At 33.4% G+C, this 121,896-nt stretch overlaps 3 protein-coding genes across 6 annotated transcripts; 1 reads left to right on the top strand and 2 right to left on the bottom strand.

Annotated features, from left to right (window-relative positions):
• The first annotated feature begins 953 nt into the window (after positions 1–953).
• Positions 954–15,678, top strand: LOC133205905 (uncharacterized). Of its 4 annotated transcripts, XM_061341809.1 has the most exons (9): positions 1,851–1,925; positions 7,841–7,886; positions 8,964–9,025; positions 9,116–9,163; positions 10,008–11,362; positions 11,485–11,610; positions 12,732–12,829; positions 13,161–13,247; positions 14,771–15,678. In XM_061341809.1, exons 1-9 carry the CDS (start codon positions 1,907–1,909, stop codon positions 14,913–14,915), a joined length of 1,986 nt encoding a protein of 661 aa, XP_061197793.1. In that variant the 5' UTR covers positions 1,851–1,906; the 3' UTR covers positions 14,916–15,678. The 4 variants fall into 4 exon arrangements, with proteins under 4 accessions (XP_061197785.1, XP_061197793.1, XP_061197799.1 ...); XM_061341801.1 differs by lacking the exons at positions 1,851–1,925; positions 7,841–7,886 and adding an exon at positions 954–1,739; XM_061341815.1 differs by lacking the exons at positions 13,161–13,247; positions 14,771–15,678 and adding an exon at positions 14,036–14,550.
• Positions 15,679–18,582: 2,904 nt separating this feature from the next.
• On the bottom strand, positions 18,583–35,691 carry LOC133203799 (orexin receptor type 2-like). The gene is made up of 7 exons (XM_061339587.1): positions 35,359–35,691; positions 31,020–31,389; positions 30,562–30,682; positions 28,710–28,828; positions 28,035–28,115; positions 27,833–27,854; positions 18,583–18,706 (listed from the first exon to the last, which is right to left on the bottom strand). Exons 1-7 carry the CDS (start codon positions 35,689–35,691, stop codon positions 18,631–18,633), a joined length of 1,122 nt encoding a protein of 373 aa, XP_061195571.1. The 3' UTR covers positions 18,583–18,630.
• Positions 35,692–52,467: 16,776 nt separating this feature from the next.
• On the bottom strand, positions 52,468–64,587 carry LOC133205895 (multiple epidermal growth factor-like domains protein 6). Its single transcript, XM_061341790.1, has 5 exons — positions 64,299–64,587; positions 57,535–59,407; positions 55,006–57,453; positions 54,305–54,468; positions 52,468–53,713 (listed from the first exon to the last, which is right to left on the bottom strand). Exons 1-5 carry the CDS (start codon positions 64,363–64,365, stop codon positions 53,691–53,693), a joined length of 4,575 nt encoding a protein of 1,524 aa, XP_061197774.1. The 5' UTR covers positions 64,366–64,587; the 3' UTR covers positions 52,468–53,690.
• Between the last annotated feature and the right edge of the window lie 57,309 nt (positions 64,588–121,896).

Raw genomic sequence — 121,896 nt, 5'->3', positions numbered from 1 at the left:
AAACTTGAATCTACACTACCTGAGGATGCTTCCACGTAAGTTTCATATTTTCAAGCACAGTGGTTCTTCAGAAGAAGATTTTTTAATGATGCCATTAATTTTTCACAAATTCTTAATTATCTCCCCTTGGAAGAAGGCGTGACCCTTCATTTGAACAAACTTGAATCCCCTTTACCCAAGGATACTTTGTGGCAAGTTTGGTTGAAATTGGCCCAGTGGTTCTTGAGAAGAAGATGAAAATGTGAAAAGTTTACGACAACAACGACGACAGACAACGGACAAATTTTGATCAGAAAAGCTCACTTGAGCCTTTGGCTCAGATGAGCTAAAAAAAACTTTATTTAATACTGTTTGAATCCTGGAATCCTGTGCTTGACCTTACAATATCAAAAAGTGGGGGGGGGGGGGGGGGTCTTAAGGAAAATTTACTGTAAATATATTTCCTGGTCTGTTCACCCAGTGCATCAAATTTTGGATAATTTTTATAATGTTTATTACCGATAAAAATGGACCACATAACTTGGTTAAAGTAGCCAGAAATCAAACTGGAAAATAATTTAATTTTTTAAATAAAAATAAACCAGAAGAAAACCATAAGGAGTGTGTGGGAATACTTATTATTTTTTAAGTCACATAGAAAAGTTTTTTTGCACAGTTTAAAGTTGATATGCAGGACATCGCCATTTGTGAACCTGACGACTATAAGCCTACCAGTAACCCGACGACGAGGTCAGATCGACCACCTTTATAGATTAACATGAAATATTTTAATCTTTATTATACAATTATATAGAGCACGAGTAATTATATCCGACTTTTTCGAGCGCCGAAGTCTTTATATAGAATAATAAGGGGGGTGTTTTCCAATACACTGTAACAAAAGGTGTGAAAGAAGAATGTCTTGTTCCTGTCGGGGTATTTTTAATTGATTTTCTCTTCTGAATAAATCGGTTTTTCTTTTACAATGGATTGTAATTTTCCCCCGAGAAATTACAAGAGTTAAATGGTTTAGATTTGGGAAATGCCCAATATTCCTTCGAATATATTTAACCTTTGTTTTCTAAGGTGATCAATCCCCGGTTATATTTACGTTAAAATCGCACCGAAATGTACACGAGATTAACGTAACTTTAAACATCCGTGTTTAAGCACACATGTACACGAAATATAAAAACTTGTCACAGGTATGGGTTTAAAAAACGAATGCATATGAATCAGAGATAAAAGAATACGAGTTTAATAAAATAAAGTTCAGAACAATTGAAAAGTTCTACGGTCAAATCAGCGTTCGTTGGTGTATTAAACACTTATTCTTTAAGCAGCGGTCATTATGGTTTAAAGACCGATTGAAATGTTCACGGATTGATTTCAGTAATCTTATTGAAAGACTTCTATACTTGACCCTGCATCTTGTTCTAGAACTTCAACATGCAACCAAAAGGAGAAAGATGGAAAATATAACGAATATTTCCCATGGAAAGATGAAACCGTGTGAATTGACTTTAATTTATATCTGTGGATTTGATTTTTGATGTGTATTGAGTGTGAAACAATAGACAAGGTCCTTCTGACAAAGCGGAATTGTGTTTCTATCACTTCGTAGTTAAATTCCATTGTTAGTCCCTATATGAGAGAAGATTTTATCTGCGATATGAACGAGATGCTCTTTAAATTATGGCCCGACAGTCCTACGACAGACGAGTGTTAGGAAGGAGAGAGAGACCCCTCGCACTTGTTCGGTAAGTGGTATCTTTATCTATGGACGTGAGAAGATAATGATGAATTACGATGTTTGCTCTCAAATATCTTCTGAGACTTTTCATGTCATACCTTTAAATATTTCATTAAATCCTTTCTTATCGGATGTGATTAAATAATATTGTTACTTGGCTTCTTGCTTTCAACAATGAGATGCGAAGAAAAAGGTAGGGGATCATTTTTTACCAGTTAAAAAAAAAATAGATAGCTTCCAATTTATAATTTATGGGAAGTATATCAGAGGAAATATTAATGTGTTCTTTCAAGCGTATCATTAAATGTCTTCTGCTTTACCTATATGTAGAAGTGAAAAAAAGAATACAACCGTATTTAATTAGATATTCTTTAATGGAACCATCTACCTACTGGCCTTTTTATATTCGTATATATTTGAAAATAATTTGTGAACAAGATCCTTTATTTACGAATATTTTAACACAATTAGAGCAATTGTGCTATGGGAATGTGCGAATACGAGGTTGTGTGCATTGAATAACAACGTATATTGTTAGGATTTTGGCACGGTGCTGATCTGGGGTTCAATATCACCGGGGATTTGAGCAATCTTAAAAACAAATAATATATTTTTTTAATGTATCGAGATGACTTATTTAATTTATTTCAAAGACAAACGTTTTCTTATTTTAATATGAAAATATCGTTGTTTTCTGAAATATGGCCCATCGAGAGGTATTGGACTTTTGCCACCTGATGTTTATATTAAATTATATCCAGACGAAGGATAGAGAAAATGTGTACAAAACAGAAGCTAAACATGCCTTATTTGGATTCTATGTAGATCATTTTGGTTTTAGGTTCTGTTGAGAGGTCTTCAGACCCCTCAGTATACACTTCAACAACCGTCTTAAGATGGCTCTTCAAGTTGGCGATGTTTGTTCACTCATTTAGATAAATCTTTGGAATAATAACTCGATAGAGAAGGATTTGACGAAAATGATTAATTGACTTTTATACAGTACGCGTAAAATCGATAACGTTGTTTACTGTTGGACAGACAGATAAATGTAGGTAAGAAACCAATCGTTGTACTTTTCACTTGCTGACCAAATGTGACACGGATTACTTGGGTGACTTTGGGTTTTTGATTCAAATATTAAAAAAAAAAAACAAATAAAAATGACGAGTAAAACCTTGGTATCCGAAATTTATGTTATTCTCAAGGATAAAAACATGCACGTTAAAGACAGAGAGAGAAAGGGGTAGGGAGGTGAGAAAGAGGTGCAATAAGGAACTTCGTAAAGTTGTTTCAGTGTTGCTTTGTGTGTGTGCGTGTGTGTGTGTCAGCAATACATGGTTTCTGTCTTGTAAAATATCAATTACATCTACGATGTATGACATACAATATAAATCAAAGTATTATCAAACCTTCTGTTGGTTTAAGAGTGTTATTTGCCTTCTTTTAAATATAAGTGTCAAATCAATCGCATCAAAACCCCTGTAAGAAGTTTTCGGAACTTAATGTGTGAAGATTAGTGAAAATCCCACAATAACTTTTCAACATACGTGAACTAATGATGTATCTGGGCAACTTGAACACGTTTTCTAACCACGAAGGTTGACCACTCGAAAGCATTATTTGTTCACGAATGATTCATGGAGCCAATTTAATATGTTTTAGTACAAAAAGCTTGTCAAATTTTCAAGTATTGTTAAATACTGTACTTGAAGGCGACAATTCCATGATTGTGGTCAATATTCATTTCAAAACTTCAAGTCGTATCAGTATGCTAAAATATGTCGAAGTATATTTTAGTGATAAATTTTGCAGACTTGTTGCATACAGAATCGAATTTGCTATACATTACACTCTATTATTTGATTGAATAGCTCTCTGATTGGCTGAGATCTAACATGGCATAAAATCATTCTAATTTATGTTCACCTGCTTCCAGGTGAATATAACTTTTTTATAAAACATTGGTCTTAAATAAATGGAGAACTTCTAATTAAATTGATATAATTTAATAAGTTAATTATGAAAAGTTATTTAATCTATACCCGACTTCCAGGTGAAAATATCATTTTTTTTTCTTCATTAGACTAATCTCGGCGGAGATTCGGCTCGGCTAGATCTCGGGACAGTCCTTCACAATTCACGTCTGGAAATTTAGCCCCAACTTTGATCGCTTGTCGCGGTTAAAATCGGGACAAAGCTGTGTTTCGCCCGCTTCAAATATGCAGTTTGAACATCCTATATGTATATGTACATCCATATATTTACATAAAATCTCTTTATCTTATCTTGACGTAGTATTTCTCCCACAACTTTTACAGCTTCATGTAGCGTATCTGTTTTGAACCCGTTGCCATTTTCGCTCATCATCCTCGGGAAGCTTGAAGATGATGCGCAGAAATGTGTGTTGATGCAAAGCCTCCAAATGACTTTATTAGGACTCTTTTATTTAAGAAAAGGTACCAAAAATGGCGGTTTGAATCAAAGCAAACACAGCAGCTAAATAAATTGTTGGAATAACCTTATGTAATGGACAGAAATGCACTTTAAACAGCAGTGATTATTAAAAGGAAGTTTGGGGAGACAAAACGAAGCGGGTGAAACATAGGTATGTCCCGATCTTAACCGCGACAAGCGATCGAAATTGGGGCTGAATTTCCAGACATGAATTGTGGAGGACTGTTCTGAAAATCGGTGAAGGCGTCAGTCCAAATATCTAGCCAAGCCGAATCTCTGCTGAGATTAACATTAAACCAAAAGTAGACTGAGAACTTTTAAATTGACACAGTTGGTGACAAAAAATTTTTTTCAACAATACCCGACTTTCGGATGAACAAATTATTTTTTTTCTACATCACACCAAAATTAGGGCAAGAAATTCCAAATACGTTTATTTTATTCTCGCCTCTTACCGCATTTGGCTAGGACTTCAACAAATGTAACAATCAAGAAGGGTGGCAAGTTTTACTTTTATCTTACCAAGATTGTATCATTTAATCATTGGTTCAAATAATAAAAACAGTTATTACTGTTTTTTATTTATTTATTTATTTATTTATTTTTTTTTTTTTTTTATTTTTTTTTTTTTTTGTTAACTACGATATTTTTTTATTTTTTTTTTTTATTTTATTTTTTTTTTTTTAGTTAATACGATAGTTTAACCACTCTCGAAGTACAATATTCACCTCGCTCTTCGGGCTCGGGGAATATTGTGCTCCTCTTGCGGCTAATCATAAATAGCAATTATTATCAAAAGAGGCTGCAAAGCACGAAAAAGGCGTAAATTGCTCCAACCTAGTTTATGCCGTATACAAAACATTAAAGAAAGGCGATGGTTTTCAATAAAAGGTAAAGAAAATATGCTTAAATTTTTAGCTCACCTGAGCTGAAAGCTGAAGTGAGCTTTTCTGAGCACATTTTCTCTGTAGTCCGTCTGTTTGTTTGTCGTCCGTCTGGCTGTTCGTCTGTACACTTTTCACATTTCCGACTTCTTCTCCAGAACCACTGGACCAGTTTCAACCAACTTGCCACAAAGCTTTTTTTAGGTGAAGGGGATTCAAGTTTGTTCAAATGAAGGGCCACGCCCTCTTTCAAGGGGAGATACTTAAGAAATAGTGAAAATTTGGTGGCATGTATTAAAACTCTTATTCTCAAGAACCACTGGGCTAAAAAAGTTGAAACTTTTAGAAATCCTTATTTATATAGTGTAGCTTCAAATTTGTACAAATGATGATCCCTGGGGGTCGGATGGGATCACAGTGGGGGATCAAAGTTTTACATAGGAATATACAGGAAATGATCTTTAAAAATCTTATCAAGAACAGCAAAGCATTGATTAGTCATATTGATATAGAAGCATCCCCAGGTAGTGTACATTCAAGATTGTTCATATGATGACCCCAGGGGTAAGGTGGGGTCACAATTGGGGATCAAATTTTACAAAGAATATATACTGGAAAAAATCTTTAAAAATCTTCTCAAGAACAGCAAGGTCATATTTAGTCATATTGATAATGGAAGCATAATCAGGTAGTGTAGATCAAAGTTTGTTTAAATGATGACCCCTGGGGGTAGAGCGGTGCCACGATGGGGATCAATTTTTTACAAAGGAATATATAGAAAAAAAATTTCTTCTCAAGAACAGCAAAGTCATTTGTTATATTGATATGAAAGCATCCTCGGGTAGTTTAAAATTCAAGACCCCCCCCCCCCCCGCTCTATGTTAACTTTTCAATACTTAACATATGTGTGCTTTACCTAATCAAAGTGCTCAGGTGAGCGATGTGGTCCATGGGCCTCTTGTTTTGCCTTAATCAAAATTTCTTTTGTAAAATGGGATTCGGGTTTGAGAAGCATGATATGTTACTGAATGTTTCTTGAACACTTATCATAAAGGCATTGTCCGAAATGATGGAAATGCTTTCTAGAAGTACGTTTGAAATATGTAATTCAATGTAAATTGATCGTCTGAACCATCGCTACTTACTAGTATGTTTAATTATTTTTTTCACTGTAAATATTGACTGAAAAATTATTCTGAAGTGTAAAGTTGTGCTCTACAAAATATGTTCAACATGACTGGTCTTTGTGACGTCATGTTTTTCAATGTATTAGGTCATTAATTTGCATGTAATGCCCCATGATCAATTTCATAGAGAAAGGTTAATATATGATAAACTGTATAATCTTTAACTGCATAAATTGCATTAATTTTTTTTTTCAAATGTAAAATTGAATTTAAGAGATAATAAAACCTTCGGATACAGAATTACATAATGAGTTTCTTGAAACGTACATATAGATTTTATTGTGGGGAAAATGTGACACCTATCCAAAAATGTAGTAGTTCCAACTACAATATTTTGTAAAGGGGGCTTTCTTCATTTTCCCCTCTAATGTTAGAAATTGAGGTATAATCGCTCTTTTTTGCAAAGTTTGGCATACATACTCGGGTGCGGCCTTATCGAAATTTGACTTTGAAGAGAAGAAAAACGCCAAACATAGGGCAGGGAACTGGTTTTAAACGTTTTAAAAATAAACAAAAGGGCATGTGAGTTGAGAAAAATTGTTACCCATTTCACACATACGTAAACCGTAAAAATTAATTGATACATTTGATATAACGTAAACATTTGTTTAATTTTTGCCAATTTTACAGGGCCGATTACAGGGGTTAACATACCCAGTTCTTAATCCCTTATAATTTAATTTTGGTTGTAACGCGTCATTTGATTGGTTATGAAAATTATAGTGTATATCGTATAACCTGTGTTGCCGACGTCACAATGAAAGGATCAATATTTAAAATATGACCAAGGAATTGTCTTATTTTCCACACTTAATGATGGAAAATTAAATAATAAGGAATACATTTATACTGATATAACCTGGGTTAGAACAGTTAACTTTTTGAAGTTAGTCTCAAAGGAAAATGATACTCAGGATTTTTATTACAAGGGTTTGAACACCACGAATATCACATTTTTTTAACAGAATAATTTTTGCCGAGAGATTTTTCCTTAGAAAAGTTGTGTTTATCATAATTTCATAAATTTCAATAATGAGAAATTTACTATAATACAAAATTCACAAATAGAATATGATTTTTATATTTTTGAAGCTATAGGCATTCCATATTGTTCTCCAATCTCCTTTAAATGTAACGTCAGGCTTGATTGATAAGTTTTTGACGCAATTAAGTTCTTGTGACGTAGGCAATACAATTTATACGATATCATTTTTTCCTATTCAAATGGAGCGTTCAACCAGAATTAAATTATAAAATAGTATTTGAGGAAGAATCTGTACTTTTTGTGAGAACCAGTAAGCTGGACAAATTCTAAGGCTTAATCTTTATAGATAAGAAGTCAACTCTGTAAATGATTCACTTAATCCAGGTCATTCAGTCGTCAATTTTCCAAGAAGAAAATAATCCATTGAATATTATTACTTCTTCATGTATGTTGTCATGTTGTAAATTTTGAATTTAAAATTAATTTTACCCGATGGCTGTAAATAAAAAAAAAATTGTAAATTCAAAATTTACAATATGACAATACATTTATCGATGCACATTTCTGTTAAATAAAAGTTTCATTGTGTAAATAGCCACACTATTTAGAGGAATGCTCTCAGCTAGGCAAAGGGAACAACCGTGAGTATGTTTCTATGGAGATCACGTGACAAATCTTTACCAGTGTCCTGGAAATTAGTGCTGATTTGTTGACGTGTTTTAATGAAGAAATGCATTAAAGCTTTTTAAAGCTCTCGAAGGTAGTGTTTAATGCTTCTCATCTAGCGCTTCATGAAAATTGGGCATGGAAGAAATTCTTATGAACTACAGAAGATACATATGTATTTACATTCAAACATTTATCTTATTTTATGATGCAGTCTTTCCCAAACTTTCGAATTATTTTCAATTTTATTTAATATGCTGTTATGTCGTATGAGGATTTAGTTTTTATGACGAACAATCGTTTACTACATTCCTAATAAACTCTTGCAATAAGAATAAAATATAATGTGACAAACGGAAAAACGCTCTTACATGCAACATGGAAGTTCGCTCTTTTCTTTTAATCGCCATAGTTAACTTCTAAATGGTCTCCATTTTTGTGCCTTTTAACTTTTTAACAGTGTTTTGTTCGTTTGCTTTGTTTTGTGTCGTTTTTTGAGTTTTCTTTTGTGTGTAGTATGGGTGAGTGTTAGATGTTTTCAGAGGCAGAATATTTGGTTTGGACAGTTCATTACTATTATTTTATTTATTCATTCTTCCTTTTTTTCTCGTTTTGGGTTAGACATGGCATACTTCTTAATGAATAAAAACAGAAACTAATTTTTCCATAAATATGTCAGTTTTTGTGCTTATATGCTAGTTTTATTAATTAACGATTAAAAAGGGGGTCATATTGTGCATTTATGTGATCGACGTTCAAATGTTAATTAAACGGGAGTTTAAGAAAAGGCGGATCAAAAAAAAAAAAAAAATTATTATTATTAAATGGTCACATAATTGGCAATCATTCTCTGGAATTGTTAACTTACCACAAAATGTTATTTTTATGAAAACAAATAGAAGATACGGATATACATGTAATACCAAATACCGGAAAGGCTTCTTTTATATAAGGTTGTAAAATATTATTCTCTGTTCCTTTTTGGGTTTAAATAATTAATTTATGTACTTTAGTAAAAATTAAAAATATAATAGGACTTTTCTTCTTGGCAGGAAAACTCCAAAGTTTCAGCGGCTGAATGGATGGGATCTACCGTATGGAAATGAGTCTCTTGGTAAGCAGCCATACATATCCAAATGTTAACGCACCGAACAAAAAAATTGTTTAAATGGCCTTAATGATGAAATCTTATCTGTTATTTCAGATATTGTGGCTTGGACAAGTTTACAAACTGCACTACACTCAAAGAAAGGTATGCCTTGATTTTCTTTTAGAATTTAAAAGTTTGAAGGTGAAGTTTAAGGAAACTGTTATTATATAACTTAGAACGCGTAATATGTGATTGTGCCAATTACATGTACATACCTTGGTCAGATTATGCAAATACGAAAACTATAAATTTATAGGAATCTCCAGTTATGGGAAGTCGATAATTTAATGTTGAATATTTTATCTATTACAAAATTATTAATATTATTCACATAATACCTGTACATGTAACATGTTCTGGATTTTTAAAATATTATTATCGTAATTTGTAAGCAAATATCAAAAACATATCTCTTTAGGAACCCTTTTATGACCCCACCCTATTGGGAAAGGAATAATTTGATCAAACTTGAATCTTAAGAAAGTAAGGTGCACTTACTGATCTGCGTAATTTATAAATGCTAATATGTAGAAGATTTTTCTCTTATTTCCTAATAATTAGTAGGAATAGAACAACCAATGTGGCTCTATCCGGACTCCAACTATCATAATTAACAATTTTTATATTTTTAATTTACATGTTGTTAATAAAATATTCTTAACCTTTTTAGCGATGTGATTCTGGAGACGAATTATTATTTTCGCTATTCCTTAATTTATATCCGTTGATAGAGACAGGACTCTTTTTCAAGAGATCTGAATTCTCCACACGTTAGGATTTGTGTTAGGTTTAATTTAAACTAATCCCATGTTTCTGAAGAGGAAAATAAGAATGTAAAAATATTACCGATTGGCAACACGGGTAGACAGACAGACGGATGGGCATTTGGCTTCTTTGTGAACTAAAAGGCAAATAAGAAATTATGATTTTAAATTTTTATTTTCAGACCGAAAGAAATCAAAAATATCAACAGAAGACCTAGCTTACAGACATGTTCCAAACTACAGATGTTCAGCTTTGGAAAACTCAACAGAGTTCGAAAGGCATAGTCTTCATGCCAGACTCTTCATAAAAGAGAAGTCTGTGTCGGAGCAGACGACAGTTAAACCCATTAAGCGGTCAAAGACCACACTTACACTTACCAATGTACGCTCAACCCAACCTCTTCAACAGAAGATTGGTGAAGTGCCAGAGGAAAGCTTTCAAGAAACAAAAGCAAAAGACGACATTGATGTTCTAACGCGAATTGTTGAAAAGGAGGTGGGAAGAAAAGATGAAAATATTCTGAAACGGAGCAAAAGTGTTCCTGTGCATTACATGCCAGAACGACCCGAAAATGCACCATCTTTTCGTCGTTTGTTGTATTACGCGCGGAAGTATGGGTCAAACGATGACGGTGTCTTGGATGAAGAGGACGAGGGTTATGGATCGAAAACTCCGAGTGCCGAGGACAAAGATGTGACAAGCTTGTTTGATGGTTTCTCAGGACGACGTTTCTTAGAAAATTCACTGGACAGTAACGGAAATGGAGAGAGAAAGTTTGCAAAATTCTCATATACGCATCAGATACCAAAGGCAACATCTCTGTTTGAAGAGTCAGAGGACGAGAAAACTCGAAAGAATAGTGAACGGGATATTAGGTGTTATAAAACTGGATACATAGAAGAAAGAGATAAATCAACTGTTAGAAAACTGTTAAATAGGTCCCACACAAGTATTGGTCATTATGAGAGTAGCACATTTTGTGCAATTGAGGACTTAAAACCAGCAATTGTTCTCAGAAAAATTACGATCCAAAACGCACAGGAAGATAACGCATCCTCTTGTGAACAACCAAACGTTCAGACTGAAAAGAAAACGTTCTATGAACCCCATAAAACTATAGTGAGACAAAATTCCTTTGCTCAAAGTCAAAGTGATAGAGCACAATACCCGGTGTATTGCACTAGCCCCGAGTTTAAATTTTCACATTTGCCACAGCAAAGACCGTCATCGAAAAAACAGCCAAGAGAAAGGAATCCATCAGCCAATGGCAAGAAAAGCAAGATGGAGTCTGCAAGAAAACCGAGGACGCCTAATTTGGACTTGTATAGGGCTCACACCAGTGTGTGCATGCCGATAGGGGACCTGTTACCGGCTGTTGACAGGAGCCTTCGCAAAGGAAACGCTTCTAAATCTAAACAAAATGCTCAAATTTCGCAATCCATGCCCGACTCACTAGACACAATTTTATCTGTACGCAAATCGTATGATGAAGTACAGCAAGCGGGGCTAGATTATATAATGAACAGGCAAAGCAAGGTATTTCTTGGATTATAAAACTTTGTATAATGTAATGATTATATCAAACAAAATTTCAGAGTTGTGTGCTTCATTTTATAAGAAAATAATCAAGAAATCCTGTGTACTTTTCTATTGCTAAGGGAATGGTAACACCCACTTTCCGAAATTCAAACTCAACGACAAGTTTAGATTCATCGACAACCATCAAATCAACATCGGATAGAAGTGGAAAGGTTCAGTACAACACACCATCCAAAATAAGCCTTGTAAGTCAGCATAAAAAGGGGTTAACTTTGAAACTAAACCTAAGCCAAAGACTCCAGTGAGCAGTTGTGATCCCAGATTGCCCGTTGATGTTAGCTTTTCGCATTTTTGAGCTCTCCTTCAAAACTAACGGGATTTTCAATCAGACATGTTTTTCTTTAAAAAAAAAAAAGGAGGACTACAATTAGTCCTATCTATACGTTTTGGGTCGGGGATAGGAAAGATCCAAAATTTTGCCATAATAGTAAACAGGCGCGGATCCAGGGATTAAGTTAGGGGAGCGCAGAAAGTAGGCAGGGTGTCTGGGGGCCGCCTTGAAGCTCCTAGATTCTAGAGATTTGTAGGGTAAAAATGAGGTCTACCAAGTAGACGTTTTTACATTTTCTTGACGAAACTATGATTTATGCTAACTTTGACAGTTTTAGGGGGGGGGGGTGCCCCCCTCCCCTTGAAATCCGCCACTGGTAAAGTAAAGAGAATATATCTAAAAACCTTCATGTGAAGAAAAGCGATTGGTCATATTAGTTGACAGATATTCCCATTTTGTGAAAATTCTCGTCTGTTCAAATTAATACCCTAGGGTAAGGTGTGCCCACAATCTGGGTTCTAAGTAGACATGGTAGTAAAGAAGGGAAGATCTTTTAAATCATGTGAGAAGCATGCGAGAAACGTGCGGCTTTCTGGCAAGAATAGAAAGGATTAAATCAGTCGTATTAAAATGGAAATCACTCTGTAGTGAAGAAATTATGGCCCCGCTTTAAAAGGTTGAGCAACAATAAAGGGTCAACGTTTTTTTTTTCGCAGGGATGGATATTTCTGCAAGAAAAGGTTACAATTTCTAAGCTTGTCTTCTCAAGATTCAATTTTTGTAATATTCGATATTCATCATAGTAAAAAATGCTGAAATAAAAGAATTCTATGAATTGGTGGCTACTATTTTAGGTTTAATTTATTTACATATCTATTTGTCAGAAAGATAATCCGACTCAGATGGGCAATGTTGCCCTCGAACCGGTTCCCATTAGGGTTGAAAAAAATATGAAAAAATATGCCATTAAGTAAAAACATTCAAGTCGTACCAGAGTTTCCTAACTTGGTAACAATATTTGTAATTTTTCTTTAGGATGACTTTGCGTCAGTTTCTTCACTTTCGACGTCCAGAGAGGAGACCAAGCCAAAACAAAACACGACAGGTGTTACCAACACCAAGACGAGAGAAGGGTAAGTTAGACTGGTTAATTATAAATTCCTCATCAGTATATTTAGTAATGAATTAACTTGATACTTGTTATCTTTAATGATCCCTTCACTTTAAAATTATTGTCACAATAGCAATGATCGGCTGTATATTTCAAAAGGGTGCAAAATTATAATTGAGGGAGGTTACACTAAACCATGAGACATTGAGCTTATTTTAAACAATTATGTGGAAAGTTTGTTTAATTAAAAAAAAAAGCTTGTAGATGATATTAACATTTAACCATAATAAGAGTACATGTACCTCACATTGTGGTTGCACAAACAACTTTTTTCTTATTTTTAACCAACCCAGGGTACCCTCTTTGGCACTTAGCATGTCGGGTATTGATATTGAAATAAAACATGGAATCCTTGATAAAAACGCCAATGCCATTGGGAAGTATGTCACTAGGCTGCTAGTGTTGTCTGCTTTGGTGGTAGTTTTTCTCTGTTTGTGCCGTTCTACAAGTAGTTAGCAGTATTGGACCATTATCTGCTATATGGTAATGGTATCCCAAACCCCCATTTCATCCAAACTGTGTATAAGGTACAAAGTTGGCTCCATATCCTTAAGAAAGATTACATTTAAACAATTTCATCTGTAGATTCATTTAATCAAGAAAAAGCTAAAATGAATATTTTGTCTTATATTTTATTAATTCATCTTAATTTTGACTTTTATTTGGGCTGCAAGGTAGCAGAAATTAAACTGAAAGGATTTCACCGCATAAAAATACAAAACACAATGTATTATTCTATATAATTAATCAAAAGGTAACTTAATCTCTAAGAAAAATATTACGATTATGCGAAGTTTTTAAAATGAAGTTAATCTTTTTTTTCTAGAAAACACAGTTATGATTTTTTTTCAATGTTGGTGACTAGCACAAAAAAAAAATCTTTATAAATTTCCATGAATTTTCCTTCAATGAGCTTTCTTTTCTTGAATCTGAGATAGAGGTTTACAAAGTAGTTTTACGCTTATTGCTTTTGCTTCAGAAGTCAGAGGAATTTCTAAACTCTCTACTGAATTGTTAAATTTTTAATTTTTATTGTACATGTACTTAGATCCACTATCCTTTAGATGTGGTAACGCTTTGCAAGGTTATATCTCGGGCCACTAACGGTGCATTTAGTATTTATGGATATTTAATGGGTATTATGAATAAATAAACATTTCTCTTGCAGTCATATATCTCCAGGTCGCCGTAGAATTGGTATCTGGCATAAAGATTACCGACGCTCATTGGAACACAGAGGCAAATCTTACATCAAATGTTTTTTTTTCTCCAAAACTTTTATTGAAAATCCCGTCTCGACATACGAGTTCAAAGTTAACACCCGTTCACTTACTCGTTTACTAACATTAATGTGCTCGGTTTGATTCTAACATGTCTCCCCTATACTATATGTCCCCGCTGCTTTATTTGAGTGTGATTTGCAACAACGAGAGAAGTGCGTAATAAAATAGTGCAATATTCATTGATTTGATAAATCACTCCTCAGACTTAAGTATTTTCATTACATGTAAGCTAAAGAATCAATTGTCCAAGTTGTAATAGAACATCTGACCTGAATTACATTGGAAACTATATTTGAAATTCATAGGAATAGGAAATATATACTCTGACAAAGTAAGGCTAAGGAGTGACTTAGTTTAAACTTATTACCCATGTAATTTGTTGTCTTTTTTTTTCAATTTTGTGTACAGACTGATAAAAAATTATTATATTTAATTTCTATGGGGAAAATCGTTAACAAGATCGTGATCATATATCTTAGTAAGAGCCACCAAAACTTTTATTTCGTGTGGTTTTCAACATTTTTTATTGCAAGATCTTTTTTCTCATGAAATCGAGAATTACATTCCAGGAAGGAAACTGTGAAAATTCAACTTGATAAACATATTTTATACATTTTCAGGGTTCGCTTTACCGCCCATCCCGACAAAGACACAAAGAAGAAACTTCGTGACGCCTTCTCCCGATTTTACAATAAACAGCCCTACGGGGCCAGTCCTTCAAACAAAAACTGGACGGAGGAATTGAAGTTCATGTGGAATAAATAACTTCATCAATGTAATACATGTAAATGTCTTTCATTTTTGAATCTCATATTTGTATGTATATTTATTATTTATTGTTAGCATATATTGGTCAGAGGTTCAAATTTGCTTTTTCTTTTTTCAAAATTGGTTGTTGCTTCACAACTTATTTACTTTAAAGAACCAACTAATACCAGTTGCAATCAACTTAATTTTTACAAAGCACCCAAGGGTAAAACAAAAATTTAAGGAAGAGTCACATACTCTTTCAGAAAAGATAATTTATGAGAAGGTTAAAATTGAATGATATTATTAAACAATCTTCTGGGAATATAGTTAAAAATGACGAAACTTTTGTATTCGATGTTTTCCTTTTGACGAACAGATTCGGTTTTCCTTTTCTGACTGGCGTCAGTGTTTTCATTAAAACAAAGAAATTAGCAATCATGGTCATATTGTGTTTGGTTGGTTTTTCTTTGCCCTCAAGAACCGGTGTTGAAATGGAAATGTTTAAGTTTTTTTTCTTGGGATCCATGGAAATTCCCGCTTTATTCAAAAAATAGGTCATTTTTAATGCTATGTTCCATTTGCAACTTCCTAAGAATTTTAATTTGTTCAAACCATGGTCCATTTTTGTATGATGACAGTGGTGCTACTATAATGGATCCACATTTCATGTACATCATCTTTTAGAGATACAATTTAGGTGAACACGTAGTACTCTGACCTCTTTTTATTTATTATCAATGTTCTTTAAAATAAATTAATAAATTATTTATTATGATTATATCATCTACTGATTTATATGTCAAGAAATGAACAAATGCAAATATTCATAGTTTTGATATATTTACCAAGTGGTTTTAACCTAACAAATACTAAATATTATAGTAAACTATATTTTGTTATATGAATGAAAAAGATAAAGATAACGAACAGTGATCCATCTAAAAAAAATCAACAAACAATACAATTCTGTGAAGAGGGCATAAAACACAAACCCCTGGAAATTCCAGTGGTGGGATGAGGCTCCGGGGCCATAAAACTTAGACGAGCTCATTTTTGATCTCGGTTTCACTTTTCAACTATAATTCCTGTCGACCGCTATCAAAGCTTTTACTTTAATTAATCCAAGTTTTTTTTACTATAGTAAATCAAACTATTTTTTATGAATATCAAATTGTTATATTCTATTTTCTCCAATTCATATATGCAATTTTCTTGTACTAAATGGAAGTATAACTTGTACATTCACATAATTATTATTTCCAAAATTTACATTTTCTTCATTATGTGATTAGATCGAGATATTTTAGCTCTTTCTCTCAAAAGTTCTGTAGTAAAGTTTCATAGTAAATCAAAGTATTTACTATATTTAACCATGATAATTTTTCTTTAGTGTTTGACTTCTCTTCTATGACATTTGTAATCATATAAGGTTATGAAACTTACATAATTAATTTTTCTTTAAGATATTTTTTATCGTGAAAAACAAGATACACCATGATTGGTCCTCTAATTATCCCCTCGGAATGACGTTTGATTAAACACCTGAGACTATCCCATTTTAAAAACAGCATTGATTTTGAATGTTAGCGTACATGTACATGTATACAAAAGGCACAACTTTTAGCAATTTTATCATTTTCCTTGAATTTTCTTCAGATTCATGTTTATTCAGAATTGTAGTTTTTCTACACAATTTTGTATTTTAATATGCAGTATGTGTGTGTGAATTTTTCAAATAATCCAGCTTTTACATGAATTTTCTGAAGTTATATTGAAAATCAAAATCTGGTAAATATTTTGAAATTCCACAAATTCTTTAGCCTTTTTGTGCTCTTTAAATAAAAATAAATGTACTAGTTTTCATCCAATTACCGGTTACTAAAAACAACTTAAGCGCTTGGGTAGATACTTTTGTCATATTCTAAATTTTAAATCTACGATGGGAGTAAATACAAAATTTAGAAGTTGTCATATTTTAAATTTTGCATTTACTACATGTACCTTCCAGTGAATTCAGCATTTAGAACATTACACACTTTTTATTGAGATTTATCTTGAACGAAAGACCAACTGTTGCCCTTCTTACCTCTTACATGTAGCATTATCGCACATTTTTTGTCCTTCATGAAACTGAACATAGCTTTAATAAAAGTACTCCAAAGTACAGAGAGCCTGGCTCATTTACAGAGTAGTGAACAAAGACCGTTTTACATGAAACATACATGTACATCGTAATAACAGATGAATAACAAGTTCAGACACTGGAAGAATATGTAACACAAAAATATATTTCTATGGCATATTTTTAAAATAAAAAGTGTTTAAAAACTTAAATGAAATGTAGTAAGATAAAAGTGTTGCAACAAGGTCACAGATAAGTCCTCAGCGGGGGGTGTACAAGTCCCAAGATCCCCGCATTAGTGCAAGCTTAACACAACCTTTATTTATAGAATGTGACGCAGACAAGGAGACCTGATGAAAACCTTTCGTACCATTTTTTAACAAATAATAAATCGAAGAAGAGGGGAGAAAGTATATTACCATTAATGTTTTTGTTGTTGTTGTTGTTGTTGTCTAAAGAATGTCTTTAGTTAGTTTACCTAACTTTTTTTTTTAATTTAGTGTTGCCTCAAAGGTGGTTGAGCATGCGGATTATTTTCTTGCTCGTAAAATTGATTTGGCGGTGAGGAAGCAGCATTTCCGGTTGAACACCGTAACATAAGCCGGCTATTGCTCTACGAGCAATGAGCCCGGCTAAAAACTGTTTTCCTTTTTGCAGCACAGAACTTCTTACATTAATCATTTACAGCTGTATACATGCATATACACTAAATATTGCTACTATTACCACAGAGGACCATATATAATTAAAAATGCTATTTAAGTACCTTCCAAGCATTTCATAAATTCAAAGACCCACTCTATTTGGTATTATTAATTATTATTTACTCGTCTCCTCCCCATTAAAGTTTGGATACATATGAATGTTTGAAATAGTTTTTCAGAGAAAAGAATTCACATGACACGATTTTATGCTTTAGAAACAAAATCTTGGTCAATGAATGTTTCGTCTCACTGCAATGGTGTAGATTACATGTACACATAAAGCAACATTTAATCAATCAATAAATAGACCTTGCAATATCTGATAGTAAATTTCTTTTTGAGTTCAATTAGCTGATATATATTAAAATTATAAGGAATTATTAATGCTCTGAGAGAAATTAATCACGAAATATACATTTAGTGATTGCACATAGCATCATATACATGTATCTTTAAATGTACATGTAGGTGATAACATTGATCTGTCTAACTGTCAATTGGTGGACATCAATTCGTTTTACAACATGCTTCAATGTCTTTACAATCATCTGTACAATATATGAGATATATGAGAAATTCTATATTCTGTAAATGTATACTGCAGATCCCTACAATATGTAAATTATGATCGATACTAGAAAATCCATATCTAATGAATGTAATTTAAACAATACAGTTACTGGTTAAGGCACCTTTTCACGTTTTTTTTTTCTATGGGATAAAATTCAGAAAAATAATCGTGAGGAATTCTGAATTAAACTCCTTTAAAGAGCTTGTTATACACAAATCTTATATCTATTATATCAACAAATTAAAAAAGAAATATTATTTTCATATGAATGTTGTACCAGTCGTGTCTTTCAACTCCAAGTTCAGCCATCACGCTCTGATGAGGTTCTCCTTTTCACATGTCTTGCGGAAACTTGATGGTGTCAGTGGTCATCAGACATAGTTCCTCTGGGGGACTCTTCGTGGTGGTACTGTAATTGGATAATGGCAAGTTAGTAATAAATTACATTTTGCTGACTTTTTTAGCCCTCCATATCATTAATTAATGATAAATGCGAATTTTCATGTGAGATGATGCTTTTGATGTGACATTCTTAAGGGTTGTTCATTAAATGGTGACTACCAATGGATCTTTGTCATATACACCGACAATAAATCATCTATTAGGATGAGATATTATAAAAGGATAATTATATTAAGTGATTTTAAAGGTCAATAGTATCTTACTGATTTTATTTATTAGGTCACCCAAGTCACTCAGGTGACCTGTTGCTATCTTTCGTCGATGGTAAACTTTTGAATATTTTCAGTTTTTTCTCTGGAACGACTGGACTAATTCCAACCAATATTTGCATATATAGCATTCATAGGTAAAGGGAAACAAAAATTGTGAATTTCGTGGAAAGTGTATCCGTTCCTATCCCTCCTCCCCGTCCCGGGGCCTGAGGAATGGGACCAAAAACGCAAAATCAATGCAATATTCAGAAAAAAATTCTTGAAATTTGACGTCAAGCAGTCAAGCTGTTAGCATGATTGTAATAAGCATTGAGTCCTCTACGTAAAATCAATGGTCCCAGGGTCAGGGGTTCTGGTGTTAGTGCTGTATTGATTTTATTGTGAAAATGCATTTTATCTTTAAAACATCTTTTCTGTTCCTGGGTATTTAGCAAACATACTAAGTGTATGGTTATAATGACCAAGGGTACCTCTCTTTCAAATTTGGGAATTTCATGGCCCCAGGTCCAGGAATTTGGGTATTAAGGCGACGCTTTATTGATTAAATAGTTAAAATGCATTATATCTTTGAAAATTTTCTTCTCTGCTTCTTGGTATTAAGCATTATTAAGCATTAAGCACGGTAATGATAATCTAGGATGCCTTTTTCAAAATTCTAAAACATTGCGACAGGCACAGGGGCTCTGCTGTAAGGGCGTGGTCTATTGATCATGAAGTAAAAATATATAAATTCTGTAAAATTTTTCTTCTCTCCCCTTGTATATTTAGCAGACAAAGAAAGTGCTTGGTTCTGATAAGCAAGGATGTCCTTTCTAAAATTGTGAAATTCCTGGCCCCAGGAATTCTGGTGTTATAGTGGGGCTGTTGATTATATGGTGAAAATGCATGAATTCTTTGAAAATCCTTCTCCGCTACTGGGCATCTAGGAGGCAAACGGAGTAAAAAAAATGTTATAAGCAAGGATGTTCTTACCAGATTTTTTAAATTGCTCTGGTCAAGTGCTCTGTTGCTAGGTAAGGATAAATTGATCTTATAATGAATTTAAACTCTACTGAGATACGTTATTTCCCTTGCCTTTTTACTTTATAAATCATCATTTCTACAGATGATTATAAAGTGGGGGTTAAAAGCACTGCTTCAATTTGCCAAACTGATTTGTAAACATCTCTATGGAGACTAGAACTATCATTTACTCAGTATATAAAATGTATTTCAGTATAAAAATCAGAGTGAAAGTATTCAATTAAAATCATAAAGGTGCAGAAAAAGATGTTTTGGATATTTCCAGGTTCAATTTGAAATTCCGTCTACCTGATCAATACATAGGACTCACGGCGGATGTGACCGGTCGACAGAATATGCTTACTCCTCCTAGGCACCTGATCCCACCCTTTGAATCTCCAGGATCTAGGAGTCTGTGTTTTTGTCCTGTTCTCAGATTTGTATCGTTTGTATTTTTTTTTTATTGATCACTGCTCGTTATTCACCTTTTTCACTTATTTTGTTGCTAATGGAATTTGGGATTAAACAATTTGTTGTAATCTTTCTCCGGACAGACTGATTTCTCAGTGGACCAACAGAAATTACACTGATATCAGTTCGACTGGGCTGATGGTGATAATTGTTTTGTTCTAAGCCAGACTATAGCATTTATTTCCAAAAACATTTAATGAAAATTACCATAATGACCAGTTCATTTAGAGATTACTCCTTGTAAATGTATTTAAGGAAGATATTTTTTGTTTTCGTTTGTTTTTTAATTTTTGTTTTGTGTTATGAGGATTTTAAACGATGTACTAGGCGGACCAAGTGACAGTTTGCATACAATTCCGCTTTTGCGATAATTATCATTTGCTATCAGGCCAGCTATCATCCTTATAAGTTAAATATTTTCAACTGTCTATAAAAAAAGTAATATTTTAAAACAATTTTAAAAAAAATAAAAATTTAAACTCATTTGTCCTTTTTAAATAAAAAAGTCTTGTGAATATAGATGCAAATTATTAGTAAATAGACTTAACTGAATAAGGATAGGTACATGTACAATTTTCATGAAAGAAGGATATATATAATGAAATGTATGGAGATAACAAACAGTATTCAAGCTCAAAAGAAAGTCCATTTAACAATACAAATTTTGGAGCAGAGCAAACACGGACCTCCAAAACAGGTGGGATCAGGTGCCATGGAGGAGTGAGCATCCCCTGCCGACCGGTCACACCCGCCGTGTGCTCCTTGTCCTGATCGGGTAATAACGGAAAAAATCCGTCGACAATTCAGTGTGTAAATAATGTCCTAACAGTTAGTATGAAAACGTCAGTCAGCATTTGACTTAATGATAATTTGTATTTGCTGACAAGGTCATTGTATCGACCATAGAACTTACGAAATGACGACTGTAAACGAGATTGCTGTTATTAGTTTCATCAACTTGTTTGTCAATAACTTACCTCGTTTAAGAAATTGTTCATACGTAGAGCATGCTCTTGCTGATAACTGATTTGAAAACAGGTATTATTGGTCTGACTAAATTGAACAATCGTTCATTATGCAGTAACTACCAAAAACATTTTCTTTAATTTACCATCAATATTCAAATCACAACGTGCTTTAATTCGAATAAAAAAACCAAATCTCAGAAAAAAACAAAAGGTCCAAGGGCCTTAAGGGTCACCTGAGTATAACACTGCAAATGATCCAAAGAAGTATAAATAAAAATTTAAAAAAATTAAATCGAGAAATATGTTAAAATATGTTACCCGAAAGCAAGAGAAAGAAGATGATCAGGAATCAACAAAGTCGTCTAGTACTCGTCAAATACTTGCCAGTACTAATGCACTCCCATTTATCACTATCATCATGCAGACTATACAAATCAATAATGCTTGAGCTCTTGCAGTAAACCCATCATATTCCCTCACAGAATGACCTCTTTTGGTCTTTGAAGAACATTTAATGTTTAAAAACAAGACAATTTTTCACTTTTATTTATCTATTATTCACAAGTCTACCTGACCATTAAAAAATATGAAAGTATTTGTTATACCATAAAATTTCTTTTGTAATTCTCTTATTTAATTGACCTTTCAATAACATTTTTACAGTGATTTTAAATTATATTATCATAGAAGAATAGCAAAGGGAAATAACTTCTTTCAGTAGATTACAAATTTCCTTACAAGATCAATAGAACTCTGCCAAGCGCCAGAACATTTGACCCAAATTAAGTTTTCAGCCATTTATCAATTGTGAATTATTCAAGTTAAATTCGGCCGATAAATATTGATTCAAAATCAATTAAAACTACTGCCATTTCATTTTTATTCCTATATTGTTATAAAATTGTCTCGTTATACCGAGAAAACTTTCTCGTATAAACGAGATAACTAACTGTTATAACAAACTTTGAGAAGACCGATTTTACGTTTTTGAATTTCACACCAGACAATGAAGATGCTTGATTTCATATTTTACCTTTTGTATTTTATAACTATGAATATACTTGATATTACCTTTTTGGATTTCATACCAGACTATGTGAAGATACTTGACTTTACCTTTAGGATTTCATACCAGACTATGAATATACTTGACTTTACCTATAGCCATTTGCATACTTTTGGATATCATGGCAGACTATATGAATATACTGATTTTATATTTCACCCCTGGTAACGGATAAAAACAATACTGATTTTATATTTCACCCTTGGTAAAGGATAAAAACAATACTGATTTTATATTTCACCTCTGGTAAAGGATAAAAACAATCATAATTCCTTTAGTTCAATTCTGTTTTCAATTAGATTGTCATTGTTCAATATGTTCTTCTCCTCTGAGAGGATATTTATTACTTTCATTATCATGAAACTGAATTGTTCCTAGATTTAATCGATTTAGACAAACGTCAAGCAACACAGCATAGGGGTACATGAAACTATTATTTTAAAATCCGTTTGTTTTTTCAATCATATAGACCTTTCTACAAATAATTGAAATATAAGTACAGTTTAATTTAACTTTCTGTCATAATTTGAAAAAAAGTCATTCAGTTAAAAATAGATAAAATTCATTTGAACTAAGTTCTATCCATTATGTATATAAAAAGACTTATTTATTCAAACCCTTCTTTAATCAATTAACCCATATCTTTAATTGATTTAAAGACGTTCTGATTTATATAAAATATTTATAGAAGGAATGTCTATTTTTGTTGTTAATGAGGTGATAAACAACCTGGAAGAACGTGAGAGTTCGCATAGAGAAGCGGCTAGCTTATACAAGATTCATCACGAATCTCCTATCTGTTTATCATGCTCTTTAACACCAAGCAAGTAACGGTTTATTCTTTATACTAACAGGAACAAAATTATTTTCAAAAAAGATATTTTATCTAATGTTAACCATGCTTATTGCCTTTAAGGGATCTTATGATGAACTACATATCTGAATATATCTTACATGGTTAATTCTAATAATACAAGGGCAGATTTCCTTATCTGAAATTATGTCGATCTGGCTCTCCTTATATAAACACTGAGTTATCTTTTTTAAAACTTTTTATTTTTTAAATGTCTCCCACCCAGTCGTTATATATCTAAATTGAATATTAACGTAAGCCATTGATACCATGTAATCTCATTATAATGTGTATAGCCCTGGATTTTACAGGTATGAAAGCTATTGACAAAACAATGAATTATACAATACAGTTAACTCAATATAAAAAATAATGACTTTTGTCGAGATATCCGAAGTTTGAAGATTGATTAGTCTAACTGATGTAAAAGGTGAAGATAACGAACAGTGATTTATCTGTCCAGTCCAGTTGAGAGTGCCCTAGAAACACAAGAAGTTGGATCAGGTGCTTAGGAGGAGTAAGCATCCCCTGTTGACGGGTCACATCCGCCGTGAGTCCTCTGTACTGATCAGATAAACGAAGTAATTCGTAGTCAAAATACGACCTAACGATACCATGTATTTACAAAGTCAGAAAAGGACAATGTATTTGCTCGATAAGAGGCACATTTTTGTGAAAAGAAGAAAGAATCAGGTTAATCTTGACGAATGACATTCGTTTCTTGATTAAAAAAAACTCTGACTTTGGTTTTGTTTAACATGCCTTCGAGATACTTTTAACCCTAATTAAAAACTATAATTTATTCTAGTTGACTATTATATTAGTTTTTCATAGTATCTATCAACGTTTTACTATAATAGGATATCAACGTTTTTACTAAAGGAAATCAGAGTATTTTTATTATATAATAGATTTCAGATTGTTATATTTTATGTTCTCCAATTCATACTCGTATATGCACAGGTTTGATCTTAAATAGAAATAATACTTGTATATTCACATATTATTTCCAAACTTTACATCACTGGTATTTAATTAAAGAGATTTTAAGCTTTGAAATCTCAAAAAAGTTCAAAAGTAAAGTTTCAAAGTAAATCAAAGTATTTACTATAGTTAACTATAGTAAACTATAATTAAGTATAATATTTTTTTTTTAGGGAATTAGTACAAAATTATAATAATTCTTCTATTTCATTTGAAATGGAAGGTAACATGATTAGGTTTGTCGAATTTTCTAAAGTTTTTAAAATTTTTCACATGGCTTCGAGGGTGACATACCAGAATGTTTGCCCCAAGGTGACAGGAAAGTCCTGGAGTGTTATGTCACCCGATGCCGAAGGCAGAGTGTGTGACATAACACTCCAGGATTTTCCTGTCACCGAGGGGCAAACATTCTGGTATAGTCATCCGAAAGCCATGTTGTATATGTTATATAACATTTTTAAAATTAAAAAAATCGTCTAAAATTGTTTAACTTTAGACAAATAATCCAAAAATGCTTTCATGGCGTTAAGAATTACGCTCTTACGCCTTCGGCATCGTGTGACATAACAGTCCAGAACTTTCCTATCACCTTGGGGCGAATATCTGGTATGTCATCCTCGAAGCCATATGATTTATGTTTAATACTATCTAATTATAACGAGTAAGCTATCTCGATATATAACGAGTTACAAGTACATAATTTTTACCCTCTCAAATATAAACTAATCGGCTTTGGAATCGAAGTACACGTATCTCGATTTGAATCGAAATTAGTAACAATTTTTCTTGAAGTTGAGATTTTTTTTTATTTACTACATCAAAGTAAATCGGCAAAGATCTACGACTTCGGCTTTATTGTTGAATGAATGGTAAATAAACAAATCAAAAAAATAATTGCATAAATAAACATTCAAAAATAAAGTCTCGGGGGCTCGGCTCAATCAGTGTACATACAGATTTTCATGTTTGTACATGTATGTGTAGTATGGTGTTAACGCGCTTTATCAGTTTGTATGTATATGTATTAATATAATAACCATTAATTGCAAATGTAACGTTATTATATAAAGTTTAAATATACTAAACAAACACTAAAATCCTCCTTACATATATATACAGAATATTTCGAACAATGTTTGAGGTCAAATTTTAATCAAATTTATTCTAATTAAGAAAGTACACTAAAAAAACAATTAAAAGCATTTGGACACAGCGAAGACGTACATGTAATTGTTTCAGTTTAGAAAGTTATTTTCTGTTGCGTGAGTTAAATAAGGACCAATGTAATTCATTTAACACTAAGGAAAAAATACTGATAAATATATTAAAAAAAAGATTTAGTTAGTTGCCGATAACAATGATAAAATATTTTTGACATAAAAAGAATTACTGTTCATGTGGTATTGCGTAACGAATGAATTTACTTGATATTTACCTCTTTTATCGATTTTTACTGTCTGTTCGCACAATCGTCGAAATTAATCTTGAAAAAAAGTCACAAACATTTGGAGGATTTAGTGATTGTTTGCAAAATCGTCCTCTTTCACTCAATCAATTCGCCGTTCTGCGAGATTTAGATTTCAAGTGTTACAGTGTTTAATACTTCCTTTAAGGATGACATTTACTCAGGGATTCAAATTACAGAAAGGGAAAGCTATGAAGTACAATATGTTAAATCAAAAAATGTTCTAATGGACAAAATAAACAAGTTATAAATCAATATAAATTTGAAAATTTAATATTTTATTATTTCAAGAAAATATGCAAGAACAAAAGTAAATATACGGTGGTTCAGAGGAAATTCTGACTAAATTCATAATTTTTCATTTTTGTCACAAAACTTTTTTTCTTGCAATATCATTCACAAAGTCTATATTCTTTGTGTTTTTAAACATCATTTTGCAAGTGTTGTGTATTAAAGCTCATGTATTTTTTTTTTCCAAATAGTTGAATGGCATGCAATGAAGAATTTCAAAAATATGAACAAAATAACAATTTGATCATTGACCTCACATAATTTTAATACCAGCAGAATAAAGTAACAAAAGTAAACTAATGTTACTAATAATTTAGAGTTCTTATCATTCAGATATTTTTTGTAATATTAGATTAAAAATTGGTAAAAATAAAAAAAAATGAAAGAGAAATTCGGACTGAAATAGTTAAAAAGTTTATGGCTCACACTCTAATTGTTTATTGAAATGTAGTAAAACTATGCCGTTCCAATTATATTTTGCCATCTAAAGAGTTTTGTTGCTTGTAATATTTTGTGAAATAAAGAAATACTGGTCGTAGTGTGAAAAATTGAGCTTTTTTCCGAGAAATACTAAGGGGCCACTAGCATGAAAAGTAGGTCATTGACCTAGTTATTTGAAAGTCAATAATAACACAAGAATCATAGATGTACAATGAACAATAGGTGGTTTTTCATTCTTATCAGTGTAATTTTTTGTCATCTGAGTAAAAGTCATCCTTAAATCAATTGTTTTACGGTTGACCCACATAAGACTTTGTCATGACAGTAATTAAGCCTTGATCTTTACCAAAATACACACATAAGAAATAACATGCCCTTATCTTTATTCTTGAATACAAAAATATACGGAACTCTTGTAATTTCTTTTTAATTAACCATATCTATCTTCAGATAAAATAATACAGAAGAGCTGCAACTATTGGCATCGTAGAAATTGCTAAAAGGATATAGAAGGCGAGATGACGCAGTTTCTTAACATTTAAATCATCAATTGCTGAGCCTGTTCGATGCTTCATACTTGTATTTTTTACTATTGACGTTCACGGCCAATTAACAACTAAACTATGTGACAAACGGGAGGACATCAGCTTTGCAATCGTCAACTTTTCTTATTAATGTAGTAATATTCCATAATCACCTGTATATTGTGTTTATGTCTCCAAACTGATTTGATACTCAAGAGCATGTTCTGAGTATTTTTTAAACAAAGAAGGGTTATTGAAAAATACATTGATGTTACAGGGTTTTCAACTATATGTACTTGTTTTAAGTCGGCATTGTTTTTGTTATAATGACTTTTTTTTGTAAATACTTATCGTTGGGTCGTATTTTGACTGACACATTTCCCACCAATTGTTAGGCCATGGTTTTTATACAATTTTGACTATGGATAACTCCGTATACCTGATCAATACAGGGGACTCACGACGAATGTGACAGGTTGACAGGGGATGCTTACATCTCTTAAGCACCTGATTCCACCAGCAAAGATCCGTGTTTCTGCCCTGTTCTCGATTCGTATTACTATTTTTATGAAATTGATCTTTGTTACTTTTTTTTCTACACGTAAGTTTATGAACTACATGAAGCTTGCCTCCTTGATGTTCTAAAGTAAAGAAGATTTTCAAATACTTGAATATACTGCTTATGTGATTATGTGTTTGATATTCTTCACAAAATACAGAAGATACATCTACATATAAAAACACCACGCACAAAACCTGAGTAACAATCAGCATTACAGAGAAAAAATAAACTTACCTATCCGTTGTCTGTGAATAGGCTAAAATAACAATACAGAAATTAACAGGAATAATTTAAACAACCCTAACTATACCAACGGCCTTACGGACATATTTTATCATTTTTTTAATTATTAAACACAACATTACACCTGTTTTCCCTGAAGTTTTCTCTGAATGAATTCAGTTAATTTTATTACAGATTTCAATGTAATACTTACATCTAGTATTGTCTTTTTTCAAACATTTGCAAATGGTGACATCTATACATATCATTTTACGGAACGTCGACCTAAATTTTCCTGGAAAAATAATTAAATTGATCGACAATAATTAATACTGCGAACTAAACTGAAAGTAAAATACAGTGTATTATGTTTTTTAAAGCAATATGAGCTGCAGCTTTGAAGTTGGATTTTTTTTTTGTGGCAAAATTGTAATTAACAATTTCAATGACAGAAAAAAGAACATTTATAAACTTCTGTTGTTCATATTTGCGATGGAAGAACTATTTAGAGACTTTGATTGAAGCAAAATTACATTATTGTCATCCTATACAATATTGATTTCTTATACTATACATTCCATTGTACAAAAACCTTTCTTCTGAAAAAATATAATACTTGATTTTAGTCTAATTGATCATAAAGGTTTAAATTACATACATATATATTTATCAAAACAGCACATTTTAACAGCAAAATAAAATACTGCTCATATTGCTTTAAAAATAATTTTTAGAACAAATTCTGATAAAAGACTGCTATCTCAGTTACTGAGTATTTATATATTAATACTTATCAATTTTTAAGCTGAGGCCACCACAAAAAATGACAACAAAATTTTTCAACACAGGATTATAAAGCATCAGAAAAAAAAACATTCAAATGACTAACCGCTCATGATGGTATAAATAACAGGATTGACTGCTGAGCTTAGGTACAAGAGAAGATGGGAGGTCAACGAAAAGGACTTAATTTCTGCATGTTCCATGGAGTTTAGAACCTTAAAATACCTACAAGTAAAGAATAATAAGAATCTTGATGTAATACCATTACAAATTGTTTATGATGAGTCCTTTATTCAGGTTTCGATGTATGTCTCCTAGATGTTATAGTCGATCTTTTAATAATTTTCTACTTCTCCCAAAAGTTCAGAACGCTGCACAAGTGAAATTTTGTGCAATTGGGACTACAGAAATTCAAAGCATGAAACAGCGAGATGAAATTGCTTTTTTTAAATAAGTGACTTTTAAAATAAATATATGTCTGTATATTTATATTTCAAAATATGCTGAATTTAAATTTTTGTATCTGCATTGTCTAATAAAATGCTTTTTGATAAACTATGAATTATCTTCATTTTCCTTAAATACTTTTGCCAAGCTTCTTTTGCGAGACTTGATTTTTGCGTTTCATTTGTGCAGTTTGTCATATCAATATGCAAGTATCCTAATCTATAAAGTATCCAAGTTTGTTTACATGTAAATAATAGATCTTATGCCTGGATTTGACCACATTGTGCATTGAGTTTGAGGACTTACCTAAAAAATAATCACTCGAACTAGTAATTTGAAAAAATTCATTGTAAACAAGAACTGAATACTGTATACAGGAAAATTTTCGCCTGTGTTTTATTTTCACCACTTTCGCCCTACACACAAGTGGGTGATTTTAAGACGGGGCGAATTCAAAGAAGACAGTATACTATTCGCCCTACACACAAGTGGGCGATTTTAAGACGGGGCGAATTCAAAGAAGACAGTATAATATTGTTTGCAAGTGTGAAAGGACGAAAATAACAAGGGGCGAAAATAACCCTGTATACAGTATAAAATGTAAACCCAAATGAATATTTCTCCTCTATTTCTTTAAAAACCATACTGATGTTAATTTAAAGCAACTTCTAAACTAGTTAGATTAGCTTGTTTAAATGACAACTTTTACTCAAAATATGAAGGAAGGGTTAAAGAGCAACAGTTTCATAGCTCTTCCATAAATGTGGCACTCGGATCGGTCATTCTATATCTCACGTTATTTCATCCTTTTTATATGAATGATTGATAGACAGATATAAATGATAAAATGTCTTTTTTGTGTATTTATATCTATACGAGATCTTTATTTATTTGAGGAATAACAGTTGCATTCATTGCTGAAAAAAATGCAGACATGCCGCTTACGAGGGATGCGTCTCTCTGAAATGTTGCATCTCTCGTATAAAAACGACGATGAAAGCATTTTGTTGTTTGCATAATAATAATAAAGCTTAAATATTTTAATTCCTTTGTCCGTTGCAGTGCATGATAATTATGCTACTTTTGGTCCATTTTGACTTCTTGATATTTAATGGCATAAAATATAAAAATGGCACATTGCTAAGAGTAATATTGTATTTAGTTCATTGATATTCACAATAGGGTGAAATTAGGCTATTTAGTTAACTGAAACAGGTCTGAACGTTTATTGAAAGATAACTGAAATGCCGAGCTCTGCCATTTAGCCACCTTTCCAGACCTTTCCAGGCCCGTAGAACGGGAGCAGGGGGCGGGGCATCCCCCCACTTTTTTTCTGACCCCCTTCCTTCACAATTTTTGTTGCTGTAAGGTCGAGTACTGATTTGGACAATTTAGGGGTTTTTTTTTAATTTCTTAATTATTTTTTTTTTGGCTTGTAAGGTTTTCTTTGGAGGTTGCCCCCTTTTGAAATCGTTTTCATTAACTGAATGAAGGAGTTTCATCCTTTGCACCTTAAAATGTTCAGTATGTAAACGGGGAGGTTGCAACCAAAGAAAGCCACCACCACCACAATCAACATTTTGGCTGTGGTTTTCCGGTTCCGAATGACAACACTGGCTCCGTGTTCTGCGTCTGAAATGATTGAATGATTAAGTTGCTTTTTATACATATAATGGAAATCAATGAAATATAAGTAAAGACAAATGGATCAGTAGTGGATTAAAATAAACCTTGTTTTCTATAACCAGTAAAACTTGTCTAATCCAGATTTTGTTTATACCGATGTCTTTTTATTATGGTGAAAACCTTTACTCGCAATTGTTTAAATGTCTCATCCTAATTGTCTAATCCAGCAAATGTTTATGGAACCATTGGTGTCCGGATTAGACAAGTTTTACTCTATTGAATTAAGTATAAAATGAGTCCTTTCATCTAAACTGAAGTTGATTAATATACTTTATACACTTACTAATGTTAGGTAAGTTTTTCGTACTATGCCAAAGGCAGATAAAAATGTTGGTGTAAGCAAAACCCATGATTGCAAACGGAATGATGAAGAATACTACAAAGATAATTAATTGCTGCGTCACTTCCGCCTTGCCATCCTTCGGGCGACAGCTCTTCAGTAAGTTCACCGTTGCAGGAATGACATCGTCAGGTATGACCGTCATGTAGTATAAATCTGGGACAGCAGTCACTAGAGCTACAATCCATATTATCAAAAGAGCAACCCTTGTCTTGATCCGAGGAAGGAAATCCGACATTAGATGGCATATTCCAAGATATCTTTCTAAGCCAATTGTGGTAAGGGTTAAAACAGACACCAACACCGATACTTTCTGAAATAGTAAACCCAGAGAGCCTAGTGGTATTATATGATCTCTGTTAATTTACTGGAAATCAATAAACGATATTATATCAGAATGTCCCCCAATCTAATTTCTTCTTAAAGAAATATTCATTAATTGATTTAGACCGAAATCATTGTTTTAAACATGACTGGTTTATACATGTAAGTATCATACAGTAACTTTTGTCTAATCTGGATGTTGAGCATTCCGAAGTTTTGTCCACAGCACTGAAAAACTTTAATTTAATTTTTTTTTCCATAATATTAAATTGTTTAAAATTTTGTCTCATCTGAAACGTTGTGTAATCCGGCAAAGTTCAATGGAACAAGTGGTTCTAAGTTTTACTACATTTTCTTACGTTCTGCGCCACTGTGTCATTTCAGAATCATAGTATTGTAAATTAATTTCCTTCAGAGGATGCAATGGTAAATTTTTGATATCTGAAAAATCCCACATATTTAAGTGCATGATTTCAATCTGTAATAGAAGTCATCATATTTTTGTATTCGTTCCTTAGTTTCTGGTTTTTATACAATTTATTTTGAAGAAATATGACTGTGAACAATTCTCAAGGGATTCTCAACTGTCGCCATAATCAGATAAATTGGATTTCACTAAAACCAATGTATTTGACTTCGAAATAGGAGTGCTAGCTTGCAGAGAAATATAGCTTTATGTTTTCCTTTTTCTTTTTTTCTTTCGTAAATTATGTACAAACATTCAAGCATATAGAGTTTATACAAGATTCTGATCATACGTACTTAGTTTTATGTTTGAGTTTAAAGCAATAGGACGAGGGTGCTTTTATGCAATGTATAAACGAACATGTACATTATCTGTGACAATAAAATCAATATAAAGAAACTTGCCATTGATTTTTATTTTATACTGAATCGCAACAAGCGGTAATCTACAAATATTTGATTTTTTTTATCTAATGATTTTCAAAGATGAATACAGTAAGGCAAGACTCGATTTAAAAACATCATAGATTTGATAGAAATGTTAAATGATAATCTTTTAATTTAAGAAAGTAGCACATGAATGCTAAAACACCCACACCCCAGCCATTTAATTACAGCGTGCAAGACTGCCATGTACAACAGTTGCAGCTGCAATAGGTTTATCAATCTTGAGATCTGAGCGAAAGAAATTTTCTATATTTAAATGCCTGTTTTTTCAGATGATAAGGTCGAATTTTCTCTAGCCAAGCACACGTGTAGTAACCCTTGGACTTCTGGTCCAAGGACTGTCATTCATGCTAATGATACGTAAGAGCATGTTCAGGCGGATGTGGTGCATATTTGCATCTGCAACTCTCCATCGCCTTTTTTCCAGATAGAGCAATGGAAATGCGTACTCAAGTCATTTTTAGGAAGCCTTGGCATCGCTCACGGAAAAGAAAGGAGAATTTATTTTTCGGAACATCGCTGCATTACTTATGATGAACAGACACAAATCCTTAGAACCCCATATTATTGCCAATGTTTTGTTAAATATGCAATTTTTTATTTCTGTTAAGCGGACTCAAACTTAACTCCTGGTAATGATATGAAAATCATTCAACCGTTAAATTACCGATATTGACAAAGTTGAAGATGTCCTTATATACTTTTTAGATGCAAAATTATATCCTATATATAAATATTTCCCCCTAAAATAAGATGTTGCGTTTCTTTTGCGTTTCAGTAATTTTTTTTTTTTAAGTTTATATTTCAAGTTTTATTTTATCATGTACACCTCTGTCTATATTTTAATATTATTCTTCAAAGAGAATTAACATGCAGATTAAAAAATTATTTCAGATTTTACAATCATGAAAACAATAGTCTGAATTTCTCATTGCATTCTTATAATGTTATTACTATTATTATGACACGTATACATTTTTGTTATCGCCATTGCATTTTGCATTATATAACATTTTTAATATCAGAAGTAAAGCTAAAGCTTTAAATCTGTGCACTATAATTACAAGACTGCAATTATTTCTCTTCCTATTAATCCAAACTGAATTTGATCTCTGTAACATAAAACCAATTAAACTAATGTCTTGTCTCTCCCAAATTCAATTAGAAATACTGTATAATTATAATTCATTTCAAAAATGAAACACATTATACACTTGAATATAAAATAAGACTCCTAAATTTCGACATGAAATTCAAAACAAATGACAATTAAACTTAAATAACTGAAGACCATCAATGATCTTAGAGAATACGCGGGACGGGCGCGTATATTGTCTTGTTTATTTTCACTACAACTAAACTTCGATGTGTATTGGAATGGGATATCATCTATACGATGCTTGAAAAATATTATTTCTACTCCTAAACGAAAACTTTGAACAACATTTTTTTTTTAAATTTTTGAAAAATAAATGCACATTCCTGGCACTTAGTCTGATATTATTTTTTTTTAAATATTTTCTTGGAAAATTAACTTTACTCACATAATGGCTACGCTTATTGTGGATTTATTTTTTTACACTGAACATTAAGGGCATGTTAATCTGATCCACAATAAGAAATAGGATTAATTATATCTGGTTTATTGTGATTAGCTTAATCCTGATTAATTCAACATACAATATTTAATTCTTTTGCATTATGCAGTTCTTATCTTAGTTTTTCTTTGCTCAACGTTTTGACAAGACTAAGAATTACAATGTTAAAGTCGATTCAGGTTTAAGTTAACCCATTGCGATATCAATTAAACATCAATTATCCAAGTTACATGTTTCGATCCTTAGAAACACATTTTTCTATTGCGTTTAAACCTTATTACTATTAACCATTCTTCGAATTATTTGGTTTATTAAAATATGAATTTCAATCAATCTTTTGCAAAACTGCCACTGGATCAAAAGAGACTGATATCCATACCTGAAAATGTTACGGAATCAAAAGAGACAGATATGTCCATATCTAAAAATGTTACAGGGCCAAAAGGGACAGATTTGCTTACTTGAAAATGTTACAGAATCGAAAGAGATAGATATATCCTTATCTAAAAATGTTACAGGGCCAAAAGGGACAGATTTGCTTACTTGAAAATGTTACAGAATCAAAAGAGACAGATATGTCCTTATCTAAAAATGTTACAGGGCCAAAAGGGACAGATTTGCTTACTTGAAAATGTTACAGAATCGAAAGAGACAGATATGTCCTTATCTAAAAATGTAAAAGGGCCAAAAGGGACAGATTTGCTTACTTGAAAATGTTACAGAATCAGAAGGGACAGATATGTCCTTATCCAAAAATGTTACAGGGCCAAAAGGGACAGATTTGCTTACTTGAAAATGTTACAGAATCGAAAGAGACAGATATGTCCTTATCTAAAAATGTTACAGGGCCAAAAGGGACAGATTTGCTTACTAGAAAATGTTACAGAATCAAAAGAGACAGATATGTCCTTATCTAAAAATGTTACAGGGCCAAAAGGGACAGATTTGCTTACTTGAAAATGTTACAGAATCGAAAGAGACAGATATGTTCTTATCTAAAAATGTTAAAGGGCCAAAAGGGACAGATTTACTTACTTGAAAATGTTACAGAATCAGAAGGGACAGATATGTCCTTATCTAAAAATGTTACAGGGTCAAAAGGGACAGATTTGCTTACTTGAAAATGTTACAGAATCAGAAGGGACAGATATATCCTTATCTAAAAATTATAACAAGGTCAAAAAGGACAGATTTACTTACTTGAAAATGTTACAGAATCAGAAGGGACAGAAATAAATCCTTATCTTAAAATGTTACAAGGTCAAAAGAGACAGATTTGAATACTTGAAAATGTTTCAGAATCAGAAGGGACAGATATGTCCTTATCTAAAAATGTTACAGGGTCAAAAGGGACAGATTTACTTATTTGAAAATGTAACAGAATCAGAAGGGACAGATATGTCCTTCTCTAAAAATATTACAGGATCAACAAAGACAGATGTCCTTACCTGAAAATAGGTAACAACCTTGCATCCTAATGTCCCCAAAAACCAAGATTCCATAGCGTCATGAAGGAGAGTTGGAGGAAGACAAATAGCAACTACCAGAAAATCGGCCACGGCCAGATTGACCAAGTGGACGTTTGTCAAAGTCCTGAGATTATGGTTTTTCCACACTGCTAAGCAAACTAACAGATTACCACCTAACCCTAATAGGAAAATGACCACAAACATCCCAATCAAAACCCAGTGTTCGGGGTCCGGTGTAATGAATTCCAATACTTCTCTGTACCATTCCTCATCAGTTTTAGTAAGGACGGTTTCGTTGCTGTAGTTCATCATGCTGTCCTAGACTGATATGAATTCCTCCCAGTTTGCGGTACGGAGACACAATGACATTGCTGATTTTAATGAACTTGCTATATGCTCTTTTGTTTTTATGAGTTACAGTTCTTAATGAAGTAAAATAATATAACCATTTGTAGAAAAGTCAATAATGAATTTGAACCGATATGATACTGACGAAAGCTTGGTCATTATACTGCGTGTCACCCCGCTGTTATGTCAGCACTAATATCATCAGCTAAGATTTATCCTTTACAGAGGCGGTCCAATATATTCTTAAATGTAACATCAACATTATCTCAGTTAATTAATTGGCGATCTTACTTCCTCATGATACATTGTCATCATTTTAATTAATGAAAGTGTTGTTTTAGACGCTTTAACAATATAACACACGATATATTGTCAAGTAAAATTTTAATTTTGAAACATTTGATGCCAGGTATATCATATAAACAACGAGTAAAAAACAATTAAAACAAAGGACTGGAATGCAAGAAGATATGCATATTTCAAAACTTCGTTTTTTTTTCAAAGACGATGATTGCTTTTCCCGTCATATATATCCTGACTGAACCATTAAACTGACACTTCATGTTTTCCCTTGGTGCACATTGCTTCCTTCAATGAAAAAACCCCAAATAATCGACAAACTTAATTATTAAAGCGATCAATATTGATTACTAGATGGTTTAACTTTTCATAACCTGAAGCTGGGACACCCCATCCACCTGGTCTACAAACTCAACACACCCAGACACAAACACACACACACACACACATACATCCCTCATCCACTAGGAAGAGAATTATTTGTTAAAGATTTATTCTCTGGCCCGTTTCAGAGACATTCCTTTGAAATGTGACTATTCCTTTGTCTTAAGCGGCAAGTATTTAATATTGTAACTCCCTGTGAGATTCCACCGTAGAAATTTTCCCGGAATTTTCCTAATAACGACTTTTGATGTATCTTTCTAATCTTTGAATCATTTTGTATACTATAAACCAACTTTTTTTTGCGTGCAAGAAATATCCGCGAGTTTCGCGACCTACTTTACTCGCGAATATTAATCGTCGCGAACTATTTATTTCGCTTTGTATTTGTAGTGTATATTTCTTCAGTCGCAAAAATTAATCGTCGCGGATTGATTTCAAACTGACGAATTCCGAATAAAAGATGACGCGAATAATAGTTGGTTTACAGTACCTTTTGTTATATTAAAGTAAATGTATAGTGTTCCCAGAAATTATTAAGATTTTTTCATGATACATTTATTCGATATATCCCACTGAGCTTGCAATAAAAGATACCACAAAGTCTGACACATCTGCTTCATAGTTGGATATTTTACTAGAAAAAGACGTTAATGGTAATCTAACAACAAAGCTTTATGATAAACGTGATGGCTTTAACTTTTCAATTGTCAACTTCCCTTACTTATGCAGCAATATACCCTCATCACTTGCATATGGGGTTTATGTGTCCCAGTTGAATCGATACGCAAGAGCATGTTCTACGTATGAACAATTTCTAAAACGAGGTAAGTTAATGACAAACAAGTTGATGAAACAAGAATATCAACAGTCTCGTTTAAAGTCATCATTTCGTAAGTTCTATGGTCGATACAATGACATTGTCAGCAAATACAATCTATCATTAAGTCAAATGCTGACTGATGTTTTTCATACTTATTTATTGGCCATTATTTACCCACTGAATTGTCGACGGATTTTCTCGATATTTCCCGATCATGACAAGGAGCACAGGGCGGGTGTGACCGGTCGGCAGGGGATGCTCACTCCTCCATGGCACCTGATCCCACCTCTGATGTTTTGGACGTGCTATGCTCTTGATTTGTATTATTTGAATGGATTTTGATCTTGAATACTGTTCGTTATCTCCATATATTTCATTAATCCAAATAATTTTTTAAAAAAAATATATTAGTATAGTATAGAATAGTAAAGTTGAAGTCATTTTGTTTATCATAATGTTTAGTTTGCTAGTTTGTTATCAATACGTTTATCAAGTGGTTTTCCATATATTAAACGTGATTGATTTGAAATATGATACAGGGTGTTTCTTAATATATGTTACATTTTTAAATCTAATTATTTTTCTTACCTATCATATTTCTATTACAAACTATATACCATTTTTTACATCAAATCCTGCATTTTTATTCCATGTGAAAAAGTCAAGGAAATCATGGTAATACAATGATTAATTGTGACATAAACGCCGATGTCATAATTTGAATATTTTTCAAAATGGACTTAACTTATCAACATATTGCTGAATTGTAAAGCTGTTGTTTTTTTTTCAATACATGTCGCCAATATTCATTCAGAAGTTGATTAAGGAAATATTCCAAAAGAATGGAAGCTCTTTAGGATGCTTATCAGAAGGCTAGAGTTAAAGGACAGGGACGGGTAATATGCGATAAATGACACAATAACTCCAGAAAGCCTAAGGACTTCAAGAGCCGAAGATTTAATTGGTGAAGTGGAGACTCTTAGATAGTTTAGCAAACTCATGAGAAAACTGTCAGACGGATGTTTTCAGATTTATGCTGTCAATATCAGCATTTCCATCATATATTGAACTTTGAAATATGATATGAAGTTATCAGCGTACAAATTTTCAATAATGCAATACCCCAAGAAAAGAGTTTGCTCTCTGCATTCGTCAATCTCAATCTTTGGGCTTTTTCCGGGGGGGGGGGTCTTTAGGAACAGGATCTACAATACTAGACAACAGATACTGAATGAGCTCAAAAGAAACAAACCTTCAAATGAGGAGTGTCTAAGCAAAAATGTGTGACAAGGTTATACACATTTCGAGAAGCAACATTCATTTGTAGGTGTAATAGTGGAGGTCATTAAGAACATGTAACGTGGACTTTTGATGTTTTGAAATGCAACGTTACAAAAATGACGTAATTTAGAAATTTCACTAATTTTCATTAATGTTTGAGATTTCGTCCAGTTTTTAATATTATAGTTGGTAATTGTACATAATGAATCTTATGGATATATGCATCAAGTTGATAAAAACACTTGTGTGTATCTTTTTCTTGTGTTTGTTAAATAGAAGATTCAAAATGTAACATATATTATGACACACCCTGTATGTATGAGATTCTATAGGGTCTTTCTAGCTTCTAAACCATTGCATCGGAATAAGTGGACGAAGAATCAGAATGTTTTCAGGAAAATATTCTCTAGAGGATTATTAATGGTATAGTTTGGATGTAAGAGAACATTTATACATAACATATTGAGAGACTCAAAAGTAATTATATTACTTTACAGTTTATACTATGTAAAAGGTGAAGAAATCAAACAGTAATTAATCTCATAATTCCTGTAAAGAATACAAATCGCGAAAGGGGCAAAACAAAGACTTCTGGAAAAACTAGAGGTTGGATCAGGTGTCTAGTAGGAGTAAGCATCCCCAGTCGACCTGTCACCTCTCAGAATTGATCAGCTAAACGGGTGATCCTTTTTCAAATTTATATAAATATAATGGTCTAACAATTGTTGGTCAACAAGTCAGTCATTGCATGACTCAACTTAAGGTTGTATTTGCAAAAAAAGTCATTAAACGACCATGAATTTTGCGAAATGCTAATTATAAACCAGATATTTGGAAACCCCATAACATCAAATTAATTGTCAGTACCTTGTCATGGTTGAAAAATTAAATACACTCAGAACATATTCTTGTGTACCGAATAAGTTGGGAGACATAAACACCATATACAGGTGATAGTGGAGTGGAATGTTACTACATATACATGTATATCATATTAATTTGACTTCTAAGGATAACTTTTTAAAAAAAATTGTATTCAAAGGATTATTTCACAAGCTGCGATTAAATGAAACATATTAAAATATAGGAGAAGTAATGAAACAGAGCGATGCGCATAAAACAGCGGATTACTGCTTTACATATTAATTGTGTAGTTTGAATGTAAAAGATACACGTTGACAAAGCATTTTGCAAATTGAGACTCATTAATAACATGTCTTTGTAAGTTTGATCATCATTTTAAGTAGGTGTTTTTAATAAATTCTGATTCATATGAATTCAAACATAAGTTGGCTGCTAGAGAGGCACAATTAATATCAATGGGAATTCCAACATTGATGGGACACCTTTTATCTATATAAAACTATAAAGATATTTCTATCCGAAATCCCAGCATCTTTTTTTAATTATTTCTTCAGAATACATGTGCAGGGAAACAGGATGGTTTCAGAAAAATAATTTTTGGATAACTTTATCACAAGATATGTATATATTTCTTGAGTACCATTTTTATTGAAGAAGCACTTATCTCTAATCAAAGTTCTTTTTTAAATTTATCATGCTGACTGATTGAATTCGTATGTGTAAGGTTTAATTTTCGAAAAGTTTTGTGATTTTGAATGTATTTCACAGAATAATCTAATAACCAAGAGATATTTTCGTATAATTTAAATGATCTGGATAACATTCTAGATGATATTCAATTGTTGTTGGCATGTTGTAACAATTGAGGAGCAACAAGCCTTTTATGAACTTAACAGTAACCAAGACCAGCTTGTACACTAGATGGCACAAACATGAAGGCTAGCAGCAGTAGAGTCCTGTAAAAAACGAACTGCAGAGCAAAGAAAACATGCAGCAGGCAGTGAGCTTATTGGAACAAAATGGAAGGAATCAATGAAAAATAAGTTCAAGAAAAAAATGTTCACACAAAGAAACTCCATCGAAAAGTTAGATTCTTGGACTTATTTAAAAACAGATTTTAGAAACAACTAGAGATACTGTGAGCACTGACCTCACAAAATGATACCCCTGCTCCTATATGAGTATAATGGCAAAGACAAAAGCCAAATATCTGTATATCTGTCCGAACAAAACATAAAATAAGAGGTGCACAATGACACTATGTGATAAAGATTCTGTGAAAGTATCATTAAATTTTATTCAGTGGTACAGGAGGATTTGCGGATGAGAAATTGGTACCCCTCAGTCTACTCAGTACTAGTCAGAGCATGCTCTTGAGTAGCGAATAAGAATCAGTTTAGAGACATAAACACCATATACAGGTGATGAAGGAACATTACTACATAAATAAGAAAAGTTGACGATGGAAAAACTGAAGTCATCTTGTTTGTCACTTACTTGTTAGTTGGCCTTTGTCGTCTATAGTCAGTAAAACATTCAAATTTGAAGCAGATGTGGCAGACTATGTGGTGTCTTTTATATCAAGTTCAGTGGGATAAATCGAGTGACCTTTACATTAATGTTTAACTTACTTTTCAAAAATTTAAAAGTTACTTGCATGTGTGAAAGCTTCCGGAGGTAGTATATATACAATGTACTAAATTAAATAAATCATGGTCTTTGGGGGGCAGGATGCCATCACAATAGGGGATCAGAGTTTTACATGGGACAATATTGAAAATAAATTCTGAAAATTGTCTCAGGAACTACAATTGCACCATTTATATATGCAAAGATTCCAAAGTTGAGTGGATTCATTGCTTTATCAAAAAATACATCGTGGGTTAGAGTTTGCAGAAATAGGGATCAAATTTCACATAATACATGTATACAGGAAAGGAATTTGCTTCTCCTTAATTACAAGGTCATGATAGTCATAATGATATGGAAGCATCCCCATGTTGTGCGAATACAGAAACCTTTAGAGTAAGAGTGGGCTATACTATGAGCTCACAATTTTTCATGGGAATAAAGAAATCTTTTTGGAAATGTGATGAATAACAGCCTGGCTAAAGTTACTCATATGAACGTTGTTGCCCATGGACCTCTTGTTCTGTTTGTTGGGCATATACGCCTATTTACACAGGGTAAGGAAATTACATACATATACGTGAGTTTTGAATAAATTATACTTTTTTCGAGCCGTTATTACAATATGGATGTTATTTTAATAGTGGTTGCACTAAAGTGTTTGTTTTTGAAATGCATTCTCAGCCACTTTTGAAATAACAATTTCAATAGTCGTCGTTATTTCAATAGTGGTTGCAATACAGTGTTGTTTTTTAAATGCATTCTCAACCACTATTGAAATAATTATTTCAATTGTGGTTGTTATTTCAATAGTGGTTGCAACAGAATGGTACCCCCAATATTATTGAAAGAATGACACTGTCCATCTTTTGTAATGGTAAATCCTAAATATATGTCCCATTAAAAAAAGTAAAATAAGAGGTACACAATGACACTATGTAACAAGGATTCCATGAAAGTCTTATTAAATTTAATCAGTAGTATAAGAGGAGTTGCGGATAAGAGATGGGTAGCCTAAAGCATAAAAGGCGGAAGGACGGACGTACAGACGGACGGACGGGCACCTCTATCACTATACATCCCCGCATTTCAAGCAAGGGAGGGGGATATAATAAAAAGCCGTACGGCCAAAGTATGCTTGCACAGTAGTAAACATATAAAGGAGACATTCTAGTCTGTTACAGATCCCTTTAATACAAATTATTTAGTAGATAAGAGCTACAATAAAAAGAGGTTATCTGATAGAGTATTATCTTTGCTCTTTTGCAGCCACTCCTCCCCCTTTTTTGAATTTGCTTCTGTTTAAAAATTGTTTATTTTTATTGACAGTTATAAGCTTGTAAAAATAAGTGTTAGTGCAATGAGCACAATATACATATATTCATTTAAATCTTTGATTCTTGAACAGGAAGTAGAACAATACTTTTCAGCTGTGAAGCACTAATTGTCCCTCTTTATCCTTTTATAATTTAAGATATTGTTTGTTGTCCTTTATTTGAACAATAAAATCAGGATTATTAATGATGATTCATCAATAAAATTCATTATCTATTATACTGCTAATGACTCAAACGGAAGCTTATCGTTACTTGAAAAAGCCAGGCTTATTAAAGCCGGTAAAGAATTCGTATCGCTTATAATTTTAGATCACTATCTTGCGAAAATAAGGTGTCTTTAAAATGAAGAACATTTAGTCATGTGTTTAGCATATTTGAAAATGGGCCTTTAGTATTGTTCACCTAACAGTTGTAAGCATGCATATATATAATCTTTGATAATATAAGTAAATAAATGCGAGAGTGAAAATTTCGCCAACAATCTAGACTGTCTCGAGAAAATATAGGAAAATAAAGTTCTAGGAAACGAACAGCGACATTTTCTTCCACACTTGATGTGGCCTTTTTGTTAAACTTGTTTGCTGCCTAATTGGGTGTCCAAGTTTTTGAGCAATCAATGTTATCAGCGATAAGAACTTTAGGGATAGGTGTTATAACCAAGTATACAATTCTTGATCATAAGCCAGTCTACTTCAGGGGTTAACTAGCAAAAACAAAGAATAACAGAGAAAAAAAAAACTTTCAATGTCTTTTAAAATAATGAAAAATTGAGAGTAATGTCACTGCATTCCAGATCACGTGACCCCCATCTCAACAGAGTAATACAGAGTTTTAAAAAAGTGATTGATAACAAGGTTTAGGTCTCAATGTTTAATTCTCTTGCGTTTTTCTGACGAACACTGGACGAACATACGATTAAAATGTAACAAATTACAGGTGTTTAGATCTATTAGAACTATTTGGATATTTTACTCGAGTAAGACATTAAAGGCAAACTAACAACAAAAAATTATGACTTCCAGTTTTATATCGTTAACTTCCCTTAATTTTAGCTCACTTGAACCGAAGGCTCAAGTGAGCTTTTCTGATCAAAGAGTGCCGTCTGTCGTCCGTTGTCTGTCGTCCTTCGTCTGTCCTCTGTAGACTTTTCACATTTTCGACTTCTTCTCAAGAACAATTGGACCAAACTTGCCCCATAGCATCCTTAGGTAAAGGGGGTTTAAGTTTGTTCACAGGTAGTGCCACGCCTTCTTTCAAGGGGGGATAATTAAGAATTCGTGAAAATTTGGAGGCATCTTCTAAAAGTCTTCTTCTCAAGAACCACTGGGTATGAAAAGAATAAACTTATGTGAAAGCTTCATTACATACTCTAGATTCAAGTTTGTTTATACATGTATCATAACCCCCATGGGTAGGGCGGGGCCACAAGAGGAGGTTGAAGTTTTACATAGGAATACATAGGAAATGTCTTAAAACTCTTTTTATCGGGAACAGCAAAGCTATGATTAGTCATATTATTATCGTATCCTCAGGTAGTGAAGATTTAAGTTTGTTCTAACTCCTGGGGGTTGGGCGCAGATACAACAGGGGGCCAAAGTTTTATATAGGAAATATCTTTAAAATTTCTTTCTAAAGAACAGCTAAGCCATTATTAGTCATATTAATACAGAAGTATCCCCAGATAGTTTAGATTCAAGTTTGTTCAAGTAATGATCCCGGGGGTAGGGCGGGGCCAGAACAATGGGTCAAAGTTTTACATAAAAATATATAGATGTAATGGCTATAGGGCATTTGCGTAAATCGCATTGAAGACTTTAAATAGTCGAATGACCTGACAACCCTTGGAATGGACTAGTCAAAGGGTATGAAATATGTGGAGTATTCGAGCTCAAAAGTCCATTAAACATTACAAAATAGGAGCAGAGCAAACATGGACCTCTAAGACATCAGAGGTTGGATCAGGTGCCATGGAGGAGTGAGCATCACCTGCCGACCGGACACACCCGCCGTGTGCTCCTTGTCAGGATCGGGAAATACCGGAAAAATCCGTCGACAATTCAGTGTGTAAATAATGGCCTTACAATTAGTATGAAAAAAGTCAGTCAGCATTTGACTTAATGATAAATTGTATTTGCTGACTAGGTCATTGTATCGACCATAGAACTTACGAAATGATGACATTAAACAAGACTTCTGATACTCTTGTTTCATCAACTTGTTTGTCAATAACTTACTTCGTTTTAGAAATTGTTTATAGTAGAGCATGCTCTGGCGTATCGAATCAACTGAGAGATATAAACTCCGTATGCAGGTGATAAGAGTACATTGCTGCATAGGTAAGGGAAGTTGACGATTGAAAAGTTAAAGTCATCACATTTATCATAAAGCTTTGTTGTTAGATTACCATTAACGTCTTTTTCTAATAAAATATCCAAATTTGAAACAGATGTGTCAGACTCTGTGGTATCTTTTATCTCAAGCTCAGTGGGATATATCGTGTCGACATAAGAATGGAAATAACCATTGTTAATTGACAATACGTCATCGATATATCTAAATGTCGAGTTGAAGGCCACAGTTTTCTTCTTTTCTCGTAAAAGATTTTGAACAAATTCTGCTTCATATGAATACAAAAATAGGTCTGCTAATAACGTATATAAGGCAAAGCTTTAGGAAAAACAGGCATTCAGAAGCTAGCTGAAGAAGTTGAATCAGCAATAAAGAAGTTAAGTGTTGGAGCAAACTAGAAGTATAAAAGTTATAAGAACCAGTAGCAAGTATCCTAGGAAATTGATGTTAAGTTCTGGGTGTATTAAATCTGAAGAAGATTGACACACCCGGTTCTTATCTATCAATAGAAACCTAGGGGAGAAACATGGTGCAAGTAGTACCTTACCCATTCCCCGTCTCTAGATAAGAGAAAAAAAAATTAGTACTATGTGATTTACCCTCAGACAGAGCAGTCTAAATAATCATTCCACTGATTAATTCAGACAAGTTAAAAGGTAAACCTATACACCCCTTTTAAAAACCTGATCATAAGCGTTACATAGGAAATATCTTTAAAATCTTCTAAAGAAAAACTAAGCCATTATTAGTCATATTTAACAGAAGCAGCCTTAGGTACTGTAGAATTAAGTATGTTCAAATTATGACCCCCAGGGGTTGGGGCATAACAGTGGGTCAAAGTTTTACATAAGAATATATAGGAATCATCTTGAAGAAATCTTCTGCTCAAGAACAGCAAAGCCATGATTAGTCATACTATTGTAGAAGTATCCTCAGGTACTGTAGATTCAAAGAACAAGTGCACTTATGGGTCCCGGTAAAAGGTGGAAAAATGAAGATTCAAATTAAGCATAATTTTTCAACTCAAATCAACAACTGATATCTAAACTATAAGATTCAACAAGTTTTAGCGCTGAAATTCATGCTTATACGAAAAGCAAATCCATACAATGTGGTAGGGGTTAGCCGATATTTGTGATTTTCTATAGTAAATCGTTTCAAAGACTTTGTTTATTGTCAGCCTAACGTTTACAAACTTGCGCCAAAGACAAAAGACGTATTATACATTAATAAAACTTTTGTGAAAGTGGGAAATTTGTACAAGAATAGGCTTGTACTTAAAATATACTGAAACGCAAAAGAAACGCAACATCTTATTTTACGGGAAAATATTATATATAGGATATAATTTTGTATCTAAAAATAAGGACATCTTCAACTTTGTAAATATCGGTAATTTAACGGTTGAATGATTTTCATACCATTACCGGAAGTTAAGTTTGAGTCCGCTTAACAGAAGTCAAATATTGCATGTTTAACAAAACATTTGGCAATAATATGGGGTTTTAAGGATTTGTATCTGTTCATCATAAGTAATGCAGCAATGTTTCGAAAAATAAATTCTCCTTTCTTTTCCGTGAGCGATGCCAAGGCTTCCTAAAAATGACTCCAGTGCGCATTTCTATTGCTCTAGTTGGAAAATCTCAAAATAAAGGTGATGGAGAGTTGCAGATGCAAATATGCACCACATCACGCCTCAATAGGCTCTTACGTATCACTAGCATAAATGACAGTCCTTGGACCGGAAGTCCAAGGGTTACTACACTGCACTTGGCTAGAGAAAATTCGACCTCATCATCTGAAAAACAGGCATTTAAAAATGGCAAAGAATATTTCTTTCGCTCAGATCCCGAGATTGATGAACCTATTGCACCGTAGAAATCAAGCTGCAACTGTTGCACATATGGAAGTCTTGCACGCTGTAATTGAATGGCTGCGTGGGGGTGTTTTAACACTAGTGTGTTACTTTCTAAAGTTAAAAGATAATAATTTAACATTTTTATCAAATCTCTGATGTTTTTAAATCGAGTTTTACCTTACTGTATTCATTTTTGAAAATCATTAGATAAAAAAATCAAATATTTGTAGATTACTGCTTGTTGCGTTTCTTTTGCGTTTCAGTATATTAAAAATGTATGAAAAGTTCGACGTTTTTCCTATATCAAGCGAGAGATATTTACCTGTGTGACCTTTGCTGAACCCACCTGTGGAATAAATTATTTTAAATAGTCAAGTGAGTTCTACCCAGTAAACATTCCTCAATAGTGCTCTCCGTAAAACACAACCACTCTTTATACATTTATTATTCGCCAAAGTTTGCTGTAGAGATGTGTGCATGTATTTGGTTTTATGAAAAACGGGAGGGTAAATAGATTTTAGTGTCGTTTAAAATATCATATATAAAAATCATGTCAAACATTTTAAACATTAATGAAAGACAATGGTACCGGTATTGAAAGCCATAATATATCGCATTTATGAATAAATGCAATAAATCATATGCATGACTGTACATATACTATAGTATTTGATATCAGGATAACCTATTAAAGCTTCAAAGCTTGTTTCCAAGGGGTTTCTTAAAAATACAGATGGAAAAAATAATTAATCAACAATTATTTGAAGTTAATTATTAAAACGCTAAATAAAAACTTTTTGACTCATTGTTACTTATATATTCTACTGGTTTTAAATAGCATCGATTGCAAATAAATCAAACTATGTTCTTAAATGATAGTACAATAAAACAGTTCACTCTATACACGTAATTTTTTTTTGTAATTTAAAATTGATAAAGAAAAAAAAATGCTAATATTTATTGTACTATTTCAAATGTAATCGTGCAAAATTCTTAGTCTGATCACTATGGCTACAAGCAACTATACAGCTTCATTCGATTTTTTTAATATTAAAAACTAGTAACGCAAGATGTATCATTCGGCAAACGCGCCCGTGGACGATTCTTTAAGTGCCGATTTAAATGTCTCCTCCCCCTGATTTAAATAGACGAAACTCAAATAGGTTGGGTACGACTTTTCCAGATTTGGTATATCTATAGGCATTTTAAAATCTCCAATTCTTTAAAATTTATGCTGATTTAGGTGAAGTTTTACGTGATTTTGAATAAGAAATATCCACCAGTGTTTAACTGTTACCAACAGAGAAGGATTTGGTAATATATTCTGTATTAAAACGGCACTGAATAAGGGTCCATTCTCTATTGCTTAAGTTCACTTGAACTTTGTTCAAATTAAGGGTGGGTAGGGCGGGGTTACAATGAGTGATCAGAGTTTTACATAGGAATACTTAGGGAAAAATCTTTAAAATTCTTCTGCTCAAGAACAGCAAAGCCATGATTAGTAATATTGATATGGAAGTATCCTGAGGTAGTGTAAATTTAAGCCCCCAGGTCAACGTTTCAATACTGAACTGATTTCTTTTTCAAAGGCAATGTGCTCAGATGAGCGATGTGGTCCATGGGCCTCTTGTTTATGTAGCAATATATCATTGCCACCTGCATATGGATGCTTTATATCTTTACGCAAGAGCATTCTACAATTTCTAAACAATTTCTTAAACGAGATAAGCTATTGACAAATAAGTTGATGATACAAGGATATCAACAGTCTCGTTTTAAGTCAAACTGTTGATTGATTAAAACTGTTATCTTAATGTTCCTTAATAATCCGTGTCATATTTGGTCCAGTTTCACTGGAATAAGTACCCAATTATACATAGAACTCTAGAAGTATTTTTTGCATTTGGATATTTTACTGATAATAGACGTTTGTTTTTAACCAACTAACAACTAAGCTACATGTACATGTATATGACAAACTGGATGATTTCCAAATCGGCTCTTCCATCGCCATCTTCTTACATGTATATGTTTTTTAATAGTATTATTATACCTCATTATAATTATTCTATACAACGTGTAATCTGATTGGTTCTAGATTATCACGTGACAGGGCCATAAAACTTCATATTTCCCTGTCGTTGTCATGCTTTTTATCATATTTAACCTCTTCGGAACCTGGTGCATTTTCCCGCAATAGTTATCGTTCGTTGAACGAAAACTCCCGAGAGTAAGTAAGACGTCACAATAGTCTGATTCACGTCACAAATTATGTAAATTGTTTCAGAAACACTACGTTATAATTAAAAGTGAATTTAAGAGCGGGGCCGAATTTGAAAGTTTATGTTTATTTTTCAAGTTTTTGCTTGTTTCGGTATAATAACAATTTATTGCATGGATGTTCGGGAAACATGAAGATTTATTCGGCCAAGAAAAATATTCCCCTCGAGCAAAGCCCTCGGGGAATATGATTTTTCTTGGCGGAATAAATCTTCATATTTCCCTCACCATCATGCAATAAATGTATTATATTACACTATCGACTGCATACGGTGTTTTTAAAAGTCGCGTAACTTATTCGGTACGCAAGGGTATGCTCTGAGTATGATCAACATTTAAACAGAGTTAGAATACTGACAAATAAGATGATGTTACAGGGATTTTAATAGTCTCAATCAAAGTCAGCATTTCGAAAATTCCTTGGTCATTATAATGACCTTATTGGCAAATACATTTATTTTTTCCACTTTTCAAAATATTCATAAGGTTATACACTTTTTTTAATTTTAGAATCTTAATATCTTTAACAAACAAAAACCCATGAGAGTCGTTTTTTTTTTTTACAAATACGGGATATAATGCTATAGAACCGTGCCGTTGATGCCCAGAAAAATATATAATTGTTCGGACGAATTTTGGATATGTTCTGAAAAACAAGGTACTGTAGATCACCAAATCTTTGCGACACCTTATTTTCGCTAAGTGTAATTGGTATTTATAAGCGAGGCAATATTTTCACGAATGATTGTTGTTGCTGTATGTATTATATATCCTATTCTTATAAACATATACTCCAGAATTAAATTTTCGAGAGCAGACCGTCTCGTGTAATTAGGATAAGAAAAATTCTTGCGCAAATATAAAGTGATTTTCAATAGTACTATCCTGGAGAACCTCTAGGCCAAAAATAAATTCATGCAAAAATCGGTGCTTAAACGGGGAAAATGCGTGTCTTTGCAAACTTTGTTCAAAAATTAATTTTAAAAATGCAAATGATATAAGGTTCACAATGCAAAAGTGAAAAAAATAATTGACATATATATGGTAGAAAATAGTTAATATGAACATTGATATTGAAAGGTATGGTGGCATATTTCTGCCACCACTTGTCTGATGTTTATTTAGACTTGTCAGATGTTTATGTTGACTTGTCAGATATTTATGTCTACTTGTCAGATAATTATGTCGTCTTGTCGGATAATAATCGTCAGGACGAGGAACTCGGCATCTAGCCATTAAAGCCACTAACTGACATTTACTTTCATCATAATATCTGACATGTCAACATAATCATCTGAAAAGTCGATATATTATCTGAAAAGTCAACTTAATTTTCTGACAAGTCAACATAATATCTTAAAAGTCGACATCATTATCTGACAAGTCGACATAACATCTGACAAGTCGACTTGTCAGAAAGTTATTTCGACTAGCCAGATATTTATGTTGTCAGATCCTCATGTCGATTTTCAGAAAAAAAAAATGCAATCGTGTGGCAAGAACTGGGCATGGACACATTTTCATTTTGATTTTTTTAATCACGTGAATAAGTGATAAGTCAACGAAAAGATCTGACAATCTGACAAGTGGGGGCAGAACTATGCCATCATAGAAATATGATCACAGTTCTCTCCTACAGTGCATATTAGGTAACTTCATTTTTTGAAATGAAGTGATCTTTTGTCCTCAGGAGTTCTCGCAGTTGGCTTGGACAATCATAAAAAAAAACTTCACAGTAACAATAATCGATACATATAGTTGTGCATGCAACATTCAAAATGACCGCGGTTGCCACGAAAGTTCAGTTATTGGTTAAATACGTTATTGGTCGTAATACCAGTTTTAGCTGTGCTTCAAAATATTTTGTCCCTGGTACCAGTGACAATAGATTGATATCCTTTCCTGTTAAATTGTCTTTTTCTTGTAAAACAATATCTAGGACCCCCTGTGCATCTTGTCGATGGAAGAAGCATTGTCATAATAAAATAACTACACGTTGTACAGCTGTTAAAAAAGTTATAACGCATTCTGAAAACAAGTATTTTATCAACATAAAGAATCATTGGTGGTATATTGTCTTTATTGTAACAACTACATGTATGATAATACTTTGAAATCATTTTACAGCTAAAGCTCTGATTTGTAGCTGCACTTCTCGGTATAGAAACAAATTCTACCGGTAAAGGCATCATAATGAGACTTGAATAGACACACCACAGAGGTCTAAAAATTGCACACTGAAGAGTTGTAATTATGCAGTTAGAGTGATCTCCCATTAGATGTAAAATAGAATAAATGGAAATCTACAGTGCTTGACAAGTTGTAATAGATTAAAGTATTATTATCAATTTACACTTTATTAGATTAAGATGAAGTAAATGAATTCATTATTTGCATGTATTTTCCCAATGTTAGTAAACAATAGTGATATCTTTTCACTAATACTTTGAACAGTTTTCCTGGAAAAATATGGCAGGCATTCTTTGTTGAAAATGAACTAGTACATATGATATAATTTTCTCAAAGTCCGTAAAATTACTACTTTTTAACCTTCCTTATATTGCATAACTTTCTACTGCAATTGTCATCTTAAATTACATTCCTGAATTTTTCTCAAAAAATTTATGTAACAATTGTTCACATCGATCAGTTTCAAGGATACTTATCCATGTAACATTGAAAGTCTAGCTATCTTTAAATTTGTTATTTAATCAATTTAGCTTTATTAAGATCATTGACATTGACAGCTGTTATCAGAAAAAAAAAACTTCCCGGACAATATTTCCGAATAATTCAGTTTAGTCGAATTTTAAGCTTTTGATCAATTTTAACCTTTCTCTAAAGTTTAACAAAAATATTTATATTGAATGAAAACCAGTGTAGCTCCAGCATTAATTCCCTGGGGATGTGCTTACATAATTGTATAGAATATCTTTTTGATTATCAGGGACTTGACACTACAAGTAAACATTTTAATAGAGGGGGATATTGTACAAAGACAGTAATTACCCCCCCCCCTCCCCTTATCCGATTCGGCTATCTTCTAAACGATAATTCACTTAACTTTCATTGACTCTTTAAAATTATTTACAGAACCAAGACTGTCATCCTGACGTAGTACACTTTTTTGGTAAGTAACTTTTCTGTTAGGTTCTTCTGCCTATAAAACATTATTATTGTGATCAAAAGGTCCTTTTGTTTTATATTTAGCTCAACAAACAAAAATGAGAGTATATAAAGTTTTAGGAAACAATGTACAAATACGTCAGTCAATCATTAAAAATGTAAGACACCCTTGTAGTGTAGATGCATATGCATATTAGTTCATATCAAGCCCTCCACGTTAAGGATCGGGGCCTTAATATGAGGTTACTCAAATTCTTACAGTAGTGGCCCGGGGGTCTCTAGTACCAAGAAAAAAACATCAAGCAGTTTCCTACGTCCTGGCTATTTCCGATCTTACTCGTGTATTTTCATGTATGTAACGAAATAAAAATAAAAATAAATTATTAATTTTTTAATCTCTGTGAATTCATACATGAATTTTCCAACACTGGAATATCCCGGGGAATCTGGTGCTGTCTGTATTTCTTCTTTAGTTTTTCAAACAAAACTTCAAAAAGAATATCAACTACATATTTACCTAATTATTCATGTTTGTTTATTGTCTCCAAATCAAAATCAATATGTTAATGTGATTATGTTTAACACCATGTCATGATCTTTTGTTTTTTCCCCTTGTCTGCTTCCATTGTAGAACTACATGTATTCTCTCTCCCTCTCTCTTGTTTACAATTCACAAATGCAGGTTTGACAAATTCACACGTTATGAATAGTGATTTTGAAGCATTTTCTGGATCTGAACGACTGATCTTTTCATTATACAAAATTTATCTAAAAAGGAGTATTCATACATAGGACAAAATAACATATCACAAAGCAAATAACAAAGTAAATTTAATACAATATATGAATAAATAAATACTGTGTTGTAAATTTTTTTTACATGCATTGTACTTCGATCGTTTAGCCTCAAGATGTTTTTTTTATACAAGTAACAGTTTCAACAAACATACAAATCATAAAATACTATTACAATGTACCTGTACAATGAAACGTGCAAAAAATGTTTATAACTTCTGTAGGAAATTTATTATTTTGTTGTCAATAATTTATTTCAAAGAATATAATAAAACTTAAATTTACAAAACAATGTTGGATCAAGATTTCTTTTGGGATACAGAATTCTAAAGCCCTAAGCTTACAAATTAAAACGTGGATGACTAATTAGCTTAATGTACGAATGTTTTGTACCAAATATATTGATTTAGAATTTCCGCAAACATACAAAGCTACTTCGGAAAAAATATATTTTGTCACAGTAAAGACATTACCATGGGATGTAAAAAAAAAAAATAAAATAAATCTCTCTCTCTCTTCTCTTTCTCTCTCTCTTGTTTTGGATTCACACATATTTTTAAAATCTGGAAAGAGATACTAATCTATGATAAGTACTCAGTAGATTCTTACATGATAAAATGACTGTAATGATTCAATAACAAAAAAAAAGTAACGAAGGATCTAAAGATTAAAAAACTGGAAGTGTCTGAAGTAGTTTTTCATTATCAGCACCATGGCACTCAGAAATGAACACAATCATCATCTTAAAGTTTGATGAGCAGATTGTCAAATGACACACTTTACTTTTGTAGTATCTGAGACCTACTTAAGTTTGAACACATTACAGTAATCTGTAAGTACACTCGTGTGAAGAGTTCAAGTACTATCTGTGAGTATTATTCAATGAATCAGCAAGATCAGAAGCGGGACTTCATAATACAGATGTAAAATACCATGTAGACTAGTCTTCTAAAACATAACGATCTGAAAAACATCAAATTTAAAATGATATCAAAGCGAAATATTTTTTCTCGGTTGTTTCTACAAATTATACATGTTTTAAACAAGTGTTACCATATGTCTAATCATAACAATCTTAAAAGAAAATGTTTTAAAAAGCTTACTAAGACAATGTATTAGACGTTTCTTTGCTAAACAATCTAACATTTTATATACTGAAAAATACCGGTAAATAAATTCGATATAAAGTGCTTTATGTATGAAATTAAGCATTGGTTGTTTGCTTAACGTCCCTTCGAGAATTTTTCACTCATATTGAGACGCCACCACTTGCCAGTGGAGGGCTTCAAATTTAGACCTGTACTGGGCACTTACAGCCTTTGAGAAAAGAGCCATCTTTTTCGTGCCAGCACCAACTGTGACAGGGACTTGGGTTTATATAGTCTCATCTGAAGGACCGGTCTCCACGTCGCACAGTGGATTCGAACCCGCCACCTAAGGATCAAGTCCTTAAGCCGCAAACGCTCTAACCACTGTGCCACGCGGGCGACTATAAAGTATTAAAAGTGGACACTAAGTAAATATTTTCAAATAATTTAGATCAGAAATACAGACCTGTTATATTCAGCGGTTGGGTAACATTATATGTGCCGTTCGAAAATTGCATCTGTTCAGGTTTTTTGATCACTGCTTTGTTTCCAAGAAGTGGATTTGTAGACAATGGGGCATTGGTCCTCGACATCTTGATAATTATCTCTTTGCTGTTTTCTTTCTTTTTGCTGTAGTTTAAAAAAAATATGTCCTTGTACTTTCATAAAATATCGCATTATCAACAATATGCATTATAGAGATTCTTTAACAGGAGGTATATTTTCAATAATTTGTGAATAGATTGCTTTAACTTATTTTTTTTTTTCGAATAGCTTGTAAACATGAAAAAAGTATATTGTTGCACTAAAGTACTCAGTAAGGAAATAGTCCCTAAGATTGTAAAATATGTGTGATATCAAAAAATGCACCCAGAAAACAAAAGACAGAAATAATGCAAAACCATAGTCAAGAATGATTTTTTTTTAAAATTAACAACTGCTAAGACCACCAGGATGTACATATTCATTTCAACACAATGCGATATTGTATATTGTTCATTGTGCGCATGCCGTGGTAGTTGTGGCACTGTTGAATTGCATAATCTCTTCGTATTTGATTTTATTTGCCTCTTAACCTATACTGTTCAATGGTGTATTAACATAATTATCTTGTTTTGAGAATCTGACTCCAGAATAAAGAGAAATGTTTTTAAGGATTCGACTTACCGAACGTAACAGGAACAAATGGCAAGTATAACAATCAATGTTATAAACCCAATCACGGAAACAATAATTATAACCATCGTCTGCATTCTCGTCTGGGTTAAAGCGGAGGAACAAATCGGTGGTTCATAGCCTAGTTTACACCCATTGTGGCAATGACCATCACTTCGACGGCAGGAGAAAGCATCATGGCAGTTTAAGCTACAGTTTCTTTCACACAATTCTCCAAATTTTCCTGGAATGCAGTTTACACAGAGTCCATTTGTTTTTTTGCATTTGGAACTTTCGCAGTTTTTACGACATGGTTTCTGGCAATTTTTACCGTATCGCCCTGGAACACAAACTTGGCAGACACCACTGATTCTGTCACAAATGGCACAAGACGAGAAAGAACAGTTTTTGTTGCAGTGTTCTCCAAATAATCCGTTAGCACACTCTATACATTTACCAGTATTGTCGCAACCAGTTTTTCCACAATATCCTTTGCATTCACATTTATCACCATACCAGTCCTTCTTGCATTCAAAGCAGTCTCCACTGTTTCTTTCGCAATTTCTGTCAATGCAATTTTCTGAACAATTATTTAAGCACTTTTTACCATAAAGACCAAGAGCACAATCTCGACAAATTCCATTTTCTAGACAGCCTTTAGCATCGCAATATCCTATACACGCACATGTATCACCAAACCAGCCTGTCTTACAGACTAAACATGTTCCATTTTCGCGATGACACCCGTTTGCACAGTTTTTAGGACAGGCTTGATGGCACTTATCACCAAACCAGCCTAATGTACAGTTCAGACAATTCCCATTTTCTCGATGACACCTATCTACACAATTTTTGGGACAGGTATTTCGACAATTCGCACCATGCCAACCAACTGCACAGTTCTCACAAACACCGTTAGCATCACATTTACTATCATGACAATTGCCAGTGCAGAGACATTTATTTCCAAACCAATTCTCTTTACAGGAGATACAAGAAACATTTCTCAAGCAAAAGCTTTCCTTGCAATTTGATGGGCATGGTTCCAAACAGTTTGCACCAGAAAAACCAGAGGCACATGCATAACATGTTCCATTAATGCTGCAGCCTCCAGAATCGCATTTCCCGCTACAACGACATTCATTTCCAAAATATCCTTCTAGACATCTTTTGCAATATCCAGTTGTTCTGTTACATCCCATGTTATTACAATTCAATGGACATTTTTGTAAACAATTACTTCCATAAAATCCAGATTTACAATTAAAACAGGTGCCAGTGGAATTACATCCAATCTCTCCACAATGTCCAGAACATGAGCACGTTTCGCCATACCACTTTGGTTTGCATTTATTACATTTTCCAGTGTCACGGTTGCAGCTATTCGCACAATGCATTGGACAACTTATATTGCAGTTTGAACCGTGCCAGTCAATCTCACAACTATTGCACCTGCCTTTGTCGTCACATAGATTATTCATACAATGTCCAAAACATTCACAATTTTGCCCAAACCACCCAGCTTCACAAGCACTGCAAAGGCCATCTCGTGAACATTTAGATCCAGCACAATGCTTTGGACAAAGTTTTAAGCAAAGATCTCCAGAAAAACCACTATCACATGCTAAACAACGTCCTTTACTGTCGCATCCTGAAGAGCCACAATGGCCAGTGCATTTACATCTGCTTCCAAAGAATCCAACTTTACATTCATTACATAATCCTGTCTCCCTCACACACCCTTTAGAATTACAGTTCACGGGGCAAGGAGACCTGCAGTCACGAGAAAACCACCCTGTCTTACAGGTCTCACATTTTTTATCAGATCTACATGTATCATTATTACAGTGTCCAATGCATTCACACGTGGGCCCCGACCAACCTGATTCACAAGAAGCACAATGACCGTTTTGTCTACCGCATGAAATCTCAGCACAATGGCTAGGGCACACCTTGTTACATCGTTCCCCATACATTTCTTGTTGGCACTCAAAACATCTTCCTGAATTATCGCAACCTCTTTCTCCACATTGACCTGTGCACGAGCATTTTGATCCAAACCACTCATTCTTACACTGGATACAATCTCCAGACTCACGGTCGCATCCTAAGTAATTGCAGTTAACTGGACATTGCTTTGTACAGATTTCTCCAAAATATCCTGCTGCACATTCGTAACAGAGTCCGGTATTGTAATTACATTCCGTCTCTCCACAGTGGCCGATGCAGTAACACTCATCTCCATATTTCCCATCGACACACTTTGAACATTTACCTGTAATTTTTTCACATTCGCCACCACTACAGAATCTCGAGCATCTTCTATTACAGAGAGCTCCATGAAGGCCCTTGGGACAAGATTGGCAGATACCACTTGTTCTATCGCATGATTCGGGACAGCTTGGTGGGCAACCAGATGAACAATCTTCTCCATAATACCCAATCTTACAAGCTGTACATCTAGAATTGAATAATATGATTATAGTAAGATAATAGTATGAATTTTCTTGAGGGCTTTATTAAATAATAAGAAACACTTACCTTCCAATGCTTGAACAATTTCCTTCATAACAATACCCAACACAGGAGCATGTCTTTCCTGAACGTTCGGGTATGCACTCTAAACAGTCTCCTGTTTTGATGTTACATTTCTTATCTTTGCAATTTGGGGGACAAGATTTATTACAAGACATCCCATAAAAACCAGGAAAACAATCAATACAAAATCCCGTTTCTTTGTTGCAGGTACTATTCAAACAGTTACTTGGACAAGAATTGGTACATTCTGAACCATACCATCCCCGATCACAGTTTATGCAAACTCCAGAATCCGTGTAACAACCATGGTCGTTACAGTGACCACTGCAGGAACATTGCTTTCTTTCCACATACCATCCTGCCTTGCAACTGTTACATGAACTGTCATATCGATTACATCCAGAGGCATCACAGTTTTTAGGGCATCTCTCTGTACACTTTGATCCATAATAACCATTTCGACATTCGTAACAAAGACCTGTTGAAACTTCACATTCGCCTTCCCCGCACACGCCAGTGCAGTAACATTTCTGTCCATACCAGCCATTCTGGCATTTATTGCATTTCCCTGTACTTCTTACACACCCACCTTTGCAATTCTCTGGACAGTCTATATTACAGGATTCTCCATATTTTCCGTCAGTACAGTTAACACAAATACCATTGACATCACACTGGTTCTCTTCCAGACATTGCCCTCTGCATTGACAACGATTCCCTGTCCAATCACTCAAACATTCAAAGCAATCCCCTGTTTCTTTGGAGCAATTTTGAGACAAACAGTTTTTGGGGCACGTGTTTTCACAAAGAGAACCAAAATATCCTGATAAACACACATAACAAGATCCACTGACTTTATCGCAACCGCTTGCATCACAAGTGTCTGAACAGTTCTTGTCACATTGTTGTCCGTAATATCCAGGTCTACAACTATCGCAGGTTCCACTTTTCCTATCGCACCGTCCTCCCATACAATTTGTGGAACAATTTAGAGTGCATAACTGACCATAAAATCCTTCTTGACACGTGCTGCAAACACCACTTTCGTCACACCCATCGTCCCCACTCCCAGATGTCATGCAGTATCCTTTGCATGAACATGTCTCTCCAAACATATTGTCCGCACAATGGATACACATCCCACTTTGCCTGTTACATCCTTCTTTATCACAGTTGCTTGGGCATTTATCAAGACAATTTTCACCGTGGTATCCCTTCAAACACTTGTTACATTTCTTGCTTTCACTACTACAGCCAGTTTCATCACACTGATAATCTTCACTATCACAGTAGCAATTACTTCCAAACCATCCCATCTCGCATCCATTTTCACAAGCCCTAGTAATATTATTGCAATGCCGAATGTCTTTTCGATAATAATAATCAAATTTAGTTACACAGTTAATTCCACATTCTTCTTCGCAGGTTTTGCCAATCCATCCTGGTTCACAGCCAAGGGAGCAGATGCCGTTGTCTGGGTTACAAGGTCGTACCCCTGCCAAAAAATCTTCCTCACATCCGATGCTACATTTTTTATCACACTGATCACTATAATATCCGCTTTTCACATCACATCCAAACGAACACACGCCTGATTCTCGGTCGCAATGCCTCCCCGATTGCCCCCCTTTACTCCCGTATATACACCCTCTGCCACAATCCAATTCGCAAATTTCTCCATACTTTCCTGCCTCGCATTCGGAACATCTACCTGTCTTTCTGTCACAATACCGGGCGCCTTCACCACTGACGGTTAACAAGAGACATTTGCTGCTACATTCGTCTGTGCATTGGTCACCATACCATCCCCCTACACACGTGACACATTCATTGGTAGATAAATCACAGTCCTTACATAAGACTGAACATGTTGAATCTAAAAAAAATAGAATAATCGAATCTAATTACTTATTTCACAAGAAGTTCAGACGCGCGCGATATCTTGTATGTTGTGCATCTCTTCTGTGTTTATATTTTAACTTAACATTTAGTTTGCCACTTAAAACATCGGAACTTGAGCGGATAAAAGTGGAACATATCCTCTTGCCTCTCCACTCTTCCAAAAAAAAAAAAAAGAAAGAAAAGAAAAGAAAGAAAATTCAGCCCATTACTTTGTAAAAATGGTACAAATACATACTTCTCTACTTTCCGTTATAAATAAGGGAAGAAAGAGAACATAAACACATACTTTCAAATTTTGCAAATTTTATTCCAAGAGATCCATTCTCCTTCAGACTCAAAAGTCCAGTTTGTCTTTAGGTTTGTTAAAGTTTTCATGTACCAATAATTTTATATCTTTTTCTTGTACACTACACTCGTCACCTTTTGGGTAGAATAATTCCAGAAAATCTTAAGATGGTAAACAGAATCAGACAAGATATTTCGTAGTTATGTTGCAATAGATGTACTTTGTGATGTATTAAACTTATCCTTTTTTAATTCATAACATGCAGTCTTATTCATATTAACTTAAACTGTAACATATCAATTTTTTTAATCACAGATTTTAAATTATAAGAAGGTGTGTAAATTACGATTAAAATTGCGAGATAATGAAGACCATACCTCCTTCCAAGGACAAATAATTAAGAAAAGGCAAAGATTTGAAGGAAAATTGGGCTGCAAAACACGTTTTCTGCAAAATGCACGCAAGCATTCAAGAATGTGCAGAATATAAAACTACCAATTTTGCAAAACAATAAGGTCAATCATGATTCACTATGATGTCCGAAGACTGTAATATAGATATTGAATATGATTTAAAATTAAGAAATTATTTTTAGTTTGTTACAACATTTATCAAGGAATGAAGAGGTTTTCTTGTAAACCATTGACAGTACCAACATATTCATCTTTCTATATATAGATAATTTAACGAGGAAATAATCTCGTAATATTTCGTTCTCTTAACTCTAGCTTCCCTGATTATAGATTTAAAGGGGAAACTTGTATAAATCTTTAATGACATGTTCAAATTCTTCTTAGTTTTAGCATTATTAAATTGAAAAAGGTACGTAAAGATAACGAACAATGATCTATCTGAAAAATCTTTTAATCAATAAAATTTGTGAAAATGGCATAAAACACGGACCCCTGGAAATTTCAGAGGTGGGATCAGGTGCCTAGGAGAAGTAAACATCCCGTGTTGACCGGTCATATCCGCTGTGAGCCTTCATTATTGATCAGGTAGACGGAATAATCCGTCTTCAAATCTAGTATAAAAATAATGGCCAATCGATTGGTATTAAACATGTCAGTCAAAATATGACCCAATGATAGGTTGTATTTGCAAACAAGGTCATTAAATGCTTTCTTTAACGAGGTTGCTGAAATCCCTTTAACACAATTTCTTTGTCGGTAGCTTGCCTCCTTTAAAAAATTGATCGTACATGTATTCATGACATACTCCTATGTATATCGAATAAGCTGGAAGACATAAACACCATATGCAGGTGATAATGGAATATTACTACATAAGTGAATTTTTGTCATTATTTTGTGCATATCCTCCGTAAAAATCTGAGACGTTTCTTGCAATTTGATACAGTTTCCTCTTGTTGATAAAAGTACTAAAACTAAAGACTACTACACGTAATTATTTTTAACGACAAATTATAATTACTAGAAGATGACAGATATTGACTGAATCATTCATACTTATTTAAAAAGTCATTTGTCCAACAATTGTCCTGATGATAAAAAGCGGAAAACCGAGCCCGACACTGCCTCATTTTCAGATTAAAAAGTAAAATTTACCACTAATGCCTCTTCGTTTAAGGTTTATCCACCCTCACAATTTTAATGGTCCAAAGTAGAAAAACTGCATTTATTTTCACAGATTATAGTTTAGATTAACTAATAATTGCATAAAATGTATAGGTTGCCATATTTTTTAAGATTTCAGACATACATTTTTAGCAAAAAGTATTTTAAAAATTATGTAAAAATTTGTTAAAATACATAATTCCGATGCTGAAAGTTCCAAAATAATTGCTACTTTATAAATATGTTTGAATTGTGAATGTCAGGGAAACTATTTTACATAAGAGGTACAATAAAGAAAATGCCTGAATGATGATACATGAGAAAGAGTTATTGCCCTTAGCAACATTTTTTTAAAGATTGATTAATTGATTAAATAAACAAAATATACATGTTTAAAATTCTTTAACTCAACAATAATTTTTATTACACCTATTGAAAAGCATTCTTCCAAAAGATATTTTTCTGTTGGGTATGAATTTAAATAAATAACAGTTTTTGCAAAAACCTATGACATCACAGGAGGATAGAAATACCTTAAAAGCAATATTTTCTTCGAACTTTTTAGGTTACTTGATTTACTCAGGTGACCTATTGCGATCTGTTTCCGTCTGTAGTCGTTCGTTATGTGTCAGTCATTAACTTTTGAACATTTTCAGCTTCTTCCCTTGAACCACTGAACCAATTTTAACCATATCTGGTTTATAGCATCTGAGTTAAAAAAAAATTAAAATTGTGAATTTCATGGTCCTTACCCCCAGGAACTGAGGGGTGGGACAAAAACCAAAAAAAAAAAAAAAAATTATAATAAATAATAATAATTATAATAATAATAATGCAATCTACAAAAATCTTTTTCCTTACTCCTGGGCATCAAGCAGTCAATCTTTTAGCATGATTATAACAAGCCTTGAGTCTACCAAAATTCTGAAATTCATGGCCCCAGGGTCAGGGATTCTGGTATTAAGATGGGGCTCTACAGTTCATACAGAAAATTCATAATTTTTTCAAAAATCTTCTTCTCTCCCCCGCGTACTAGCAGACAAACTTTGATGAAGACAAAGCATGATTCAAGGGTTCTGGTGTTAGATTGGAACTCTATTGATTATATAGTAAAAATGCATAAATTCTATGAAATTATTCTTTTCTCCTGGGTTTTAATCAGACAATCTAAGTGCATTATTATAATGATCAAATGCAACGCTTCCAAAGTTCATGGTCCCTGAGTCAGGGCTTCCCGAGTTAGGGCGTGGATCTATTGCTCATTTAGTAAAAATGCATTAATTCTTTGAAAATCTTTTTCTCTGCTTCTAGATGATGAGTGTATGGTTATGATGACAAGGGTGCCTCTTTCAAAATTGTGAAATTCAGGGCTTTATTTTTCGTATAGTGAAAATGCACTAATTCTTTAAAAATGTTCTCTATTCCAGAATATTTACCAGAGAAACTAAGTGCATCGTTTATATGAGCAAAGTGCTTTTTCCAAAATTGTGAAATTCACGGTCCCTGAGACAGGGGTTCTGGAGTTGGTATGGTTTCGATTAGAACATATATAGGAATTTTAACTCTGCTTTACGAGAAGTTATTTCCCTTTGTTATTCAGTTAACGATAACTAATTACTGTTAATAATGTAATTGATAGGTTAATTGAATAAAAGAGTTCTGCAATATTTTTCAATAAAAAAAAAATTCTTCTTACTTTTTAATAGTAAGGTAGACTTGTAAATAATAGATGAATATAAATGAGACAAAAATACTTTACAGTACCTCACTTTCATTAAGCATTATTCAAAGATCAAGAGAACCACTTGCTTGGGTGTACTTTGCCAATAGCATTATTGTCTAGATATGGTTGGTGATAATGAGGGAGTGTTAATAGTCCTGTCTTATGCAGAAACTTTCTGAGTTAATGCTGAACAGAAATAATTATTTTGATGATACATGTTCATCCTGTTTGTCTTCTAGTTGACTTTCAGTTTATTTTGTGTTATTATAATAATTTACCATTCCATATATCCTTCACAGGGGTGTATTATACTCAGGTGACCGTAAAAGTCCTTTGGCCCCTTGTTGTTAAATAAATTTCATGCAAAATCATAAATGCACCTGTTTTAAATTCCACTGAGATATTAAGTTACTAGAATCGAAACCCTTTACACAACCACAAGTGGTAAAAGTTAACGTAAAATGTCAAAAATTAAATGACGGATATCTTAATTACCAGATGTTGATTTACAGGTAGAGAAGTCAGCATGATTCAATATTTACTCAGAACATTCCAAAATACTTATATTGTATGCTATTTTCAGGACACACCTATATATAAACATTTCCCCCTATCTCCTGTTGTTTTTCTTTAACGTGCTGAAGGACATACCTTATGCCTTAGATATATAATATACATCTATATATATACGATATTCAAATTTTAAAAAAATATTTCATTTTTTATTCTGATAAACACAAGTCCCCTGTCCTGTATGTAGGTGTGAGGTAAAGAAAATCCATAATTTATGACGAAGATAGGACCATATGGGTAATTGTTTGTAATGCGGTTTGTGTCATTTATAATGCTTCATTTAAAGTCTTCATGCAATTTAAACACACTTGGCTCGTTTAATTTTATCAATGAGGTCTTTGTTCCTCAGTGACAACCAGACTGGTCTAAAAGGTTTTTATTTACCGCTGAATGAAAGGTTATAGTTAAAGTAATTCTACCGAGTGCCGTCGGACTTGTATCAAATCTACATATGATAATAATGATGTTGTATCTTTGGGGCATTGTGAACGGTGAACCAATAATCAGCTGATGATCGCTTCCGGTGTGTGTTCTTTTATTATCTAACGCTCCCCTTAATTATTTTAAATCAACATTTGTAGTCCGGGTCAGACACAATAGGTGGACTAAACAAAGAAACGTTACAAAAGTCACAGTTGATAAGTTAACTAAAACACTTTTTGTTAGAGGAAACAAAAACATTTATACATTATACATTTATACATACCGCAATCTCCGAAATAAGTGGCCAGAATGAAGAAACATGTCACTAAAACGAAGGTTACCGAATCCATTTGTCCTTTTCACAGCTTCAGTTTTTTTTCCCGAAATTCCAGCCATCTATGTTCAGTTCCTCATTAAATTGATCAGAAAAATATAGCGTTTTTCCTGTTTTGTCAGGAACATTAGTTCAAAGTAAGGATATCCGTTCTAATATGTAGTAGGTACATCTTCCTCTTTCATATAGCCAGCATTAACATGTAGACAGATGCGTGCTTTTTTTTTTTACAATACATGTAGTGTGTCATCGATTTTACACACAATGATTAAAAATAAACACGCGTAGTTCTCTATACACAACCCACTCACACCTGTAGGCCACGAAATCGGTTGTATGCTGCACTTCCGATATTCATTCGTTTGTTGTGTGTGCAGTTTAATGTCTATCCAAAGAAAAAAATAATAAGCGCCATGTATGCACATTGAATCTAATCATCTGCATGAATATCGACAAGGCTTACCGTCCTGTGACCTCTCATAAAGGAACTTCCTGTCTGCGATCGATAAGTTGTGTAATCGGATTATTGGATCCCAGTGTCGACTTCGGAATTATCGTCTCGTCACAAGAATACATCTAGACCATTGTCTCTTATTTTCTCAAGCACAGACTTTTGAAACGTGAAATGACGGAGAACATGTGAACATTAATCATATAAGCTAGGGTTTGTTTGTTTGATGTTTTTGTTTTCTTTTGTTTAATTACAAGAATAATAATTATATCAATTATTTTCATAAATACATGTACCTGTACATTCAGAATGAATTTATCAGATATCCAAGTGTGCGTTTTAAATTAAAAATGTTGCTCTGCATTAGCTTTTTTCCCCCTTTTGTTAAAAGAATATTTGTCTTCAGAAATACATACACATTTCAGAATGAAGATATCAGAAATCGTATGTGAGCTTAATTAAAAAAAAAGTTCTCCCACCGTGTTTTTTTTTTAAATTTTTGGTAATGCAGTTATCTCTCATATAATATATATTAATATATATATTCTATAACAACGAAAACCATAATATGCCCGTTGAATTGTTTTTTTTTTTAATGATTTTTGTATACATACATGTACACGTAAAATGTCTTCGTTTTGAACCTTTTTCTTTCTCTAGAATTCGTGGTTTTTGTATATTATTTGCACATATTCATATTATGAATATGTATTAAGATTGAATAATATCTATATTTTATATATGTATTGAATAAAGTAGGTTTTGTTAGCGCCAATTTAATTGAAATAATATTTAGAACCATTTTTTTTTTTTTTTTGCTAAACGTGCTGTAAAAAAATCCCCTCACTGAGCGACTAATAAAGTCAGAGACCTTGAATTTAATCATCATCATGGTAAATCATACATGTTTTCTTAATTTTCACCTTAAAGCCAATACTTGAATCTAAAATACATGGCAATGTTAATATTAAAACAGATAGAGATTTAACTTTCTCTCTCTCTCTCTCTCTCTCTGGATGATTTTATATGAAGGAATGTTTTCAATTTTCTCTCTTTGAAAAGGTGGACCTCTATTATGTCTCACTTATTTTTCTCAAGAGACATGAATTAAACAAATTTTAATATTTACACATTCATTTGACTACTTTTACCTTGCTTATCGGTGAACACCTTGTCTATCGGTCTGGTAAACTTCAAACCTTCAAAACGAAGTCTGTATTAATGACTCTGTGGAACCCACGCATCATGGCATGTCAAAATTAATTAGATAGTGCATCAAGGTGCAGCGGGTTACATTATTTTGACAAAAATTAGTGTTACCGTAGCAGGAAAAACTTTTCAAAGATTCGATTCATGGTAGGAAAATAATTTACCTATAGTAGAGAACACAAAATCATAATACAATATCAATGTTCATTAGTTATTTTGATTTTTCTATGTTATGATGAGGAATGTTGCCTCTTCCAAAATTGTGAAATTTCATTGCCCCTGGGTCAGGGGTTCTGGTGTTTGGGCGGGGCTCTTATAATTATATATAGTGAAAAATGTATTAATTGACCTGTAAAAAAGAAAACATAGCCACATGTGATTATTAATGTTCATGTGTTATATTTCTGTGACATACAGGAGAGAACACAAGGTCACATTTCAATATCAATCTTTCTTACATACATGTATATGTATGACCTGCAGCATGTATAGGAGAGAACTCAAAAGTCATTTCATTAGTTATTTTCTACCGTATAAATATCTGAATTTTTCAGATTTGTATTTTGAACCTACACGTAAAATTGATTATTTGCCATTTTAAAACTTAAAACTTTTGAAAGTTAGCTTAAACATTTTCCCCATTTTGCAAAAGTTTTGATCTAGAACTGAAGTACTTCAGGACAGGCCTGCCCCTAAATAATAATTTTAAGAAAATTGATTTTTGAATAGATTGTATTCAAAGGAAGGATTTATACTTATCGATTTATTATAGATTTTAGGTGCACCACAGCCCTGGTGTTGAAAATCACAAAAAAGCTACAAAAACAAGGAAACTTGTTTTGTCAATAAACGGTCCATTTTATACTCAGTATTAAGGCCAAGATGGATGGACCTCTGACTCTTAGTACTATGCTCTTTAGAGCCATAGTTCGAATCCAATTAGAGCTATACTTTTACTGTTTTGACTTTCATGAAATGTAGTTCAAACCACAATCATTTAGAGAGAGAGATTCGACTTAAGAAATAAAGTTTAACATAAAAAAAACCCACACACACAGGGAAAATTAGAAAAGATCAGGTACTGCAATCTGTGCAATATCTCTTCAGGGTAGAGAGGCAAACAATGTACTCATATAGCGTTTGGACTATACATGACTCAAAGGACAGGGACTGGTTTACAGAAGGTTTCCAAATTTGTTCACAGATATAAAAGGGAAAAATAGAATACAGAGCTAATAATAATCAACTTTATGTGCAGTCATTATTATGCAATACTTATCTTTTGTGTATATGTGTTGAGGGGTGTCAATGTATACAGTCGCATCATAAAGGATTATCTCTCTTTTTTCTTCCCACAAAAGGCTTCCAATTGTCAAATTACTATTCAGATATCTTCATGTTGTGTAGATTTTCTAGAGAGAAAAAATGTCATATCATCAGGTGGAGATGTGTAAGGCTCCCAAGTTTTACCACAGAGTAGATAAAGAGAATTTAAGTATATTTTCCTTGGTATATTTACTAAACCAGTTAATGTTACCTTTTGGCGACCCCAGCCTTCCATACAGTAGATTTATTTTTTTTTACTTTCTTTTCTTAATTAATATTTACTTATCAACATATTTTACATTGAACAATCCGGAACTTCTTGCTCTGACATTTCATCTTTGACATTAATGTGCAGGTACAGTCATGGATGTCCGGTACCAGCTTTGAAGAGTACAGTCGATGAGTCGTGGATGTTAGCTGACAGACCCCACTCGAGAGAGAAGGTCGCATGGGGGGGATGCTTATAACTGAAGTTCATATTACCTTTAAAGTCCATTGGTCTCTTTATCGTGACTGAATGACAAGTAAACTTTAGGTATGTTAGTTTGCTACCACAGGCACCTGTGTTTGCTACCCCCTCAAAAGATGTATGTGGAAGCTGAATCTAATATTGAGGGAGCGCTTGCATTTGCTTCTGGTACACAGTATTATTTGAAAACCTAAACATACGCGTCATTTCAATAAATCTGTCAATTTAATAATGACTTATAAGACACCCAATTATAAATTAGTTTTAAAATATCTCAAGTATTACCTTCCTCGAGAACTCTGCACGTTAAACCTAAATCCTCAAAGACGCTTTCTACCTCGACATTGCAAGAATTTGCAATTCATTACCACAACATTTCTTCTTGAATTACGGTGCTTATAACCTCGATATTTTCACCACTGGATAACTGATGTACATGTACACTGTATACGACCGAAATACGTTAAACACCATATTGCACATCTACATGACACCACCAACCATATTCCACAAGGTAATTTATACTGGAAAAAAATGCAAGAGGAGTTCTGAAACATGTTTTTCGATACCCAATTGTTCTTTAGGAGGAAAATGATAATTATTTTAAAACCCTGTTGAACATCTACAGGGCACAACAAGTCATACATGATTTCGCTACTGTGTAATTAGAAGAGTTCTTGGTTTTAGTAGAAATATGTCGTTTTTAATCCTAAATTGACCCCAGGGTAAAAATGAAAATTCTGAAGCTTTACTAACAATTTTCAGGATACCACCAATTATATTCCAAAAGATGAATTGCCTACTGCAAAATGTGTGAGAGGAGTTATGGGAACATTGTTTTTGTAGAAAAATGTTTTTAACGCCAACTGGCACCCAGGTTGAAAATGAGAATTTTAAAACCTTATTGCACATCTAGAGGACGATGAATTTGCTACTGCCTAAAATGTTCGGGTAGTTTGAAGAAGAACAAACATTCGGACTAGGATAACCACAACATAATCGAACTTTCTGTAGAAAGCTTGAGTATGATGAAGTCTTTTTTTCTTAACTGCTGATATATTTACATGTACTAGCATCCATTGTGTAAGGTTTTATGTTTAATTTTAATCTGGTTTCATAATCCAAGAATACGAGGGTTGTTCCAAAAAGTCGTAGACAATGTTTATAACTTTGTAAATATTCAACCAATACTAACCAAATTTTGCATAGCCATAATTTATTCAATGTTCCTTAAAATAGTGAATTCTTAAATAAATATCTTTCATAGAAATAATATTATGATGATTTATACATGTAGGTAGGCCGGTATTGTCTTTTGGTGCACGAACAAAATGCGGAATAATTTACGCATGTATCTATTCCAATTACATTTGTTACTCTGGTAATATGTAGAACATGAAAACTCAAATTTATAGCAGTGAAACCAGAAATAAAATCTTAGTAATATGTCAGATAATATTCACATAAATGGCATCAGAGACAGGGGATTGGTGCTGTTATTTTCAAAGTATTGTTGGAATTGAGTTTGATGCAAATTACGTCGTAAAACGGGGATTTATAACATAATAGACCGTTAGTAGAGAAGTTGTTTATAAATGGCATGAGTGATTGAAGGACAGTTTTCGCCTCTGTACCGACAATATTTAGGTCTACAAGTAATAGCTTTTCAAAAAGCTTGCCTGACTAATCAATCAATATCTATGGAACGTATATGCAAGAGAGGTGCTAAACGTTTCCGTCATCAAGGAGCGACATAGTTGCGATACTTCATTACTCAAGATGTACAATTGACTTTCTCAAATGTCATAACCAAATACTACAGATTAACGAATATCTAAGACATGCCACTATTTGGTCATTAATTAGTTAGCCCAAGGGCTGACTAGTTACGTTGGGATAAAACTGCAAGTGCGCTAGCGTAGATTATAATCAAAGGCGGATCCAGCACCGGCGCGCCGGGCGTGCCCCCCCCCCCCCCATTTGAATTTTTTGTATGTAGAACTTTTATGTTCATTATCCTGAAATCAAGGAAAAACACCTCTTATTTGTAAGAATTCGTCAGCTTTCGGGGGCTTCGCCCCCGAACCCCCATCAGGGCTTTGCCCTGGACCCACTAAGGTTTCAATACAGCCCCCCAGACCCCCCTATCTTCTAATGCGCCCTCCCGTTATGAAATTCCTGGATCCGCCACTGATAAATCTGGGAAAAATAGTTAGATGATTCATTTTAAAGAATATCATATTACATGTACTCTTTTACTAGAGGGTGCGCTTCTTCAGGCACACTCCCTGGTCAGTGATGACGGCCTCTATTTATACACTAGTCTGTTTTCCGTCGTTCTCGACGACGAAGTAAATTATGAACAGTTTTAACTGGGAAAGTTGTCTTGAAGTATTTGAGACAAAAATGATTCAACAGTGCTCTAGAAATCAAAGTAAATGACCTGTACACTTTATAGCTAGCGCAAAACAAGATACTAATAACACCCCTCCCCCCCGACAAAACTCACGCGATGATGGTTGTACCTACCATATACATGTACATGTATCATAAATGAGTTTAAAATACATCTTTATATACAGTTTTTCTTTTCAATCGATTTCAGGACCTTTCTCATATTTATAACTAGTATTAATTGTAACGGGGACCGTTACAGATGTTCCCCAAACGCTCCCCAACTTCCTTTTGGTGTCTTATTCCCTGTAAGCTTCATTAAATAAGGCAATCAAGTATATTGGCACGGACATGCATGTACAAAATGACCATGTCAACTTGTCTACACTTTTAATACATCTTTATATTCAAATTTCATCAAAAGATAAAAAAAAATTCGGCTATATTAAGTATATCTGTCATTTTACGCATTGCAAGCGCGCGCACGTGCATGCATGTCCATGATGACCGTGTCATCTTCTCAACACTATTAATATATCTACAAATTTTTAGTATCAAAGCATTTCATTAAAAAATATAACAGCTATATCAAGTATATTGGTAATTTTAGCATTGCATGCGCGCGCACGTGCATGCAAATGCATATTGACATTGTTGTCTTGTCTACATATATAATATGTCTATATTTTCTGAGTATCAAAGCATTACATCAAAAAATGTAAAAGTTATGGTTATATAAAGTATATTGGTAATTTTACTCATTGCACGCGTACGCACGTGCATGCATGTGTGCGCTGACCATGTTATCTTGTGTACACTTCTAATATATATTTATATTCTGAGTTTCAAAGCAATTCATCAAGAAATGTACAAGTTAAGTCTATATCATTTGTATTGGTTATTTCAATCATTGCGCATGCGCACACGGGCATGCATGTGCATTCTGACCATGTCATCCTGTCTTCACTTTTAATATATCCTGATATCCTGAGTATCAAAGCATTTCATCAAAAGATATGAAAGTTATGGCTATATCAAGTATATCTGTCATTTTACTCATTGCACGCACGCGCACGTGCACGCACGTGCATGCATGTGTGCGCTGATCAAGTCTTCTTGTCTACACTTCTAATATATATTTATATTCTGAGTTTCAAAACAATTCATCAAAAAATGTACACAATTGTATTGGTTATTTCAATCAATGCGCATGCGCGCACGTGCATGCATGCGCATTCTGACCATGTCATCTTGTCTACACTATTAATATATCCTTATATTCTGAGTTTCAAAGCATTTCACCAAAAATACAAAAGTTACAGCTATATCAAGTGTATTGGTCATTTTACGCATTGCACGCGCACGCACGTGCATGCACGTGCGCGCAAAATGACCTTCGTTCCGCAAATCTACATAACATTCCTATTAACCCTAAAAAGGTTTCACCTCAATCGGATGTGTAGTTTCGGAGATCACTCACGGACAAAAAAGTACCCAGGAAGAAAAATAATAATAACGAGTAGGTCTTCCGTCCGAATTTTTGATAAGATGAGATCTGATTTTGACTATGATCTTTGTTAAAAGATAATAATATATAGACTTCCTTAATTAGATTTCATTCTTTTGATTTATGTAACATTATCAAAGAGCTATAGATGACAGGCTTCTGACCCCTAAGAGCCCCTAATTTGAGGGGTCAGCCCCTTTCTCTTGATATCAATTGAAAGGTCTTCTGATTTTGAAGACTTTTTGTTCAAGAAAAATTCAGAAATTTCCTTTCCTTGTGGAGATATGCTGATTGAAAATATTTAGGGGCCACCCCTCCCAAGTCCTTAATGGGGCCGTTTCACAAAAACTGAAAGTGTGCATATTGTTTAGAACATTATTCTGACCATCTTTTGTTCAGTATTGCTTATCAAAATATTCCCCTTTTTCGAGATATAAAGCGTCAAAGATTTAGCATTCTGGCCCCTTTTGGTCCCTTATTACGTAACATATGATCAAAATTTTAAAACATATAGTTGCAAATCGTTGAGATGAACATTTTTGCTTCAGTAATTTATAATAAAATATTGATCGTTCAAGAGTTATACATAAAAGACTTTTGGCCCCTCTGAGCCCCTAATTTAAGAGAACAGCCCTTTTTTCTTGATATCAAATGAAAGATCTTGTGATTTTAAAGACTTTTTGTTCCACAACTATTCAGAAATCTATTTTCGTTTTCGAGATATGCTGAATTGAAATATTTAGGGGCCAGCCCTTCAAGTCCTTAATGGGGCCGTTTTGCAAAAATTGAAAGGTTGCATATCGTTAAGAACATTATTCTGAACTTCTTTTGTTCAATATTGCTTTTCAAAATATTCCCCCTTTTTGAGATATAAAGCGTCAAAGATTTAGCATTCTGGCCCCTTTTGGTCCCTTATTACGTAACATATGATCAAAATTTTAAAACATATAGTTGCAAATCGATAAGATGAACATTTTTGCTTCAGTAATTGATTACAAAAGATTGATCATTCAAGAGTTATATGTAAAAGACTTTTGGCCCCTCTGAGCCCCTAATTTAAGGGGTCAGCCCTTTTTTCTTGATATCAAATGAAAGATCTTGTGATTTTGAAGACTTTTTCTTCAACAACTATTCAGAAATCTATTTTCGTTTTCGAGATATGCTGAATTGAAATATTTAGGGGCCAACACTTCAAGTCCTTAATGGGGCCGTTTTGCAAAAATTGAAAGGTTGCATATCGTTTAGAACATTATTCTGAACATCTTTTGTTCAATATTGCTTTTCAAAATATTCCCCCTTTTTGAGATATAAAGCATCAGAGATTTAGCATTCTGGCCCCTTTTGGCCCCTTATTACGTAACATATGATCAAAATTTTAAAACATATAGTTGTAAATCGATAAGATGAATATTTTTGCTTCAGTAATTGATTACAAAAGATTGATCATTCAAGAGTTATATTTAAAAGACTTTTGGCCCCTCTGAGCCCCTAATTTGAGGGATCAGCCCTTTTTTCTCGATATCAAATGAAAGGTCTTATCATTTTACACATCTTTTGTGCTACATGTTTTAACAAAATATTTACAGGTAAAAAGATATAAAAGAAAACGTGTCAAATTTTGCGAGATGTTTGTGAGCCTATTTTTCGAGCCCAGGCGAGCTTCAACGCCATTTGAGCTGGAAAGATATAGATGCCCAATTGCACATCTACAATCTTTCCTCTATCTTCACTGAAAATCTTAACTCAATAGCTTTAGTCGTTTAGGAGGAGTTTCCAGGACAAGCCGACCCTCTGAAAATCAGAAAATCGTCAATATCTCACGACCGGAAGTGACGTCATCAAAAAACAAAAAAACCTATCAAGATCAATTGAATATCTTTTACATCTGGAAGTTTGGTATAAATCGGTCCAGCCGTTTCTGAGAAATCGCGTGCACAAAATCGGTTGGAAGAAAAATAATAATAATAATAATAACTAGACACTTATTGCCTAGGCAATAACAGGTCTTCCGTTTTCTTGACTTCTTTGAAAAAATACCCACAATCATCTCAATAAACTTACTCTAAATAATAACAAAAGTTATATCAAGGCTTCCAAAGATATGTAGATACAGATAAAAACAAACGGAATTACTTTTCTGTTTTCTTTATGTACTTCGTCATGAATGAAAGTGCTCCAAACGAATAAAATGTATAAATATAATTTGCATGGTCATGGTCTATCTAACATCTGCATTAGCCAAACATTTCTGCAAAAAGAAAAAAAACTTTAAAAATTCAATTTTTTGCATCGCTTCCTGTCACGACCGGAAGTGACGACAACGTACGATTTTTACATGATGTAGATAAACTGGTAACTAACTATAAGTTCTGCAAGTTTTTGACTTCAGTCATGTAGTGTTTTTGAGCATTTAGGTGAACAAAATCTCAACTTGAGGACAGAAAAACACGCAACCGGAAGTGCATTTTCCTAAGATGGTTGACTTCACACTAGACAATTGCAGTCTCAATAACATATGTAAAAATCATTTCAAAAACTTTATCAATAAGTGATATTTTTGGGAATGTTAAAAATCCCAATGACATAGTTTCCCTCTTATAACCGGAAAGTGTCGTTTTTTGTTTCCAGTGAGATCAACACACATAGAAACTGTGAAAGAGATTCAATTATATGATGCAAGTTTTATTTCAAAAGTGAAAAGTTTAAATTTTCGATTTCTTTGATCACTTCCTGTAACGACCGGAAGTGACGACTGACGCTATTAACCCAAAGAGTTTTGCCTACTCATTAAGCTCTATTACTCATATAAGTTTGGTGTCTTAATCTCTTACCGTTTCTGAGATCTCACTTTGACAAGTTCTTATTTTGCGGACAGTAAAACATGCGACCGGAAGTGAATTTTACCAAGATATTTGACGTTACTCTAGACATTTGCAGTCTAAATAACATATCTAAAAATCATTTCAAATACTTCATCTATAAGCGATATTTATTGGAAAGTAAAATACTCAAATTATGTAGTTTTTCTCTTATAACCGGAAGTTGACATTTCTGTTTCCGGTGGGACTAACATATTTCGAAACCACAAAACAGATGCAATAATGCGATGCAAGATTTAATTAAAATAAGAAAAGTTGAAATTTTCGATTTCTTTGATCTCCTCCTGTGACGACCGGAAGTGACGGCTGACGGATTTAAACATATTCTGCAAACGTACTTGTCATGATCTATAATCCCTGAAAGTTTGAGGTCTTTATCTTTTACCGTTTCTGAGATATCGTCCGGACATGATCTCTTTTGAAAAAAACGGAAATTGGACATATCTGACGACCGGAAGTGAATTTTGCAAAATCCTTAAAAATGTTTTTAGTTTAATTTATTTGTCATAATCCCTGAAAGATTCAAGAAAATCCATTGAGCCATCTCTGAGAAATCGCTTGGACAAAAAACGGGAAAAAAATAATAATAATAATAAACAGTAGAATCACTATAAGGTCTTCCGTCTGAAACGGAAGACCTTAATAATAATAGGGAAAAAGAAACCGAACGAAAACAATAAGGTCTTCCGTTGGAGACGGAAGACCTTAACTAGAGCAAGGCTCGTTGCAAAGCAACGAGTGGGTCTTCCTTCTTAGCGATTAGCTTGTAAGTTGACGTCGTAATAAATGGATAAATATTTAGATTTAGATTGTCAACTTTGCTAACATTCTCCTTCTTCTTTGACCCAAATATCAAGAGACCTTATCTCCAGAACTCTGAATCTGGAGTGAGCATGAGGATATATAATTCAACTGTACTCTCTCCAACAGTACTCTTGAAATTGTATCCAAAACACTAATACTCCCAGACCCTCATTTCTTGAACTTTGACTTTTGATTTTTAATTTCTAGACTTTTCTATTCATCTAACATCTTTGATGCAATCATGTTAGTAACACGTGCCATACTACAGAATCATCAGTGTTTTGCTACATCACTGTCATAATAATTGCTTTACAAAACATTTACACAGCATAACTACATAGTAAGTAATTCAAATGTGTTAGGGATTGAGGATATCCATTGTTTGACAATCAGTAAGTAGAAAAATACTCTTACAAGAAATGCACAGGGATGATTTCAGTAAGACACTGTGTCACTTGTGGAAAATTTTAACATAACCTCTTTTTTAGCCTTTAACTTAAAAGTTAAACTTCATTATCTCAAAAACCAATATCTAAATATACAGCTAAACTTCGAAATCTCGAACACGGATATCTCAAATACCCCGGATATGTCGAAGTAAGGCCGCAGTCCCGACGAAATTTGCTTTATAAATGATTAAAATAAACCCCTCTATGTCGAACACGGTAATGTCGAATACCCCGGTTATCTCGAAGTAAAATTGTGTACCCATTCATTAAAGTCACATGCGTTATCTCGAAGTCAGGATAATTTTCTGCACCGATGATCAAGTCCGTTAAGTAAACTGGACGCTCTATTGATAACACCCACCTGTCTGTCACGCACGGGTTACCTGCGTTCCTGTGATCAACAAATAATAGCGCGATAATTATACGAAGTGTATGTATGGCTTAACTTGATTTTAATTATGCAAGCCAAGGTTGTGTGTATTGGTCTAATGCATACGTGTGTATGACACGTTGTTTTGTGGCTTGGGTACGTTTATCGTGATAATCGCTATTTAATGCTATGTGAAATATGCGTGCATACATAGTTTATGCATATGAAAGTGAAAATCATAAACATTTAGGTAAAACAAAATTCTGTAATTTAATGCAATTAGAATTTATTTTTCCTATATGAGCGTGCAGAATTTACAATCGTCCGTACACACCATCATGTGAGCGTGTGTCGCAGTGAAAACTTGTGCTATAGTATCCTGTGATTCAGTGTTGTTCTGTTGTTAGACAAAAGTGCGTGATTTTTCTTTTGCATTAGATTTTATTATGGTAAAATAATTTTATTTTCAATGATTATACATGTATGAACATGTTTTTCTTATAAAAGAAAATGTATATTTCGTTTTCGTTATTCTGACAGCGACCAGTTTTAAATTTACAATGCATAGACGACATCTGGTTATGTATACATGGGAAACAATGCTAGCAGTTGACATGCCGCTTTGGTAGAAAGATTATTATACAAAGTTTTTTTATTTTGTGAATTATAAAGAGGATGTAAAAATCTTTTTATTGCTAAATACATGTACATGTTTATTAAAGAAATCGTATACAGAATTTCAAACAAGAAGGAATTTGACATGTTTTTAATATTAAGTACATGTTCACTGCACTAAGCTTATTTGAAGTTCATTTGAATTATAACCCTCGATATGTCGAACCCCCGGATATCTCGAAGTTCATCAACGGTCCCGTCAACTTCGAGATAACGAAGTTTAACTGTATGTACCATTTATATGTTGAAGTAAGTTGATACTCCCAACCCCTTATTCTTTAAGTTTTTTACCCTGCATGGTTATCTGGAGTCATTGGATATCTTGATGTTTAATCTTGGTCCAGTTGAAATTAAGAAAAAATGGTTTTACTGTACTTCTTGGGTTCATTAAATTATTTATTTAAATGTTTTACAAGGGGGGAAAAAGACACATATATTTAAATTTTTGTAACATGTTAAAATAATCTTTTACATGTACATGTATATTACACGTACATTCAAGTATTTTTTTAATAAGAATTCATTAAAAATATTTGAATCCATTGAAGTTGATTGCAGTAGATATAATGTGAATTATGAGCCTAAGACACAACAAGCAAATTTAAAGAATAGTGGTCTCATTCTGTCATTTATCAACTGAAAAAGTTTGATGATAATAGGCCTGAAACTGTTCAAAATATGCCTCTAAATCATTTTGAAAAAGAATGGCAGCAAAATTTTAAACTAGAAATATGTCCATAGGACATGAATGCCCCGCCAAGGGTATATTAGTAATGCAACATTTTAACACAAATTGAGAAAAGTGAGGTCAAGGTCAAAGGAAAGGTCAAGGGGAAAAAATATTGATGCAGTTGAATAGCTTACATTAGTATGTATCAGCATATGAAGTTTGACACAAATTTAAGAAAAGTGAGGTCAAGGTCAAATGAAAGGTCAAGGTAAAAAAAAATTGTTTATGCAGTTGAAAGGTTACATCGGTATGTATTAGCATATGAAGTTTGATAAAAATGTTATGAATGGTTTTAAAACTAAGCTAAACAGTAATTAAAGAAAAGTGAGGTCAAGGTCAAAGGAAAGGTCAAAGTCAAAAAATATTGATGCAGTTGAATAGCTCTCATCAGTATGTATCAGCATATAAAGTTTGACACTAATTTAAGAAAAGTGAGGTCAAGGTCAAAAAATGTTGATGCAATCAGTATGTATCAGCATATGAAGTTTGATAACACTATCTTGAATGGTATCTTTAAAACTGAGCTAAAAACTTATTTAAGAAAAGTGAGGTCAAGGTCAAAGGAAAGGTCAAGGTAAAAAATGTTGATGCAGTTGAATAGCTCTCATCAGTATGTATCAGCATATGAAGCTTGTTAAAAATATCTTGAATGGTTTCATTAAAACTGAGCTAAACACTAATTTAAGAAAAGTGAGGTCAAGGTCAAAAGAAAGGTCAAGGTCAAAAAATGTTGATGCAGTTGAATAACTTACATCAGTATGTATCAACCTATGAAGTTTGATTACACTATCTTGAATGGTATCTTTAAAACTGAGCTAAACACTAATTTAAGAAAAGTGAGGTCAAGGTCAAAGGAAAGGTCAAGGTCAAAAAATCTTGATGCAGTTGCATAGCTCTCATCAATATCTATCAGCATATGAAGTTTGATAAAAATATCTTGGATAATTTCTTTGAAACTGAGCTTTGAACAGAGCTAAACGCAAAGTGTGACGGAAGGACAAACGGAAGGACAGAAAAACAGAAGGACGGAAGGACGGAAGACGGACATGACAAACACTATATGCCCCAGCCATATTCATGGCGGGGCATAAAAAGTAAGTAACCATGAACTACTTTTGAGTCAACATGATATAAAGGTCCTTAGATGCATCAACTGACAAGATTTGATGATCCTAGTCCTTATAGTAAGCAAAATATCAACATTTTAATAAATGTAATTTTTGGTCAACTTTGAAGTGACCTTGAGACCAAGCCCTTTGTGCCAGGGTGATTCCACATGCAAATTTTAATCTACAATATATCCTTATCCTTTTGTGAAAGTTTGGTGATAATCTGCCCAGTGGTTCTTGAGAAGAAGACTTTTTAGCAACCAGTACTTTTGGTTTTATTTACCTAATTATCTCCCCTTGTTTAAGGGACACAACCCTAAGTTTACTATTAACGGGAGCCCTTGGGCCATGGATACACTGTGACAAATTTGACAATAATAGGCCAAGGGGTTCTTGAGTTATGGCCCATATTCTAACAAGAGGCCCATGGGCCACAACGCTAACCTGAGTTACTTTGGCCCTGCTGTTCTTCACCAGACCCTCCCTCCCTTGTAATACTTATTACGGCCCAACCCTACCCCCGGGGGCCATGATTTGAACAAATTAGAATCTACACTACCCCAGGATGACTCCACATATATGTCAGTTTTTCTGGCCCAGTGGTTCTTGAGAAAAAGATTTTTAAAGATTTTGCCTATATATTTCAATGTAAAACTTTTATTCCCTGTTGTGGCCCCGCCCTATCCCCGGGGGCCATAATTTGAATAATTTAGAATCTGCACTACCCCAGAATGCTTCCATATAAGTTTCAGCTTTTCTGGCCCTGTGGTTCTTGAGAAGATTTTTTAATGACCCAACCCTATTTTTGTCTTCTCTTGATTATCTCCCCTTGTAAAGGGTGTTGGTCCTTCATTTTAACAATTTTAACTCCCCTTCACCCAAAGATGCTGTGTACCAACTTTGGTTAAATTTGGCTCAGTGGTTCTTGAGAAGAAGATGAAAATATGAAAAGTTTACAGACGGACGGACAGACAGACGGACAGACAGACAGACAGACAGACGGCGGACAACTGGTGATCAGAAAAGCTCACTTAAGCTTTCAGCTCAGGTGAGCTAAAAAGTTTACGTACACTGCACAAATGGCCATAGCATTAGCTCTTTGAGCCTTTGGCTCACAAGAGCTAAAAAGATAAAAAGAATTATGTATCTTAGAGTTGTCTATTTGTAATCAAAGTTATATTGAAGTCAGACCAATTTCTTGAGATAAAAAATTGCACTGTTGTAGTGCAAAAAAATTAATGATATTTTACATGTCGCTACAATATTCAAGAAAAGGGATGTTGCAAAATTTTGAATTAAATTAGAGGGGTTATGACTGTTTTATCGCTAATTATAGATGATCAATGCAAAAACACAAAGTTGAGAATTGCAATGTCATTGAAAGTCTTGGAGAGCACCGAGCCATTAAAAAAAATATTTCTTTACTTTGTTAATGGAAGGATTAACATTTATGATGACCCAGTCCATGCGATATCCCAGTACACCGCTTGTCGCATGGTTGTTGCACCTATGGATTTTGCATTGTTTCCATACCTGTTGCTTTACTGTGTAGACATAGATTTTAAGATCTCAGTAATATTTGATACCCAACAATAGAAAAAAGTAACATGACTTGCTAGAGTTATTCAATTTTAAAGTAGGGAAAAGACATGTAAATGATAGAACTGAAAGGTATTTATAGCTGTGAAAAGCTCAGCAGGTTTGGAATCAGGTTGTCACATCACCTAACATCAAAAAACATTAAATGCTTGCTCCGTGAATTCTTTGACTGCACAGTAAAAGTCGTATATTTTCAAAATTTTAGTAAATGGACCTGATTTTTTACATACTAATAAACAGATAAACAAAATATAAGAATTTAATCAGATAAATGTCATTTTTCAAAGTGCACAGAAAATTTTCCGTAAATCAATGTGTCCGCAAACTTTTCTAACAATCCTCGTTCATGTATATGCCCTTAGCACTGAAGTCATTTGAAATATGCACATATGTTAATACTTGTTGTTGTATATGCCAAAATAGCAGTTCTCTCTAAATTATTTTGTAAAAATACATACATTACAAGTTCTTAATGTATTAAGGCCTGATGTGTCCATAATCCTAGATGGAAGGACTTTTATCCTTGTGTGACTGTTTAAATTTCACTATGCTGCTTTTTCTTTGTCATCTCCAAACAGATGCTCTTCTGGCAAATATGGTCATGCTTGGTATCAAATTTCAGTTATCAGATGGCAGTCACACCTATCCAAAAGAAATTGAAATTTCTCATTTAAAATTAAAAAAAAAAAAACTGTACAACTTATAAATGATAAATAGCGATGTTAATTTTACTCGGACAGCTAAGTCGAACAGTCAGAGGCTTTAGTCAAATGAAAGTCGAGTACTCGTTGAAATTTAGATTAATTTTTCATGTCATTTTCCTTTTTGTCTTTAAGAGACTGCTAGCCTGTACAATATTTAAACTACGTTATAACCATTATACAACAAATTATTGAATCATTAACATTTACGTAGTAATAAATATATGTATCAAATGTATTTGATTTCAAATATAATACATGTATTTACTGCCAGTGTTTTTTTCAGTACTTTAGAACTGGGGGCTGGGGCCCTCAGAATTGGGAATTTCAGCATCAATTAGGCTAAATTTCTCCCAGAAAGCCCAATCACTTAAAAAGCATTGTCAAAAAGCTTTGTTTTTGTCTTTGTATTACTTTAACAAACAATTGTTATAACTAATCAAGACTATTCTTGGTATAAATTATCTAATTACTTGCATCAAGAACAATAGTGGTATGAATTATCTAATTATGAAGAAATCCAAGGTGGCAGAGGATAGGTTTTTTTTTAATGCCAAACATGTGCCGAGGGGGTACACATATACATGCAATCCATAAAAACATGTACATGGGGACAGTTTTCCAGGGGCTAATTAATTACCATGGCTCACAAATTATGTCAACAAATTACATGTAATCTGCCCATTAGAGTGCACATGTACCAAAAATGCACCTGGGGACTCCCCAAATTTTGGCTTGTTTTTCCAAGATTTGGGCCTCAGTCGCACCCATACAACCCACCCCAAGGCCCGAGCGAGCAGGATAAAACACCCAGTAGTCTGTAAATCGATGCATGTCCTAATGAAAATTCACCAATTGATATGGGACCATTCACCTTCCCTCTGAGATACACACCTTCTTCTAAGGCCTACTGCTTTTCAGCTGAATTTCCTCTTCAACTGACCACGTGTCTTAGTTTCGCATTTACAACTTTGTATATGTTAAGTGTCATAGTGACACCTACATGTTGCACATCACTTTTTTCAGCAAGCACTCTGCTACACTGTAAATGTGTCCCATAATTATTCTAATCATTTTTCTACATAAAATATCACATCAAACAGGGGATATCTCAGTTTTTTAAGAAATTTGACCAGGTCTTTAGTACGAAACTATCCTCTGCCACCTTTAACTTTCAAAGTTTGCTTTTCAATTAAAACAACTTTCCATATTTAGAAAGTGCAATCAATTCTGAGTAAAAATATACTAAATATGTCTTATTTCAATGAAAAATAAAAAAAGTTAGAGGCAAAATAAGTGACTCCACCAATTGACGGTCAACCACCTTAACCCCATATTCTTTGTGTTACTTCAAAAATGACCAACTCCTACAATCCAAAAGAAACTATTTCTTATCAAAACAGTGTTTAATGGTAACTTTGATCAATTTCAAATGCAGCTACATATAAAAAATCAATAAGAATTGCATGCCTTGATGAAATGTACTCACATGTAACTCATACTCTCCTATTTTTGATGTTTTGAGAAATCCCATTTTACCTCTTAATTGCTTGAATTTATACATCTATAGCTTGTTTGTAAAAAGAAAACCTAATCTGTTTTTCAGGATATTTATTGTTATATACAAAAAGCCCTCTTGCATCAAAGGTTCAAGAAGAAGTGTCCTGGAAATTGCAGTTATCTACCCAACCCCTCCAACCATTACCTGATTCTATTGAAAATTTACTGTGGAAATCTGATTTTCCTGACTGTCCTTTTTCTGAGTATATTACATTCAATTTCAACATATCTGAATGATCAAATACATGCATTTGATTTCCCTGAATATTTAAAGTGATCATCCTGTCCTTACTTGGCATTTGTGAGTAAATTTCAGGTGCTTAGTAGAATCCAATAATTACATGAAAATGTACATATTTTTGATATTTTTTTTTTTAATTAATTAAATATGCAAAAAGACCATCTGTTTTGTTTTAATTTAAAGAAAAATATATAATCTATATGAAAATAATGAAAAGTTTAAGTTCTATCACATTATGGAAGACAAATGAGGGGGAAAATGAAGGGGAGGGGGTATTTTTTTATGTAATCATCAATAGTAAAATGGGTCTAATTTGAAAAAAATTTAAAGCACAGCAATCTTTGAATAGATGTGGTTCTGTGAACTGATATTTTTGCATACTGAGCAGACTCATTCTTTCTTTCAAAATAATGATATTTAGTGAAATACATGTAAAATAGAGTAAGTTTATGTAATTTCAGTGATATTGCAATAATTAAGCCCAGGCCTTTAATTTTAATTAATACTAAGTAATTGCAGCAAAATTTGATAAAATATATGTGACAGTGCCCAAAGTATTATTTTCAAACAAATAAATTTTTCTCAGAAAAAAATTGCCTTACTCTGTTAAGATTTGTTATGCTGATGCTTCAAACTCTTTGAAAATGTGTACTGGGAAAGGTTTACCCCGGCCTTATGTTAAGGTTTCTCTACCTAAATGAATAAGAGTCAAATGAAAAAAATATGGTGAGTTTTGAAAATGGTATACATCAATAACCTTATTTAGAGAAGAATTAGACTAAATTACATATTTCTGAAAATTGGTGTTTTCTTGAAGGATAGTTTTTTTTAATGCCAAGCATGTGCCGAGGGGGTACACATATACATGCAATCCATAAAAACATGTACATGGGGACAGTTTTCCAGGGGCTAATTAATTACACTTCATATGCTCATGGCTCACAAATTATGTCAACAAATTACATGTAATCTGCCCATTAGAGTGCACATGTACCAAAAATGCACCTGGGGACTCCCCAAATTTTGGCTTGTTTTTCCAAGATTTGGGCCTCAGTCGCACCCATACAACCCACCCCCAGGCCCGAGCGAGCAGGATAAAACATCCAGTAGTCTGTAAATCAATGCATGTCCTAATGAAAATTCACCAACTGATATGGGGCCATTCACCTTCCCTCTGAGATACACACCTTCTTCTAAGGCCTACTGCTTTTCAGCTGAATTTCCTCTTCAACTGACCACGTGTCTTAGTTTCGCATTTACAACTCTGTATATGATAAGCATCATAGTGACACCTACATGTTGCACATCACTTTTTTCATCAAGCACTCTGCTACACTGCAAATGTGTCCCATAATTATTCTAATCATAATTTTCTACATAAAATATCACATCAAACAGGGGATATCTCAGTTTTTTAAGAAATTTGACTGGGTCTTTAGTACGAAACTATCCCCTGCCACCCAACATGGCTGAACAACAAAACTGCTTGAACTTCACTGAAAAACATGCAATAAACAAACTGAATTTGATCACATATTTTGTAAGTTTTTCTTTGGGAAAACTTCCATTACATTTTGGGAAAATACAGGCATATTTTCAATTGGGACTGGGGCCGAATTTTGGCCCCAAATCGGCCCTAAAAAAATCACTGACTGCACATTTTATCTATATACAGAACATCAAATGCTCGCATTTATCCTTTCTTTTCCTGCTGCTAGTACATGTACCCGTTATTGATTTCTTACCTGAAGCCATTTGAATGCGTCTTGTCAGTGACCCGTGATTGTTAAACAATTAAAGTGTAACTCTTATTAAAACAAAATTTTAATTATGAGATTTTTGCAATCAATCAACACAATTTAAAAATGATTGATATTAATATCAGAAAGAAACACCTTTGAATTATGCTCATAACCATTCCCCAATTTACATGTATTTATAAAGTTTTATTATTCTTCATTAATTGGTAGTTGCATTATATGAGATCTTATGAAATTGCAGGTTGAAACTTTACAATTTGGATCCGACATCTTTTGAAGTATACCAATGCATGTTTGTCGAACAACAAAATTCCTTTGAACAATTAACAAAGACTGGTTAAGCCTTTCCCTGAATTTGAACACTGATGCGTTAATAAATGAACTGAGCAGATCCAATTTTTTTTTACATTGAATTTAAGAGTAGCAAATTTTAAATGAACAACCGACTTAACAAATTTTAGTCGATAGTCAATATGATTGAATGATAGTCGAGTACTCGAATATTCATTGACATCCCTAATGAAACCATCAAACGGAGTTCAAAGATACTGTCACATTTTCCATGTATTATTTGTAAAAAGTACTCTATTAAATAGATGTTTACATGCAGTCAATTTTGAGGATGTAATAAAAAAATATAATAAATATAGGGATTAATTAGTTTTTTTTCATGATTTCACAAAGGAAATGCACATAACTTGTACATGTAAAAAAATTTCTTAGGGATGGCAATGGTCAACTGGGTAACCATCTAATCAGTCAGAAATATAGTAACCGGTTTAGTATGGGATGATGGGTTATGATTTTCATAACTGGTTAGTCGGTATTTTTTGTATAATATGTACTTTTTAAATAATATACATGTACCAGTATACATATTTTTTAAAAAAAATTACCACTTAGATCATGTAGATAGCATGTGTAAAACTAGTCTCATTCAAGCAGATGCTTGACCGTCTCCATAAACTCCTGCTCGTTGGAGTTTACGGAGACAGACAAGCATCTGCTTGAATGAGATTAGTTTAAAGCTGAAAAGTTGCAATCGACTATTTAAATTAATCACAATATACAGCCACTGTGAAAACAAATCCCCATTATTTTGTCTTTACAGTAAAACATGCTTATAAGTGCCAGGGACAAATAATTTTGATTCATTATAAATGTATTCATTTTTCAGTTTAGTTTTCAGTATGTTTTAAAACCACAGGGAATGAAAATCACTTCACTATACGCTTCAATTCCTTATTTAAGTCTGTTCGCAGTAAGCGTGTTTTACTGTATAACCCAAATACCACTCTAAGTTTACATACCCCAATCATGAAAAAATTCTATTTTCTAATTTCAAGAACTAATTTTTTACTAAACAATGTTTTACATGTAATTAATCTAGTTCATTATCTGTAATGGTAGCCTAGTTGTAGGGCATTCATTTTGTAATCAGGAGGCCTGGGCTTGATTCTCAATTGCTGTGTCAAACCTAAGACATAAACATATAGGTAGTGAAGGTTCCTTCACCAAGCGCCCAGCATTAAAATGAAGGTCAAAGGTTTTTCAGATGAGACCGTAAAAACCTCACAGTTGATATTGGGACAATAAAGAACCCTCACTGCTCAATGGGCCTTAGTGCCAAGTATTAAGGTCTATGTTTTAAGCCCTTCACCAGTATGTGGTAATGTCTCAAATTCTCAAGTAAGATGTAAAACAACATACAATCAATCAAAGTGTCAGTAAGAAGCTGATCCTTACGTCGCAGGTTAGAATCCCACAACTGGATGTGGAGATAGGTTCCTCGGATGAAACCGTATAAACCGAGGTTCTGTGTCACAGAAGGTGCTGGCACGAAAAAGATCCCTCACTTCCCAAAGGCCATAAGTGTCAAGTACAGGTCTATATTTGCAGGCCTCCACCAGCAAGTGGTAGCATAATAATATGACTAAAAAAAATTTCAAGGGGCAATAAACAAAACACAAACCAATCCTGCAGTCTTATCACAGAAATAATTCAAACTTTTATGTATAAATATATTTCCAAATTTCTTTTGCAATTTAACTGAGTGACATTTTTGAGATTTTCCAATAATACACATTTACTAACTGGGTTCGAGGGCAACATGTGTTTTGTCGGACCCAAGAACCAAACTGTTTGCCTGAGGCCATTAGGCCGAAGGGAAACAGTTTGGTTCATGGGGTCAGCAAATTGCATTTTACCCCGAGAACACGGTCAATAAATGTTTTGTTATATCTTTTATTTTCTTTTTTTGTTTGACATACATGTATTTTGTACTCACTCAGGCTTCCGTGATGTAAATTTATAGGGCTGTGCGGTGCACCGAAAATTTCGGTGCACCGCGGTTCATACTGTTCGATTCGGTGCACCAATCCAGAATTCCGGAATTCGGTTCGGTTCGGTTCAAAATTTACATAACACGTATAAACAAAAATGGCCGCCAATTGGAGATCAGAAGTGTTTGTTTTCATGATTTTAATACTTTTTATAATGATTGTGCCAGTTTGATGTCAGTGATTTAGTTTTTTAATTCCACAAACATCTTTTCCTTTTACTATAGAGGTTAGTTTAATTAAATTGGTATGGGCTAGTGAATAAGTAGCAGGTATTTTCCAAGTTTTGCTTTTAAATCCCAAATCATTGAAAAAATCAAAGAAGTGTGATTCTCTTGTTCATAAAGCTCACCTATCTGAGTCCTTTAGCACTTCTACAATATTTATTTCTAAAGATCATGAAAAAGATCGTCTTTTTTTTTTTTTACTAATCCGAATTTCCTCCATCCCGATTTCATGGAAAATACATGAAGATATCATATTAATTGATTAAATTATTTCCAACTACTCAACTGGTTAACTAAAGAGTAAATATTTACAAGGGTTATTAAAAATATATTAGCATTGTATTTGATAATTTGAATTAAAAAAATAAATCACTAGCTTTCACTTCATTTTGGAAGAGGAAGTCCAATGATCAGAAAAAAAATATATACTACCATGTTAGAAGGTATCCAAAACATGATTGTTCATTGTATTAAATTCTGCAGTAAATAATTTCTCTGATGATTTATTTATTAATGACTCAGAAGAAAAAATAGAGAAAATAAACAGAAGAAAAATGAAAAGAAGAGTAATTCATTATGAAATGTAAATTGAATAAAATAATACAACAAAAGAGTCAAATTTTATTATGTTTCTAGGCTAGTAGAAATTTTACTTTTGCCAGTAAAAATATCAAATCCACTAGTCCCATTGGTTAGTCTCTCAAAAAAAGTTTTTGTGAGGACTAAAGTTAAGGAGTTTAATCAGTTTATAAAGCAGAGATTATTATTTTTCATTAATGACGAGAAATATTTAGACTGTTTAAGGTTAAAATCGAACCGAATCGAAAAAAACCGAACCGTGTCATTCTGAACCAAAACCGAACTGAATCGATTGAACCCTGAATCGTCCCAGCCCTATAAATTTACTTTACCAGCACTGAGGTAAAACTCTGTCAATTCCATAACTGTCGAACACCAACGAATGCAAATGAGATTTAACTAATCCCGCGCAAACTGTAATATGTAAGCGGTCCAATGATCTCATCGACAGGTTCAATATCTCACTTTGCGGTTCAACATAGATTTTTTTATGACCGCTCATAAAACATTGGAAATGTTAGACATTTTAAGTGTACACTGGTATAGATTTATATAGGAACAAATTTTTAAAGGTATAACAAATTATAATATTAATTAAGGCCCTAGTTATAACAGCTATTCATACTTGTTGAAGAATATATAACAATAATTATCATGTTTATACATGTAGTATGTTAGATAGTGGAATGCGGGTGGTTACGTTCCGACTACTTGTTCGACCCGCGTGGTTTCGACACGAATCCATGTTCGACCCGAGTGGTTTCGTTCCAAAGCAATTAATTAACAATTAATTGCTTCCGACGAAATTAATTAACACTTTCAACAGTTTTACATTTTATTTTTTCGTCTACATTTTTTTTTATATCGACCACGTATATTTGTGTTAATTATCGTATGTAATTTAATTTGGAGAAACCTACATTAATGTTTAGACAGTGCATATGTAATCACGGTTCATTTGATGAAGTATTTGATTAATTTTTATGGAAAACTGTTCAAATATAATTCATTACTAAATCAAATTCATCAACATCCATGCTCCGCGATAGTAGAAAAAAATGTTAGGAAACCTTCTCACTGCATGTTGACTACACATTATACGGAAACAACTACCTATTGACACCAGGGACCTATATACTAACGTTAGTATATAGGTCCCTGTTGACACGTACATCTCTGAAGCCATACAATATACAGCTACCGAATATCCATTTGTTTACCGCACAGTGTATATCCCTGTACTCAGGCATTCACATGTAGGGATATACATTAGAGTAGGTCGAAACCACTTGGGTCGTAACCACGCGGGTCGAACACGGAATCGGAACGTAACCACCCGACACCAGATAGTGTATTGTTGAATTTTTGCATTTTTTTGTTTCAATCAAAAAAATAAGTCTTGGTGAAATTACATGCTCTCATACATTTAAATAAAAGGTAAAGCAATGGGGATTTGACAATGTCATGTCAGGGCTAACAGACAGAGACTGAACCATGAAACAGATAACATACATCAGTGTTTGTGCGTACATTTATACATTTGCTGGCATAAACATGTAAGCATCAGTGCTGTAAGCAGCTGTTAAATTTTAGATAAGAAAAATTCTAACCTTCATTTCCAAGGTCCACGCCAATCATATATTAAAATGTCACCGTGAACTCTTTCATCACTCGCTACATTTATCACAGAAAACTCCGACACAAGACTGTTCATCGCTGTTAATGGGATCGTCAGAATTTCCTCGTAAACAATTTGCGCAAGAATATATATATATATCCCTTTAAAACTAATGCTCCCTGTACGCAACCAAGGGTTTTATGTGCTTCATAGATGTGGATTAAATGTGCATGTCTACATACGGCTCGTACGTTAAGAAAATGTACAACTGTCAACTTCACATATCTGTCTGTAATTCCGACTTTCATGGCTACTTCCGGGGACGTACTAAAGACTTGATATACTAAAGACCTGATATTCGACCTGATGATTTTTCAAAAAATAAAATAATCAGATTGAGTGTTATACGTGATTTATTTTTAAAAATTATAAATTATGAAGCATTATGCTATACTAAACTACACTTTTTCTGAAATATTTGCCAACAAAGCATCAGATCAAATCACGTTTTTCATATATCGGGTCTTTAGTGTCTTCTTCCCACAATGCCGCTCGTGATTGTTTACATCCAGGTTACAAACAAGAGGCCCCGATTAAGACTTTTTCTATACGGATGCATTAGTAAATGTTGATTTACCTTTACTTGTGTAACATGTGTAAATAACTTGCATTTATAAACAATTTAGATAAAAGAAAACAGAGAAATCGAATCAAAACAATTTATTTTAAAACACAACAACTATCTAAAAACGTAGAAGCATGTGTTACGATGCCCTAAAAGGCGTGGCTGGTTTGTAAACAACTTGTTCCTGTACGATTCTCGAATAATTATTATATAAAATAGAATAAAATATAGCACGGAGCTTGTTTCTCTTTATACCAGATGACAAGATTTAATATGTCAGAAATTATATCATTCAAACTTTTTCATAATATTTTAATATTTTTAGCTATCCAAAAAATACTTTTATGACCTGCTGTCCCCTGAATGTAGGGGCCAGCCCCTTTTTCTTGATGTTATCTGAAAGCTCTCGTTATTACACACAACTTTTATTCTATATGTCTTACCAAATTTTTATCAGTTTAAAAGTTATTAAACAAAAAGCAGCAAAATTTCATGGAAAAATAATTCTTCAAACTTGCCGTCACATAGCTTCCGAACTTAAAAAAAATAGCCTACAATTTTAATGTTCTGCTCATCTGCAATGTATTAGTTACAAGTTCTCCAATTTTCATGCAAATATCATGTGTCGTTATTGAGATTTCTACTGGACAAGAGACCCTCCAAATATCGATTAAAGGGCAATAACTCATGAACGGAGGTATATATCAAAAATTTGAAAAAACCATTTTTAGGCAATAATACATTGTATCTACCCTGAAAGTTTCATAGCAATCGGACAAAAGGTCTCCGAGAAATCGCCTGCTGAAAATCGGCGGGAAAAAAAAAAAATAAAATAATAATAAGAAACAGTAGAATAACAGAAGGGTCTTCCGAAGGAAGCTCGGAAGACCCTAATAATAATAATAATAATAAGAAACAGAGTAAAAACAATATGTTCCCAAACTTCGTTTGGGGAACATAATAACGTGCATTTTTATGAAATGAAAACCAGTACAGATCATGATGTCTTCTTCATTTTGCCGATTCTTTACTTAGAACCTTACGGGAGTGAAGCCCATTCCTCTACGGGTACTGATCTACACTCTTGTCACTGTATTAAAAGGAAACCCTTGTTCATCACAAAGCATGAAATAATATGCTACTCGCTGACTTTCTCAGTTTTTTTTTTAAACCCTAACCTTGTAACGTACATTAGTAATAAATGTAATATTGAACGAAAGGCTAGGTGGAAAACAGACTGAATCAAGAAGGGATGTTCCATTTACTAGGTGGAGGGAGTTTGTTTCTGATTAGACTAGTCTACTTATGGGATAAATAGTAAGAATAATCAGCAAATCCATTAATGCTTTAGTGTTGCCTGTCCATATACAATGTGTTCTCTTAAAAAATGAGACAAAATTTACTGTTAATAAAAAATCTGGAGCTTCAGAATCATGTTAAAGAATAAACTTTATTTATTTCCATAGAAGTTATCACACCCATTCAACAGAACAACCCAAGAAAAAGGCGCGAAGATAATTTACATGTGACATTTGGTGCGAAATGATTGTGTCACCCCTTTCACAGAAGCCAAATGGACTGATCCAGTAGTTTAGAAACGCAGAAAAAAATGTTACACGGACATGTCCGTACAAAGAATCGCAAAGAATAAACATGTGCATGCAAAAAAACTGAAGGAATTAAACACATCATTATTTTGCATCAGTTGTATGATTCTTTCTTCTGCAAACTGTATTTGTTTAAATGCAGGTAACAAATTCCGATGTAAATCAGCTTGCACAAAATCTAGTTCATTAAGAATGATCGCTTAGTTTCGGATCCCTGAAAAATTAATCCTTAAACTGCCTGACGCACGTGGCGTCAGGCAATAAGAAGTAGAGAACTCTTTGTTCAATTCAGACGGTAAAGAACGTTATGGGTCACGATCGACGACGTCAAACCCTGTACCTTCTCTGCTTCCTGCAATGTAAGCCGACCTTTCGAGGACTGAAATTTGAATCTGATTTAAAAAAATATATATATACTAAGACAGTAAATTTTAAGTCCCTCAGTCCAGAGTTTTGTTAGTATAAAAAAAATCAATGAGATGCTTAAGAGACTCGTGTTAAGCACAAGGGACAGAACTTAAAAAAAATAAGAATTAAATTATCATGACGTTATATGGGATGTAAATTACGCTTGCTTTCGTGCGCCGATGTACGCTTATGTACTTCCTTCATTTTTACATTATTTTCTTATTAAATGAGTTATTATCATGAAACTTGGAACTTACGATATAAAACGTTCCTTTTTACAATGACAAGAAAAGAAATTTAATTTAGCAAAGAGAAAGTAAATTGCTTTCCCCGTCTTCGACTTTTTGGGACAACTCTCGTATCTGATATGACTGATAAAATTAAGGGATCGGAGTAACACAATACTTCGCTGAGTTCAATTGTTTTTATACTAAATGAGTGGTAAAACAACCCCCACCGAATGGCTAAGAAATTTTAATCATCATCATGGAAGATGATATTGTTAATTGATGTAAAAAAAATGATGTTGCCCACTTCTTACCTGAAGATCATGAATTGATGCATGAAAATGTTTTTGATATTAAGGTATCTCCACCCTCACGAATTTATGGATCCAAAATAGAAAAACTGCATTTATTTTCATTGAATATAGTTTAAATGAATAATCACCAAAAATTTATAGATTGCCATATTTTTGAAGACGTAAGACACACATAAATAAAAAGTAAAATCGTACATCTTAATAAACAGTATTATAAAAAAAAATATGTAAAAACTGGTTCAAATACATAATTCTGATGCTGAAAGTTCCCAAATAACTGTTACTTTAAAAATATGTTTGAATTGTGAATATCAAGGAAACCATTTTACATTAGAAGTATAATAAAGAAAATGCCTGAATGAAGATACATCAGCAGGAGTTACTGCCCTTAGCAACATTTTTAAAGGATTTAATTTAAATAATTGATTAAATAAGGGAAATATTCATTTTTTTTAACTCTTTTACTTTACAATATTTTTCATAACACCCACTGAAAAACATTTTTTCCGGAAGATATTTTTCTATTGGGTATGAATTTAAATTAATAACACATTTTGCTAAAACCTTTGACATCACAGGAAGGTGGAATTTCCTTTATAGCAGATATACGTACATGTAATGTAAAAGATGAAGATAACGAACAGTGATCAATCTCTTAAATCTAGAATAACAAAAACGAATAGTGAACAGAGCAAATGCGGACCCTTGGAAACACCAGAGATGGTATCAGGTGTCGAGGAGGTGCCGCCATTAGTCCTATGTATGTTTTTCGTATTGATCAGTTTGACGGAGTAGTCAACTTTAATATAAAAATAATGCCTTAACAAATGGCGTGAATTATAAGAGACAAAATACAACCAAACGATAGGTTGTATTAAAATCAAGATCATTATAGCGACCGTAGAATAACTAAAATTTAAGAAAAGCTGACGTTAACCGGGGTATTTAGAATCCTTGTAACATAAACTTCTTTGTAATTAACTTGCCTCGATTTTAACATTGATCTATCTTGATCATGCTTTTGCATATCGAAGCGGTTGGGAAACATAAACACCATATACAGTTGATGTTAGAATACTGCTACATAAATAAGGGAAGCTGACGATTGAAAAGCCGAAATCATCCCATATGCCATACAGTTTAGTTGAAGGGACCTGGACACAGTTGCATTGCCGTTTTGTTTACAATTTTAAATTTCAATTTTTTTTTCTTCAAATTTTTATTTAAAAAATAACTCCAACTTTATGAACTTGCATAAAAAATCTTAGAATCCAGTGAAACGACATTCTGCGTAACATTACGTCAAACATCTGTGTTTGTAAACATGGGTACGATTTGTTTACGTTTAACCGGGTGTGTTTAATTTGTTAACTCGGCACACATCAATAAACACAAACTGACAACACTGGTGTTTGAATTCTGCTTTTTCAAGTTTCTCTTCGGAATTTTCTGGATTAAAGTTTAAATATTTTTCATTAATACACAACACATTTTCCACTTTTCTTAAAGATTAAGAACAAATTTTACTTCGTGAAAATGCAAGGATGTGTTAATCAAACGCGTTCCTAATTTCGTAGTTTCAATAATTTTCAGACAAAAGAATTATCTAAACACGCTGTTCTAATATATCGGTCTGAAATGCTGTAACAACATGTAAGTCATGATGTTATATCGAGAATTTTAGAAAACTGTGTCCAAGCCCCTTTTATAGTTGGCCATCATCGTCTATAATCAATAAAACATGCATCCTAAAATAAACAAATGTGGCAGACTCAGTAATGTCTTTTATTTCGAGTTTACTGGGATATATCGAATCAACATATGAACGAAATTGATAAAACGCTGTCGTTATATCTAAAAGTTGACTTGAAGACCACAACGAGTTTTCTCTTCTTATCATAAAAAAGTTTTTGAATAAATTCTGCTTCATAGGAATTTTAAAACAGGTTGGCTATTATAGGAGCACAATTAAGGCCCATTGAAATTGCAATGAAGAACTCCAGCATTTTTAATATCAACTTCACAGTACTAGTACATGTATGTCCAATCAGAAGAATTCTTAACCAAGTAATTTTGCAGATGACCAATAACAAGAAATGAAAATTTACGACTTGTCTTTGATGTCAAAAAGCCTGCTCTTACAGCTGTAAATATATCGAGAGGAATAGTTATGAACAGCGTAGAAAAAGTCATTTATTTTGATGCTATTGATACTGAAAAAAGTTTTGAGATTTTAAGTTTTCCAAACAGTCTTTGGATATTTTTTAAAAAAGTAAACCTTAAATCTTTCTTACAGTTGTATCATTTGTTTTCTTTGATGATTTTTAGAGGTATATTCCCATCTTCTTTCCCTTTGAAAAAGTGGACCCCTTTTATGAACCAATTTTTGACCCCATGTACATGAATAAAACAACGTCTACACATTTATTTGACTAATATTACATTGCTTTTTAGAAAAGGAAACGTTTGTAAGACCTTGCCTGTTTATCAGTTTCATAAACTTTGAACCTCTATTTATGGCCCTGTGGCATGAAAAATTATAATTAGACGATGCAGAGAGTTAAAAATTTATTTGATTAAAATAAGCGTGAGTAGCGTTAGGAAGATTTTTCAAGGATCATTTTGGCAAACAAAATCTTGATCTGTTTATAAACCTGCTACAACTATGATCAAAGAATGCTCTTTACATATAAGTATTTCATACAAGAACATAAAATAACCTTTATATTTATAAAGTAAAGTTAATCTTACGAAGACATAAAATAATGCTGTATTCAGAAAGGACAAGATAGGCTAAGACCCCTTTTTGGTCCCTGGTTTTGGGTGTCTTTTAGAATGGTGCAACAGTTTTTCAATAAAAACCTGTTGTCACCCCTGACACAAATTGAGTATTGGTTCTATGTTATGGGATATACAGAGGTCATAGGAAGGTCAGAAAATATGTTAATTTCCGAATTTCTCATTTTATGCAAATTTTCATCGATTTTCCAGCATATTTTGTTATAGAAAACAGAGAGCACAGCCTTGCCTATCTACCAAATTTATATATTTCATAAATTAGTATCAAAAGCATCTTGTGTATAAAAATGTCAGAAAGGCAAGCTTGTGCTCTATGTTTCCCGAAGTGAAAAGTATAACAAATTTAAGGAAATTCCACTATAATTGAGGAAATTCGGGAAAATGTCCAACTTCTGCACCCTCTTGTGCCTTCCCTGTAAGCTTTGAATCAAAATTAGTGCTGGATATTAAACAAACATCATTTTAAGTTGTTCTTAACTACAAACTACATGTATTACAATTTAAACTGTTTTCTGATTTTTACATCAAATAAAGGGCCAGATTCGGCCCTTACCATACCTTGTCCTTTAGATCTATTTCAGCAGCCGTCCTACTTATGTTGTACTACTAGGAATCTTTATACTAAGTACTTAATAAACTAATGTTCCTGGTATCAAAATCTTCGGGAAGGAGAATAAAGTAATTTCCTTGTTAATTGACAACTTTGCCACTTCAGTTTAAGTGTTGATCGGAACTCACAGATAGACAGTGTTGGTTTTACCGACACCACCCAAAGTGTTAATAGGACATAAAAGATGAATGTGTCGATCTGTCTCCCTGGACACGGATCTCGATCCTGATAAATTCCCAATGGTTGAAAATATAAACGTCTCATCGTTCATATGGAGATTTTAGAAAGGAATTCCAAATTAATCCAGACAAATCTTTAAGTATATAAAACATATTTCAATGTAAGGGGTTAATTCTCTTGTGTTGGATTATTTGTGCAAAATTTATGGAATGGTTTTAAAGGTGCTTGGACACAGATTTGAAGTTAATATTTTTTCAAATTTTCTGTAAAATTTCATGACTTATATGTTGCTATAGCATTTCATACTAAAATATAATAAAAATCTTATTTCATCTCGTAGTTACTGAAACTTCAAATTTCTGAATGCGTTTGATTGACACATCCTTGCACTTTCACAATATTTAGTTTTATTCTGAATACTTAAGAAAAGTGCCAATTTTGTTGTGTATTAATGAAAAATATTAAAACTATAATCCAGAAAATTCAGAGTAGAAATGTTCGAAAGCAAAACCCACTCACAGTATTGTCAGTCCGTGCTCAGTGGTGTGTGCAGACTTTAACAATTGAACACACCCGGTGAATCGTAAACATTAACAATAACAGAGCTCGTGTCCTGTTTACAAAAACAGTTTACGTTTCACGGGTGTATTCAATTTGTTAAACTCTGTACACAACACTGAGCACGGGCTGACGATATTAGTGAGGGGGTTTGGTTTCGCACATTTCTACTCTGAATTTTCTGGATTATAGATGTAATGTTTTTCATTAATACACAACAAAATCGCTTCTTTTCTTAAATGTTAGGGATAAAGATAAAATTTGTGAAAGTGTAAGGATGTGTAAATCAAACGCGTCCAGGAATTCGTAGTACTGTTCCAATAATTTCCAGATAAAATAAGTTTTTAATTATATTTTCGTGTGAAATGCTATTGCAATATATAAGTCGTGATATTATACAGAAAAATTGAGAAAATATTAACTTCAAATCTGTGTCTAAGCACCTTTAATAGCTACCAAATTTCAGTTGGGTACTTACGCTTTATAAACCTCGAAGTTTAACTGTTAAACTACTAAATGTATTCCATATGATTTTATTTTCTATCATTAAGCCGAAAAAAAGACAACTTCACTTCCAATTTGCCTTCAAATTAAAAAGAAATTAAATGGATCGTCAAGCAGATTGAAACAAGTCTTTGTGACGTAAACAACACACCTCATACCATATAAGCCATTTTTTTCCTTACCAAATCAATTAATAGCGCATTAAATCAGGACATAATTATATTCCTTCGTCACACTTGAACCGATTCATGATCCAGCTTGAATATATGTGAAAGGTATTGTTAGGGTAAGAGTGATTAACCAAGAAAACCTACTGGTATCTCCCGTCTAACGTGAATTATATATAACAATTTTCTAAGTTTAACCCATTTTCAACCAAACGTTTCTAATTTCTTTGGGTTTTGGAATTCAAGTTTGTCCAAATAAAGTGATGATATAAATATAGATGATGTGTAGGGGCATCTAAGGAACCACTGAGTCGGGGATATAAAAAAACGTGAGTCAAGAATTTTTACATTTTAAATTGAGGGGAAAAGATTATAATCTTCTTTGTAAGAACTAAAAGAATACAAATTGTCAAACTTATGTGCGAGATTTTTATGTAGCGTAGATTTCATTTATTCAATACCTAGTCACTGAGAAAGGGATTTGGCTACGGGGTATCAATTTTTACACTGATTTTTTTTTCAATGCTACAAGGCACATACTGACGGATTTGACTGTGTCATGCAGATTTAAAATGTTTAATATATGCAATATGGCTTCATAGTTAGAAATGGATACTCGTATAGAGGACATTGGACATTCCATGACCCATAGGGCCAAAAGTTTCCATTTTACAATTTATACACAGGAATTTTTACTACTGTACACAGGTTTTTTTCACCCTAAGTTATTTTTGTCCTTACACATTTGGAAGCAATTTTGCCGCATTTTAAATTCCCCCAGGCCGAGTGATGATAAAGTGATAATGCTGTTTATTTTGAATTCAACGCGTTTTAAATTTGCCCACTTGTGATATGGGTGAAAGGAGCCAAAATAAAACCTGGCGAAAATTTCCTATATACTGTATCCCGTCCCCCCCCCCCCCCCGAATAGAGCTCTTAATTGTCAAATTCAAATGGAGCCATCATTAAGGAATATATTTAATATTTTGCGCATGTATTTATGGGTGACAATTTTTTAAATGCATTATAAAGAATTTTCTTTCTCTTTTACTCTCGTATTTTCCCATAAAAGGCTTCTTTGTCAAATTATTACTTTTAAAAGTATTTTCATCTTGTGTAGATTCAAATTTCTTATCGTTCAGGTGGAGGTGTGTAAATCTCTAGGTTTTACAACAGAGTAGATAAAACGTTGGCACCTGGGGAGGGGATTAATGAAGTGACCATTAAGGCCCATTTGCTTCTTGTACATATCCTTCCACGTGTGACTATTTCACAAGAACAAAAAATTACATGTACACTATTCAAATTAAGTCATATCGAGGTAGAATCCCAATCATTTATGATTGAAATAAGAAGATTTAAAAATGACAAGTGAACTTTTAGTCTGGTTAATTTGTTTCCCGTTCAAAAAATGTAAATGAAGGTGATTTTAACTGAGTATCTCAATAGACACGACGGAGTCTGACACATCTGTATATATTTGCATGTTTCTAAAGAACGACATTAAAGGCAAACAAACAACTAAACTTTCTATTAAAAGTAATGACTTCTACTTTCCAATCGTCAACTTTCCTTTTTCTGAAGCATTAACCCATTATCACCTGTATACAGTGTTTATATCTTCAAGTTGATTCAAAGTACAAAAGCATGTTCTACGTATGAACAATGTCTAAAACGAATAAGCCTACTAAAAAATAAGTTGATGATACAAAGGTATCATCAATCTTGTTTAAATCAACATTTCGCAAATTCTACGATCGATATTATGACAGTTTTTGCAAGTTCAATATGTCGTTAAGTCGAACATTGACTGACTTATTTCATATAAATTGGTAGGCCATTGTTTTCATATTTAGTTGTGTACTAGTATGTGTTCCTCCGTTTATCTCATCATAACAAGAATTTCCAAAAATCCGACTTTAGAAAAGGTTGCTGAAATTCTTGTAACATAAACTTCTGTAAGCCTATTGTAGCTACTAGATTAAAAAGTTATAAATATATCTGTTAAGTGTAGATAACTTTTTAGCTCACCTGAGCTTAAGGCTCAAGCGGAATAATTTGTCCGTTAACTGTCTTTGTCGTTGTCTTTAAAGTTTTGAAATTCTAATTTCTGGTCCAATTAAACTTAGAGCATGCCATCCTTTGAGTATATATTGTTTTACTCCAGTGACACCTCCTCTGTTCAAGGAGAAATAACTGAGCAATAAAAAACTTCTCAAGATTTTAAGTAAGATTGTTCAAATCATGGCCCCCTGGCGGTAGGGTGGGCCACAATAAGGGATTAAAGTTTTGCAGTATTAATATCTAGGGGAAGACTTTAAAATTCTTCTCAAGAACATCAAGGCTTTGGTTTATGAAAAAGATATGCTATCATCCTTAAGTAGTGCGGATTCAATTTTATTCAAATCATGGCCCCGGTTTGAGGCCACAAGGACAGGTCAAAGTTTTACATGGGAATAATAGAATTCTAGAATAGCTACTTTATGCTTAAATGCAAACATTTCCAACTTTTTTAAGTAACAAATTGCAGAATTGTCTACAAACTGTGTATATGAACAAATTGTTGACACTGGGGCTAAGATGGGACTGAAATCGGAAATTAAATTTTAAATAAGCCATTTACTATAACACAGGAATAAATCTTTCAAGGAAACTTCTCCAGAACATGCAGCAAGGCCATTTTAGTCATATTAATACTGAAGCATCTCAATGTTGTGTGGTTTCAAATGCCATGGTCCCTTTGGGGGGGGGGGGGGCGCTAGGATGGGTCCATAGTATGATGCAAAAACTACCGTGTGAATTGAGAGAAAAGCCAAATTCTTTTGAAGAACAGCAAGGTCAAGTTTACTTAGTTGTGCGTTGTTGCCCATGGGGCTATGTTAAAGTAATAACATCAGATTCCTTAAATTATGAGAATTGCCTTTCAAAAACAGATACTACGACTACAGGGACAGATGTCATTTTCTCACATGCATCCTATGATTCCTGTTCAAGAAGAGCTCATGAGGTAACCGTCTCTGTCTTGTGCCTATCAAATTTACACTGAATTGTCTACGGATATTTTCGTTTACCTATCAAGACAAGGAGCACACAGCAAACGTGACCAATCGACAGGGGATGCTTACTCCTCCATAGCACTTGATCCCACCTCTGATGTTTTTAGGGGTCCGTATATGCTGATTGCTCTGAATATGTAACGTTCCATTAAACATATGAGCTTAATTACTTTTCAAAATCTTCAAATTTCATACTTTAGCAACGTGCTAATGACTGCGATTGAATGCTATTCACAGAAACTGAAATTCAAAACGTCTTGCAAAGAAGTACTGTTAGACTGTTGTGTGAATTGACCTTCGTTCTAACCCCACAGCTTCGATCATTTCCAGCTCTTACAGAGCTTGTAGTCTGTTGTTTGATACCTGTTCATTTTAGCAACACATCAAAACACCCTAAAATAAACCATGAAGAAAGGGATACATACGGAATGTTCTCTGTTTTCCCATTGATCTGATGCAAACCCCTAAGAATGCATATATCAAAGATGACAAAGAAACTGTTTTCCTTACCAATGAACAATCAGCTCTTCTTTGATGGAAGGTAGATGGTAGCTGGACCAGAGATTAATACAGGAGTTTCATGATGGACCCATCGAAAAAAATGCCATCAATATCAAATTCTAAGTTTACAGACCTTGTTTGCTACAGGTTTGATCAATAGTTAGAAATCCCTTTGAAAAATTAAGCAATGACCTCTTAGTTCTCCATTCTACATTAAACTCCTCAGAAAGTTTGAAGATAATTGGAAAAGATAAGTGTACAGACATTGTTTGCTAAAGGTTTGATCAATGGTTAGAAATCCCTTTGAAAAATTAAGCAATGACCTCTTAGTTCTCCATTCTACATTAAACTCCTCAGAAAGTTTGAAGAGAATTGGAAAAGATAAGTTTGAAGATTTTAGTCAAAGAACGTCTTTATTCGGTTCGGCCATATTTCTATTCATCACAAAAACCCCTAACAACACAAAATCCAGCAATTAGTAAGAAGATAGAAGGGTTTGACTTCATTCAGATGTGACGATAATCTCCTCTATAAATTGTCTTTCAAATAAAACAAGGAAACCGCAGAGATTTCTTTCAGCATAAGAATCAAGCTCCATTCTTTGGTGGTTGTAATCTAAATCTTAGAATCAAAAGTGATTTTCTTCTATGCATGTAGGCTTTTCAATAAGGATATGTAGCCCGATGATCAAGTGACAAACTTATAAACTCTGGATGGTTTATATCATTGTCCAAATGGTCATCAGACCTTCTTCGATTAAATTTCTAGCAAGTTCAAAGAGTCTCACATTGGATCTAGTTAAAAATGCATTCGTGTATATTTCCTTGAAAAATGCAGCAAGAGCAAAGCGAGGTAGTAAAACTGATTTGTGCATGTAAAATATCCAAATTCAAGCGCTCAGGCATGTGTGAAGATTATGGGCTAATTGTCTTGCTAAAAGTCAATATGAACTTTATGATATCATTACATTGTGAATATTGTAACTGTGGCCACTTGGACATATAGCAGGGCAGATTAGACTGTTGTATTGAATTCAAATGATGTTGTTAACTGGATATGCTGTTTATAGTCTCTTTTTACTATTCAATTTTGTTATATGATTGAATAATTCCCATCTCTCTGATTGGCTGAGATCCAACAATGTTAGAAAAATACTACGTTATATTGACCTGCACGTGACCTTCCAGGTCAATATAAGGAATAATTTATTCTACATTGGACCAAAAATAGATAGGGAAATTCCAAATTGGTAGCCACCTTCGAAGTACAATATTCACCTCGCCCTTCGGGCTCGGTGAATATTGCACTCCTCAGGTGTCCAAATCATCGTATTGACCTCAAAAACCAACAGTAATTGTATAATATCGAAAAGGGATCAATTATTAAATCAATATTAATTTAGGTAGAGGCGAAAATGATTTTGACTCTATGTTTCATCTTACGAAAAAGTGGCATAGTATGTTATAAAGTGATGTCATATTCATATATTTTATATAAAGCACTAAACATGTTTTACTCATAATTCAAATAGTATTTTTGTTATCTCAAACCATGATAGTAGGTGAAACCCGTGAAAGAATTTAGTAAATGTCAACCATAAACGTAATTACTGGAGGCCATTTTGTGAAATTACCGCCATGGCCTGATTCTGCGATGGCCCAATATCCAAATTTCTTTACATTGTGAATGTCTATATTTGTGCAAAAAATGGTGCTTTTATCACAAAATGCACAATACGTTACCTATATGCCAGAGTACTAGTTTAAACTCATCATTTCGCAAGTTCTATGGTCGATACAATGACCCCTTGTCAACAAATACACTGTACAATCTATCATTAAGTCAAATGCTGGCTGACGTTTTTCAAAATAATTGTTCGGCTATTATTTACACACTGAATTGTCTACGAGCACATAGCAGGTGTGACCGGTCGACATGTGATGCTTACTCCACCATGGCACCTGATTCACTTCTGACGTTTTTAGTGGGTCCATGTTTGCTCTGCTTCCGATTTGTTTTGTTTCAATGGATTTTTGAGCTTGATTACTGTTCGTTATCCTAGATTATCTAAATAATGAGAATTGAACAAGCTGAATTCATTCGTTTTTCATACAGTTTAGTTATTGAGCCACTACCGTCTATAATAAGTGAAAAATCCAAACATAAAACATCTGTAGCAGACTCTTTGATGTCTTTTATTTCGAGTTTACTGGGATATATCAAGTCGACATTTTAATGAGAGTAAATATTTTTAATTGATAATACATGTACGTCGTCAATATATATCTTAATGCTGAGCTGAAGGTCACAGTAGGAGTTTTCTTCTCATGTAGCAGTTTTTGAAAGTATTCTGTTTCATAGAAATATAAAAACAACGGATCGGCTAATAATGGAGCACAACTGGACTTTGCGAGAAGCACTTACTCTTACAGTGGACGGCTTACTTTGACATTTATGCACGATGGCATAAAATTGATAAAGATAAGAAAACTTTAATAGTGATTAGAGGTAAAGAGGTGAGCTAACATTAATTAACCGATATACAATTAGCGAAAAGGATTATGGGAAGCAGGATGACATAGCTTGAAATACCTTATATTCTTGAGGGTTAGTACCATATAGCGGGAATTATTAGCAGGGTGCTAAGTTTGGTTTATTTAAGCAATTTTATGGTATCCCGCTAAAATTCTAATTGCTAAATTTGCGTATAGGTATTTGTGTTTAAGTACGAAATGCAAGAAAAATATTTTTGATGCAGCAGTTTGTTGTTAAACATTATCTTTCCTTCTATTGGTTTTTACTAAAACTCTTACGTATATTAACATACTGAATACTCATCTAGAAGATAAACGTCCTTCCTTTTGGAACTCTGTATCCGCCAAAATTATTAGTATACCTTTGAGCAAGCAAAACGCCAAATTTTACTCCCGCTAAAGAAACCCTCTATACAGTATCTCTTTTCACTCATATATTATCAGGGAATCAAATAAGGGAGAAAACATTTCAGATGTAAACTTGGCATAAATTGGTGAAGGTGGGAAGGAAAGTAGGGTTGAAGGGATGTTGCCGTTTCCTTCCTAGACAACGTGATATGTAATTTGCAATGCCCATTATTATCTTTTAATCAACTGTAAGTCTAAATATTTATATCACTAAAGGGCTTCCGTATAGTATCTTGTCCTAGTATAAAAGTAAGCCGTCGACTGTAGAATTAAGCACCTCGCAAAAGTTAATCAGTGCCCATCGTGTTTCTTACGAATTATTTGAACACCTGATCTCCAAAAGACAATTTTGTAGATGACCAAACAAAGATATGAAAATTTACGAGTTCCATTTTTATTGAGGAAACAGTTGTCTATGGTTTTAAAAAGACGGTTCTTTAATTTATCGAGAGGAATTGTTGTAATAAAAAAAGTCATATGTCCTATGACATAGGAATTGACGCGGTTAATATAAGTAATATCCTTAATCACAAAAGGGTCCAGTCTTGTATTCCATCATATTTCAAGTTAAAGACTACACCTTGTATTTCCTACAAATATACATCGACTATTGCTTCCAAACTTTTTAATTACAAGAAAACTTTACAGGGCCTGGATATCGAATATCTGAAACATAATCCTCCATCGTGTTCATGTTCTTCTTCGCCCTATAACTATAGTCCTGCTGGACACGTTATTACTGGTGACGTAAATATAGTTAATAATGAGGATCTTAGATCACTAATTTTAAAAGGTCCTAAATTTAGGGAACCCAGATCCTTCAACTGGCGTAAGAATTTCATAAATATTATGGATTCTGTAGAGGACTACGCCAGGCGATGGGCCAGACATGAAAAAGAAGACCTTGACACTTTGTCAGAATGGATTAAATGTGTCAGATGTATGTTAAAATCGCACATTAAAAGATTGAGAGGCAATATGAAAACCATCTATCCTTCTGTATTCAATAATCCAGAAGTGAAAAAAGAATTAGATAGATTACATGATCAGTACGTACTGGTCCCTGCTGACAAAGCAAGTAACAACATTGTCTTTGTTTGTAAGGCTCATTATATTAAATGTATTTTAGAGGAACTTGGATTTAATTCTACAAGTAGTAATCCAACTTATACTCATAGTTCCCTTTCTAAGGAAGAAATTCTTCAAAATCATATGTCAGTTTTGAATATTTTTAATATTCCAAACAACCAAAATGAATTCGAATTGCCATATTTATATTGGATTCCGAAACTTCATAAAAATCCTTACAAACAAAGATACATAGCGGTTTCCAGTAAATTTCAACCAAGCCTCTATCTTTACTCCTCACTAAGATATTAACAGTGGTGAAGGAGAAACTTCGAGTACTGTGCAACAATATATTCGAGAAGTGGTGTAAATCAGATGTGGATACTTAAAAATTCCAAGGAACTTTTGGAAAATTTGAAATCACAAGATTTTACCAAAATCAACAGCTTAAAAACTTACGACTTTTCAACTTTGTACACAACCATTCCCCACGATAAATTAAAGTCCAGGCTTTTTGATATCATTGACAGCTGCTTTTTCAATAAAAATGGAACTCGTAAATATACTTACCTTGTCATTGGTCATTTGCAAAATTATTTTGTTAAAAAACATTCTGATTGTACACACAAGTACTCTGAAGTTGACATTAAAAAGATGCTTGAGTTTCTGATTGACAATATCTATGTGGTTTTTGGAGACCAGGTCTTCCAACAATCTATTGGAATTCCCATGGGTACCAATTGCACCCCGTTATTAGCAGACCTTTTTTTGTATTCATATGAAGCAGAATTTGTCCAAAATCTTGTACGTGAAAAGAAGAAAAAACTTGCTGTGACTTTCAACTCGACATTTAGATATATCGACGACGTATTGTCAATTAACAATGGCTACTTCCATTCTTATGTCGATACGATATATCCTTGTGAACTTGAGATAAAAGATACCACAGAGTCTGACACATCTGTTTCATATTTGGATATTTTACTTGAAAAAGACGTTAATGGTAATCTAACAACCAAGCTTTATGATAAACTTGATGACTTTAACTTTTCAATCGACAACTTCCCTTACCTATGCAGCAATATACCTTCATCACCTGCATACGGGGTATATATCTCTCAGTTGATTCGATACGCAAGAGCATGCTCTACGTATGTACAATTTCTAAAACGAGGTAAATTATTGACAAATAAGTTGATGAAACAAGAATATCAGCTGTCTCGTTTAAAGTCATCATTTCGTAAGTTCTATGGTCGATACAATGACCTTGTCAGCAAATACAATTTATCATTGAGTCAAATGCTGACCGACGTTTTTCACACTAATTGTTAGGCCATTATTTACACACTGAATTGTCGACGGATTTTTCCCTTATTTCCCGATCATGACAAGGAGCACACGGCGGGTGTGACCGGTCGGCAGGGGATGCTCACTCCTCCAGGGCACCTGATCCCACCTCTGATGTTTGGAGGTCCGTGTTTGCTCTGCTCCTATTTTGTATTGATTAATGGAATTTTGAGCTTGAATACTGTTCGTTATCTCCATATATTTCCATGGCTGTGGGTTAACGTGTACACTCAACAGAAAATTTATACCAAACAGGAAAACGGTGGATTAAACAGCGGACAATAGCCAGAGATTTAAACAATAGGTGTCAAGACTGAGTTTCCTGAAATATCAACAAAGGGTAGTTACACAACAACAGGAAGCAATATATTTATAATGTCTCGAGAGCTTCAAACTTAAGATATTTTTGAATTAATAGAAACGCAAATACACAGATTTAGATTGTACGAATTGAGACGTTTATTTTGATATCCATAATCAAATAATTAGATAACAAAAAACTTCAGAATATTTTCATTATTTTAATTATTTATTAATTAAAATTTTTTATTTTTTATTTTATTATTATGATTATTATTTTTTTTTATTTATCGTTTGGATTGTATTTTTTTTCTTTCTCTAAGTCTTCAAATATAATAGCAAACAAACAACAAAGGGAGTTATTTGAAAATTCAATATTGATAATAATATAATTATAATAAATTAGGACGGAAAAACATGTAGCTGATGTGTTATTTGCTGTGTAAATAGTAGACTAAGTACACTTCAGATAAAAGTATACAGAACCTCTCTATAAAAGAGAGAGAAAGAGAGAGGGGGAGGGAGAATAAGGCAATTTAATTGGAAGAGTAATTAATCAGTGTTAAATAAGTTTGTGTTTCCAAACTTTAAGTTGTGTTTTGTATACAATATACACTTTGCATACCCTTAGATTATTACATTGGTAGGCCTAGGAATTTTGAATTTCACTAACAATGTTATTATACTTATACGGAAAGTGGAACTGTGCATGTAGCTCCGTGGGATAGAGAAATCAGACAGAGAGCCCTAGATCTCCAGGGGTTAAACAAATAATTTTTTTTCAGTTTGAGGGACACCGTGCTGTTCGAATTCCTTAGCGAGCCAAAAAAAAAAGGAAGGACCCCCCTCCCCACTGGTTCCAATAAGCTTGATATTTATAATTAAATTTTAAAAGAAAGATTGATTATTTAAAATAATTGAATGAATTTATGATTTGCTGCAAATGCCGTGAAATGTGAAATTTATTCAGGATATTTTGCTGTATCGCTATTTATTCCATTTTTTAAAGGGTGAACTCGCATATTTCTTGTAAAAAATATTCTTTAATTAGTTATTTTTAGTTGCTTAATACACGCTTTTTTATCACTTTGAGTCTGTGAATATACATTTAAGGCCATTGCTATTAGTTGATCATTGTCAATTTCATGAGGAATATGGAAAGGAAAAATATATCCAAGATTAATTTGAAAAGCTTACATACTATATTTAGTATAATTTTTCCTGGGTTATTGTAAGTCGAAAAATGCAAACCGCAGATCGAGTGTTCGGTGATTTTTTGTTTGTTTCTTTTCTCATAATTTGAGTTGAGAATAACAAAATAAAATAAATTTTTGAAATTTTATAATTACTACATTTAGTGAATTTTTAAAAGTAAAATGTCCCCATCGGCCCATGCACCCAAGTTCAATGCGGAAAGGGGGGGGGGGGGGGGGAGTCTGACATCAATCTGATGGACATATTATGACATCTTCCTTAAAATCGTACACTATGCATGGAAATTAAGTTCATTTATTCATGATCAGCTGTACAAACCAAATGTATCACAATTAATAATATGACCCTAAGCTAATATAATCTACGACCTATATACATATTTATAAGAAAATGCATTCACAATTAAAGAAATGCTTCATTGGTCAAACAAGTGAGAGAAATATATCTATGTGCAGATCCGTATACAGAATACGATAGCACTTGGCATTCAATATATGAAATTAAAACCGAGATCGTGTTCCGCACTTAACAATCTTCAACTAGAGGAGGAGAGAAATGTGACTAAAAACGTGAAGATTCAAGGACATTTTTCAGACAATTCGAACAAGCCATCAATTGATTTCGGAATTAAAAATAACTTTAGCAATCTGGAGTAATAAAATCATATTTTGATGGATCTATCGCTAATATTCAACATAACATGATAACAATACGCTTTCATTGTCTTTAAGGTTCCCTCATTATCGGGGGTTCCTTGCATGATTTTACAAAGTTCCTGATCATTTTGATCTTTGAGGTTCCTTGCATGATCCAAGAAGGTTCCCTGAACATTTTAATCCTTGAGGGTTCCTTAAATGATCCATGAAGGTTCCCTGATCATTTTGATTTTTGAAGGTGCCTTGAATGATCCATGAAGGTTCCCTGATCATTTTGATCTTTGAAGGTGTCTTGAATGATCCATGAAGGTTCCCTGATCATTTTGATCTTTGAATGTGCCTTGAATGATCCATGAAGGTTCCCTGATCATGTTAATCCTCGAGGGTTTCTCGCAGGATCCATAAAGGTTCCCCAATCATTTTGATCATTGAGGATTCCACGTAAGATGTTAAACCCACATGTGGAGTTATAATGAAAGCTTAGAGACGTGGCTATCTTAGAAAAATCAAATAAGTTATTTGTTTAAAAAAAATAGTTAGTAATTACCAGTAAGTGTGAAAAAAAATTAGTCGTCCATTTTCATTCGTGCGTAATGCCCAGCGAGATTAAGAAGATAACCAATAATAAGAAATAAGTAACGTTAAGTGCCTGTGCTATTTTGTTATTAATTCAATTGAAAAAATAAATTAAAAAAAGGGGGGGGTACAAAACAAGTCATCTTAAATAAAGATCAACTTATCCGCATACAGAGTACGCCCGCTGGTTAAATCAATAGTAAGTTAACTTATTTCATTTTGTTCATTTGTTTTATCTGTTTTTGTCCCGGTGCTATTTCGAGTAACCTTGCTATTTAATTATTCTGGTGATGTCACTGTTAGTGAGAATTGTTGTCATGAATGTCTTTAAAGAGATTTCCCAAAAGAATAAAGATTACCAAATCACTTTAAGTAAAAAAAAATGTATTAACTAGAGCGAGCTCGTTGCAAAGCAACGAATAGGTCTTCCGTTGGAGCTGCGGAAGGAAGAAGTGACCTTGAGTCAAGGTCATGCCACGTTCTATGTAAGCAATCTTGTAACTTACAATATTTCGCTAGGAAAAACTGTAAAGGAATTTACGTGACCTTGAACATTCCAAATGACCTTGTGTCAAGCCATGACACACTCTCGTCATAAAACCCAATCTGTGTGTTACCGACTTGAAAAGTTCACAGTGACACGTCATGTTCTTTTAGTCCATACATACATTCAAAACATCTAATCCTTAGTTACCTTGAACTTGAGTCAAGGCCATGTCACACTCTGCATGATACCAGCAATGTTTCACTACTACAAATACGGTAGCGAAATTACAGTTTCTCTGTAAGTGACCTTGACTCGACCAAATGACCTTGCATCAAGGCCATAACGCACACTGGTTAAGAGCAATCCCAATCTGTGGGTTTCTGAATGGATTAGTTCAGCCATGTTTTTTCAGACCATACAGCGAGTCGGAATAATTTGTTAGGTTCAACACAATAATTTAAATATTCATTGAGAATGTTTTATGTCCAGTTTGGATAAGTAGTAAAACGTGGAGATCGGTCCTTTGGATGAGACTGTATAAGGTCTCGTGTCGGGGTAAGTGCTAGCATGAATAGGATCTCTTATGCTATAAATTTTGAATTTACCGGGTGGCAGTAAATACAAAATTTACAACATGACATGTAAATTTTGTACCGGTATTTACTGACAACCAGTAAGTTCAAAATTTACAACATGACAGATCCACTTGAAACTACCTCTGATTTCAAAAGATTTGCACTGTTCCTGATTTGTATTGTTTGAATGGTATTTCAAGCTTGAATGCTGCACAGGTACTTGTGGACAGGACCCCCCCCCCCCCAATATACACCCCGGGGTCCAAGAATATTTTTATTCGTCTTTTATCCATAAATTAATCTTCTAGTACACATTTATAATGTATTCCATATGAAAAATCCAAAAAATAACGTAGAATTAACGTTTTATTAATAAATCATACCCGCGGTATTATGAAATAGAGAAGGCAAGTCACTTCCATTTGTTAACACTGGACCCCTCTCGGATATCGGGCCTAAAATATCATACACCTACCACATGTCACCAAAATATGTTATTATATCTTGTTTCGGTAGATATTTCTTGTCTTTAATGGTGCTATTTAATTGTCTATGCATTCCACAATAATCCGAGTATTCATCGTCAAACGTAAAAAATGTAAGATTTGGAAATGTCAGAGTAGAAATTATACGGAAGTGATGCAGAAACGACACCTAGCGGGTAACTCTCGAGTTCCGAGTGTTACAGAATTAAGGGAAAAGCCAGAGGTCTACAGAAAAGTTCGGGAAAATTTTGATAAAGAAGTCGAAATCGATTCATTACAATTGAAATTTTGCTGCAGATTTTCCAGATGAGTTAGGGTAGTCATCAATATTCTTTTTAAAGGATTTTATCACTCAAACCAAATAGCGTTTTAAAAACGCTTTATAACTGCACTTAACCAGTTTGTACAATTTTCCTGTTGTTCTTCATACTCACATAACAATTGTTTATAACATGTCCGCAGAATGCAATTATTTGTATTAAGCAAATGGCACCAATATTTCAGAATTCGAAGTTTTCTTTGAACATACATTGGGCATCTACCAAATTCGAAATAAACCATGAAGTTATTTGTAGATTTTCGAAGCGACATAATTTTCTTCAAAAAGTTAATATGTACTTGCTCAACATGTGGGGCTTTATGAAATCCCCACATCTCACATCCATAATGAAGAACAGAACCTATATATGTATAAAATAAAGAGAGGGTAGTCTCCGCATTTAGATTATTTCCTTTCACTCTTTTCCACAAAGAAAAAGTACATATTTCCTTAACATTTTACTTGTGGAATGCTGATCATTTTCTCCGTATTCCATCCCTTACTGCTCAAAGGCCGTAAGTACCATGTACATTATAAAATGTATAAATTTTCAGCCATTCACCATTTATATCCTATTAAAATTTTAATTCCATCTATTTTGATAACATTAAATTGCTGGAAATATAGTCGAAAAATCCGGGATGAAAATAATAAATGTTAAAAGTGAAATTTATTAATTGTCGGAAGTGCAATGCAAAATTCCGGGAATCAAATGCACCGAAAATGGTACCTCCCCCCACCCAAAGAAACTAGTATTAGTACACACTTCGACGCTCAATTGACCACTCCAATGAACACATTAAATCGTTACATTTTTTTAAGTTTTAGAAATAAAAGAAAAGACCTTAAAAAGTTTATAAAATAGGAAAGCTTAGTCACAGATATTAATCGTTGCAGACCTTGTTTTTCATTCATTTGACGATTCGCGAATAACAAATGTCGCGTATGATTATTGGTTTACATTAAAATACCGGTAGGTTATGGATTTCTCTCGGAATTCAACACCAGCCCTTACCTATATGTATACGTACCTGAACAAACCAACCGATTGACAATTTCGGCTCTAAAGAAAAACATTGTATTCTTTAAAGGGGGGGGGGGAGGGTGTAGGTATCGTGATGAGAGGAATTTGATCACCTGTCAGTCCATTAAACATGAAAGATTATTTTGGAATATTTGTATACAACTGCGTGGCTTTCTTAGAACCAAATTAGTATTTGTTAGAAAAATTAAATAATTATTTAGATGTTTAAGATTTGTGACATATTTGTAAGAACCACTTTATTTACCAAACAAAGCTTCTCCCTTATATGGACGCCGTGATATATTTGATAGGCTGTTTAATTACTATTAGGATATATTGCCATTCAAAGAACAAACACGTTTTTTTTTAATTTGGATAAAAAGTCCGACAATTTTCAACCACGTTTGCTATAATTTTACCGAATCGGATCTTTTTTCCGTCTAGTCGAAATGCATGGACGAAGGATAAAAAACCGTATGCTGATCAATAAAAAAATCATTGCGATTGGGTATTCAATTTATGGAGACATGTTTTTTTCTGTTTTTCTTTATCTGTGAATTACCCGTTTGCTTTGTACACAAGCATGTGTATTCTGAAAGCTCAGGATGTATTTAGTTTGGGCGCTCTTCCATGTAAAACTGCATGTATTTACAAGCATGTATCCGTAAAATCGTGTATTGGAATATTCTGTTTATTCGACGAAATAAAAGAAAAGCATAAGTATATCGTTCTGTACAATACAATTATAAGTTTGGTAGCAAATAATGCAAACTCAGAAGTAATTAATTTCAATTTTTGATTTTCCCGAGAATTGAAAACGTCACCTTCACTTACAATTATTATACATGTGTACATGCAGTTTAAAACATGAGACAGAAAGATAAATTGTTGCAAACCTAGTGGTTAAGTCGGCAATTAAAATGCATAAAACTTAAAATGAATAAATACACAGGCGGATAAGATAATGATAAAAATAAGCGTGAGATAGAGTGAAATAAAATAATATTTAAGATTTGAAATGATTTCAAACACAATTTTCCATTAATCACTATGAGTACACATTGCATTTTAACACCGATATGACCGCAGCTCGCTAACCTCTGCGGCCACGTCTGAACGACGAGTGGGTTACAAATTTTGAAGTTAGATCTAAACACAGAGTGGAATGTAAACTGTGTGCTGTAAGAAGGCGTGAATTATTGTATGTTTAAAAGTATTGTTTTATGTATATAGTTTATTTAATATTAAATGAAAAATTAAATGAAGAAACAAGAGACTGATAGTAAAAATTATACTTTACACAAGTATTAATACTTAATATTTCCATCACTAATTGCAATTCTTTGCCGTAGCACCTTTTCAATTACAATTGAAATAGAATACAATAACATGGGATAGAGAAATAAATTGTTTGTTTCTTTTTTAAATCGTATTGTTCTGTCGACAGTGACAAGGTCGGTGAAAGCGATTAAAATTCGTAATGATTTTATGCACTAGTGTTTAGAATTAAGATTAAATCAAAGATGAGATTAAGTTATCTTAAAGATTCCATAAAAAAAACACATAATGTTTCATTAATCGTTGTTTCTACACAACGGATTTGTCTTCTCAGATGTTTGTTTTGTTTACATGGCCTATGACCGCAGGTGGCTGGTACACTGGTGACCTCGGCAACGTGGGATCACGGGTTTCGTTACATAACAATAAACATCGAGGTGAACATGGAGAACATAAACTGGTAAAATGCGTACAGATAATGATCATTATTTATTCGATGCTTAAAGTTTAATATTACTTATATAGTTATATAAATACATTTAATTCCTTCCTTTATTTGAAGACGTGTTCCCTTTAAATCTAAATTAAAAAAGAAAAGAAAGTTGTAAAAAATAATTTATGAGTGAACCACAGAACACGTTTAAAACCTTATTAAGAAGAAAATTAGCATTAAATACAGTAGGTTATATAATTTATTGCAAGTTTGTTAAAGTTACACACACGAAGAGTTCTGATTTACTTGCCGAATGAAAAAGCTTACCTGTTTACGGGACCTACATATTACGACATATTACGCAATACTCGAACAAAACAACATTTGTATGAGATCAATAAGGTGTTAAAGAACAACTTTAAAACCGAAAGCCATATCGAAATATTTACCGTTTTTGAGTTATAAAGCGAAAAATTCAAGGGCTCTAGATCCCTAATTTTAGGGGCCAGCCCCTTTTTAATGATATCAAATGAAAGCTCTTGCTATTATGCACAACTTTTATTCTACATGTTTTAACAAAATATTTTTAGTTTTAAAGATATAAAGGAAAATATGTCAAAATTTTTGCTCTTTTTCGCGTTCTAACTTTTGACCCCTCTCTAGCGCCATTTTTAATGCAAAAATCAAAAAACAAAAACCGATGTGCACAACTTCAATGCTTCTTCTTTTCAAATTCAAAGGGTTTTGTGCTCCAATTATTACGGTCTCAGAGCCTTTGTCTGGAAACCAGAGGCATAAAAATTTCAATCAAAGGGGAATAACTCGTGAACAGAAGGTAATTCCCGAATTGTATTACAGTATTCTGAGAGTGTTTTGTAAAGTCTAAAAGCTCTGAAAATTTGAACAAAATCCGTTCAGAAATGAGGAAGATATGAAGCTTCAAAGTTGGCGTCTAGGAAAAAAAAAAGAATAATAAGAACTAGAGCGAGCTCGTTGCAAAGCAACGAAAAGGTCTTCTGTTGGAGCTGCGGAAGGAAGAAGTGACCTTGAGTCAAGGTCATGCCACATTCTAAAGTTATACATGTAAGCAATCTTGTAAGGGGAAGCAACTTACAATATTTCGCTAGGAAAAACTGTAAAGGAATGTACGTGACCTTGAACATTCCAAATGCCTTGCGTCAAACCATGACACACTCTCGTCATAAAACCCAATCTGTGTGTTACCGACTTGAAAAGTTCACAGTGACACGTCATGTTCTTTTAGTCCATACATACAGTCAAAACATCTTATCCTTAGTGACCTTGAACTTGAGTCAAGGCCATGTCACACTCTGCATGATACCAGCAATGTTTCACTAGTACAAATACGGTAGCGAAATTACAGTTTCTCTGTCAGTGACCTTGACTCGACCAAATGACCTTGCATCAAGGCCATAACACACACTGGTTAAAAGCAATCCCAGTCTGTGAGTTTCTGAATGGATAAGTTCAGCCATGTTTTTTCAGATCATACAGCGAGTCGGAATAATTTGTTAGGTTCAACATAATGATTAAAAAATTCATTGAGAATGTTTTATGCCCAGTTTGGATAAGTAGTAAAACGTGGAGATCGGTCCTTTGGATGACACCGTATAAGGTCTCGTGTCGGGGTAAGTGCTAGCGTGAAAAGGATCTCTCATGCTATAAATTTTGAATTTACCGGGTGGCAGTAAATACTGACAACCGGTAAGTTCAAAATTTACAACATGACAGATCCATGGCACTTGATTCTACCTCTGATTTCAAAAGATTTGCACTGTTCCTGATTTGTATTGTTTGAATGGTCTTTTAAGCTTGAATGCTGCACAGGTACTTGTGGACAGGAACCGAACCCCCCCCCCCCCCAGTATACACCCCGGGGTCCAAGAATATTTTTATTCGTCTTTTTCCATAAATTAATCTTCTAGTACACATTTACAATGTATTCCATATGAAAAATCCATAAAAATAACGTAGAATTAACGTTTTATTAAAAAATCATACCCGCAGCATTATGAAATAGAGAAGGTAAGTCACTTCCATTTGTTAACACTGGACCCCTCTTGGATATCGGGCCTAAAATATCATAATTATACATGTACCTACCACATGTCACCAAAATATGTTATTATATCTTGTTTCATCGTCGCAAGCCACGGGTTTTGTGTCCATTCTATTTCCACAAACCCGTGGCTGCCTCCTTCAAATTTCCCTCGTTCTCATGAATATTAATAACATACATTCAACCAATGGAATAACATCTGACGCTTCAAGTCAGAACCAATGAAAATGATAAGTCTATCTTGTATTTGGATGTAACCATAACCACGAGCTGTACATCAACTTCGGTTCGAATTTCCTTTCTTAACGAGTAACGCTATTCAGCGTTCTCACACAACGTCTACATTCGAAACCCTGTATTTTAATGTAAAACCTTGTAAGTATTTTAGAATATACGTTACTCACATCTGTTCTTCAGGATCTATCGTATTTTTTTTTTCAATAAATCTGCCACGCATAGCAAACATGATTTCATTATGGGCGCCGCCATTTAAGCGTACCAAAAATTGCTACAGAGTGATTTCATTGGTCAGGGTAAATCTGGCGTCACTTAATAAATATTCAATGATTCAGTCGCGAGAACGAGAGAATTTGGTAGGAGGCAGCCACGGGTTTGTGGAAATAGAATGGACACAAAACCCGTGGCTTGCGACGATGATCTTGTTTCGGTAGATATTTTTGTCTTTAATCGTCCTATTTAAACAGAAGACCTTAAATAGTGTCTGTAGCTGTCACTATTTCGGTGTTTTTCAGAAACTTGATCGTAGAATTAGTCAAAGTCCACAACTGGACAATAAACTGATAAATCGGCTACAGTATATTATCTCTGTTCACAGAAACGACATATTGAAACTGGAAAAAAAATAATCCAGAAGTAATTCATTTCATTGAAATTCTATCATGAATATTTTGTTTTAATCAATGGACTCGATAAATCAATAAACTGACCGAAGGAAAAACGTTGCACGTGCCGTAACATTATGTACGTTTTTTTTTTTATTTTACATTCTACTTGCATAATACATGCACATGTACGTGTACATATATATTAAACAGAAACATAAATAACAAGCCCGTCGGCTTTTAAAAAAAGTAATAAAACATAATTTGATTTGATCTATTTTATTTCATTTAAACTCTATTAATTTGTTTTAAAAGTATGATTGATCTTTTTCCTTTTAATATACACTCAGGGTAAAAAAAAAAGTATATATTGACTCGCGTAACTTTCATGGTTGTAGTTACATTTGAAAATGAAGAAATAATGAAATAATGAAACGTTGAAGGGACTGGTGTGTTGTATGGCTAGACAACGCCTTGCACATGCAGAGAAATTTACCACAGGTACTCTAGGACAGGTGTGAAACCCCTAGGGCATGCCGTTTCCTGCTCTTGCTCTGCTAATCCCTATACACAGGAAATGATCGCAACTAATACTTAATACACAAAGAAACAGAATATATTCAAGTAAACTTGACATTGATTTTTTTCTTGAGTATTATTTAGAATAATAAGTTTTAGTGATATCCCCCCCCCCATTTTAATTGTTTTGTGAAGTTAATTACCATGCACATTCCATCTTCTGTAATTGGAGAAATGTTTAAATTAAAAACAAACCACTGTTTACAAAAGAAGTAAATATCGAGGGGAAAAAATTGTTATATTTTATTGATATCTTTTATAACGTTCACGCGCCCACTCACTGCAAACGCTCACCATCGAATATTACAGCTTTCCGGTCGTTCGACAATTTCAGGGAAATGCTTGCACATTAATACAGTAAAGTGAAATTATTTAAATGAATTATATTGTTCTAAATTTGGTAAAAAAAAAAAAAAAAAAAAAAAAAAAAAAAAAAAAAAAAGGAAACATGAACAGTATATAGATATATTTTTTTCCTCATAGGAATGCTGAAAACTGTTAATCGGAACTCGCACTGACTATTGTTTAGCACGTGTATGTAACATTGCAGTTCGCATATAATTTGAAAAGAGAAGTTATTAGAACTTATATTTCCGACATTAAAATTTGTCACGTTAAACTCTCAAATGACTCAGCTTATAAATAGTTTTCTTGATACTATTTAAAAAAAGATGTCGCTTTAGTATTGATAAATAACTTAACAAAATTAATAATAATAATAAATAAAATAAAATAAAAAACGATTAAATATGTTCTGCTTTACAATTTTTTTTTTGGTTCATTCATTATTTTCACCTTTTGCGAAATAAAAGAAAATACTTTCATAAATAAACATACACTGCGGGATTTTAATTTGTTTTTTTAAAGAGGGAATTTCGCAAAATTCCTGTTCGGGGAGATAACTCCCGTTCGTTTACGATACTAGTTGATCGATGATTTAACCGCGGCGGGGACAGGTAGGTGATGAATTTCCCGCGGAGGGAACGCGGTTTACCTGTCTCACCTGGCCAAATCCCGCGTTGTGTTTATACCGCGACGGGGCGCGGGAAATACGGGATCCGCATTGCCTGTACTGTACATGTATAGTCAATCAGATTAGAAATACAGCGACTATATCAGAATTTCGGGCTGTAAAAAAGATCTCATTTTGATTAGATTTCAGGTGTAGGCGAATGTGTGTGTACTGAGGGGTTAGTTAATTCATTCAAGATTTATTATATTGTTCGTTTGGACGAAGGCTTCATAAAAAATATACACATTGCTTGTACAGGTACACATCAATGAATGTTCAGATTAATTCAAAAATCGGCGGACATTAATTTATTTTAGTTATCTAAAGGCAATTAATGTTATTTCCAGAGACATTTATATTTTCTGTTTTTGTCTCGGATTTTTCTTTTTTGTGATTTACCGGTTTACAAAGGCCTGTGTTTTAACAGCTGTTCATAAACGCTGTCAATTAATATATGATCAGAGAAAAGGAGACATCTCCTGGTAATTCATTTCTTATGGAAAATATATGGATTGACATCTTAGTATTTACCTGTGTAATTACGATGTTACAAACCGTGACGATGACTGGCCAGGAGGACTACCCGTTATGAAAACAACTCATGATCAACTCAGCGCACCTATAATTGACTTTAATATATGCTGTAAATCAATAAAATCATTTCAGTTTAACCGATATTTTATTGCAAAGATAATGGGAAAAAAAGACTTGGGATTTAGAATTTTTCTGAATTTCAAACGCTCGATATGCACATATTTGGGGCGCTCTTGCATATGCACTTATAAAACGTGCATGTTCTGTACTTGCATGCGTGTACATTGTATGTATCCGTAAAACCTTAAGAGAGATGATAAATGTGTTCTGATTTTCAGAAAAAATAATGGGAACCTATAAATAATTACATGTTTATCATTTTGTTCGCATACAATAACAAGTTTAGTAGAAAAAAATAATTTGTTCAAGGTTAGGTGTCTAATAAATTTGTAATATTCAAATACAGTTACGCATGTATGTCTCATTCTACATATTTTGGAGGCGCGTGTGAATGTTGGATTTTGTATTTCCATACGCTCGATATGCATATATTTGGGGCGCTTTGTATATATACAGTTGTACATTTTAAGGGCGTCGACAAAAGAACGTATATTAGATTACATACATGTACATTTAAGTTTCAAAAGTTCCATTACTAGTAGGAATTAATTAAGGTTACATATTTTGAATTTTATTATGAATAAAACGGACAATTAACTCGATATCGAGAAATAAATTGTTTATAAAAATAACTATGCAACTTTCCTGTAATTCAGCGAATAAAATATTAAATAAAATACACTAGCGATTTAATCAAAGATATGAAAAAATCTGAAAAGTTCAACATATTTATCCACTCATGACATAGTTTACAAAATGAATTTGGAATGGCCATTCTATGATTTGTTTTGTGTATGACTAGGTCGCTGGATCACACACGCCGATTGATCCCCGGTGACCTCCTTTGCCACGCGCTATCGAGGGAGGTGTTACATAATTGTAAACACACAAGGCGAATGTAAAAGGCGCACACTTAATGGCTGTAAATAGTCTATGCTTCAAAGTTATGTTTTATTTTCTCAGTATATTGTTTGTTTTTATATGATAAGAAGAAAAGGTTACCTTTTTTCCCCTTTTTTTAGTAGACTGGTTTATTCGACTTTGAAAAAAATGAAATAAAAACGAAAAGTTGTCAAAAAATTACTTGGAAATAAAGCACAAAACACTTCAAGAACCTTATTCTAAAGAATATTAGCATCTAATGTAGCCAGATTTATTATTTATAGTAAGTTTATTTTAGTTACACGCATGAAGAGCTCTCGTTTACTTGCTGAATGAAAACAGTTACCTGTATATGGGTCAAGCTTCTGGCGCATTTAAAACACAAGACTTGAACAAAATAACATTTTCATGAAATCAATAAGATGTTAAAGAACAACTTTTTTAACGACAGCCATTTCGAAATATTTACCGTTTTTGAGTTATAAAGCAAAAACTTTAAAGGGCTCCAGATCCCTTATTTGAGGGGCCAGCCCCTTTTTAGTGGTGTAAAATGAAAGGCCTTGAAATTGTGCACAACTTTTATTCTACATGTCTTATCAAAATATTTTTAGTTTTAAAGATACAAAGGAAAATATGTCTAAATTTTCGCTCTTTTAGACGTTCTAAATTTTGACCCCTAATTAGCGCCATTTTGAATACAGAAATTGAAAAACAAAAACCGATGTGCACAACTTCAATCCTTCTATTATCTAAATTCGGTAGAATTTCTGCTCCAGCTTTTGTAGTCTCGGAGCCTTTGTCTGGAAATGAAGCTTAATAAATTTTCATTTAAAGGGCAATAACTCAAAAGCGGAAGTGACTTTTTGAACTGTTTGACAGCATTCTGATAGAGTTTTGTAACGTCTATAAACCCTGCAAATTTGAGCAAAATCCATTGAGAAATGAGCGAGATATGAGGCCTCAAAGTTGGCGTCTAGGAAAAAGAAGAAAAAAAAAAGAATAATAATCTTAACCATCAGAATCAGTAGAAGGTCTTCCGTTGGAAACGGAAGACCTTAATAATCTTAACCATCAGAATCAGTAGAAGGTCTTCCGTTGGAAACGGAAGACCTTAATTAGGAACAATTGATTCGTTATCTTACAAAATGAGGCAGCTCTCACAGCATGGCCTGCACCCAGCTTGGCGGAAACGCGGGAAGAGAGAGAGATAAATGGGCACCCGAGCCCGATCTGAATTATAAGATAAAAACACCCCAAATACACTACATCGTGCAAAGTTTGAATTAATAAAATACGTGGACGAGGAAGTATACTGAGCAAGTGTCTAACTACTAACTAAGGCGAAAACTTTCCAGATCTCTCAAAACTTTGACACACGGACAATCATGTATTTTTTGACTGTGTGTGAGCGACTGACCTCTCAATAGATTCGCTAGCATTGTTAAGGTCTTCCGTCACAACGGAAGACCTTCTACTGATTCTGATGGTTAAGATTATTAAGGTCTTCCGTTTCCAACGGAAGACCTTCTACTGATTGTGATGATTAAGATTATTCTTTTTTTTTTTTTTTCCTAGACGCCAACTTTGACGTTTCATATCCTCCTCATTTTTAAACAGATTTTGTTCAAATTTTCAGAGCTTTTAGACTTTACAAAACACTGTCAGAATACCGTAATACAATTCGGAAATTACCTTCTGTTCACGAGTTATTCCCCTTTGATTGAATTTTGCATGCCTCCGATTTCCAGACAAAGGCTCAGAAATGGTTATAATTGGAGCACAAAACCCTTTGAAATTGAAAAGAGGAAGCATTGAAGTTGTGCACATCGGTTTTTGTTTTTTGATTTTTGCATTAAAAATGGCGCTAGAGAGGGGTCAAAAGTTAGAACGCGGAAAACAGCAAAAAATTTGACATATTTTCCTTTATATCTTGAAAACTAGAAATATTTTGTTAAGACATGTAGAACAAAAGTTGTGCATAATTGCAAGGGCTTTCATATTATACTATTTGAAAGGGGCTGGCCCCTATGATTAGGGATCTTGGGCCCTTAAAAGTTTTTGCTTTATAACTCAAAAACGGTAAATATTTCGATCTGGATCTTGGGAACAAAATTGTTCTTTTACACCTTTTTGATCTAATGAAAATGTTGTTTTGTTCGAGTATACCATGGGTATTGCGTAATACGTATTAGAAAGCTGGCTAGGTAAACAGGTAACGTTTTTCATTCGGCAAGGAAATCA

This window comes from Saccostrea echinata, unplaced genomic scaffold, assembly GCF_033153115.1.
Source record: "Saccostrea echinata isolate AGI-Se365-2 ecotype Australia unplaced genomic scaffold, CSIRO_AGI_Sech_v1 ptg000002l, whole genome shotgun sequence".
Classification (NCBI taxonomy): Eukaryota; Metazoa; Mollusca; class Bivalvia; order Ostreida; family Ostreidae; genus Saccostrea; species Saccostrea echinata.
This window is presented reverse-complemented; position numbering and strand designations above follow the sequence as displayed.

Coding starts and splice junctions, on each gene's coding strand:
- LOC133205905 (XM_061341801.1), top strand. CDS start 1,675: ATGGCCCGACAGTCCTACGACAGACGAGTGTTAGGAAGGAGAGAGAGA. Junction 11,363..11,484: donor TAATGAACAGGCAAAGCAAG/GTATTTCTTGGA, acceptor TCTATTGCTAAG/GGAATGGTAACACCCACTTT. Junction 13,248..14,770: donor AACGCCAATGCCATTGGGAA/GTATGTCACTAG, acceptor ATACATTTTCAG/GGTTCGCTTTACCGCCCATC.
- LOC133203799 (XM_061339587.1), bottom strand. CDS start 35,691: ATGATGAACTACAGCAACGAAACCGTCCTTACTAAAACTGATGAGGAA. Junction 28,116..28,709: donor TATTTATACCATCATGAGCG/GTTAGTCATTTG, acceptor TTATTTTTCCAG/GAAAATTTAGGTCGACGTTC. Junction 18,707..27,832: donor TATTCACAGACAACGGATAG/GTAAGTTTATTT, acceptor ATCCAATTACAG/TACCACCACGAAGAGTCCCC.
- LOC133205895 (XM_061341790.1), bottom strand. CDS start 64,365: ATGGATTCGGTAACCTTCGTTTTAGTGACATGTTTCTTCATTCTGGCC. Junction 59,408..64,298: donor CACTTATTTCGGAGATTGCG/GTATGTATAAAT, acceptor TATTTTTTTTAG/ATTCAACATGTTCAGTCTTA. Junction 54,469..55,005: donor ATTTGTTCCTGTTACGTTCG/GTAAGTCGAATC, acceptor TTTAAACTACAG/CAAAAAGAAAGAAAACAGCA.